Genomic DNA, 144,179 nt, shown 5'->3' with positions numbered 1-144,179 from the left:
TCTTCCTCCAGTACCGTACCTATGTGACAATCCTTCATAGATTCTTTCATTGATCTTACTCTCTCCCAGTTTGATCACATCACCCACCCATAAAAAGTGGATAAAACATAGAACCTTCTTCTCAGTAATTATGATAACTACAATCGAAACTTGAATGTCTGTGATCCATTCCGTGTGCAAATCTCTGATCATTTTTCCTGTCATGTTTTCAATTAAAAAGGCTCCTTTTCCCGCAAGAAAACTCCAAACGTAAAATCTATAATTAATAAAGAAAGCAAACTGGGACATGATTAATCGTGAATTATGCTTGGAAATTAATTGGCAATCCTAGAAGCCAGAATTCCTATTCGTCTTGAATTAGTTAAAGACTGCATTATGAATTTAGTTGATATACATATTCCTAAATAACTATTAAACAGAGTTTCAACCCCCGTGTTTCGATATGAACTTTTTTCTTCATGCCGTAAAAAATAGACGTCAATCTAAATTTAAAATTCTGTTCTATTTCCAGATGATAAAAGTTTGTTACTAGACCGTAAGATTTTAAAGCTTTCTCCAGCCAAAATAAAGACAATCTTTTCAATAGTGATGATCCAGCGCTAATAACTAAGATGTTTTGGTCACATGTTTAAGATAAATCAAACTCCTCCGTATACCTAATTGGTTAGTTATTCAGGACACTTCGTTTCAAACCCAAAACCTCAAGCACTTTCAATTCTTTCTTTTATAACCATTTTTCGATCCTTCACTTATGACACTGATATCTCCTATGTCAATGATGTTGATTTGATATTGACTTCGACATCGTGATGTCGTAACTTCTTTAAATATTAATTCAAATAAAGCCAGGGCCCAATGGCAATACACGGTAAAATTCTCAAAAATTGGTTCCGAAGGTTTAGCTTACCCTCAAACAAGCATTTTTCGTGGGATCTTACAACCAGCGTACATTCCACAAGAATGGAAACTTGCAAATGTTGTCCCAATATTTAAGAAAGGTAAGAAAAAGTGAGGTTGAAAACAAAGACCAATATCCCTTACTTGTTTTAAGTCCCATGAAAGTTTTTTGAGCGCATTGTTAAACGTATAACTGCTTTCATTGACAAGTACCTTCTTGATCCGCAGCAGCATGATTTTCTAGAGCACAAAGTCATTCACAACCCATATGGTTGACTTTTGTGATACTGGCATTGTCCTTAACAACACATTTCAACATGTGTGTATTTTGATTTGCTAAGCATTTGATTCGTAAATCATTATATCCTTCTTCATAAGCTAAGACCTTATATAACATGATGGTACGACATCTCAAATTCTTACCAAATAACCGTTCAAGGCCGTTACCAAAGAGTGGTTATTGGTAATAGATGGTCATCTACCCATCCTCAGTTAATTCTGTGTCCCCCAGGGCTCTAATTCTTGGTCCCATACTTTTGTATTTTTATCAATGATAATCCTCTTGGCCTTTCGGATAATACTGATATTGTTTTGTAATGCCGATGATACAAAAAATCTGGCGTAAATACATTCATCTTCTGATGAATACTAATTTACAAATGGATATAGACTATCTCTCTGACAGGGCACTCAGAAACAAAAAATGCGATTCCATCCAGCAAAATGTAAGGTGCTTATGGTTTCAGGAAACATCTTTATCTCCTCCATTCGCATACAATCTTGATGGCTCTCCTCTTGTGTAATGTGATTAAAAAAGATCTGGAGTCGATTTACTCCTAAGCTAAAGTTGGAATAGTCATGCGTCAGAATTTATACTAAGGCCTGCCACACTTTGTATGGTCAAAGAGATGGCCATATGTCATTGATCCAAAACGTCGCCGGGCGCTTTACCTCTCCTGTTTCGTAGCCAATTCGAAATGTTTCCATAATCTGGCGCCCTTTGTAATAAATCACTTAGTGATAAAATAGAAAGTCTCCAAAAGAAGCTATTAAATTGGATCTGTCTGAAGAGGGCCGCATTATCCACCTGAGCAATATGTCAAAAAGTGCAAGCTTGTCGACAATCTCCTTTTCTCAAAAGTTTGACTTGAATGATCTATTTTTCCACAAAGTTCTAACAATTAATTTCCTGTATCACTAGCCTCACTATCTCACTTTATATCAGTGGCACTTCTCGACTAAGACCGTTGCCCACCTCGACAGTCTGTCAATTGTTTCATCAATTTACCGTAAGTTAATCAATTCACACTCCACATGTACCTCAATAGCCCACGGCAAAATCATTTCTACAGAACCCATATACTGTGGAATGGACCTCCCTTTACAGTAAACAGATGTGTCACTAGTCTTTTTCAATGCTGAGCACTAGCATCTTGGAAATGTTTTTGGATAGTGAAACAACAGTCAGCCTAAGTCTCTTTGCTCCCGATATTATTATTATTTTTTGTTTATTAAATTTTTATTATCTACTTCCTATACTTTCAACATCATATCACACTTCACCCCACACCTTCACACACATTAAATGACCTTTCAGACCTGTATTATAATGTATCTGGACTTTGACGTATGAATTACAAATTTTGAATCTATAATCCACAGTTATTCACCATGGATTGTTGTTATTAAATAGTTTTGTCATAAATTTTTGGATTTAATTAATTCGATTAATGGGTCCATGTTACTGCGGACTAGTTTCACTAAGTGTTTACGTGTTTGGGTGCCCATCAATTTTACCGATGGGGGCGATATTTTGAACGATCTAATTTAAATTCAACTATTGCTGACTCTGTACAATTTGAAAAAGTAATTTAATAAAAAAAATAAATTAACTTAATAAACTAAATCAAAACAAATCAAACGAACGAACGAAATTGAAACGGAAAATGAAATACATAGAAACAAAAACTAAATTAAAATAAAATTCCAAAAATCAATACTTCAGCATAAACGTTGGGTGCCTACATTTACTTATGGGTCCCTCCTCCCAATTAATAGATGGCATCTTTATAAATAATATTAAAGTTTTTCAGTAAGCAGAGATGACAATCTTTCGTAACCCCCCTTGTAACGATGAGCATGTTGATTTATTTTTCCAAGATATTTATATGGTGGTTAGTTTATCTTTCAAACTCCCAATAAAAAATTTTCTTAGATAGCTCCGTCTGATTTCGTACTCTCGAGTTTGAAAGAGCTTGGTGTGAACAGAAACGGTCTTAAAAGTGTTTTTCACTAAGCCCAAATATATTTTGTGCTCTTCTTTTCATTTTCCACTGCAATAGTTGCTTCATATATCACTGCTTGCTTCCAGCAATGTCCTCATGGCCCATTCCGCTTTCTGCAATTGCACGTGTTTCGAATTTAATGTATTCTTTCTGAGCTTGGTGTCTGGGTGCTCGCTAAGAGATCCACGTTGTAGGCAACTGTATATAGCTTAATTGTGTTTCTGTGAACATTTTGTGAAATTGGTGTCCTCTGGGGAAGTGCTTGTTCTAGTAATGCAGGAAGCTCTTGCCTATGTTTGTTTGTTACATTGTGCAGAAAGCCGGAAATGTGCCCACTGGAACGACCTCCTGAAGCAGCAGTGATATATGAAGCAACTATTGCAGTGGAAAATGAAAAGAAAGAGCACTTTCCCCAAGACAACCAATTTCACAAATGTCAACCGAAACACTAATTAAGCTATCATACATTGCCTACCCAACTTAGGATCCATCTAGCGAGCACCAGACACCCAAGCTCAGAAAGAACCTACAATTAAAATCGAAAACGTGCAATAGCAGAAAGACCGGAAATGTGCCCACTGTGAACGGACAATGCCTGAAGCAGCAGTGATATATGAAGCAACTATTGCAGTAAAATGAAAAGAAAGAGCAAAAATATATTGCTTCCTGAAAACCACTTTTAAAGACCCGTTCATTCACAACACAAGCTCTTCAAACTCGAGAGCTACGAAATTCAGACGGACCTATCTAAGAAAATGATGGTAGTTAAAAGATAAACAAACACCATATAAATACTTGGAACATAATCAAACATGCTCATCTACAAGGGGTTACGAAAGAATTGTCATCTCGCCTTACTGAAAAACTTTATATTATTTTAAAAAAAGATGCAAATCTTATAATAGAGGAGGAACTCATAAGTAAAGTAAGGCACACCAACAGTTTATGCTTGTAAGAAATCTTTTAGAATTTTTATTTTAATTTTAGTTTTGTTCTTGAATTTCATTTTCGTTTCAATTTCGTTCGTTTCTTTGATTTTGTTTTTTGATTTAGTTCAGTTAAGTTAATTTTATTTTTTTTATAAATACTTTTCATTTTACAGAGTAACAGCAATAGATGAATATAAAATAAATCGTTCAAATATCGCCCCCATCTGTAAAATATATGGCACCCAAACACGTAAACACATAGTGAACTATGTCCGCAGTACCTTGACCATTACATCGAATTCATCTATATCCAAAAATTTATGAAAACTATTTAATAACAAAAAAATCCATGGTGAATAACTGTGGATGATAGAGTCAAAATATTTTGTATTTCAATACGTCAATTCCAATACATTTAGATACAGGTCTGAAATGGCATTAATGTGTGAGAAGGTTGTGCGGGTAAGTGTGGATAGATGTTGAAATGTATAGGGAAGTAGATTAAAAAAAATTAATAAAACAAAAAAATAATAATATGGGGAGCAAGAGACTAGGCTAACTTTGTTTCACTATCCAAAAAACATATCCATAGATGCTTAGTGACCTCAGCTTTTGAAAGACAAAGAAGACACAAACTTCTACCTGTAAAGGGCGTACCATACACAGTAATATGGGTATCTGTAGAAAAATGATTTGCCAGTGGGCTATTTGAGGTTAACATGGTGGTGTGGTGAATTCTGACTTACTTAGGTAAATTGATGACACAATAGACAGACTGTCGAAGGTGGCAACGTCATAGCGAGAAGTGCCCTGATATAAAGAGAATAGTGAGTCAGTGAAACAGGAATTAAATTGTTAAACTTTGTGAAAAAAATAGATCATTCAAGTTCAAACTTTTGAGACAAAGGAGAATGTCACAAGCTTGCACTTTTTGACATATTGCACAGTGGATAACTGCGGCCCTCTCAGACAGAATCCATTTAATAGCTCTCTTTTGGAGACTTTCTAATTTATCACTAAGTGATTTATTCAAGGCGCCAGATTATGGAACAATTTTCGAATAGTACGAAACCAGGAAGGTAAAGCGCCCGGCAACGTTACTGATCAATGACAATATGGCCAACCTCTTCTGACCATAACCAAGTTGTTGGCAGGCCATTATTTAGTATAAATTCTGACGCACTGACTATTCCAACTTAGCTTAGGAGTAAATCGACTCCAAGATCTTTTTCTAACTCTAACATACACAAGAGAGAGCCATCAAGATGTATGCGAATGAGGAGATAAAGATGTTTTCCTGAAACATAAGCACTTTACATTTTGCTGGAAGGAATCGCATTTTTGTTTCTTAGTGCCCAGACAGAGAGATAGTCTATATCCATTTGTAAATTATGAATTATCAGAAGAGGAATGTATTTTACGCCAGGATTTTTGTATCATCCGCATACAAAACAATATCAGTATTATCCGAAGCCAAGAGGAATATCATTGGATAAACAATACAAAAAGTAAGGACCAAAATAATCCCCTGGGGACACCAGAATTAACTGAGAGGGTAGATGACATCTCATTATACCAATAGACCACTCTTTGGTAACTGTCCTGAATGGGTAATTGGTAAAAATTTGAGAAGTGTACCATCAAGTTATAAAAGGTCTTATAGCTTATGAAAAGATATCATGATTTACCAGAAACAAAATTGCCTTAGCAAAATCAAAATACTCAACATGATTGAATAATGTTTTCGTTAAGAACAATGCCAGGCTATCACAAACGTCAACCCATATTGGGTTGTGCATGACTTGTGCTCTAGAAACCATGCTGCCTGGATCAAGAAGGTACTTGTCAAAGAAAGCATTTTACGTATAACAAGCGGCTCAAAACTTTCATGACTAAACCAAGTAAGGAATATTGGTCTTAAGTTTTCAACCTCACATTTCATACCTTTCTTTCTTAAATATTGGGACAGAACATTTGCAATTTCCATTCTTTGGAATTAGCCCGCTGTGAAGAGTCCACGAAAAATGCAAGTTAGAGGATAAGCTAAACTACGGAACAATTTTTGAGAATTTTACCGTGTATGCCATCTGGTCCCTGGCTTTATTTGAATTAATATTTGAAAGAAGCTTACAACATCCGATGATCGAAGTCAATATCAAAATCATCATCATTGACATAAGAGATATCAGTGTCATAAAGAGAAGATCCGAAAACTGGTTATAAAAAAAAAATTGAAAGTTCACCTTGAGCTTTGGGTTTGAACGAAGCTGTCCATATAACTAACACAATTAGGAATAAACGGCAGATTAGATGTAATACTTATACATGTGACCAAAACTTCTTAGTTATTAGCGCTGAATCAACACTATGAAAAGATTGTCATCCTTATTTGCTGATGAAAAGCCTCTTAAAATCTTTACGGCTAGTAACAAACTTAACTCATCAGAAATAGAACCAAAATTTTAAATTTAGATCTGAGTCTATCCTTTTTTACGGCATGAAGAAAAAAGATCACTATCGAACCACGGGGGTTGAAACTCTGAATTAATAGATACTTTAAGGGGAGGGAATATGTATATCAACAAAAATCATAATGCAGACTTTAATAACTTCCAGACGAATCAGGATCAAGGCAATCTGGACTTGCCAAATTAATCGAGCATAATTCACGATTAATCATGTCCCATTTGCTTTCTTATAATTATAGAATTTTACGTTTTAGGAGTTTTCTTGCGGAAAAGGAGCTTTTAATTGAAACATGACAAAAATGATCAGATTTGCACACGGAATTAGGACACAGACATTCAAGTTATCGATTGAGTTATCAAAATTACCTGAAAGAAATGTCCTAATGATTACCACACTTTTATGGGTGGGTGATGTGATCAACTGGGAGAAGAAAGATCACTGAAAGAATCTATGAAAGATTGCTCAATAGATCGGAAACTGATGAAATAGCCAGTCTGTAAGGGGGAGATTAAAATCACCAATAACATAGATTTTAGGGGATTCTTGTTTGGAAACTAGCTTGCGAATATAACTTAACAATGACATCATTATTAGGTAACCCAAGAGTTCCTTACTCTATAACAATACAGGAATTTACAATACGTCTCTTTGTTAGGTAAAGCAAATTTTAAACGGCAACCATTTCTGCACATAGGCTAACTGGTATCGGGTTGTAGGTGGCAAACGAGGATCAGACCGAACAGCCAAAAGAACTCACCACCATTGATCCCCTAACTTTTTTAGGGTTATAAGATCTTGAGATGAGTCTTTCTCGTGCGGTCAATGGCGAAGATTTATATATGAGAATAAGGCAAGATTCGTGCTAGAAATAGATTTTTTGACCAATCCCTCATTAGGCAATTATGTCAGGCTGCTCTATGTTAGCACAGGATTGAAGTTCTGGCAATCTATAACCATCAAGAAGGGGATGGTAGGAGCTTAGGTAACTGAAAGGAATAAACCCTTGAATTTTGGTAGAGTATAGAATAGGGAGTTGGGACCTGGATTAATGCATAGAAGGATTAACAAGAGTTATCAAAAAAATTAAGAGAGAAAACCCAAAGAATGAATAATGTACTAACGCCTGATGCGGCTGAATACTATGACTCTATCATCTTACCAGGAGAAAGAACATTTCTTAAACCCATGAGGAGATAATTACAAAGAAAAGGTTTTGATGTGGGAGCAAGCCAGATAAGGTATACGATAACGTGGGCTGTCACTGAGTAGAGAGGAATAATAATAGAAATCTAGGGGTATACTGTGTTTCTTGGACCTATGTCGAGAGAGAAGAATGGAGAAGGTAAGTCATGATGAGTAGAATATAAGAGAAACATAAATTATGATAATTGTAGTTGATGTGTGGGGTGCATGAGAAAATAAATGTGTAAAACTTTGTTAGGTATAAACGTGTTGATATGATATGTGCATTTTCTTGACCAGTGACGAGGCCTTATGCAATGCAAAAAGACCTATTCTAAGTCTAAACGATTCATTGTCAAACATATGAAAAATGGCAGAGACCGAATGTACCTGAACTAGGGAGGCATATAATTGAGAAAAAGATTAAATCAGAGATTTTGTTTGAGTTTTAAATTTTAGGCCGCAACGTTTAATCAAAATATAAATGAAATAAAAGATCAAAGAATTTAAATCCAGAAGATTATATACAACCCTGTCAAAAACTGTGTACGTTTACAACAACTTAAGCCAAGAGGCCAGTAAACCTACTCCTCTCATGTTGAGCTGAACCAATCATGGTATAGAAGTTCATTACATGATCTAAAGTCTCGAGTTTAAAAAGTTTGAGAACAGTCTAGAACACGCAATTATCTATAGGCAAAAGTCTTTTAAGTAGATTTGTTAAAATCTAGAACATTCTTTTGCTATGTAGGAATATAAACACATACTAGGAAGACAACATTGTACAATTAAAATTGCAGCTTGTAAATAACTGCTAGTGTGTCAATTAATTCCAGTAAATACTTCCTAAGAGAACTGGAACCCCATACTTAGAATGTATTAATGTCATTAGTACCAACACACAATATAATTTTTTCAATATCGACAGTTCTGCAGCTGCAAGAGTTTTTATGAAAATCATGAAGGAGCTTGTAAGGAAACATGGATTATTAATTTAATTAATTATCTGACACTGATGATTGCATTTGCATGAAACTCTGAAGTTTGTGAATCTTTGTTTTCATTAATATATATATAATATATATATATATATAAATTATTAGTATTTATCTCTAATATATCTATCATATTATATTTTAAACATGAACGAAATTTCCCGCACGGACATAGAAGAAAACCACCGAAAATCGACCTCAAAATGGACCCTCTGTGATGCCAAACCTCACTCGCAAATGGAGTGAAACCGCCATTTTTTAGCAGGGTTGTAGAATAAGGATAGGAATAGGCTATAGCATTCTAAATTTGATTTAGAGGCTTTAATTTTTATAATTAACGTCGAAGTGGAGGTTAAGATAATCGTTAGAATAATGGCGTATTTAAGCAAAGGTTTACTGCGCTGTTGCGGTTACAACTTTAAAATGCACGTGCGCGAGCAACCAAAGATAAACAACGCGCGGTGTTATGGGCTGTATGCTACGTCCATAATTTCAAAACAACTCACATTTCCGCTCACTCCTATGACTTCTTATAACATTGTTTGTGATTGGTTAATTTTGATGCCGGTAAAACTAATCGTTTTTGGAATCCGCATACTAACAACGCTGTCCGACATAATTGAATTTATCAACAATGGCGACAGCGTTGTTAGTATTCGGATTCCCAAAACGATATACTTTTTACCGCATCAAAAATACCAATCACAAACAATATATAAGAAGTCATAGCGTGAGCGTAAATGTAGCTAGTTTTGAATAAAGACTAGCAATACAGCATAACAACGCGCTGTAATCTGTGGTGCTCGCCCGCGCACGTGCAATTTTAAAAAATAAACGTTGCTACGCAACAGCGCATGTAAATCCTTTGCTTAAATAAACGCATTATTCTGAACGATTATTTAACCTCACTTCCGACAGTTAATTATAAAAAATCTAAAGCCTAAATCAAAAATTCTAAGAATGCTAAGCTATTCCTTATCCTTTTCACAACCAGCTAAAATGGCGAGTTTCAACTCCATTTGCGAGCTGGTTTGGCATCACCAGAGGGTCCATTTTGAAGGTCCGATTTCGGTGTTTTTTCTTCTAAGTCCCCGTTGCCGGGAACTTTTCGTCAGTTTAAAAGATAAAATAGATATAATCTATATATATATATATACATATATATATAACTAAATATATATAATAAATATATATAATGAAAACAACTAATCTACAACTCAGAGTTTCATGCAAATGCAATCTCAGTGGTCAAATAACTTATTATATTAATAAATCCCTGTTATTCCTTACAAGCTCCTCATCATTTTCATAAAACACAAGCAGCTGCAGAAGCTGACGATATTGAAAAAATTATATTGAGTGTTGGTAACTAATACATTAAACATTCTAAGTATGGGGTTCAGTTCCTTATGAATTATCATTTTTACAAAACAGAATTAATTGACACCAGCTAAGCAGTATATTTTCCCCTGCAATTATAATTGTCCAAATTTTTCTTCTAATAATGTTAATATTTCCTACATACAAGAATTCTAGATTTAACAATCTACTTAAAAGACGAATCCTAAAGAAATAATTGCGTTCACTAGACTGTTTCTCAAACTTTTTAACTCGAGACATTAGATCATGTAATGAACTTCTATACCATGATTGCCTTCATCCTCAACATGATAGGAGTAGGTTTACTGTCCACTTGCTTAAGTTTTTTGTAAACGAACAACATTTTTGACAGGGTTTTAAATAATCTGTCTGGGAATTTAAATCTTTGATCTTTTCTTTCATTTAATATTTGATTAAACTTTGCGCCTAAAAAATTAAAACTCAAACAAATTCTTCATGAAATAATCTTTTTCTCAATTTCTGCCTCCTATTTCAGGTACATTCGGTCACTGCCCATTTTTCCATATGAATAGACAATGATTCTTTAGACTTAGAATAGTCTTTTTGCATGCAAAAGGCCCTCGTACCCATTCCAAGAAATGCACAATAGCATATCCAACACGTTTAACCCTAACAAAATTTTACACATTTTAATTCTCCATGCACCCCACCCATCAACTACAATTATCATAATCCAATGTTTTCTCTTCTATTCTCTCATCATGACTTAACCGTTCTCCCAATTCTTCTCTCCACGACTAGGTCCCAGAACACCGTAATCCCCCTAGGATTCTAATATTCATTCCTCTCGTACTCTTGACAGACCCACGTTATCTTATACCATTTCCTTCTTGCTCCCACATCAAACTTTTCAGTTGTAATTATCTCCTCATGGTTTATAAGAAATGTTCTACTTCCTGGTAAGATAGAATAGATTCAAGTATTCCAGCCGCCTCAGCTCTATATCTTTAATTCATTCTTAGGAGTTTTCTCTCTTACTTTCTTTGATATCTCTTGTTAATCCTTCAATCTTAATCCAGTCCCACTCCCTATCTATACTCTACCAAAAATGTCCAAGTCTTATTCCTTTCAGTAACCAAGCTCCCTCCATCCCCTTCTTGATTGGAAATAAAGATTCCGAACTTCAATCCTTTGCTAACATAGAGCACCCTGACATAATTGCCCTAAATAGACTTTGCTCAAAAATCTATTTCTAGCAACGAAATCTTTCCTTCTTCTCAATATGAAATCAGCCGCAATGACCGCGAAGAAAGACTCATCCTCAAGTCCTAATAAGCCCTAAAAAGTTAGGGAAAATGGAGGTGGTGTTTCTTTTGGCTGTCCGGTCTGATCTCGATGCCACTACAACCCGACTACCAGTTAGCCTAGTGCAGAAATGCTTGCCGTTTAAAATGCTTTTCCTAACAATGAGAGTAATGTAATCTTACGTGTTATAAGTAGGAACTCTTGGGTACCTAATCATGAGGTCCATAGTTAGTTATATTCGCAAGCTAGTTTTCCAAAAAGAACCCCCTAAAATCTATGTATTGTGATTTTAATCTCCCCCCATACAGACTGGCTATCTTCATCCATAACCGTACCTTAGAGCCAATCCTTCATAGATTCTTTCAGTGATCGTTCTCTCTCCCAGTTGATCACATCACCCACCCATAAAAGTGTAATACATTTAGACATTCTTCTCAGTAATTATGATAACAACATCGATAACATGAATGTCTGTGATCCTCATTCCGTTGCAAATCTGATCATTTTCTGTCACTTTCAATTAAAAGCACTTTTCCCGCAAGAAAACTCCAAACCTAAAATCTATATTATAAGAATGCAAACTGGACATTATTAATCGTGAATATGCTCGATTAATTGCAAGTCCTAGAAAGCCCTAGATCCCAGAATCGTCTTGAAGTTTAGTTAAAGACTGCATATGAAGTTAGTTGATATAACATATTCCTAAAGTAACTATTAAATCAAGACTTTCCAACCCCCTGGTCGATATGAACTTTTTCTTCATAGCGTAAAAAATAGACACAGATTCTGAAATTAAAATTTCTGTGTCTATTTCTGATGAGTTAAAGTTTGATACTACCGTAAAATTTTAAGAGCATTCATCAGCCCAAAATAAAGAGGACAATCTTTTCAATATGATGATCCAGCGCAAATAACTAAGAATTTTGTCACATGATAAGTATACATCTAACTCTGCGTATTCCTAATTGTGTTAGTTATTCTGGACAGCTTCGGTTTAAAAAAAAAAAAAAAAAAAAACAAACCCAAAGCTAAGCCAGGGTGGAGAGGAGAAACAAATTGTAGAGTTAACTTCTTACACTGAAATGATTTTCATCAAAGATGATGAATTAATATAGCTGTATAAAAGTAATTCTAAAGCCATGATACAATCGAAAATTTTAATCATAATATTAACAAAGAAACATGTATGATTGATTTATTCAGCAAGTTCTTCTAAAATAATTTGTAAGTTAAGACACCAACATTGTATGTGTTGAGTGACCTCCCAACACATGTTGTAACAAAGTGTTCTGCTCCTCTAGTCTGTAGAACTGCTGGGATATCATTTGATACCAGGCCAAGCGTTCTGTGTGGTTTGTAGATCCTGCTCATCCTATGCAAAGTTTGAAAGTTTAAAATTCCTGAGTAATGGAATAAATGTTGTTGCTATAATTGATTTAAATACAAATTTGTTGTTTTCTTGAATTACCGATCTTCAAGTCATGCACAACCAATATGGTTGACTTTTGTGATAGCCTGGCATTGTCTCTTAACGAAAACATTATCAATCATGTTGTGTATTTTGATTTTGCTAAGGCATTTGATTCTGTAAATCATGATATCCTTCTTCATAAGCTAAAGACCTTATATAACATTGATGGTACACTTCTCAAATTTCTTACCAATTACCTTCAAGGCCGTTACCAAAGAGTGGTTATTGGTAATGAGATGTCATCTACCCTCTCAGTTAATTCTGGTGTCCCCTAGGGCTCTATTCTTGGTCCCTTACTTTTTGTATTGTTTATCAATGATATTCCTCTTGGCCTTTCGGATAATACTGATATTGTTTTGTATGCCGATGATACAAAAATCTGGCGTAAAATACATTCATCTTCTGATAATACTAATTTACAAATGGATATAGACTATCTCTCTGACTGGGCACTAAGAAACAAAATGCGATTCCATCCAGCAAAATGTAAAGTGCTTATTGTCTCAGGAAAACCATCTTTATCTCCTCCATTCGCATATAATCTTGATGGCTCTCCTCTTGTGTATGTAGAGTTAGAAAAAGATCTTGGAGTCGATGTTACTCCTAAGCTAAGTTGGAATAGTCAGTGCGACAGAATTTATACTAAGGCCTGCCAACAACTTGGTATGGTCAGAAGAGATGGCCATATTGTCATTGATCAGAAACGTCGCCGGGCGCTTTACCTCTCCCTGGTTCGTAGCCAATTCGAAAATTGTTCCATAATCTGGCGCCCTTGTAATAAATCACTTAGTGATAAATTAGAAAGTCTCCAAAAGAGAGCTATTAAATGGATTCTGTCTGAAGAGTAAGGTTTTTTTTTACAAATGTCTCAGACCCATAGCTAGATCTGTGAATTTTAGGCAGACCCACTCGACAGCGGCCAAATTTTGCGCATTATGAGCCCCAAGCCCGATACCCACTTTGCCTCCCAATTATATTATCATCTCGTAACTTCATAAAGAAGGTTCCGTTATTCATTTAAAGATTAAGTTTTTTCGATTCTGGGCACGTAGCCCGACACGACACGTAGCCGGGGCGAAGCTCGTTCGGTTGGCTAGGGAGGGGGGAAGGCGCAGCCCCCCAGAAAATTTTTGAGAAATTATGTGTTTTAGACGACATTTGGCATTAAAGAAATTTGTAGGACAGTAATAATCAGACATCACAATAATACAGAGTTGGGGGGCTAGGGGGGCGCAGCCCTGGCCTTCGGAACATTTTTGAGAAATAGGGTGTTCCAGACGACATTTGTAGGACAGCAATAATCAGACATTACAATATTAATACAAGGTTGGTGGGCCGGGCTGGGGGGCGCAACCCCCGGAAAATTTTTGAGAAATAGGGTGATTCAGACGACATTTGGCATTAAAGAAATTTGTAGGACAGCAATAATCATACATCAGAATAATATAAAGTTGGTGGGCAAGGGGAGCGAACCCCCAGGAAAATTTTTGAGAAATAGGGTGATTAAAACGGCATTTGGCATTAAAGAAATTTGGGGACAGTAATAATCAGACATCACAATAATATAAAGTTGGGGGGCCGGGGGGGGGGGCGCAGCCCCCCAGAAAATTTTTGAGAAATAATGTGTTTTAGACGACATATGGCATTAAAGAAATTTGTAGGACAGTAATAATCAGACATCACAATAATACAAAGTTGGGAGGCTAGGGGGGCGCACCCCCCGGAAAATTTTTGAGAAATAGGGTGATTCAGACGATATTAGGCATTAAAGAAATTAGTAGGGCAGTAATAATCAGACATCACAATAATATAAAGTTGGTTGGCTAGGGAGGGGGGGGGGGGGGGGCGCAGCCAATCAGAAAATTTTTGAGAAATTATGTGTTTTAGACGACATTTGGCATTAAAGAAATTTGTAGGACAGTAATTATAATCAGACATCACAATAATACAAAGTTGGAGGGCTAGGCAGGCGCAGCCCTGGCCTTCGGAAAATTTTTGAGAAATAGGGTGTTCCAGACGACATTTGTGGGACAGCAATAATCAGACATTACAATAATACAAGGTTGGTGGGCTGGGGGGGCGCAGTAATAATCAGACATCACAATAATATAAAGTTGGGGGACTGGGGGGGGGGGGGGGGGCGCAGCCCCCAAGAAAATTTTTAGAAATTATTTGTTTTAGACGACATTAGGCATTAAAGAAATTTGTAGGACGGCGATAATACAAAGTTGGGGGTGCAGCCCCCGAAAAAAATTTGAGAAATAGGGTGTTTCAGACGACATTAGGCATTAGAAATTTGTAATTTCAGACATCACAATAATACAAAGTTGGGGGCTAGGGGGGAACTCAGTACTTGTCACATTGAATTGAATAAGTACATATTGTATAGTGGGATTTGGGAATAATTTACGAAATGCTAAAGTCGATTGCCTGTCGTGTCGTTTTATCAAACAGTCATAAACACATCCCACTTACCAGGCGACCATGGGGACTAGGGGGCTTATTTTTTTTGGGGTTCAATTTTTTTTCCGGGGGTCTTCCCCTTGGCTACGTGTCTGCATTCTAGTTGCCAGACCCACTCTATTAGAGTGCAGACTCAACATTTTGGTTGCCAGACCCACTATTCTAGAGTCCAGACCCACAATTCTGGTTGTCATATCTCCTATATTCTAGTTCATAGACCCCCAATTCTGGTTGACAGAGTGAAGAATTACCATTCTGGTTGCCAGATTCACTCTTCTAGAGAGGAGACCCACTCTTCTAGTAGGTATAGAGTCAAGACCCACTATTCTAAAATGCAGACCCACCATTCTGGTTGCCAGACTCAATCTTCTAAGGCGAAGACCTACCATTCTGGTTGCCAGCCCCACTCTTCTAGAGTGTAGACGCACCATTCCGATTGCCAGACCCACTATTCTTGAGTGAAGACCCACCTTTCGGTTTGCCGGACCCACTATTCTAGACTCTAGACTCCAGACGCACAATTCTGGTTGCCATATATCCTATATTCTAGTTTAGACCCCCAATTCTGGTTGACACTTGACAGCTACAGAGTGTAGACTTACCATTCTGGTTGCCAGACCCACTCTTCTAGAGTGAAGACCCACTATTCTAGAATTCTTACCCACCATTCTTGTTGCCAGACCCACTCTTAGCTAGAGTGAAGACCCACTATTCAAGAATTCTGACCCATCATTCTTGTTTCCAGACCCACTACCCTAAGGTGCAGACCCACCATTCTGATTGCCAGACTCACTCATCTTGATTCCCTTGATTGCAGACCCACTATTCTGGTTGCCAGACCCACTCTTAGCTAGAGTGAAGACCCACTATTCAAGAATTCTGACCCATCATTCTTGTTTCCAGACCCACTACCCTAAGGTGCAGACCCACCATTCTGATTGCCAGACTCACTCATCTTGATTCCCTTGATTGCAGACCCACTATTCTGGTTGCCAGACCCACTCTTATAGATTGCAGACACACCAATCTAGTAGCCAGACCCACTCTTCTAAAGTGTAGACCCACCAGACCTATTATTCTAGAGTGAAGACCCACCATTCGGGTTGTCCAAACCCACAATTCTGGTAGCCATATCTCCTTTATTCTAGTTTATAGACCCCCAAATCTGGTTGACAGAGTGTAGACTTACCATTCTGGTTGCCAGGCCCACTCTTCTAGAGTGAAGATCCACTACTCTAGAATGCAGACCCGCAATTCTGGTTGCCAGACCCACTATTCCAGATTGCCAGACCAACTCTTCTCAAGTGTAGACCCACCACCCTGGTTGTCAGACCCACTCTTCAAGGGTGCAGACCCACCACTCTGGTTGTCAGACCCACTCTTCAAGGGTGTACGTACACCCACCATTCTGGTTGCCGGACCAACTTCTAGATTGCAGACCCACCATTCCAGCTGCCAGACCCACTCTTCTCAAGTCCAGACCCACCACTCGGGTTGTCAGACCCACTCTTCAAGGGTGTACGTACACCCACCATTCTGGTTGCCAGACCAACTTCTAGAATGCAGACCCACCATTCCAGCTGCCAGACCCACTCTTCTCAAGTCCAGACCCACCACTCTGGTTGTCAGACCCACTCTTAAAGGGTGCAGACTCACCATTTAGCGGCCAGACCCACGCTTCTCAAGTGCAGACACACCACTCTGGTTGCCGGACCCACTCTTCTAGAGTGAAGACTCATTATTCTCGAATGCAGATCCACAATTCTGGTTGCTAGACCAACTTCTAGATTGCAGACCCACCATTCCAGCCGCCAGACCCACTCTTCTCAAGTGCAGACCCACCATTCTGGTTGTCAGACCCACTCTTCTAGAGTGAAGACTCATTATTCTCGAATGCAGATCCACAATTCTGGTTGCTAGACCAACTTCTAGATTGCAGACCCACCATTCCAGCCGCAAGAACCACTCTTCTCAAGTGCAGACCCACCATTCTGGTTGTCAGACCCACTCTTCAAGGGTGTAGACCCACAATTCTGGTTAACAGACCCACTTCTAGATTGCATACCCACCATTCTAGCTGCCAGACCCACTATTCTCAAGTGCACACCCACCACTCTGGTTGTCAGACCACTCTTTAAGGGTACAGACCCATCATTCTGGTTGCCAGACCCACTTCTAGATTGTAGACCCACCATTCTGGTTGCCAGACCCACTTCTAGATTGCAGACCCACCATTCTAGCGGCCAGACCCACTCTTCTCAAGTGCAGACCCACCACTATAGGCAACAGGGGTGAATAATATCAACAAATAAAGATTGTTTAATTTTTGCAAAAAATTTCTCGTCATGTGACAACCCTTCCCAACCCCCCTCAACCCCCTACCCCTCCCCCTAAAAAACTCATCGGATTTTTGCTTCCCGCGAACATGATTTTTTCTGAAAATTTTTGTCAAGCCAGATCTGTAAATCTATCAAATATGTAAAAAAAAACCTTACTGAAGAGGGACGCAGTTATCCACCTGAGCAATATGTCAAAAAGTACAAGCTTGTCGACATTCTCCCTTTGTCTCAAAAGTTTGACTTGAATGATCTTATTTTTTTCCACAAAGTTCTTAACAATTTAATTCCTGTATCGCTGCCTCACTATCTCTGTTTATATCAGGGCACTTCTCGACTAAGACGTTGCCACCTCGACAGTCTGTCTATTGTGTCATCAATTTTACCTAAGTTAAGTCAGAATTCACACACCACATGTACCTCAAATAGCCCACTGGCAAAATCATTTTTCTACAGAACCCATATACTGTGGAATGGACTCCCTTTACAGGTAAGACAGATTGTGTCTACTAGTCTTTTCAAAGCTGAGGTCACTAAGCATCTATGGAAATGTTTATTGGATAGTGAAACAACAGTCTAGCCTAGTCTTTTTGCTCCCCATATTATTATTATTTTTGTTTTATTAATTTTTGTATCTACCTTCCTATACTTTCAACATCATATCACACTTCACCCGCACTTCACCCGCACACCATATCACACTTCACCCGCACACCCATCTCAATGACCATTTCAGACCTGTATCTAATGTATCTGGAATTAAACGTATTGAAATACAAATTTTGACTCTATATCCACAGTTATTCACCATGGATTTGTTTGTTATTAAATAGTTTTTCATAAATTTTTGGATTTAGATTGATTCGATGTAATGGGTCCAAGTTACTGCGGACATAGTTCACTATGTGTTTACCGTGTTTGGGTGCCCATCATATTTTACAGATGGGGGCGATATTTTGAACGATTCTATTTTATATTCATCTATTGCTGTACTCTGTAAAATTTGAAAAGTATTTAATAAAAAAGTGGGGTAATTCAGGATGAATTGTCCCATGATCAAACAGGGTAATGGTTATTATATACAGGATGTTACAAGACTCATGTCCAAGTTTAAAATGTTTATTCTTTATATTGATAAGGTGCAGTAATCGGTTTAAAGATGCAACGTGCCCATACTACTCTGCAGACTAATTCAACTTAATAAAAGTAAAAACTGCAAGTCTGGTGCACAACAATTATAAACCCCATATTATCATTGGGCACACCAGGACCAACAGATGCTTCGGATCTTGATTTACATGACTTGATGTGCAACAGCCTACGCCTGTAGTAAGTCTCTCTGAGCAGTATTTAAGCTTTAGTTTGAATTGCTTGTGGTAAGCACCGCACCTTTAACTATCACGAAATGCCTTGGATGTACATTGGCTCATAGAGGCAGACTAGCTTCTGTTTACAGTTCTACTTCTTTAGAGGATCGAGCAGACCGAGACCCCCAGAGTAAGCATCAACCGGCCTCTGTTTTCATTAGGGGTTGTACCCTGCAATTAACCAAGTTTAGCAAGTCCACTAATTAAACTTTTCAAAAAACAATAATTTTACCCAACTGAGTTCAGAATGTAATGTTGTTTCAGAGCAATATGAGGGAGGCTCAGACAGCTCAGTGTTGTGTTGACGGGTATTTATTGAAGTCACTCAGGCAATACTGAAATATGCCAACAGAAGCAGCAAAGTGAGCAATATGCAAAAATCAAATTATTTAAATGTGCCACTAAATCGCTCACCCAATTTTTTGAAAATTCTTGTGAGAAGGCGCTGAGCTGAGGGTATGAAAGTAATCTAGATCGGTGTATTTTTTATGCTGATTCGGAATCACCCTCCATGACGCGGGGGTAGGGTAAAAATGCTTCCCTGGAGAGTTATAGGCCAAAAACTATTTTGGTCATGTGACAAGCTAGTAAAACACAAACGTTGTTAATTTCATATTCTCTCGAATTTTCTGTACACCAATGACGACACTGCGACTAAAGGAACTAATGACAAATATAACGATAAAAAAGTAACAAAAAATAGCCAATATTTCAAGGGAACAGCATCTTCAACAGAGGTTGCCTCTCCAACAGTAGAGGAAACAGTTTCATCAGCACTCAGCAGAGGTTGCCTTTTCAGCAGGAGGTTGCCTTTTCAGCAGGATATAACTCTCTCCTTACTTTCCGAAATTTTCTCTAACTTGTCTTCCGTTTGGACTGAAAATGAATCTTAATAGATTACTATAGAAATATGTATAGAAGTGCCACACATGGCGATATTTCAAAACCGGTTGCACAGAGGCCAAAATTTCAGAACCCCCTTTGGCCATAATTTGGTAGACAAATGTTTTGAGGGTCAGGATCAACAAATTTTATGCAAAAATATGGAACAGAAAAATTTTAGTAGCTTATTGAAGTCAAAAATCTGAATTTTTTTGAAAAATTCAAATTTCATTAAATTGAATGCCAGGAGATGTGAAAATGATTTCTGGCTCCAATTTTCTGGTCATAGGATATTTCTGGTCACACAATATTCATTGTGCAAATTTCAACTTTTTTCCACTGTGTATGGGTTTTTCTAGGCGACTCCTCAAAGCTAATGCAGCTCTGTGACGAAAAAAGGCTAGAAAAGTTTTCTCAGGGTGACCTGGATCACTTTTTAAAACCTTTAAAATGCATAAAACCTATCTCAGTAGAGTGCAAATAGTGAGTAACCAACAGTTTTATATTTAATCTTCCTTCCAGGTCCATAATTTCGTGCAGTGTATATTCTTGGAGTTATTATGGTTTTATATTAATAGCAGATTTAGGTATATAATTATTGTATATTATTTTATGCATAAATAATTTCAGAGTAAACATTAACCAGTTAACAACATGGTTCCGATCAAATAAAACGCGCCCTCCTCTGTCCTCAAACTAGAACTCCCATCTCTTGCAACTGAGTTATGGATTTGTATAACGTTCTTATCAGATGACCTCTCATAAGAGCTAACTTTTTGAGAACAAAAGTTAGCTCTTTTGTTCTCAAAAGGATTTTTTTTGAATCTCTAATGGTATTATATATAATACTATGCATCACTTCATTGCGCGGAATAAATCTAGATTCACAATTGTACCTCGTCTATTCTTGCTAAAACTTCCTCGTCCACCAGTAAATTAAGGGCTTTGAGGAACTCAAAATCCCAGCTGCTCAGCCCTCTTTCGTCCGAAGAGGACCCGCTTCTCCCTTTCTGTGGAATAAGAAAATCAATTGAGTGCAGCTTAGTGATTTTTTAATAAATTAAGCTTATAATGGAAAAAGGTCTCGACAAAAGCTCTGCTGGTTGGCACACAGGAGGGGGATGCCTTATAATGGGCGTTGTAAACGCTAGATCGCCAAAGTTTGAGTTAACGCAAACCTTTCTTCTTTTTTGGAGGTCTTTGGAAATTTAAAGACTAGTGTTACCACTACTTCCGTTTCTTTTATAATGTCATTATTTTGGGACAAGTCCTCCATCAATCCTAATAGGAAGTTGTTTAAGATTCACATTCTGTGATTGTAAATTGTCTTTCGGACGATAAAACATAAAATTGAAGACGCTGGCATTCATCATTATATAACATATTTAAACTTTAAAGAGGATGATAATATCTCTCAAACACAGTGAAGCTGCTGAAGCACAGGTCAGGGATTGGTTGTGCAAGCGGTTATTGCCCTTGAACATTAATTCACGCTTTAAATTCAACCTTCTAATTGTACAATACAGTGTGCCAACATACCTATCCATTGTGGAATAGTCGTTAATTGTCATGCTATCGCTTTTTGGACCTTCCTTGTGTGCGCTTTAGCCCTGAAATAGACAACAATTAAGTAGTTAAAATTTATAATTAGCCCCCTAGATTTCGTCTTGACAAAAAATGAATTTTTTAAATGTAATGTAATTAGTAATATTTTATTTGAGAAACGATCCATCAATTACGATCTAGTTAGCTCTTTTGTTCTCAAAAGGATTTTTTTGAATCTCTAACGGTATTATATACTATGCATCACTTCATTGCGCGGAATAAATCTAGATTCACAATTGTACCTAGTCTATTCTTGCTAAAACTTCCTCATCCACCAGTAAATCAAGGGCTTTGAGGAACTCAAAATCCCAGCTGCTCAGCCCTCTTTCGTCCGAAGAGGACCCGCTTCTCCCTTTCTGTGGAATAAGAAATTATTTTTATTAAAAAGATTTTTTAATAAATTAAGCTTATAATGGAAAAAGGTCTCGACAAAAGCTCTGCTGGATGGCACACAGGAGGAGGATGCCTTATAATGGGCGTTGTAAACGCTAGATCGCCAAAGTTTGAGTTAACGCAAACCTTTCTTTTTTTCTGGAGGTCTTTAAGCACTTTAAATACTAGTGTTACCACTATTGATGTTTCTTTTATGATGTCCTCACTTTGGGACAAGTCCTCCATCAATCCTGATAGGAAGTTGTTAAGATTCACATTCTGTGATTGTAAATTGTCTTTCGGACGATAAAACATAAAATTGCAGACGCTGGCATTCATCATTATAGGGGGGGGGGGTGTCATGTCCGTCTATGTCCTGTCCTTTTTGGATTCTATGAGACAACGGATGTGTTTTTTGGGACATTGGCGGACACGGACGGACATTGGCGGACTCGGACGGACATTGGCGGACTCGGACGGACATTGGCGGACTCGGAAGGACATTGGCGGACTCGGACGGACATTGGCGGACCCGGACGGACATTGGCGGACTTGGATGGACATTGGTGGACATTAGCGGACATTGGTGGACATTAGCGGACTGAAGAGTACTGAAGAGTACTGAAGAGTACTGAGGAGGATGGCTGAGAAGGATGGCTGAGAAGGATGGCTGAGGAGGATGGCTGAGGAGGATGACTGAGGAGGATGACTGAGGAGGATGACTGAGAGGGAGGAGAAGGATCAGGAAGACCCAGGAGGAGGAGAAGGATCAGGAAGACCCAGGAGGAGGAGGAGGAGGAGGACCCAGAAGGAGGACCTAGGAGGAGGAGGAGGAGAACTGAGGAGGATGACTCAGGAGGAGGAGGACTCAGGAGGAGGACTCAGGAGGACTGAGAAGGAGGAGGACTGAGGAGGATGGCTGAGGAGGATGGCTGAGGAGGATGGCTGAGGAGGATGACTGAGAGGGAGGAGAAGGATCAGGAAGACCCAGGAGGAGGAGGAGGAGGAGGACCCAGAAGGAGGACCTAGGAGGAGGAGGAGGAGAACTGAGGAGGATGACTCAGGAGGAGGAGGACTCAGGAGGAGGACTCAGGAGGACTGAGAAGGAGGAGGACTGAGGAGGATGGCTGAGGAGGATGGCTGAGGAGGATGGCTGAGGAGGATGACTGAGAGGGAGGAGGAGGAGGAAGAGGAGGAAGAGGACTGAGGAGGAGGAGGAGAAGGACTGAGGAGGAGAAGGAGGACCCAGGAGGAGGAGGACCCAGGAGGAGGAGGACCCAGGAAAAGGCCCCAGGAGGAGGAGGAGGACTGGGGAGGAGGAGAACTGTTGAGGACTGATGAGGAGGACTGAGGACGAGGAGGAGTAGGAGGAGGAATGAGGAGGGGAGGAGGAAGAGGACTGGGGAGGATCAGGAAGACCCAGGAGGACCCAGGAGGAGGAGGAGGAGGAGGAGGAGGACCCAGGAGGAAGAGGAGGACTGAGGAGGACTGGGGAGGACTGAGGAGGAGGACTGACGATGACTGAGAAGGAGGAGGACTGAGGAGTACTGAGGAGGATGGCTGAGGAGGATGGCTGGGGAGGATGGCTGAGGAGGATGACTGAGGAGGATGACTGAGAGGGAGGAGGAGGAGGACTCAGAAGGAAGAGGAGGAGGACCCAGGAGGACTTAGGAGAAATGAGAAGGAGGACTGAGGAGAACTGAGGAGGAGGAGGAGGAGGACTGAATAGGAGGAGGAGAAGGAGGGGGACTGGGAGAGGACTGGGGAGGAGGAGGACTGATGAGAAGGATGAGGAGGAGGACCCAGGAGGAGGAGGACTGAGGAGAAGGATGAGGAGGAGGACTGAGGAGGACTGAGGAGGAAGAGGAGGAGGATGAAGAGGAGGAGGAGGACCCAGGAGGAGGACCCAGGAGGAGGACTCAGGAGGAGGAGGAGGACTGGGGAGGAGGAGGACTGTTGAGGACTGATGAGGAGGACTGAAGACGAGGAGGAGGAGTAGGAGGAGGACTGAGGAGGGGAGGAGGAAGAGGACTGAGGAAGATCAGGAAGACCCAGGGGGAGGAGGAGGAAGAGTAGGAGGAGGAATCTAAATGTTATTTCCATATTTGTCCGTTTTTGTCCATTTTTGTCCGCTCTATTTTGTTGTCCGTTTTGAAAATATAGGGTACCGAACGGACAAAAAACATGATCCCCCTATAACAGCAAAAATTGAACATTTTATTTAGCAATTTAGGTGTCCATTAATGTCCGCCTATGTCCGCCTATGTCCGTCTATGTCCGCCTATGTCCGCCTATGTCCGCCTATGTCCGTCTATGTCCGCCTATGTCCGCCTATGTCCGCCTATGTCCGCCCCCCCCCCCCCCCCCCATTATATAACATATAACATATTTAAACTTTAAAGAGGATGATAATATCTCTCAAACACAGTGGAGCACAGGTCAGGGATTGGTTGTGCAAGCGGTTATTGCCCTTGAACATTAATTCACGCTTTAAATTGAACCTTCTAATTGTACAATTCAGTGTGCCAACATACCTATCCAGTATCCATTATGGAATAGTCGTCAATTTTCCTGCTATCGCTTTTTGGACCTTCCTTGTGTGCGCTTTAGCCCTGAAATAGACAACAATTAAGTGGTTAAAATTTATAATTAGCCCCCTAGATTTCGCCTTGACAAACAATGAATTTTTTGAATGTAATGTAATTATTAATATTATATTTTAGCAATGATACAGTCAACTTGATAGTAACTGATCTCATATTAGGACAATTCGCTTACTCTGTCTCCATGTACACGCGGTTTATTAAACCGCATATTTTTGCCATGTTCGTCTTTTCGTCGAGATAAATCCGGAACAAGTTGTCCTCGTCCACGGTTAAATTTGCGGTTGTCATATCTGGAAATATAGGCAAATTTCTGTCTCAACGTATTCTTAAGAGAATTGCTGTATCAAATTTTAATTTTCGACTCTGGTTTGACCTTTAGACAACGAAGCGATGCTCAAGTAAAGATCTATTCAGCTGTAAATGCTCAACTAATATATAAACAATGGTAGAGTAATATATCAGATAATGGGACAAAACTCGGTAATCGCATTAACTGTAATTACAATATCAGACAGTTTATTGGTAATTCTGCCGGAAATTCGTTCAACATAAAATGGATAACTTTTTGTTTGTAACAATTTAATGTTCACATAGTTTTCTTTTTGTGTGCGTACATTGCAAACTTGTATTAATGACTATGTGCAGCTTGTTATGTACACCATGTTTTTACTTTGAAAGTTGAAAACAAACTTTGATGATGAAAATCGACAGAAGATTCTGAGTTCAATTGACAAAAAGACAGACAAACAAATACACAAATACAATAATACGTACACTGCCTACCTTGGACTGGTGCATGTGAGACGGGAAAGGATCATCAGGGTGGCAGGGTTGTCCGGAAATTGTGTCTGCACTCAATATCATAAAATTAAAAGTAAATTTAAAATTCATAATGAATCATCATTGATCATTCAGCTAGTGCCAGGTGGTGTTGGTGGGGGGCTGGAAGGAGGCTGGCGGGGGGCCGGTGGTGGGCTGGTAGGAGGCTGGTGGGGGCCGGTGGTGGGCTGGTAGGAGGCTGGTGGAGGGCCGGTGGTGGGCTGGTATGAGGCTGGTGGGGAGCCGGTGGTGGGCTGGTAGGAGTCTGGTGGGGGCCGGTGGTGGGCTGGTAGGAGGCTGGTGGAGGGCCGGTGGTGGGCTGGTAGGAGGCTGGTGGGGGGCCGGTGGTGGGCTGGTAGGAGGCTGGTGGGGGGCCGGTGGTGGGCTGGTAGGAGGCTGGTGGAGGGCCGGTGGTGGGCTGGTAGGAGGCTGGTGGGGGGCCGGTGGTGGGCTGGTAGGAGGCTGGTGGGGGGCCGATGGTGGGCTGGTAGGAGGCTGGTGGGGGGCCGGTGGTGGGCTGGTAGGAGGCAGGTGGGGGGCCGGTGGTGGGCTGGTAGGAGGCTGGTGGGGGGCCGGTGGTGGGCTGGTAGGAGGCTGGTGGGGGGCCGGTGGTGGGCTGGTAGGAGGCTGGTGGGGAGCCGGTGGTGGGCTGGTAGGAGACTGGTGGGGGGCCGGTGGTGGGCTGGTAGGAGGCTGGTGGAGAGCCGGTGGTGGGCTGGTAGGAGGCTGGTGGGGGGCCGGTGGTGGGCTGGTAGGAGGCTGGTGGGGGGCCGGTGGTGGGCTGGTAGGAGGCCGGTGGGGAGCTGGTGGGGGGTTGGTTGGCAGGGTGGGTGGGGGTTGACGGTTGGCGGGTTGGCGGGAGGGATAGGGTTCAACACAGTCCCTGATGAGGTGTCCCGGTCTCTGACAGCTGAAATTAATTATTCCATTAGCCTAAATAATAAAATTTGTATCTTTGAGTTGTTTTTTGTATACATTCTGGCTTGGCATAGGTCACCAGTCACCTCAACTTGCAATGGTAGAATATAAACATTAAATCGAGAAAATGACAGAAGAGTCTTCTCCAGTCTTCTGAGTCCAGTCTTCTCCAGTCTTCTGAGAAGACTGGAGTTAGTATTTAGTAATTACATGTTAGTTGTTACAACAAAAGTTTAACGTACCGAAAACAGAGTCTTGGCCGGTTTCTCCTTCCAGTCCCGCCAGTCCGGCTTCTCGGTCTGGGAGGGTCGGTGAAAATTAAGGGCTTTGAGGAACTCAAAATCCCAGCTGCTCAGCCCTCTTTCGTCCGAAGAGGACCCGCTTCTCCCTTTCTGTGGAATAAGAAAATCAATTAAGTGCAGCGTAGAGATTTTTTAATAAATTAAGCTTTTAATGGAAAAAGGTCTCGACAAAAGCTCTGCTGGTTGGCACACAGGAGGGGGATGCCTTATAATGGGCGTTGTAAACGCTAGATCGCCAAAGTTTGAGTTACCGCAAACCTTTCTTTTTTTATGGAGGTCTTTAAGCACTTTAAATACTAGTGTTACCACTATTGATGTTTCTTTTATGATGTCCTCACTTTGGGACAAGTCCTCCATCAATCTTGATAGGAAGTTGTTTAAGATTCACATTCTGTGATTGTAAATTGTCTTTCGGACGATAAAACATAAAATTGCAGACGCTGGCATTCATCATTATATAACATATAACATATTTAAACTTTAAAGAGGATGATAATATCTCTCAAACACAGTGGAGCACAGGTCAGGGATTGGTTGTGCAAGCGGTTATTGCCCTCGAACATTAATTCACGCTTTAAATTGAACCTTCTAATTGTACAATTCAGTGTGCCAACATACCTATCCAGTATCCATTATGGAATAGTCGTTAATTTTCCTGCTATCGCTTTTTGGACCTTCCTTGTGTGCGCTTTAGCCCTGAAATAGACAACAGTTAAGTAGTTAAAATTTATAATTAGCCCCGTAGATTTCGACTTGACAAAAAATGAATTTTTAAAATGTAATGTAATTATTAATATTATATTTTAGCAATGATACAGTCAACTTGATAGTAACTGATCTCATATTAGGACAATTACAAAGCGCTTACAGGTCAAGATATGGTGTCTGATAGTAAGAAGGGGGAGGGGGAGTAGCTGACACCTGGGTAGGAGGTGTCGTCGGGACCAGGGCCGGAGGTGTTGCCGGGGTGGTCAACAATGCTGGAGCTTGACGGCTAGCAAAGAGCGGGACTGTCAAGACAGTCAAATCGGCTTCCTGGTTATCCCAGTATTTATACTGATCCCTCCTGAAACAATATTTTAGAAATCTCATAATTTGCTGCAAAAAATATTTGTGTTCGACCAGCCTTACGTTTATGATGATGTACGTTAATTGTTAACAATTTATAATACTGACCCATTGCCGGGTTGACTGACTGCAACCGGGTTGGCGACCAGGCTGGCGAGTGGAGATGGGGCTGGCGATAGGGCTGGCGACGGAGCGGGCGACCAGGCTGCCAAATGAGCTGGCGACCGGGCTTGTGTCTGGGCTGGCAAATGAGCTGGCGACCGGGCTTGTGTCTGGGCTGGCAACGGAGCGGGCGACCAGGCTTGTGTCTGGGCTGTCGTCTGGGCTGGCGACGGGGGTTGCGATGGGGGTGGCGACTGAGCTGGTAACTGGGCTGGTGACTGTTGTTGCGGTTCTGATCGTTGGTTTTTCCTCCTGTAGCAATATTTTAGAAATCTTTCGTAATATAATTTAAAGCAAGGTAATGTTTTATGCCTGCTAAACACGTTTATTCTGAAGTCTGAACATTGGCCTTTCTGAAAATAACAACTGCATGATAAAATCAGGCTTGTTATTGAAAAACCTCATGTCTACCTTAATTTCACAACAAAAAAGGCTATTTCATAAAAGTTCTGACGACAATTGCGCAATATACGTCGGCAACCAAGTTTCTCCGACACAATTAACTGGATGTGATCAGAAGATAAACAAGAATTTTTAAGAAAAGAACTCGATGTAAACTCGGTGTCTTACGGAAGTGTCTTTCGTTTCTTCTTTGCCTTCTCATTGTCCTTTACATTTACATTCTTCTTTCTGCGAATATAAAAATTGTACAGTATGTATCTAAAATTATCACGTGACTTTGGTTTTTATTGCTTTGCAACTGAACAATACTGTTTCACACATAAAACCCTTATCCCAACCATAACAGCTAATCTTAACCAGAACCCCGAAGCTATTCATAACCGTAACCACAACCATAGCTCTAACTCAAGCCCTAAACAATCGAATCCGTGTCAGATCACGTGACCAAAATGGTTTTTGCCCTAACCCTAACCCTAACCCTAGCCCTAGCCCCAGCCCCAGCCCCAGCCCCAACCCCAACCCCAACCCCAACCCCAACCCCAACCCCAACCCTAACCCCAACCCCAACCCCAACCCCAACCCCAACCCCAACCCCAACCCCAACCCCAACCCCAACCCCAACCCCAACCCCAACCCTAACCCGTAACTGACAACTGTCCAGAGAAACATGAGGGTGATTCGGAATCAGCGTCCAAAAAACCCCAACCCCAACCCCAACCCCAACCCCAACCCCAACCCCAACCCCAACCCCAACCCCAACCCCAACCCCAACCCCAACCCCAACCCCAACCCCAACCCCAACCCCAACCCCAACCCCAACCCCAACCCCAACCCCAACCCCAACCCCAACCCCAACCCTAACCCGTAACTGACAACTGTCCAGAGAAACATGAGGGTGATTCGGAATCAGCGTCCAAAAATACACCGAATTAGGTTACTTTCAATTTCATATCTTAAAGGGCCTTATCACAATTTTTAATTTGGGTGAGCGATTTAAAGGGAGCAGTTTCAAATATCATAATTGTTGATATGCCACAAAAATATTTGTGTTCGTCCAGCCTTAAGTCTATAATGATGCACGTTAATTGCTAACAATATATTACACTAACCTCTTCCCGGCTGCTAAACCATCTAATCGTTTCTTTTCAGCTTCACCTGCATGAAATATAAATTAAGTGATCGTTAATAAATCGTTCTTATTATATCGTACATACTAGAAGCCCATGCACGTTTTTATATGCGTTACTGTGCAACTTTTTGCTTTTGACCTAATAGATGTTATATATTAATTAATTATTCGATTGGGATGTTGGGATGTTTTTTTTACACGATTAAATTACAAATTTCTTTCAAAGAATACTACTAGCTTCAACCTGGGTCGTTCAGTATATTATAAATTATATATGTTTGATATAATATGATATAATATTATGTATGTATACAACGTTAAACCACTCTCAGAAAGGGTTACTAAATCCAGATGGAAATATTTGGACAAATTCTGGAAATTACTAACTCTCCAGTCTCAACTGCAGTTAGCTCTTGCCTTTGCTGTTAGAAGCATGTAATAAATATGAAGGGTAGAATTGGCAGCCAATTATATTGGGGGGGGGGCCCCTATATTAAAAAAAAGAAATATAAAATCACATAATAATACGAATGACTAAAATAATAAGTTACCTTACTCGGGATTATTATGACCGGGATAAAGTGGCGGGTTTAGGGTAATTTCGCCATATTTTTCCCGAACCACATTTTCACCGGTCGTTAATAAACCCGCCGACTCAGCTTTTAGGCTTCCCAAGGGGTATGGGTGCTCATATTTTAATCGTTGTCGTATATTCACTAAAGAAGACTATTGGGACACTTGTTGTAGGTTTTTCGACTTCATTTGGCTAAAATTGCAAAAAATTCACCTTTTTGCCCAATTCTTGTCATATATCCTTATTGTCAAAGTTGATTTAAATAGGCCAATTTTTAATTTCTTAGGTATTGACTATCTCTACATAATGAAATAGGACTCAAAGTAAAAGTAACAGTTAAATTAAAACTTGAATTAATTAAAACTGTCAATAACATGAATCAGTTTCATCAGTCATTTATTCATAATTCTAAACAATGTGAACGATGCATTCTTTCGAAGATTTTCTACAAATTGAGTTATAATGGTTATTTGATACACGTAAACATTTAATTATTGATAATTCGACTTGTTTCTCAAGTTTTAGGAAGGCGAAAATTTCTAAACTTGCTTATCTCTAATAAGAAAATTTACATCTGAGACAAAATTTTTGAATCTAAAATTGAAAGGTTGGACACCGGTAAAATGGCGACCGGGAAAATGTGGTGGGTTTTGAGCAATTTCGCCATATTTTTCCCGAACCATATTTTTACCGGTCGTTAATAAACCCGTCGTAATAATCCCGAGTAAGGTAAACATGAATGAAAGAGTTGTGTAAAATAACTCATTCACAGACGAAAATAATGAAGTTCATATAAGGGACAATTACTAACTTATTATGTAGAGGATCTCCACATTGTAGGTCTCTTCTTTGTGGTCAGCTCGATGTATACAGCAGTGTATCTGAATCCCACCTTTACCAGCTCACCAGTTAATGGTTATTGCTGATTGTATTAGGTTGTTATTTTCAGCAAGTTATATAACTGATATCAGAGTAACTGTAAAAGTTGTTGTTCCCGATGTTAATTCTCGTATCTGTATTTATAAAGGACAATTATGATTCATAAATATATTCACACTTGTCACTATTTAATGCGCACAGTTTAACATTAAATATTATATTAGTACTGTAACAAATTTACTTATATTCTATAACTTATTACATACTACTATATGTTTTGATTCTTAGAAGGGCATTACATTGTTCTAACAGTTTTTGACTGACTTGAATGTCCTGCGCAGCATTTTGAAGCTTCTTTAAATTATTTTGAATTCTAATTCTAATTCTAATTCTAATTCTAATTCTAATTTTAATTCTAATTCATCATTTCATTCATAAATTGAAACTTGATTATATTGAGACTTTGAGCGGCCATAAAAATAGGGTTTGAAAGGTGTCTTCTATAACACACCACCAGTCAACATACTGACGCACACTTTTTAGCATATTATATAATACATTTTGGCCTATTTTATATGTTTGTTCGATTTGTTGTATATATAGATATATTTTGGTTACTTGACAGGATTAAAATATGCATAGATAATTGCGTGACTTATATCAACAAAATTGTAATATCAATCTATAATCTATGTACTCACTATTTTATCAAGCGGGATCGTTTCATATGTTTGATCATCAAACTGGATTCTGGCATATTGCCTCACACATGCAGGTGGAACATCCGCCAGTTTAAGAGGCGTTTTTACTCTTTGTGGTCTTGACATTATGATCTGTGTAGGTATATAATATTATATATTAGTTTTAAGTATGTTAACACAAATAAAAATAATTTTTACAAAGCAATATGCAATAAATACAATACTATTTGCATAGTGTGGAGCTACTATCGAGTCTGAGCACCCACTCATATTTGGTCCAATGAAATACCTTATTCATGGTTAGTCTAATGGTAGTTTAGCGGCGGTGGAGGTTTCAGGCTGTTCCGGCTTCCGAGTTTCGACCATTCCCGAGGATCCCGATCCGGTGTTATCTTGGACCGGCATCGACTCGGGTTTGGGCTCGACTGCGGGAGCTTTCGCAACTGTCACATCCATTGGGCTGATTTTCTGCCTCAGCTCCTCGACGGGGTCACCTTTGATATTGCTAAGTTTAAGTTGTAGTCTGATGGTGTTGTCCGTACTTGTTCTCTCTCTTCCGTCCTTCAGGGTCTGAAATATTCTCTGTGTCAGCTGCTGTATAAAAAAGATACAATCACGTTGCTAGACTTTCTTTTTATATATAGGAGCCTGATATTCCAGATGTGAGCTGTCTAGACAATATTCAAAGTGTTTTACGAGTTTCAGATCACTCAAATACACAAATACAATAATACGTACACCGCCTACCTTTTAGTGGTCCAGGTGAGCTGAACAAGGGTCAGTGGAGTGGCAAAGGTGACCAGATTTTGTGCCAAATTCGTAACAATACAAATCTGGATCGCGGTAATGTATATATTCTTGTTCTAAGTTGCTCTCCATGTTCATTCTAGAATACACGGATTTGTTAGCTCCCAGGGAGTTTTGTAGGCAGATGTAAGATGGCAGATAGGGGTGTGATAGATATAGTTTTTTTTATTACCCGATTGTTGATAAAGAAGCATTCAATTTAGTAAATAATAAAAACAATATACACATAATATAACAATAACCCTATATAAAAGTTCTATATAAAAATTCGGGGTGAATCGTGTCCTCTTCTTCCTCTTCTTATTCTTCTTCATCTCCTTCATCCATCGCCTTGCAGAACTCCTGTAAAAAGACAGGACAATGTGTTCAATCTAGTGTTATGCTTGAGTTGGTTTTGGACCTCTTCATGCTTTTACTTTAATTATTATTATTATTTGGTATCTAAAATTCAAGTGTATAGCGAGCATATTTAACAATTTTTGAGCAATAATGTATTGCGAGCAGCTGTGACTTAAATATCGCATGAAAATCATAAATAACGCAAAACTTAAATTTTACTGGAATATGAAGAAAACTAATACAAATTTAATGTCAGACCCGTCGCCACTCTCAGCGGTCAAACCAGGGCTCATAAAAGCTTAAAAGCGCCTGGGTCCTTTCACCAACTGTGCTAATGTGAGTGGCGGTGTGGTCAGGCGGTTTTTAACAGCATTTATATTGACTAAATACAAGCGCGCTAGCTGCTAGTATACTTGTATCATATAAATTTTAAATCAAATTTATTCGGATATATATTTATTGATTATGTATTGAATTGGTGATAAATAATAAAATTGTCTTTTCTCAGTAGTCTAAAATGACGAGTACAATAGCAGACTGTATGATATCCTCTTCTTGCCCTGTTTGTTGCTCTAACCAGAGCCCTCTCGCTTGCAGTAGCGCGCGACCGCCGTAGGCGGCAAAAGATCCTATCCTACTTGTGAAACAAGCGCGTCACGCAGTACGCGTAGGCACATGGCTATGTGAACCCTGTTTGTAAGTGATAGTAGCACACTTGAACTTGACATCGTTCTCAGGTCTCATGGCTACACTTCCATACATCATTAAATTTCGACCTTATCTCGTGTTTGGTTTAGCGGCTTTTCTGGATGTCTTGAAGGGCGGAAACATTTTGGGAGAAATGTGGGACCAGCTCTTATGTTCTGATGTTGTTATTGTTGAGTACAACATCAGAACATCAGAAAAACTACAAAGTCAAACTACCCTTTTCCTTGATTTGAGCACACTTGGGTATATTGGTAAGGTCGTGGCCCAGATTACCGGACGAGTCTGTGTAGGGCTATTAAGACCAGGATTGATTTCTTCATTGCATTTAAAACATCCTAGCCAAACTCAAGTTCTAAAATGTTTCTGAGCCCAAATTCACAGAGGGTCTACAATATAAATTTATAAGTCTAACGATAACTTGTGTTAATTCAATATACTGTATTGCAGTTAAAAGCAAAACAATTGCTAAATTGATAAACAAATGTCTCACAGAAGAAAAATTTGTCAAACTACAACGACCATAAAGTTCATAAAATAAAAGCACTGCATATATTTACCAAACCAACTGTATTGCGCGGCGTAAAAAACAAAAAACTTACTATTGTATTGATCAATTTTCATTTTTAAAACATCGAAAATGTCTTTGAAAATTTTATTAATAATCATACAATCAAAATAATGACGAAAAACATGACTAAAATAAATTTTCCGAGAAGTGGCCGCAACTGCCGCGCCGCGCAGTTTTTAATTTTACATAAACCAGTCCAAAAATATTGAAGATGACATTTTTGGAATAAAATATTTTCACAAATCGATGTCTTACATTAAAAACAACTATAACAGTGATTTTTGTGGCTAAATATTGAAATTGTAATAGCCGATAATTTTTTGTAAGATATTGTCACTTGCGCTAAATTTGACATACGTTGCATGCCACTTTTCGCGCGCGAAGCGCGCGCCGCCGAAGGGATACGTAACATGTATCAACGCTAACATGTATCAACGCTAAATTTAAACGCTCCGACGCGAAAAACATCTATGTAACTTTGGAAAAATATTGAAAATTTTACAAATTTGATATCCTCTTACTCGCCACGTCAAGGAAATTGTGGTTTAAGTAGTTTAGAAAATAAACCAAAAAAATCAAACAGTAATAATTGACGAAAACAAAAAACCGCGCAAAATATTTTTAAAAACCGCGCAAATTTTAATTTGGACAAAAATTTTGGTTTAATATATCTGAATGTTCAAAAAATGCCTACTTTAACATAACAAACGAAATTTTAATTTTAATTAAACTAAAATAATCGAACGAAACGTAAACCAACAATTTAAGTTAATTCCGCGTTTAATCCGAGTATGCTGGGCTTTAAAGAAGAAAACCATAGGCTCTAAAGAAGACTTCCAATCTTGGGTTTGGAAACCATCCCAATTATTCCATATACGTCGGGCTCTAAAGAAAAGTCCTCCTATCAGGTTGTACACATGTCACGATGCAGGTGATACAAAAAAACGTAAGTACCACGGGATTGTCACGAGCTTGACGGATGTTACTCGTCTAAATTTCTTCGAAGTAGCGCGCGCCGCTTTCTTCTCGAAATGGCAAGAGCTACGAAGTAGCGCGCGCCGGGCCAGATCATTAACAATGGTCAATCACGAGCGGGCTCAATACAAAGGCAAAAAGAAAATTTACTGGGCCGCGCTCAGCCTGTCATTCCGCCGAATCTTTATTATTATGAACATAATAGCCTGAGGTCCCCAGGTAAAAAAAAGATAAACTGGGCTCCCCAGGAAAAGTTACCGGCTGGTGGTGGTACTAGAGTTGGTTTAATTTAAACAGACGGCTTGACCTCGCGCGCGACAACAAGCATGCAATTTGCACGCGTGGCTCATTCCAATGTTCAGGCAGCTACCACGTGACACAATTCAGCCAACCAGAGTACAGGAATCCGCAAAGTTAAAGTTGCAAACTTTTGATCGGCCCGAAAGGGGACTTTTCTGGAGATTTTGAGATAACTCAACAATTACGTTGTCTTGAATTTTCCTCCTGGAGAGGTAACGTTACTTTTAAAAGAGGAACATGTTAAAAAAAACCGGAAGTCTCCAACTCTTTTACTTTCAAAGTTAAGCCCCATCCGGTCAGGGTTCCTGGGTGCAGCTGGCTGACGCAGAGTAGGGTGTTTTGGCCGTTCTAACTTAAGACTTTTATGAATTAAAGCACGCCTGCGTTATAATACACTGGTTACACAATCCTTTTCTTACTCTCACAAGGTATGGTTCCCAATGTGGAGACATTACATATTAAATATTATGAAAATAATTATAAAGATACAATTATATCACATGGAATTACTTTTAGGTATCTCATTGTCGACCCAAGTTCTAGTTAACTATAACATGTATTTTAAGGTTGTAGACTTGAAATAACAATAATGTTATCTGAAGTGATGTAGAGGGCCATGATCATAATTCCTACCAAAATTATGTCCGAACAAGTGCGAAAAACAATGTAATGTCGTCCACGAATGACCCGATAAGATATTTCATGTGTTAATTTGTGAATATTAGCTATGAACTAAAGTTTGATAACAAATATATCATAATGTGAAATGCAAGATTGTTTTCAACTTTTCTGCCCATTAGAAACCAATCAATTCTTACATTTCGTGCATTATTATAATGTGCCTATTGAATAGAAGAAGCGGTAACCATTAAATTTTTTTTGAAGCACGGGCGTGTTTTCCCCAAGACTGATGCTAATCCAATAATCACAGATCCCAGGTAGACATTTTCCACCTTTTTTTAGCATATTTTCTTTCTTCGAACACGGTATTTTATACTAGCTCCGTCTTCACTGAAACTGAGGATCCGTCACTGTGATCTTGAGATCCTCGGTTACAGTCATACATTTTGCTGAAAAATGGAGTTAAGAACTTTGGTTTTTGTCAGTGATTGTGGTGCAGTAGAGTTGGTTTGTGAATCAAAGTGTTAAAGCGTTAACTGTTAATTATAATCGTCTCCACGACAATTCAGGAGTTGATCAAATGGGACAAAATTTTCCGTACTGACCAGTTGCTTGTGTCACCGTCCCTTGTTGGTGTAGTCTCAGGACAGCCTGAGTGTTATCTCTACTCCCTTGAGTGAACATGTAAGATGGATCTTTTGTACGTTCGTCCAGTTGGTCAAAACCGTTGCAATCAGCATCTGAAATTACAATATTTAGATTCATTAAGTTTATACATCCCATCATACTTTGATAGTTTAGCATTGCAAATTCATTCTTTGGTCTAATGGTAGGGGCAATGAGCATGATCAATAGATGGGGTTTTGCCCCCCTCCCCCCTCAGGATTGAGTCTAGTTGCCAGCCTCTTGGATACTGCATAGAAACATTACCTGGTCTTGCAATCACTGAGAACGTCGGCCACAACAATACACGGCCCAGCCTTGCTTCTCGCAGCTTCACCGTATCAATCCGTATTGACAGGGCGTGGTTGCCTCCCTCCCACCTCCTCCTTCCTCCTCCTTCCTGATATCACTGTTAAGTTTACCCGGCGCCCGGTTCTGAGCTAACACTGTCCTCATTGCAGGTCCATGTTTTGAATTGCGCTCGTCCACGGTTACAACGTTTACCTTCTCTACAACATAAACCGGTCAAGTTTTAGTTACAGTTCTACTAAAAAAAAGTTTAAAGAATTAGCATACTAGCAGGAACCCGTCAAACCCATAAGTGGTCTCAACTCCAAGACTAAATAGAATGATTATGCCAGCTGATTTGAAAGGCTTTAAGACATTTGACCAATCAAAAAAGTTTCAGTTTTATATCATTTTTTTCGGTTTATGCGGAAAAATCGCGTTAAAATTAATGCCGTGGTCAGTAAGCACGGAATACGGGATAACTATCGTCACGCTTTATGTATAGTAAGATTAATGTGATTAAATTTGCATTGTTTGAAAAATGATCCGAATAAGAATAATGAAATTTAAATAGTGTCAGCAGTTATCAAATGGTTAATCTGCAAAAGCCAAAAGGTCCCAATTATCCGTTATCACCATCAAGAAAGAATTCATAAAAATTAAGTTGATGCACTGTAGAGACCCCGATTTTTTCTATGTATTACTATAACTTAAAAATACGATATATTGCAATTATACCCTGAACTAAAAGATGAGATACAAATAAGATTTATGAGAACAACCCACCTTGTCCAAGTTCAGTTTCACATACAACACCAGTTCCGCTTGGCACAGCAGTGCACCCCGGACGCGTGGTTTTCAGATCAATAGCTAAGTCAACGGTTAAACAGCGCTTTGACTGATTTGTCCAAGTCCTTTCGTTTCCGATATGGTCAGGCACTAACAGAACAATCTCACCTTGTTCTCTTGTCTTGTTCTGTGATATAGGTCATGTTAGATAAAAGTCGTTTTATTATAAATACATTTTTGTCGGTTTTAACTTGCTCGTACTATTGTTAGCGAGAGAGTATGAATCAAATGCAGTAAATCCGTTAGATGATGGAATGTTTTTTCTACTGGGCTTATTATTCAATTTTAGATACATTCAGCAATTGAAATTCGTCCGGTAATTCTTCAACTTGGAAGAGAACATAATTATGGAATGATAAGCGGGTACAAAATATAATTATAAGTAAAAATATAAATAAATGAATATTAAATACAAATAAAAAACGGTTTTGCCGGATTACGCTGATCGCAAAATACGTAGCTCTTTGCACCAGTAGTTGCTATTACGTGTACTGTCCTCCCTCGGTGGCTTCGATCCAAATGTATCACCGTGTTATCTGCATCACTTTTATCTGAAAATAAAAATGATAAATTTACAGATTTCTATGCTGCACAGTCACTTGTCTGGATGAGTTAATAGTTACGAAATCATTTATACAAAACAATGAATTTAATGTTGTTATCCGTAAAATCACTAAAAGGGAAGCAAAGAAAATTCTTTCCAACAAAGATATAGAAAAGACAACAGGGAAGGGGGACAACCATGATTCAGTAATTTGCAGTCAGTAGGGGGTGGGATCTGATTAACGGTTCATTACGGAGTGAAAAGGTGGAGGGGTAGAAAATTGCTAAAATATTGACTATGTAATAAGTGAACACCACTAACCTTACGAGTTCCATACCATCATCGCCAACGTTCTCCAGAGCATGCATTTGTAGCTTTTATCGCATTTCCGTCTGCACCGAGGCACGTAACACCTGTTATCCACATGAAGTCAGCTGGAGCATTCCTTCTCTACAGGTGCTTTCCTTAAATCGACACAAACTGCCCGATAGCAGTACCAGAGTATAGACCCAGGGATGAGTTGTCCGCTGTTATCTGATAATCGACTGAGGTGAAATTGTTATCGCTGGAAAAATACTTCACTAACGCACTCTGAGAAATTTTAATAATGACCAATTACATAAAGATCTACTACGTCTAAAAAGTCCCCTTTTAAGTTCCCTGGGTGGTAAATTAAACAATTATGATATATCGGACGTTGAATGGGTTATCCAGATAACATCGTCTGGAAAAGCTGTTAATCTAAACGCTATTATGGCATTATTGTATGAACAGTAAAGTTTATCAGTTTTATAATTCTTTAAACTTACTGAGAGAAGTTTATTTATCCCATAAGTGCCTATTTATAATGAGAGGACTTTGAATTTACTTCTTATTTGCTACTTACCGCATATAGATGATGTATCATCCAAAGGATGATGAAATCATTAACATAGTCAAGCTTTCGGGATAAGGAGAAGTGGAAGTAAAACAATTTCTGAATTTTTAATTGTGCGTATGATCATAACCCTCACTCAGTATTTTCGAGTGCCAATTTCGTCTTTCGCGACTTTACACACATAAAAAGTGAATAGTAATTTCTATAATTTTCCAGCAATACTCTAAACGTAATGATTCCACTGCCGTGGTTTTGTTGCTGGCATATAAATTCTTGATTAATATACGGTTAAAAAATGTATATCTTTAAATTTGTGGTTCAACGTCAAACTGGAGTGGTTTAAAACTCAGCATCCTCCCCGGCTAATGTAAAATGTACCCTTAGCCTTTAAGGTGGGAGCTCATCGCATAGGGCGTGCTGTTCAGGGGTGCTTTTGGATCATTGTGGGGCCCCAAAAAGATGGGTCCCATCGGGTGATAAAAACCTCGACATAATTACCCAGATATATAATATACACATGTCTTTAATGATATTATAACCTGGGGGAATCAGTTGCTTAAACGTTGCGCCACCCCCTCCCCCCCCCCCCCCCCCCCAAGAGGATACGCCGGAAAATCCGAAAAAATGTGCTAATAGAGTTTCAAATGAGATTTTCGAAAACAAAATAGTTGTGTTAACTATTAAATAATGACTATTCATTAACCACGAAATATTCACATAAAATTCACGAAATAACTCAATCGAACTAGGGATGAGATCCCAATATAGGGTTCACAAAAATAAAAATTAAATCAATAAAACACCATTCTCTTTGTTAAGTTATTAAAACTTTGATTAGCAATTAAACCCTACACGATTAGCATCCTCCGTTATCAGCAGATCTCGACTATATGAAGTGACATCAGAAAGATTTTCCTCCACATTCTTACATGGAACTCTTGTTTTACAATTTTTTGTCACAAAAACACACAAAAATAAATTCATGCATGAATCAGATGAATCGTTGTCACGTTCAGCATGAAACGTTTGTTACGTGAGAGCGGATTATCCAATCTTATCAAAGCTTTTGACCATAAATATTGTGAATCTAACAATCTATCAACAACGTTCGCCAAGTCCCCAAAGTACGCTTGCTATCTGGCAGACCCCTGCCAAGATTGCTGCTGGAGCAGCCAATTACTGAAAAATCAAACGAGAACTGAGCAGATTGGAGGATTACTCGCTGTGCTTGTCTGGAGAGAAATGCGATTTTCAACATGTTCTCCCTCCTCTATTGTTTTACACAAACAACCCGATTATCGTGAACAGGCGCACATCAAGCTCATACTCCCCAGAACATGGAAGCTACATGGAGCCATTTACTAGTCACCACGAATGGAATAGAAAGAGAGCTTACGTAGAGAATTCCTCGGGGTGGTGTTAACGTTAGCTCGTTATTTTCTACTGTTGTAATCTGTCGTTTCCTTGGTATATTGCGACACAAGGCAGTGTTACACACAACTAAAAATCTATTTGTGTGCTGGATAAAGAAGGCAAGGTTAAAAGTGAGCAAGATAGGTAAAGATGGGCAAGTATAGGTAAAAAGTTTTGTGGGGAGCAATTAAAGGTTAAAGTGAGCAAGTATAGGTTAAAGTGAGCAAGTATAGTTAGAAGTGAGCAAGTATAGGGTTTAAAGTGAGCAAGTATAGTTAAAGTGAGCATGTCTAGTTAAATTAAGCAATGTATAGTTAAAGTGAGCTATATATGTTACAGTGAGCAAGTATGGCTTAAAAGAGGGCGAAGTATAGCTTAAATTGAGCCAGTATAGGTTAAAGTGGAGCAGTATAGGTTTAAACGATGGGATGGGTTTTATCTAGGATAAGCGATCGTATGAAAAGGTGTTAAAAACCATAAACTAATGCCCTAAAATTGTAATGAATATAAGCAGCACTCACAATTTTATATATAATTCAAAATAAAAACCCCCTGTTTACTGGGATAAATGTACCCATAAGGTACCATTTATGTAATTAGAGGAATTTGAATTTACTTCTTATTTTATTACTTACCCGGCATAGAGATGAATGGTATCATCCAAAGAGGATTAGAAACATGGAACATAGGACAAAGCTTCTGGAAAAAGGAGAAAGTAAAATAAAACAATTTTATGAAATTATATTGTATTGGCGAAATGTGAACTCAGGATTAATTTGTCGATTGCTAAATTACGTCCTCGACATTTTTGACAGAATTATCAAATAAATCTCGGTAATTTTTGTAAAAAGTGAAAAGTAAAATCATAATTTCCCAGCAAATATTCTGAATCGAGTTGAACGGCCACACCCGGGTTTTGGTGCTGCATTAACAAATTCTTTGATTAATAAACGGGCAAAAATAAAATTCATATCTTACAATTGTGGTTCAACGTCATACGGCGAAATGAACATATTTTGTTGTTCTCGAACCTTCGCCTTTTACTCACTCGAGCTGCTCAAAGAGCTCACAAAGAAATAGGAATCGATTTAAAAACTCCGCATCTCCGCTAATGTAAACTGTAACCTTAGCTTAAAGGTGACTCATCGCATAGGGGCTGTGCAACAGTCGCTGTCTTTACATAAGACAGTAAAACATGGCAGACAATGTCCTTCAGCTTGATATGACTTTGTTCTTAGAGGGCCACTGTAAATGGAGGATTACGTGGCTGGGATAGGACTTAGTTTCGTAATGGGCAGACTATGTTTTACCGCTTTCTATAGACCCTGGATATGCTTCAAAGAGCCTCAATGCCCAGTAACACTTCCGGTAACGGCGGTTTCCTAAGGCGCAATGGCAGCAACTATAAGACAAAATAAGATAAATCTAGACCTAAGTCATTTGACATGGTCGCTCACTCTTACTGTCATTACATTAAATATACCTGCTGTTTTAGGGATGAGGAATGCTTTCCATGGAGAGTTGCCCGGTGTTTTGCGGTATGAGCCAATGGGCCAAGGGTCACACATAATTATTAATATGCGAAACTAATGGCATGCCGGTCATCTACTTATAAGCTATGCTCCACTACACGGGACTCAATCCTTAAAGTTGACGCGTGTACTAAGCCATTCATATTCAAAAAGATCTTAAACTTCAAGGATTGTAAAGTGATTAGACCGCAAAGTCTTCTTTTCCAATCACTTTCAAAGCCCCCTTACAGACGTGTGCGATCAGTCCTCCCGCTTCTAACGCTTATTCTACATTACACGAGAAACGTGATATTCAATTATTTACGACGGTTTCTGTATAAAAGATTGTGTAATGCGATATAGTACAGTCAAATCCGTCCTAATTTAAGCCTTTGTCGGACAAAATTCGCAACAAAGCGATTTTAACGGGATATGGTCGGGACAGGTTCCAGGAATCATTCCAGAGAGTTCCCAAAATCCTCGACTTCAGGAAAATCCACAATTACCACTTTTTTACCACCTTTTTACCACTTTGGTTTTCCGCAAATAAGTCACGTTCTGAATATCCTAGAAGATTCTAGTTTAAAGCATTGTGTTTAGAAAACAAAGAAGAACAACTTTCTCTCAAACAACTTTTTCAAAAATAAATTATTTGATTAATTAATTAAATAATTAATAAATTTTCAAATATTTCAAAAATATATTTTCATAAAAAAATGTTCGCAATTACATTCCACGTATAATGAACTAATTTTTATAAAAAATTTCAATTTCAATATTTTGGACTTGTAAAATTTTCGAAATTCGTAAAGAATAACAACTATTTATCACTTTTTACCACATTGAATCTCCGCTAATAAAACGACTTCTGAATGTCGTAGAAGGTTCTAGATTGAACCAATGTATTCAAAATATAAAAGAGAACAACTTTTTATCTGATAACCTTTGAATTAGATAATTAATTGATTTATTAATTAAATAATAATTAAATTTTTAAAAATTTCAAAATATAATTTTTATCAAAAATATTTGCCGTGACGTAAAACGTAAAATGAATTTACTTGAATAACAGAACATACACCGTCACATAGATTAGATAACAGATTAAAAAAATCTAGATAAATGGAATAAACGGTAAAATATTTGTACGATACTATTATAGCTTATAACTATTTACACATCATATCTCTCGACTTAGTGTTGTGCTTAATTAGATTGTTAAACTGGTTTGTTTGGAAGCGTAAGCTTCAGCTTTACTTTATGTTGACTTCTCTTCGTAAAAAAGTTGAATCTGCTAAAAATCGAGGACTAAAATCACACGAAATAGTTAATATTTTGACAAAAGAAGAACACATCGTGTGCCTGATACTGTACGGCGTACGCGTGCAGATTCTAAGTAAGTAGCTGTCAACTAATATACAATAATAGTAATATGTTTTTACCGTTTTACTTTTAACTTTGATGTCAGCGGACAGCGCAACTACTACAGCTAGAGGCATTCTTAACCAATACAATGTTTTAATTTACCAGGCAAATGAGGAGTTAGTTTCGGTGAGTAGCTTTAAGAGGGCGAATGATCGACAATGTAAATTTGTATGGAATGAAATATGGAAAGGGTTGCTGTCCCCAGGTACTATTTAAACTATTTATCTTTTAAGTAAGTGCACTAACTTTTAAACTATGCCCAGCAAATTTGAAACGGATACGTACAGTCCTATTCTTTATCCTGACGCCTCTCATACCTTGTATACATAAACGAATCATCGCACCACAGGTTGGATCAACAACCCTGGTCACTGAACGAAATTAAACGGCAGTACAACGGCATGACTGATTCAGCTCAGAGCGACGTCTTGTGTGTATTATTGCAGACAGTGACCATAGACCAGTTCCAAAGATTCATATCTAGCCTAGCGGTTAGAGCATCCGCCTTCTGCGCAGAAGGTTCAGGGTTCGAATCCCAGTGTCACCTAGTCTAGGGAGTAGCTAAGGATCCATTGGATCTATGCAATCTCAACGGTCGACTCAACCGAATGATAGAAAACTTAATTGAGGGTTAAATGAGGAGGGGTACCTGTTAAAAGTTCAAGAAACTTCCTAGGATACCCCTTCAGTGCATACTGTAAACATAACTATTATATCGGCCAATGAAGAGGAGTCCGTTGTAACTGAGGCAGGACCATCTTTAGCCACGAACACAGTTTAAACAAATGTCCATTCTGTAACGTAGAGATCGCACCAAATGATAAATCCTCAAACCGGATTACAGATGCAGGGTACCTTAGTTCCCAAAAATTTGTGTGCCATTATATTGAGCACAATTTATTTGAGCCCGAAAAATTTGGGCAGAAAATTTGAACTCATTTGGGCTACCGAAAATTTGGGCACAAATTCTTCGAAAAATGAACGATTTTCTACTAAAATTTCAGTTAGATATTTGCCTTAGTTCATTATTATTCCTTATTATTCCAGTCATTTTGCTTTCAATTTTAAGCATGTAGGTGGTAGTCTGAGTTGTTTCACATTATGAAAACATAGTGTGTCAGCTCAATGGAGGAGTTTCATCAGACAATGTGAAAATTGATACCCGCTTGACAGTGATCCGTGAACTACACGCTCGTTGGATCAACGAACTTTTTGTATATTTAAAAGGGAGACCAGATGACATAAGGAAAGGCTTTGAGAAGTCGGGTATAACTGATGCTTGTAGATCAGACTTTACGGTGGATGATAATCCATTTGCAGATCTTGTTTAAATCTCTAGCTATCCGTACCTCTAGCCGTTTGTTTTATTAGTAGCTGTTAGCTATTCCAGTTATTTCTATGCATTTAAAATATAAGCCTTTTTACTTGGTCAAGCTATGACAGATTAAAAAACTAAAATTTCAAATATTATTTCACTTGGATATGAAGAAAAAGCCATCTTTCTATAGATTTCAGGGCCACATGCCAAATGCCAAAAGTTTGGTTAGCAAAAAATTTAGCAGACGGAAAAGATTTATGCAATTAATTTGGTCTGCAAAAAATTTGGTCGAGAGGCCCGCTCAAATTTTTTGTCGCCCAAATTTTTGGGAATTAAGGTAAGTTATTGTGCGGGGGCGGGGGGAGGTAGTATAGTACACATACGTTAGGCTCTTACTAATTCGCTCGCCCAAAAATTTCACGTGACTTTCTCCGTAGCTTAGTGCACTAGATTCCCACTATCGGAATCGTTCTGAATAGCCGATCCTTACCAACTCCGTGGATCCGACTGGTGGTGTCTGATCCAGTGAAAGCGTGGCACAGAAGTCGTACAGAAAGCCCAATTATGGTATCCTAGCACCCTGTCACGTGATAAGCGATTAGGTAATCATTGATAACCCAATCAATTTCGCTAACGAGATAAACAAATTGCTTGATAACTTCGTCATTTTCAATCCGTTTCGCACATCGTTTTGCAGATGTTTTGATTTGAGTGCTCTAATCAAGTTGATGTTTCTGTAATTGGTGATGATACTTAACTGATTTGCTTGTAACTTTGCATTTGACCAGCAACTGTTTCTCACCACCAAAAGCTACATCTATGACATTGATAAAATTCGAAGTGCGATTGGTAGGAGGCACGTGAACACGATACTGCTGTGCCACGCTTCACTGGATCAGACACCACCAGTCGGATCCACGGAGTTGGTTCATGCAGAAAAGCAGGAATACAATGTGGATCAACCTGCCTGAAATGTCAGGACAATTGCACCAATGTGCCAGCTGAGGACTCATAAGTTAGACTATTATCTAGTATATATGGTTATATAAAGTACTACTTCGATTTCCCAATTAATATAATGAAAATTTGTTAATTATTCGTGATATGTAATTTTAAAATATTTTGATCAAAAGTAATTTTTATATTTTTTAAATATTTGTTTAATAATCGAATAAGCTAATTAATTAATTATCTAATCCAAAGTTTGTTAGATAAAAAGTTGTCCTCTTTCATATTTTGAACACATTGGTTCAATCTAGAACCTTCTACGCCATTCAGAAGTCTTTTCATTAGCGGAGATTCGATGTGGTAAAAAGTGGTAAATAGTGGTTTTTCTTTACAAATTTCGAAAATTTTACAAGTCCAAAATATTGTATGTGAAAATTTTCAAAATTTTCATAAAAATTAGTTCAATATACGTGGAATGTAATTGTGAACATTTTTTATGAAAATGTATTTTTGAAATATTTGAAAATTTATTAATTATTTAATTAATTAATTAAATAATTTGTTTTTGAAAAAGTTGTTTAAGAAAAGGTTGTTCTTTTTTGTTTTCTAAACACAATGCTTTAAACTAGAATCTTCTAGGATATTCAGAACGTGACTTATTTGCGGAAAACCAAAGTGGTAAAAAGGTGGTAAAAAAGTGGTAACTGTGGATTTTCCTGAAGTCGAGGATTTTGGGAACTCTCTGGAATGATTCCTGGGACCTGTCCCGACCATATCCCGTTAAAATCGCTTTGTTGCGAATTTTGTCCGACAAAAAGACGGATTTGACTGTACTAATACGCGTGATGAACCTTACACGCGGAGTAAATGGCTGCAGCTGGTTGTTTCGTAATTTATAGTTGACATTCAAAATGTTATATTTACTATGGCCGTAATTGTTTTGACTTCCAGAGCAACTTTCATAAAAACGTCATAAATGTTCACAATCTTCTGGTCATGGGTATCACGTAGATATTCGGAGAGTTTCGGAGAGTTTTTTGGTAATCTCGTTCATCTTTCCCATCAGGGACTTCAAATTCTTCTTCAGAAAAGCTGGGTCTATCATCTTTCTTTTGTGGTACCTCTGTTCCAGGCTCCAACAGTATTCCCTGATCTCCAAATATTCTAACACCGTTATAAAAAGCAACGGGGTTACCTTTGGGGCCTTGTTTCCAGAATGTTCGGTGATCGCTCATTATATTTGAAACAAACTCGATTCTTTGAGAGATAACCCAGTAGGAGTACTTATGAAATCCAACGAATAAATTTGGCAAATGTATCGACTTCAAGATCCTTTCCTATCAATCTCAAGATTACTGCATGACTAAAACCAAGTTCTTTTGCCTGGCTCTGGAAGGGAGGGGTATGTCCTGTAATCCGTTTCCAAGAAAGAGGTAGGGGAGGATTAGTGAAGTGGTTATATCGACGTCTACACACATAGACGTACAGGTGGAAATTCTGACACAGTAAATTCCCTCAGAGGAACGATTCTCCAAAAATAAAGTATTGGATTAGCTGCAGAATTAGCTGCTTGGAGCAGGGTCTTCATGGCTGAGTAATAGTAGAACTGTTTATCAAATTTGTAGACGTTGAAATATCAATAAGAAAATGTGAAGGCCAGGACGAGAGAAGGTATTATGTAATATGTATTGCAACATGTTTTAGACACTTCTTTTAAATTTAATGCTTCATTGCTTTTCTCTGCAAGAATAAGGTTGTTTACTTTCACTGTGAGTTTTAGAACATCTTAATCCAGGCAACGAAGGGCTGTTCGTTAGTGTGTTGCTACCTGACTATTGCTAGTAGTATTAAACTCTACATGTCCGTCGTTAAACACAAGATGATCCAGCTATATGAGTGGATCAGGATACCAGGACAAGGACAGGGCTGGTTTCAGTGCAAAAACGATTTCCAGATCAGTGACGTTCAGTCGATTTGTATGTTCAGTAGACCCAGCAGACTGAAGATATGTGTGGGAACCTCTACAGGTTAGCGGTATAGTTAGCAGCTAGGTTCGTTTTACAGAGGGCAGAATAAACATTACCGTAATTTTGGGCCAGTTTTAAAGCGACTTTTCATAAAAATACATATTACAAAAGATACAAACTTTGTGCACTTTAAATTTTGTATTTTCAACTTCAATAGAAAAAATATCGTTTTTTTTGCACGCAGAGAAATAAATGTCATCACAGAAAAAACCCATCACAGAAAATCTTTTTAAAAGTTTTTTTTTGCATGCAGAGAAATAAATGTCCATCGTCCATATCGTTTTTGTTTCAAAATAGGTTCCTCCTAATTTAAATTATAAATGTTTTTCTGTTTTTTAAACACTATCTCGTCCAGACACACCAGAGATTTCGCGAGCATCATTTTTAGTTTATCCAGCGTGTTAAGGAACCCATCACAGAAAATTTAAGGAACCAAACCCCTGGATCAGCGACCACAGCGCCATTTTCATAAACGCCACCACCAATCTAAACCTCACCACCAATAACGTCATCACTCATCACCTTCCCCATTTTCCAATCTAATGAGCACTTTATCACCGTTAACCGGCACGTAATCTAGCCCGAGTTCCAATGGCTCCATCTTTCCATCTCCGGTTAGTAGAAGTATCTCCCAGTACTCATTCTGCTCAGAGTCTGCCTCTATTCGGTTTCCGTTAAGCTCAATTTCGAATAATTCCGATCCAGAATAGTCGTACCTGATTTTGAAGTAGCTTCAGCATTTGAAAATAATATAATGTTTGCAATTGGCTAGTTCATGATTATTTTCATGATTATTTTTCTAACGCTAGGACCTTAGGAATAGGTTTTAAAGTTTTGTCGAATTGTTTTATTCGTTTAAATTTTAATCGCTAAAGTACAAAAATCATGATTTAAAATCTTACCATATATCTGATTTATACATCATTTTTCCCAGGTCGGCATCATCAGATCTCGTCATAGTAGTTTCATAATTATAAGGTTCGTTGTTGCGGCCTGAGTCAGCCAAACCACGTCAGTCGTCAGCAAAGACATGTCTTCAAAGACAAGCTGTTTAAACAAATTAAAGACATAATGTTAACGAAACAGATCTCTTGCCAAAGAAAATTGAAAGAAATTGAAATTATTACAATTTTGAATACAATTTCACCACAATTCAAAGTATACCTTACAATAAGTTAAGAAAAGGCTAAATCAATATTACTAGATAAACCCGCCTATTAGCAGTCCCACGACTTAACGGGTGATACTCGTAAAATATCTGTTTACAACCTTACAGGACCGTCGACGAGTCCAACTCGGCGCGCGTCCTGGTAGGTTGTAAACCTACAATCCCACTACCCACACTTCCCGCACATTTTGCAAATAATCGCCTTACTTTAACGATAGACGCAAAGCTACGAAGAATGGTACAGATAGGACAGGATCGTTCGTTATTTTAACCCTAGCCAAAATTAAGTTATCGAGGATAATATGCGATGAAATAGTGAAAATATGCACTCTTCAGGGCAGAGTTTTTCAAATTTAGCACGCGCTTTGGCCACAGCCTGAATTTCAAAAACAGCAAAACGTGTAAAAGGCATAGCTGAGCAATTTGGCAATAGAGATCATTTTCAAACACAGTTTCATGAACGATTAAAATAATACGATTTTAAATGCATATTAATTAAATTATTAGGGCCTGCAAGCAGCTCTTGCGAAATAAGTGTAGTTCGAAAAAGGGATGCATATTGCATTCTATGGAAAAGAATTTCAGGAAATTTGCTTCCAGAATTGAAATCTAGCAATGTGAAATGATAAATCCAGAAAGATTTTGTTGTGCCAATCTAATTAAGGGTCAAAGGAAAAGTCCTGCAAATTTTGAAAAATAATCTCACAGTTAATATAGGTCTCACTCTCAAAGAGGGTACAACATGCAATGAGGGAGAAACTGTACTGGAACAATTCTTGAAAAATTTGTTTTAAGGAACGAATTCTAGCAATGAGGTAATGTAATTTGGACTACAAGGGGCAAACTGTGTCCTACTAATTTACTCCCACGGCAAAAAGAGTAATCAGTAATGTTATCTGAATTTTATACTCGCTAGGCTTCTGAACTTATGATGAATCCAGACATGTAATATGTTTTGTTTTAAAGACCCGAGGGCCACTGTGTCCTACTAATTTACTCCCACGGCAAAAAGAGTAATCAGTAATGTTATCTGAATTTTATAATCGCTAGGTTCCTGAACTTCTGATTAATCCTGACATGTAATATCGGAATATGTAATCAATATAAATTATCAGATTTCTGGTTCATGCCAGCTCACAGCTGGATTGTATCCTGCTAATTTACTTGAAAAAGTTGGCCCCTTTTCGCCCCTTTTCCAGATTTTGTGGGGGGGGGCGGTCGCCCCCCCCTCCTGCCCCCCCCCCTCTTCCTACACCCCTGGTATTGGCTTTATGCCAGAGCTTAGACGTAGCATCTCACTTAGATATTTAAGTGCGACTTTGGGAGTCGAACTTAACATGCACTTGGTATAATGGGCGCAACTGTCGTTTTGAGAATCTGACATGGCGAATCAGATCACGTCACTGATTGGAAACCTGTTAATGGCTTGTTAAGGTGTGGAAAACGGGCGCAGCTGTCTGTACTACCGACAGTCGGTAAGCCATTTCTGGACACAGAGTGAGTCATCTTGCATCTTGTGACAAATGCTAATGCTATGTTGCTCATGAGTCTTTTATTAGGTGCGGTAAAAAAATCGAAATTATGCGGTACCACACCCGACTATAAAGGTTAAATGTGCGGTAAGGTGCGGTAAATTTTTACCAATTATGCGGCAAATGTGCGGCGATTTTTTCGAAATTTGTGCGGGAATTGTGCGGTTTTCTTTTGCATTTTCTCAAGGACTTTGGAAATTCTAAACGTATAACCGCCGCTCTTATCAAAAATAGGTCTGTTTATGTGTTACTGAAGGTGTAGTTCTTTACTAAGACCATGATTGAACCTAATATTGAGATTCAGTTATCTGAAAACAGTGACTTGATCTGGTAGAGATCAGGAGACAGTTATTTGAAGACGCCTCTTGATAGAGTCGATCAGATCCTATGCAGGTATCTTCTGTTTCTTGTGTGGTGAGCTTGATGATGGGTCACTGGAGAGGCCGACGACCAGGCCCCCTTATTATTAGGGGTCCCACGGAGATCAGATCATATCACCAATTAGTGACGTATAATTAGTGATGTGATCCATCAGTAGAATTTAACTGACCTAGAAATGGGCTAGATACAGGGTAGAGTTCACATGTCAACTCTGTACATCATGGCATTGCATTAAGAAGTAAACATGATCTTTAAGATCTGACCGCATGACTCGTATATCACATAAGTGATCGCATTACAAGGGGGAAGCTTCGATTATCGTATATCGAGAGGTAGGTACTACTAAAAGGTACGGGCTTCAGTAAAATAAATCGTTGACACACCCTTTTGATCGCAACGTGTAGCAAGTAAACCGGAAAAAATATGTTAGGCTCATAATGATCATAATGATCATTATGCAAACATTCACATGACGATGACTCGCCCACTTAAGGAATTGTGCGAGAAGATGAACAATCAACAAAGGCAAAGATGAGGAAATAAAATAATGTGTAATGCGTGTTAGGCATAAGGTAAGTTAGGCATAAGGTTAGTTAGGAGTTAATTTGTTAAGTGAAATTGAATCATGAGATTTGGAACAATGGGAACATTGATCAATTGTTAAGACAATATATACAGACAACATCTCATGAGGGTAAAGGAAATATTTCTATGAACGTAGTGATCAGGAGTGTCAGCTTTATACTCGGACGACGAGCCCTCGGTCCCCACAAAAGATAATCTTTAGAATTATAGTTAAGACTAGTAGTACAATCTGTGTAAAAGAACTAATGGTCAGTCTATAAAACACATGAAAAGCAGTGTGCTCCATACCCCTTAGTCTCTAGCTTTGTTATCAAAACACGTGATTCGATCATGTGATGTTATCTCATTGTAAACAGGGTTTATTTGTTTTATTACGTGTAGTATGGTAAAGTATTAACACAATTTAACTAATAATATTATGTGAACAGAGTTGACATGTGAACTCTACTCTGTATCTAGCCCATTTCTAGGTCAATTAAATTCTACTGATGGATCACATCACTAATCATACGTCACTAATTGGTGACATGATCTGATCTCCGTGGGACCCCGAATAATGAGGGGGCCTGGCCGTCGTGCAGCCGGTCACTGTCTGTAGCTGTTCGTCTCTTTAGGAAACGGTCCATGACGTTGTGATGTGATATAGAGTAAGCAGATGATGTGGTGAAGTTACGAATGATAACTGATACACTATAATCGAAGTACGGTAACGACGAGGGTTCCATAACGGCCTGGGTCACGGTCCCGAAAGGGCCTGGGTAACGGTCCCGAAAGGGCCTGGGTCACGGTCCCGAAAAGGCCTGGGTCACGTGGTAACCGGGTCACGTGGCCTAGGCATGAGTTCCAAAAGAGCCTGGGTCACGGTCCCGAAAGGGCCTGGGTCAGGGTCCCGAAAGGGCCTGGGTCAGGGTCCCGAAAGGGCCTGGGTCAGGGTCCCAAAAGGGCCTGGGTCAGGGTCCCGAAAGGGCCTGGGTCACGTGGTAATTGGGTCACGTGGCCTAGGTATGAGTTCCAAAAGGGCCTGGGTCACGGTCCCGAAAGGGCCTGGGTCAGGGTCCCGAAAGGGCCTGGGTCAGGGTCCCGAAAGGGCCTGGGTCAGGGTCCCGAAAGGGCCTGGGTCAGGGTCCCGAAAGGGCCTGAGTCACGGTCCTAAAAGAGCCCGACTTTTAAAATATTTTGGTTTTTACACTCGAAAATCTTAACGCGAAAATTTCAAAATTATGCGAAATTACGCGGAAAATGCTAGATTATGCGGAAATATGCAGAAAATTACAAAATGTTCGGAAATGTGCGGAAAACAATAAATTATGCGGAAATGTGCGGAAAACGGTAAATTGTGCGATCCCGCACCCATCGCACCTAATATGTGCCTCTGAGTCTTTAGGATCTTTCTAGTTAACAGTCCAATAGCCCATTTGTGAATATTGTCATTGTTCGCTCGGCAAAAATCCGTTTTTCAGCCACATCTCCGAAAATAAGCATTATAAGGTAATATATTTCTTCATAATTTGTATATAATTATGGCTATTAGGCACATTTTGGTGTATCAGAATAGTCTCTACGACGTTCCTGGGCTGAAATACAAACATTCGAGGGACTGCAAAACCCTGAAAAAGTGTGTGGCCGAAAACGCCCCTATTGGATTTATTACAAAAATGCAATAGTGGTCAAATGTTTTAAGCATCATCTAAAGAGGTGATAACCGAGAAATCGCTTTTTACACAAAAAAGCAAAAAGCTAATGAGTTTTCCTTTCGTCTCGGACTACAAGTATCACCTCTCTCCTACTCAGGTCAGGGAACGTATCAGACTTAACGGCCGAGTTATATCCCGAGATCTATTCTCCCACTACTTCAACGAGATCTGGGACATGTTCGAGCGGTGTGAGATTGCGGACCTAGAGAACAGTCCTGCTAGATTCCCGTCATTCCTCAAGTACATTGTTGTCATGTCCTACTACGTGTTTATTAAGGTGGGTCACGTGATCAGTTCTGGTGAATTTAAAAATCTTGTTGCTTTTTCCTAAAATAGTCTTATTTTGAACCATTTACATTTCCATCACAGCACTAAACCCTGTCTCACCCATCACTAAACCCTGTCTCACCCATCACTAAACCCTGTCTCACACATCACTAAACCCTGTCTCACCAGGGACAAAAGGATTTCGCGATTATTTTGGCCAAAAATCGCGGTACCGCGAAATTTAACAGGCTGTACATTAAACTATAACATAAAATTTGTCGCGGAGAATGGGAAATTTCGCGATTTTGTACATGCCGCGAAATCCTTTTGTCCCTGTGTCTCACACATCACTAAACCCTGTCTCACCCATCACTAAACCCTGTCTCACCCATCACTAAACCCTGTCTCACCCATCACTAAACCCTGTCTCACCCATCACTAAACCCTGCCTCACCCATCACTAAACCCTGTCTCACCCATCACTAAACCCTGTCTCACCCATCACTAAACCCTGTCTCACCCATCACTAAACCCTGTCTCACCCATCACTAAACCCTGTCTCACCCATCACTAAACGCTGTCTCACCCATCACTAAAGCCTGTCTCACCCATCACTAAACCCTGTCTCACCCATCACTAAACCCTGTCTCACCCATCACTAAACCCTGCCTCACCCATCACTAAACCCTGTCTCATCAGGAGCGGGTAGACGTTGCTGTGATAGAGGTGGGACTAGGAGGGAGGTACGATTGTACTAACGTTGTGGACCACCCTGCTCTCACTGCTATTACTCACCTGGGTTACGACCACTGCTCCATTCTCGGTGAGTGTGCGTGTGTTAGTTACAACATTTGTCGCATGTTGCTTTGTAGTTGTAGATATATTGGGGATTTGCAGAATTGTACCCTTAAGGGGACATACACCAAAAGCTTTTATGCCCTGGCCCTGCTGTTAACGTCATATTAAGAAAGTATACATAAAAACAATAAGATTTGATACATTAAAAATTATTTTTGAGGACCCGCACTTTCGAAAAAATAAATATTTTCTTTTTCGAAATTTTTGGAAATTTTGAGAAGTCTGTCACTGTAATACCGATATTTCGGTTATTTTAAAAGTCTTTTGGCTGATTTTGTTACTGAAGATTACTTACAATCCGTACAAGAAGCCCTTCAAAGGATTTTATAATTAAAATATAGATGACGAAGTTACAGACCAAACAAGGTCGAGAGAAGCAAAATTGAAATTTTTGTAAAAATCAAAGTTGTATATTTTACCATTCACCCAGGTCATAAGATATCGCTTCAAAAATTCTTGTGAGTGTAGCTGATGATCATATCCAACTTTTTGGAACAGGATTTCTCTCAATTTTGAGTTTTAAGGTATGAAATGTGGCCTCAAACGACTTAGTAAAATTCATCGTAAAAAGGGCCAAACATGGCAGATTTAAGGCTTAAAATGCCTATAACTCAAAAAGTATCAGTTTTTTGAAATAATTTTTACAGAATCGTAATCAGCTTGAGAAGACGAATCTTTTAGTACCAAATTTATAATAGTTAAAGACACAAATTTTGTAAAAAAATGTGTACAATTTGTACAAAATTTATACTTGTGTTCGAGCTAGAAAATTATTTAAATCTTTTAGTACCAAATTTATAATAGTTAAAGACACAAATTTTGTAAAAAAATGTGTACAATTTGTACAAAATTTATACTTGTGTTCGAGCTAGAAAATTATTTAAGACAATTTGTCTTCTAAAATCACCTATTTGGTACTAAAAGATTCGTCTTCTCAAGCTGATTACGATTCTGTAAAAATTATTTCAAAAAAACTGATACTTTTTGAGTTATAGGCATTTTAAAGGACCAGTTAACTGAAAAATTTGTAGTCTCCAATTTGGCTAAGATTTAAATCAGCTGTGACAAACTCGTAAAAAATTGTATCGCCGAAAGAACCAACTCTCTAGCTTACGTGTAACGCGTGTTATTGCAATAATAAGCTGTGGCCGCGTGACGTCATAAAGTCCCTCAGTGCGCGCTGGCATAGCGTAATACAATGCACAAATGTTTATCATCGTCAATAAAACACGTGTAACTCACTCAAATTTTAGAGTTATGACTATTTCCCTAGTTCTCCAAAATCCTTATAGTTTTGGCTATCACCCTAACTATATGAATAGCTGATTGGATGTACAGTGCTCACGTCAGGATTTTAAACAGTGACATAAGTTCTTGAACAGTGGCGGGTGAATGTACGGTTAGAAAGTTTCTGCTATTACAAGTGTCATATGTGATAATTTTGGATTGTTTTCATTGCTTCATTAAAACGAAGGGAGACTGTACCGATTATTTTTCCCCAGTCCATGAAACTAATACACAAAATAATGTGCTATATATTAAATATAGCTGATCAGAGTGTAACTCTGTAATATAATATTACAGTTGTTCGGAAGAATGCGAGCAGTCAAATGGTTCGCTATCCTAAAAGACATAGTTCCGAGAGCAATTATATTTCTAGCATAGCGAAATTTCTTACTTTAATCCACACGTGCCAGACAGTACAGGAGACATGAAGTCTGGCTATTTTACGGCCGTTCCCATCGGACCATTAGTAGAAGTAGCTCCTATCAGAACGGTGCCGTGGGAACTGAAAAATACCCGGTATACGTAATACTGATTGGAGTGTACGGTGAGCGGTGTGTTTTGAATGTGACTTACCTAGTTATCGTCCTACTTGTATGATCATCGGTAGGTACATAACATAAATAAACTACTGGTAAAATTAAATACCAAGTGCAAACGTGTTCAGTCAATCGACCCACTGAACAAATATAGAATTTCCAAGACCCTATTATTCTTTGGCCATATATATTGCGGCACGATCGATTCTTAGATGGCTAAACGACATACGTTAATCTATACAATTCTTAAACTATGAGATAGCACTTTAATCTAGAAATACACTTATTATATTACTCCTGATTTTTACATTTCAATTTTCATGTAAAACATTGTAGCCATAGGTTGATCATGGACACTGACAGCTTAATTTTAGATAATAATGATTTATGAGTTTCTCTAAAGTTAACTCTAAACTAGTGTAGTCCAGTCATTTAAGGACATTTATGGAATTGAACCTGCAAATTTTCGTATACTCACGAAATTTTGCAAAGACCTTCTCAAAAGTATGAATAAACGATTTTCGGTTGGAGACATATTGACCACGCCGATATTGACCCAATAACGTAACCGACCCTTTGCTTCTGAAGGTCGTAGACTTCTAAATAGGCTTAAACGAAGCGGCATATGCATGTTTATATAGGAGTTACTGAGCAACAAATGGCCTAAAATCCTTACTCTTCGAGAAATTTGCCAAAAACCATTTTGGGCGTGGTGCTGAGCCCATTTTCGATAGGATCGTGATAGAGTCTTTAGACAGGGTGCAAAAGAACCGCAATTAGCATATTTATATATGACTTACGAAGAAACAGATGCCTTAAAGTGCTTACTTTTTCAGTTATTGGCGAAAAACTGATTTCCGGTTCCAGAAATCATGCAAAAGTATGGGTATCTTGTAAATTGGGCTATGAAGGCCCTACAGATTTTTGAATGATTGCAAATTGTGCAGAATGGCCATGTTTATATACAACTTATGAAGCAACATGTACCCTAAAACACTTATTTTTCGAGTTATTTAGGGGAGAAACATTGTATTATGTCCATTTTTACCTCTAAAATACAGTCTCACGAGCTCTTCTGTGCGCGCAAGGGACTTTATGACGTCATCGCCAAAATAATACAAAAGCTAATTACACGCGTTAGAGAGCAGTTAGAGATTTAGGAATTTCGACTCGTTGCTCAGTTTGCTATTTGTCACAATCTGTCAAAATATGAGGATAACTTTTTTTTGAGTTAACTGGTCCTTTAAGCCTTAAATCTGCCATGTTTGGCCCTTTTTACGATGAATTTTACTAAGTCGTTTGAGGTCACATTTCATACCTTAAAACTCAAAATTGAGAGAAATCCTGTTCCAAAAAGTTGGATATGATCATCAGCTACACTCACAAGAATTTTTGAAGCGATATCTTATGACCTGGGTGAATGGTAAAATATACAACTTTGATTTTTACAAAAATTTCAATTTTGCTTCTCTCGACCTTGTTTGGTCTGTAACTTCGTCATCTATATTTTAATTATAAAATCCTTTGAAGGGCTTCTTGTACGGATTGTAAGTAATCTTCAGTAACAAAATCAACCAAAAGACTTTTAAAATGACCGAAATATCGGTATTACAGTGACAGACTTCTCAAAATTTCCAAAAATTTCGAAAAAGAAAATATTTATTTTTTCGAAAGTGCGGGTCCTCAAAAATAATTTTTAATGTATCATATCTTATTGTTTTTATGTAGACTTTCTTAATATGACGTTAACAGCAGGGCCAGGGCATAAAAGCTTTTGGTGTATGTCCCCTTAATTGCGCGCAGAGCTTAAGAACTGTAAATGGTATTTTTCTGCATTCTAGATATTTATACGTAGTCTATGTAAATTAATGTATTTCAATGATTTATTTCCCTGTAATGTCACGTGATCTTACATAACTCCCGTCCAGGCTACACGATAGAGGAGATAGCAAACGAGAAGGCGGGTATAATGAAAGAAGGGGTCCCAGTGTTAACAGTTAACCAGCACTATACTGCTAGCTATCCTGTACTGGAAAGAGAGGCTAGAGAGATGAGTACTGCTGTTATTAGGGGTAAGTAAAGTGGTTTGTTAGTGAACTTTCCGTTCCTGTAATTGGCCTATCTACAATATATATAGGTAACTTTTGGCAAGGTCAACAGTTTAATCGTGTTATCGTTTCACTGCGCATTTGACAATATTGATCGGCAAATTAGATATGACGAAAAAATGCATTAGAAACTGATAAAATGTTGGCCACAATTTCAAAATTTGAATTTTCTCACTAAAAATGACTCACTCTACACGAAAACTATTCATACTATAATAATCAATTATAAGTGTCGGTTGTGCATTAATTAGGCACACATTTTAATATTTGTTCCTTTTTTGAGTTCTAGTTTCTCACCATTCCTTTAGACGTCTCCAGATCTCTCTGTCTCACCTTCTCTCCCTGTGTTCTGAACTGTTTTGACCTGAGCTACTCTTTTATTGAACATATTCGTTACAGACAATCTCATTTCCTCCATCCTCCATAAGTACAGCAACGGGTTCAGGGCCGCATTGAGAACTGTGCAGAATATCTCGCTAATTGTGAAGCTGTAGAAGAACATGAACTCGTTAGAGAAAACCGGTCCAGGGTACGGGATTGATAAGATGGTGACCGAGACGGTGAAGAGCATAAAGTTTATGAAGGTCAATGAGTTGCAGATAAGGAAAACTGCAGCAAAGTACGATATTGTAACAGATGCCTCGTGTTTCTTTCTGTGAGACAGAGTCTGAACAAGTTGCTTTTGCCTGAGCTTGGTCACGGTTACCACAAAAGCGAGAAATACAGCTAGGGGTGGTATTCCCACGCATATGCTATAATTTGCAAAGTACATTGTTTTTACCGGCGATTTATCTATCCATCGTATGCAATATCCACACCCGGGGCTGTAGAACCCGATTGCGATCATGAAGTAGAGAGTTGTCCATGCAATGTGGTACAGAAAATAAATTCCGAGTGAGATCAGAACTGCTTTTTTGTTGACCTTGTAAAAAGGAAAAACAATCACAATTGCTCGTGATATGGACTGCAACATGACAGCGAACATGGACATTTGCTGTAGCATTTGGAAGACGAAATACCAACCAAAGCAGAATGTAGGATCCGCAAATGGCCCGGGTTTCCTCGTGGTCAACATGGTGCCCATAACAGGCAAATGAATAACACTGGAACAAGCATCAATGGTGCAAGCTATGAGATACAGAAGGGTCGACAACCCTTTTTTCTTTGACTTGTGGAAGTGCCTCCAAGCCAGACAATTTCCTGGTAGTCCAATTATCAGACAGAGACCCAGACCTAGAGCCAGTAATCCATCGTAAATCCGGAACGGAAGAGTTTCTTTTAACCGCTGGTCAAGAGTTGATGCTGTTGATTCTGTCGTCATTTTACCTGTACTATTGTTTATTTAAAAAATATAGAATTCATAAGTATTGGAAATTTGAAGGGAAGGGTCTTCAAGAAGGTATGACCATAATATCACCTGGGATATTGCCAAATGGCCAAGCTCTTTTATAATGTATTTTTATCTTCTGTGTATCTTGGGATTACTTCCATGCTATGAATGCACAATCCACATCCATCCCTCGGACTCAAGCCATCGTGTGGACTCAGGACTGTTAATACTTTAATTACAGCACGAACAAGGGCTAGAGCTTGCTACAGGCGCGGTAAATTGGGGTTTACGGTAAATCAAGGTTTAACTGTATAACGTTTTTATTCTGGAATGCTGTTGGAGAATAAGGTTTAGGTCAAAAGGTCGTTCACTAGCAGAAGGAAGATCTACTGATCCTAGAATCTGTGATTTTATCAATCGGTTTACCACGCAGAAAAATATCGTGATAATCAATAAGTATGGAGTTTAATGTGGCGAACATACCGATTTATAAAGGTAGCGATTATAGTTTTAGACGATCACGCACAAGAAATAATTATATTTATAACCAGCTGCAAGCATATTCTGTCTAGAACAATTTTAGTTTTTTATCATACTTTGTAAACGGATTAAAAACTAATTTTCTAGCGTTGCTAGTGACAAATAAAAAATCTGGATTATATTCATGACCCTCAACCCTGGGTTTTAATTGTTTCAGGCAATTGATACAAGACAAAAACTAAGGATATTATTCAATAAACTGACTTTTATATTAAATATTCTTATCGATGGATTTTAAATCTACCTCAGACCCTTAAGTATCATACTATCTTACACGAATGCAGGCAAAACAATTTCTTTTGCCCCTTACTTGTTAGCGTTGCTAGGCAATATGAGACAAAATACTAAAGAACTTGAATCAACAAACTGAATGGAAAAAGATAATCGATGGAGTTTTCCGAACTCCCTTAAGAACGAATGCCCATTGCTTATAAGATTTGTTGAGTGATCAAACAAAAATACAGTAGTGTAGACTGGCTGTGCAAACAAAGGGAACTGACTTTCTTAGTAATACAACAATCTGTTCCAGAGTACTGTAGGGCGCAAATATACCGACTAATAGCGAGGACAAATTAAAAGTGCTCCACTTCTGCTTATTTGTTGACCACTCACATGACCAAAACAACCAACCTTTATCACGAATTCAGGACTCGCCAATTATCTGAACAATACGTGGCAATTTATCAAACGGTTTACCACGCAGAAAAATACCGTGATAATCAATAAGTATGGAGTTTAATGTGGCGAACATACCGAACATACCGATTTATAAAGGTAGCGATTATTGTTTTAGACGATCACGCACAAGAAATAATTATATTTATAACCAGCTGCCAGCATATTCTGTCTAGAACAATTTTAGTTTTTATCATACTTTGTAAACGGATTAAAAACTAATTTTCTAGCGTTGCTAGTGACAAATAAAAAATCTGGATTATATTCACGACCCTCAACCCTGGGTTTTAATTGTTTCAGGCAATTGATACAAGACAAAAACTAAGGATATTATTCAGTAAACTGACTTTTATATTAAATATTCTTATCGATGGATTTTAAATCTACCTCAGACCCTTAAGTATCATACTATCTTACACGAATGCAGGCAAAACAATTTCTTTTGCCCCTTACTTGTTAGCGTTGCTAGGCAATATGAGACAAAATACTAAAGAACTTAAATCAACAAACTGAATGGAAAAAGATAATCGATGGAGTTTTCCAAACTCCCTAAAGAGCGAAATATTCAATCTGCCTTAAATCCCTAAATACCAAATAGATTACCCAGATTATGATTAAATCTTTGTGGCGTGTGTTAGAGCATTAGAACTGCCAAACTTGTGGTCCACCCAAAGCTAAAATAATTCACATAAGATAGTAAAACGTTTCAGTTTGAATTGTTAGTGGAAACTGGGGTTCTTAAAACTTATAAAGCATTACTTAGCTGACATTATAAAATGTTATCGAGGCTAAGAGAGAGACGCAGCAGCATTGGAAGAAGTGAGATGGGTCCTGGAGCAGATGGTGGTCGAGGAAATTATTAACAAAACATACTTATCCACTTATCAATGCTAATGAGTAATGATATTGTACTGACAACGGAGAGTGTAACTGTAAGGGACAATATAAGGTCTGCCCCGCTATAATAAATTTTAAACATTTAAAATTTGTTATATAACAAGATAATTATGGTTTTTTTAAAACTATCATTAGTGTAAACCAAAGACCTTGGAATTCATTGTCATGGTGGGGAATGCGAAGGACAATATAATTTTGTGATGCTAAGGACGACCCCGCAAAGGCTGGATGGCCTGTGTACTCGAGGATGCGGCTGACTTTACAGGTGTCACTGTCGATAACATCAGCAGAGACGGGGGGATCATATGATCAGAATCGTACATGACGTTGGGTGGGTGTGTCATATTTTCTTCCAAAACGCAGTTAGTACTCTTGTACTAAGTGGTGGTTCTGCTGCTCATTTCCCAGAAAAACAGCTGGTACATGGTACTAAAGGGTTCATTTTTTGGTTGTCCAACCCCAAAAAAACCATTTTAGCTCAAATTTCAATTTTGGGAATGGGTTTTGAGGTTTTTTTGAGTTTTTTTTTGGGTTTTTAATTTTTAATATTTTTTGTAACTTTTTATCTAATTCGACTACATTGTAAACAAAACCCCTACTAAATAGTGAGTATAAATTGCCCATTTCCAATGTTTGATGAGCTGTTTAAAGCAATTTATAGGTGGGTATCTTATTTTATATACCCAGACTCAGTTAGTACCGTGATTTCTCAACAGTTAGTACCGCAAAAGGGGGTGCGTGTCCTTAATATTATCCGAAAAATCAGTTTGTACCGTGAAGGGGGTAGGTGGGTCCTTTTTGTAAAGTCTAAAACTGCACTTAGTCGACGTCACGTACGGCACTTAGAACCTGATCACCCATGGAGGAACATTTTACACCGTAGAAGAGATGTGTGTGATGCACGCCACTCCAACGATTAGGAGGAGACCTCTTCATGTAGCATGTATGTACTATGTTTGTATGTTATGTAACTTGGAGTCGCTAAATTAATTCGACGAATAGCCGGTTTGACAAGACGAAGAACAGGCTGCAATTTAAAGAGCTCAACAAGTGATGAGGGCGGGAGAACAATAGAGCTCTGAAGGAGTGCTTTAGTAGACAGCCGAAACGTCGATTATTTCATTTAAATTTTCACCAGTCATTTGCCTTGTTACACTTTGTCTGTCGGGAGCCGTGATGCTCCCTACTGATCACTAGAATGTTAAAAACTCACGCTCGGCCTTACGAGATTTATGTCAATTTGAATAATGACAATTCCGTTTACAATGGTATAATCTGAATAATAATGGTATAGAAATTACTTACCGGACCAATTAATTAACTTGTAAATGAACCTACACAAACAGTTGTAAGTGTCTTAAATTAAGGTCGTATGACTTGCCTATGGTGCACGTAAAGTATTGAATTGCAGAGAAGAACGTCAAATATGAAAACAAGTTTCAAAATAAAAATCTTTAATTTTATAAAATGATTTTGTGAGCGACTATTTAATAGGGGGTCGTTCACATATTACAACATAATCACTTTGGACAATTCTTAACCCCCCCCCCCCCCTCCTTAATCAGTTGTACACATAGCTATTGTGTCAAAATTACACAAGCGTAATCATTTGGAAACCCCCTCCCTCACGGTTGATTACGTGATATGTGAACGACCCCTAGATAAATTTACTATTTACTAACCATCCAATAGAATAAAAAACACAACATATTTGATTATTTAACTATCTGGAGTTTTACCCGGCAACCGATCAATTCTGGGAGATCTCAGATCTGTCTCTTCTGTTTCATTTCGTTAACCCACTTTTAGTTCTCACTTTTCCCTCGGACCTCTCCTTGAGTCCTCTTCCTGTGTTCTGAACTGGCCGGGTCCTCACTCGACCGGCCGGGACCTGCCTCAACCGCTTTATGGATATTGTCAAATCGGAATATTTCTTTGATAGACAATCTCATTTCCTTCATCCTCCATAGGTAGAGCAGTGGGTTTAGAGAAGCGTTTAGGACTGGACAGAAGATCTCACTTATTGGCCAACTGTAGAAAAACATGAACTCGTTAGAGTATATCTTCCCCGGGTAGCTGCCATACAGTGATGTGGCAGTAAAAAGCATGATGTTCATGAAGGTTATTGAATTGCAGAGAAGAAAAAGTGCTGCAAAGTATGATATCGTTACAGATGCCTCGTGTTTATTGCTGTGAGAGTGATTCATATCGGTTCTACTCTCCCTCAGCTTGATCACGGATGTCACAAAAGCAAATAACACAGCTAAGGGTGGTACACCAACGCAAAGGCTATAATTTGCAAAGTACATTGTTTTTACCGCCTGCGTTTTGGGTGTCTGATCATACCCGATCCATCTCGCACAATAACCCCCTCCTGGACTGTAGAAACCGGTTGAGTTCATAAAGTAGAGAGTTGTCCATGATATGTGGAACAGAAAGTAAATTACGAGCGAGATCAGAACTGCTTTTTTGTTGACCTTGTAAAAAGGAAAAACAATCACAATTGCTCGTGATATGGGACTGGCAACATTACAGCAAACATGACATTTGCTGGGGCAAGTAATTGGAGGGTTACGAAAATACCAACCAGGTGCAGAATGAATAATTTCCGCAAATGGTCCAGTTATTTTCCGCGTTTCAACATGCTGAAAATTACTGGCAAATGAATACCAATCAACAACTGGTCAAAAGTGCAAGCTATCTGATACAGAATGGGTTGACAACCTTTTTTCATTCTTTGAGTTGTGGAATTGCCTCCAGGCAGACAATTTTCTGGTAGTTCCAACTATCGAGACAAAGACCCAGACCTAGAGCTAGTAATCCATCGTAAATCCGGTATCGAAGATCCACTTAGTAGGAGGCTTGGACATTCTGAGTTGGTGGTACATCGTCCATATCACCTGCATTGTGGTTTATTTAAAAAACCAGCGAATGCTAAATACCCGTTTGTGTGATTTCTGGAATGAAAACACAAAGAAAGGAGTTCAGAAGGAAGTACAACAGGTACTCCAGACCATTGTCATAACAATGTTTAATAATTCAGTGAGCAATGAGCATTGTAAGCTTAGGGGGGGGGGGGGGGGGGGTGGGGGGGGGGGGGGTGGGGGGGTGGGGGGGGGGGGGGGGGGGGGGGGGGGGGGGGGGGGGGGGGGGGGGGGGGGGGGGGGGGGGGGGGGGGGGGGGGGGGTGGGGGGGGGGGGGGGGGGGGGGGGGGGGGGGGGGGGGGGGGGGGGGGGGGGGGGGGGGGGTGGGGGGGGGGGGGGGGGGGGGGGGGGGGAGGGGGGGTGGGGGGGGGGGGGGGGGGGGGGGGGGGGGGGGGGGGGGGGGGGGGGGGGGGGGGGGGGGGGGGGGGGGGGGTGGGGGGGGGGGGGGGGGGGGGGGGGGGGGGGGGGGGGGGGGGGGGGGGGGGGGGGGGGGGGGGGGGGGGGGGGGGGGGGGGGGGGGGGGGGGGGGGGGGGGGGGGGGGGGGGTGGGGGGGCGGGGGGGGGGGGGCGGGGGGGGGGGGGGGGGGGGGGGGGGGGGGGGGGGGGGGGGGGGGGGGGGGGGGGGGGAGGGGGGGGGGGGGGGGGGGAGGGGGGGGGGGGGGGGGGGGGGGGGGGGGGGGGGGGGGGGGGGGGGGGGGGGGGGGGGGGGGGGGGGGGGGGGGGGGGGGGGGGGTGGGGGGGGGGGGGGGGGGGGTGGGGGGGGGGGGGGGGGGGGGGGGGGGGGGGGGGGGGGGGGGGGGGGGGGGGGGGGGGGGGGGGGGGGGGGGGGGGGGGGGGGGGGGGGGGGGGGGGGTGGGGGGGGGGGGGGGGGGGGGGGGGGGGGGGGGGGGGGGGGGGGGGGGGGGGGGGGGGGGGGGGGGGGGGGGGTGGGGGGGGGGGTGGGGGGGGTGGGGGGGGGGGGGGGGGGGGGGGGGGGGGGGGGGGGGGGGGGGGGGGGGGGGGGGGGGGGGGGGGGGGGGGGGGGGGGGGGGGGGGGGGGGGGGGGGGGGGGGGGGGGGGGGGGGACATGGGTATTTTTTTGTGAAACTTGAATTCGAGAGAGGCAGTTTACCAACTAACTAGGCCGAGTGACCGAACTTTGAGGGGGTCCTGCGGACCCCAACCGCCAAAACGGTGCTTGCGGGGCAGCCACGCCAATATTTGGTTGCAAAATAGGCCCAATTTAGGCCAAATACCCTGAAGCATGCCCAAACCCAGGTTTTATGGTGGCTCTACTTGTAGCTAGTGGTCCCCTAAACTCTAATATGAAATTTCCATCAAGATTGGACAAAAATGAATGAGTTATGAGCCAAAAACCATATGCCCATATTTGGCATGTCAACGCACCAAATTTGGTAGATTTCTTCCCATAAATTAGTCAGAACATCAATATATTTGGATGAAGACTAACGTTATATGAACACAGGATAGCCTAAACTACATATCTCTGTAAGTATAAGCTTTATATCTGTTTAAATGTGGAATACTAAGGCCAAAATACCTGCAAAAAATGAACAAAACTTCCCGAATCACATTCGTTCGCGATATACGCGGAATTGATTTCATCAATTTGGAAATAACTCAATCAGTTTACAAAATTTTTGCATGAAATTTTCGGAATCGACTCTAAATCGCATTTTCGACCTTATTCCAAAAATATTTGGCGGCCAAATTCTGAATTTTGCACTGCTAAATTGGGCCTAATTTGGACCAAATATTGGCGTGGCTGGCTTACCGCAGGCAGCCGATTGGCGTGTTGGTCGCGCGGGACCCCCTCAAAATTCGGTCACTGCTATCACGATTTCAAGTTTCACAAAAAAATACCCTTGGCCAACAAACCCCCCCCCCCCCCCCCCCCCGCCCGGCCCTGAATCTGTACAATGTCTCATATGGCCTCCTGAATTAAAACATTGATATGGTCAATGGTGGTCTGGTACTGTGTACTTCCTTCGACTCCTTTCTTTGTGTTACATTCCAGAATTTCACACAAACGGGTATTTAACATTCGCTGACAGATTACATGTTACCCCTTAGGCCTTAAGTGGTGTAATGAGGATATATTTACATAATATCTTCTATACCTGGCCTCACCATGGGAACAAGAATGCTGAGTTAGGTTACCTCTTAATGAACAACAGTTGAATTGAAAGCTTATAACAAAGAAATTATCTCCATTACATTACGATAGCAAATGGGCAGAATAGGACTTACGAGAGTCAAACTGACATCAGGTTGAGAAACATTACCATTACATAGCTCAGAAACAGGAGCTGTTCAAGTAAATTGTTTAAGGATAATTGTTTAATGAATAATTAATATTCTGCCACTAACTGAGTGACTAATCGAGAGATTGTGATTTTAGACCTTATTGATAATCTTGGTCAAGTGGATAACTTACAACGAACTGCAGAGAATTAAGTATCTAATGGGTGTAATTGGCTAGTCAGGAATCTGTGTGCCACTCTGACCACTAATCAAATACCTTTACAATCAGCTCAAAAATAAATCAGTACCTTTCACAAGAATATTTTATTTACAAAAAGGCGAACTAGGATAAATCCATAAAAAACATCTATTGGTAGAGACGAATAAGGAACTGCTAGTTTTACCAACTTATGCTGAAAGATTAATACTATTACCGTCAGTCACCAACTACTTATGTAGGTATGACAGAGAAACCTTTGATTTTAACGAACAAAAGAGACCGAGCGGTAAAGTAATGTACGTAAGAGAACGTTAGAAATGTATCCGAGATAACTAGATCATTGGTCGATTATGAAAGTTTTTCCGAGTGAACAAAACATCTGCTCAATATACACTGAGAAAAGAGAAAAGTTGTTAAAGTATTTTAAGTCACATCGGGGGGAACCAGGGTCCCTGAGTCGGCACCAAATTTATCTAAGCAATCTCAGAAGCCGAGTTGAGCTTTTATTTAACAACATTTCGTATTTTTTTCGGACCAACTGGGTACACTGGTTTAACACCACTGTATCATATTGTATGACTATGTGGCAGATTCAATCAAGAATAGTCATTATCACGAATTATGAAGTATTAACGATGACTGTCGAAATTTAGAAAATTTCATAAATTGGATTATCAACATGGTTGCCGGGCCTGATGAAACTGGAAGAATAATATAAAACTGTGCAGTAACTCAGTAAGTTAGATACTTTCAACGCTGCTGTATATCAAACTAGAAAATATTTTCAAGGAATTTTAATTAAATCATTAATACACTAATTTATAACTTCTCTTCATCATATTATACCACTACTGAACCTTCATAGCTCAATAATAGTAAAGTTCCAAGTATTCCTTAATAAATCTAAAGTTAAGCTAATTAAGCTAATTAATCTAAAGTTTTTACTGCATTAAGATCATTAGTCACATCGAATTGTTATATGTCTATATGTTATGTCTAGATGAGAGCTAATCATGACGTATCAGTATCACAAAGCAACGAAACATACAGTTCTGCACTTTAACTGGCCTTCACAAGTGTACAAGTGCAATATTACATGCTAACACTCTAACACAATGTTTTATTCTTACTTAAACTTTCCCTCACTTCCGACCTTCATTAAAGACTCTAAAGTCTAAATCAGAATTACAAAATGGCACTAAGAGAACTGTGGCACAACCTTGCTTTAAATCGCGAGTGAAAATCTGCAAGCTAAAAGTAAATTTGTTGACAGCTACAGATACTTTATAGTATAGACAATTTAAGGTTCACTCACGACGCAATAGCGGAGATATGATACATAACCTAATGAACAGTCCAAGTAACATCTGAATGCTTTCTCGTCTGAGTGTTTTTTAAATTAGTCTTTCAAGTTTGCAACTTTTCAGTAACCCCCAATTATCGAAAATATGAGAATGTTTGCTGTCCTGTATTTTTCACGTTGTCCTAGTACGTCCCCACGAGTCTGTTTTTCTCAAGCTGGACGCCGCCCCTAAATCTGGAACTCACCACCCATCCCCTATCCCTTGTATGGGAAAACAGGAATTTGGGGAAAGGAAAAGGCCGCGGTAAATCGGGAAAGTGCGGTAAATCGCGGTTTTTACTGTGAGTTAATACGACGGTTTTTTAAATAACACTATTTCTCAGGCAAACTCCTTACAAAAAACAGTTTTAATAAATCCAATGAAAAGATACGAATAGATATATCATATATATATATATAATACTTATATATCACAAGATTGAATTCACAGCGGTAAAATTCCAGACTGACGATGGAAGAAAAACTATTGTATTATATTCGGGTCTCAAAGTCTCGAGACAAATCTCAGATATTAACGGAACAAAAGCTACCATTGACAGAACGAAAACTCCGTTTATATAACAATGCACTTCAAATTGCACTTAAGACTTGCAGCTTTTTCACAACATTTAACTGAGTCTTGGGCATAATGACGAACAATAAACGGTTTGGACAATACGCAGAGATAGTAGGGATGAACACTGTTCATTTAACTGGTCTAGTCAGTTTATCCCATTTTCAGGGATAAACACTGCGTTGATAATTTCTTTGATAATAATTGGTGCTGATTTATGATCCTTACTACTGCAGTACCAGTCTAGTGAATACTGATAACCTGCCTGAGTCGATTAAAGATTTGCTGATTCACAAGTAAAACTAAGAGATATTTGGTACGATTGTCTTTATATGACCAGTTTAAGGTCGCTTAATAATGATTGCCAATACAATCAGACGTAGCAAGCGCTTGAAATTTGTTCAGATGTTAATAAGGTAATAAACAATTTGACAGATCAAAACATCTGCACTAATAGTAATTCGTCACAACCAAAAGAGACAGTGTCAAAACTTAAAAACCCTTTAACAAAATTAACACGGAATTGTGCAAGTAACAAAGTGTCCAAAGTTCGGCTTCTAATTTTGTTAGAGGCTGGATAATTACTTCTCTAATGAGTAATGAGTACACATTCTGTTGTTGTGACTTATTTACCACCTGTCCTAATGCTAATAAACCTCATGAAGCCACTGTGTGGAAGATAATATTTCACAAAATATGGTCGCTCGCTAAATATTATGGTGATTCATCTGGCAACAAAATTCGGTTTCTTTAGATTTAATCACTCAGGTATGACCACTATTTTTGCCATCTTTAAAATGTAGCCCGACAAAAGCAAGGTACGACTATTTGACCGAGCCTGATGCGGAGATGACCACATTAACTACCGAACGTCACAACTCACAATATAAGCATTCAATTTGAAGCAAACTAGCGGTAAAAAATGGAATTATCATTCCTGTCGGTCTCGAATTGTGAAGCTTAAAGGAGACAATTTTGCCGTCGATGGTCTCTATTTCAATTGCATTCAAAACATTCTGTTATCACCGCGCGCCACCTATTACAAACATTTCTTATTTTCTCACGATTTCCCAAAAATTTAAGAATACCTCGGGCAATCAGATAATAAATACCAAAATGGTAGAAAACTGTCATCGACTTATTATGCAGCCAATAGCAATATTAAAATTAGAGTTATTCAGCTCTTAATAAAGTAATAATAATCTGCTAATGTACAAACCCGCCCAGATAAACATTAAACATGGTAATGTCATGTAAGGCTTCATATTTTATATTTTAGCATAAACACATTCTTCCTCTTTTCCTTTAATCCGTCCTCCCTTTTTTTATCATCGTCATCATGATAATAGTTCTTAATTAACCTGATCCCAACTCAACCAGTATTGAGGTTAATTCTATAATCAATTATTAACCAGACTACCACAATAATTATTATTAATATTTAAAAAATAATATTAAACATTGCACCCTCATTGCCTCCGTTGTCCCACTACCCCAACCCGCCGACTCTGAACTCAGACACCTGGTCAGATAACATTTCCCTGTCACTGCAGATAGCTAAACATTGGCTCAACTTGAATCCCCTCATCACCAGGTAATACATCTGTATCACTTAACTTACTAATTTAAGGGAACTATTAAAACTGAGCACATGATGCTAGCTCCCGCGGACATCTTTGCTTCATTTTTAATATAGAGTACCAAGCCACCGAGGAGTCATCTCCAACAAAAACTTGGATAAAACTTTGCAATGCTGAACCATTTCAGAAAAAGTTGCCCGTAGTCCCGTGGAGAATGTTATTTAGGGATTAATGTTTTATGGGGTCTCGTTGATGACCAGCGTTTCCTCAGATCAATTTTTTGCTTTTGATCTTACAGGGAGATGAGGTTGACCCGAAGTAAATATCTCGCTGAGTGTTCATATTTATGTAAACGAAATATTTTTGATCTCTACGATCTCCGTCATTACCTTCGATTGTTTACTTTTAATGTATTATTGCACTATTCAGGGGACAAATATAAGGACCCCTGTTTAAGCTGTGGATGTTTTCCTGTCATCAGGACCTGCTAAGCAGGTCGCCCTTCAAGATTCGCAGATACCTTCCTCAAGAATGCTAATTTCAACTACTCTAATTGCAACTCTTAGATTTGATATTGGTAAATTACCGAGTTTAGTCAGCTTCTTTGATTATTCCAACCTAGAAACGAAAAAGTGTCCTTGTATTTCAGAATAATGACGTGTCAGTTAGAAAACATTTCCTTGTTGTTATCACAGGAATATCGACGAGTCAGTGAGCCGCGGAAGAAACCACGTATGCTACCGAGTACAAGGTAACCTACCACCTTTGAGGGAGCCCCATACACCCGTCCAGTATATGTCTGATGTTCACAGTGGTTCAAAAACTGCAGCCGCGACAGGTGGGATCCTTTGCACGGTCGGAGTTGAAATTGGTGTCGTCCAATATAATTGATCAAACGGCCCTCAAGTTGCCCTTTATTTTTTGCACAAATAATTGTCTCTTCTTTTCCGATTATGAAAGTTTCCGTAACTGGCCGTATTTTGTTGTCCTGTAGGAAGAGTGTAAGTCGGTTTACCAAAAAAACGGCTTTACATCCATTGTCTAATCTATAATTACCCTGCAATATAAATATTTTTCATCTCACCGTTTTAACTCCACCCCGCTATTTCAGTCGAAGGAAAGTATTGGTGGTGAATACAACACGTGACAGACATTTGGCCGATTTCCTGGATATTATCAGAAAGGACATCACGCCTGACCTCATAATATTTGTCCTAACATCGCCAGCAACAAATATATCGTCAAAGGTTTGAGCTTCCTTATACTTCAGTAACGTTTTGCTTCACGACAAGATTGGAAATGTACGCTGATTATAATAACCCTAATCATTAATAACTAATTTTAATTTTATTAAAACTTCCCCTTTCAGACTGTGAATGGCCGGAGGATATGAAGCAAGCTATGATAAAAAGAGCACATCAGAACAAAGACGAGTGGAGCGAGACTGGTATTCCTGCACTGTCCTTCTCCTCAGGTAGCTGGTCTCAATGTTTAAATAATTTGGAGTTTTTTATATGAAACTTTAATTTGTATTACTAATTTTGTTATATTATATTTATTGTATAACGGCAGAACGTCGTCTGCTAAGCAGCTGGATCCAGCCTATTATAAATTAGTGGCAAAATAAACTTGCTCTCCTTTATTCATTAAAGAAACGTTCTATAATTAAATGAACCCCTTGTTCAACTAATAAAAGCATTTTAACTAATATAGTAATAGGCGATTGCTCGCCCACTTATCCCTGTCATGGCCAAATTTCTAAGTTTGAAACGTTTTCTCAAACATTTCACAAAGCTTAAAGCAAATTAAAGTCATATATTAATAATTTCAATTTAAATTACTTTGATGTCGACCTCTCCTATTTATAAAGTGATTATGCAAAGCAAATAATTTTAAAAACGAAAATGAAGGGTACCTAATCGTATCCAGCCTTAACAACGAACAAATCTATTATTTAGGGATCATTTTCAATTTACATGGTAACTTAAGTCTTTACCACACTTAGGACATTAAGTCACCTCCTCGTCCTTGGTACTAAAAAACGGGTATTCCTAATTCTATTATTCGTCTATTACAATCGACATTATATAAAGTTTACTATTGCCCCATTCTAAATATTGCGCGGAATGAACAGAGAAGCAGAGACTCAGTTTCGGGGTAACTGGTCAAATGATGTTTAACCTTTCAAGATAGTTTCTTAGTAAAACAGATTGGAAAAATCAGGATTTTTACTGTATTCGGCAAGGCCTCCAACAGAAATTAAGTGAACTAAACCACTTTCCAAAATCCATACGTAATGTTCCAAAATACTATATAAAGAAATTTTAATTTTAGAATTAAAGTAAAATCGATTGAATAACTTTTGATAAAAGTATTTAAGAATTTTATAGCACTCGGGTTAAATCTCAATAACATAAAACAACGAAAAATATATTTTGGAAAAAAGTGTACAATCTGATAAAAATTTACAAATCTCGTAATTTATTCAAATCATGCCCAATCAAGAGGCGTATAATTGTTTGATGTCAATGTGACATGTTCTCAATACATTTACGATGAATATATCACCTCAAACGAATAACATCGTTAGTTTAAACTAAAGAGTAAGTTTGGCCACTCTGGATTACTTGCTCCACACTCGCTTTTCTTAACACTTGGCTTCAGACGATCCACTTTATCCATCTAATCTGATGGCACTAATTACGAGAATAACAGTTCAAATGTAATCCTGCTAAACTCCATTACACTGAAAGGGTGGGTTGTCTTGTGGGCAGCCCCGGGTCACTATCTCCAACTCCCACTCGCATTCCTCCTCCGGGCACTCCTCCCCTCCCACCCTCTTCCTCAACTCAGACTTCTGCTTCAGATGGCAGTTTACACTATCAGCTTGGTTCAGCGCGCACCTTTGTACAGCAGTTATTTCCTGTTCCTCACACTTCAACTCAGCACAGCGATAACCCTGGAACCAGCCTCCAAGGTCAAGGCCCCTGATTCAGCTATTGGGGTAGCTTTACCGTACCCTGAGGCCTGGTTCTCTTGTTGATTTGTCACAGTAAAAGGTGGTGCATATCAGGACACTGGCTCACTGACCCCTCCACTGCACACTCTTCAGTGAACATCATCCTCCAGTTGGTCCTGAAACCCTGGCGTCACTGTCGCCAACACAACCCAAACTCAGGTCACTTTATCCGGCCACATCCTCCACAAACTCCTCCCCACCTCCCAATTCTAACATGCCCAGACAGACCCCCCATCATAGCACCGTAGAAAGAGGACACGCTGCTTCGGAGGTGAAGTCCATGAACCTCACCTCGCAAGCCGCTCTGTCCTCTCAAACATCACCCCCACTCCCACATCCACCTCGCATCTTCTCTCCTCCAATGTTGTATCAAACCACCCCCTCTGGAACTCAATCCGCTGAGGTCCCACAAGATGTCATGGCCATGAGAGGGCGCTATACCAGATCCGTCGTGCACGTCGAATGTACCGTATATATACCAGCCTTGGCTGTAGTCAGTATTGACCAAAGAGTTAGCCGCCAGAACATGAGAACAAGCCAGATCATAGTTGCTTACAGCTCCGTGGAACTGTTCTAAAACCCCACCAGGGAAGACACTGCAGACATGGTACACCCCTGGTGGAGGAGGGAGGATGATGTTGTAGCGGGTGTAGAACACAACGCTCTCCCTCATACAATGCATGATCTTACACTCTATCTGACCTCCCCACTCCGCTGATGTTACAAACTTCATCTTACTTTTGTTTCTGAACTCTTGGATCTCATTTCCGTTTAGGTACCAGGTTATTGAGGAGGAGGGTATCCCGTCTCTGGTCAGCCCTGAATATAAAACCACTTCTTCATCCCACGAGGGTGTCATATCAACAGGTATATCGGACTGTAACACTATGGGTCGCTCCTCAGCTTGACACACATCATAATACGCCACATTCCGGTGTACCCCATCCAAACACATTGTCTCCCACATTGAACACTCGTTGAAAAACAGCTCGCACGTGTCCGTGCACAGAAGTTTTGGCTCGGATAAATGGCAGTCGAACACACACTCGCACTGGAACGTTCCCGTGTCGTAGTCAGGGAAACAAGTCTGTTGTTCGAAACAGTTAGAGTCAGCACAGAGGTCCCTTACATGAACCAGACTGGTAGCTATCTCCACCGGAAGGAGATCATCATCGTGGAACACAACGCACGTGTAAATTCCACCGTCCTCTGGTTGAGTGTTGCTGTACTTGCTGTACTTGCTGGAGGTTGATCGGCCGAACCCAAACCCAAATGAACGGTAGCTGTCCCTGAATTGCCTCAATTGTTCATCTGAAGGAACCTCCTCGTCGTGTATAGACGCCAGCTTATCACAATTCACACACCTCTATCTGTTTTACATGTGACTGTGAGATCGGTACCCGGTTCTATCCACACTTCGGACGGGAATGTTAACCGAGGCATTTACATAAATGCCAGCTGTAAGTCACTACAAGGAAAACTACACAAACTGCATTGGCACAAACACACAAATCGGTAAAATCTAATAATACCACCGAAGAAATCCTTGTTAGGCGAATGTTTGAAAACAGTTATCAAAACAACCCATAACAAAATTATCATTCCGAATCATCATGTTAGGTAATTGCATCGCGGCATAATAAGAACATGATATGCGAGCCAGGCTCAAAATACATGCTTTTAATTTTCTAGACAGTATAAAAGTATAAAATCATCCCTTACTAACGTGTGTTCCGTGGCGGGTTCGCAAGTGTTCGCTAATGACCCAAGAGTCCACCGATGAAGTTATTTGTTGATTTCTGAAGGGGCGATTGGATCGGATAATTAGATGTAACAATTAGGTTATGACTACTGCCAATCGATCTGGAAGGATTTTTAATTGAATGATCAATCTCTAAAATGTTAATAACTCTCTGCAGAAATGCAGGGAGCACTCGCAGAAAATGTTTTAAGGCAGTTCTCGAGAATCGAATTAAGGCAGGCATCAGCCGGCCACACTTTTTTAAAATTATAGGAAAATTGTCTCCATTTAAACCGACAAAAATTGTAATCACATACGATGAGCATAACATAATAAAATTTTAAAGTTGACTTCAGAATTCAGCCAGATCTAAAACACATTTTTCCTTAATCATCCACCGTGGTGTCTGCAGGTTGCTGCTGCGGGTAGAAGCACAGAATCCTGATATAACACGTTACACAGGCACTATGTATGGCCGGGTATTATTAAAATAGGGGCAGCCTAATATACATTAATCTAGCCTCCATTTCACTGTCTCGGGGATCAACCCCTGTCTGGAATATTTCATTTTAACGCAAATCACAATCTATTTCGCAGTTTCACGTAATTTCTCTCCGTATTGCCTTAGTTCACTTATTAAATCTCCTTTTTTTTCAGTTGAAGAAGGTGGTGGCGGCACATAGAGCAAACTAGCCCCGCTCCTCCAACTGCAGGAAACAGGATGTCCATGATAATCAGGAAGCTTACACCATGATTGGAGCCACGCTCCGTCCTTCATACCCACCTTTCTTTCTGGAGGATGGAATGGGTGGTGGAAATCAAGGAGAGTGCTCATAAAGCAAACTCTGCCTGACTTGTGACTAGTTTTCTGAGGACGCACCCATGGTTTATAACACTTATTTGACCTCATCATCACATCACTTTCTCGATTCGATTTTAGAGTAGCTAGAGGAAATTTTCACGGACTCTAAAGCTAGGCTGCAAGTGAAATTTTAATCGATTCCTTGTCAACTTTTTTTAGTGTTAGCCATGCCCATCAAAAGATTTGAAGGGCTCTAAGTCATATTTTTTTATTTTGCGTAAATGTTTTCAGACTTAATATCGGAGGGTAATTTATTAAGGTGTAGCAATTCGGTAAGATGAAATGTAAAGTCTATTATATCAGATTTTTTAATAATCTTCGGTAAAATGTTAAGATGTATAACGTGTTTGTTAATCTATACCTAATTTTTATATTCATTGTCTTTACAAAATATATGTGTGTCCATTTTCGTAAATTCGATAAACTTTAATGAGAAAAGAGATGGGATATACTGTGCGCCCTTCTTGGCTATTTATCAAGGCTTTCGGACGAGGTCTTAACATAACACTAACTCGGTTTAACTTGCTCTTTCACATTTCAACGTTGGAATTGGCACCCGCCAACGCCTAATCTTCAAGGAATTTATAAAGTATGCAAGGTGTAACGGTCATCCTTATTGAACGAATGATAAGGAAGTGCGATTAAGTTTTGGGCGACTTTCACCGCCGCTCTAATACGTTATAATTTTTCCGCTAACAAACGCATACAATTATTCACACAATCATTTATTTAAACTTACAGTAATTTAAATACAAACAAATTTATTTAACAATTCAGTCATTCAGATTCCATGGAATTTTAATAAAAGTAACACAGGTTATCATTTTAAAGACACACATGAATTGAAGGCAGCTATATTTTACATTTTACAGGTTCTCCAAATTGAGCATAACCCAGGCAGTCAGCAGAGTAAATCATTGCGGCGTATTGATGGTAGTGCAATTGATCTAAAAAAGCTATTATCTTTACCAAGTTCTAAGTGATATCACAGTTCTGTAATCTGGTTGCCATGGTACCTCAAACCCTGATCTTCCCCGGAAGAAGAGACGAGTTGGGTCGAGCCCGAGGAGGTGAACTTGAAGTCATCATCCTCACTATTGTAGCCTAAGCTTCTAAAATCCTCTCAGTCGCAGTCCGTTAGGTTGTCGCACTCGTCTGAAAAATTAGTTTTATTATACAGAGTTAAACTAAAAAAACTAACTAAACAGGAAATCTTAATTAATTTTACAGACCTACTTTGATAATAGCTAACTATGTATCATCAGTACTGTGAATGACCGCAGAAGCGTACACAATTTTTATTTTGTGGCCGTTTAAAAAAAAAGCTTTTGCTTCTCGGTGATGTTTAAACGTATTATATATGTCTTCATCTGTCGAATTGAAGATTGGCTGAGAAAACTGATAAAAGAATACTATCACTATCAGTCAGCCACAGCTTTCAAGCGACGCGAATGAAGCTACTCAAACCTAACATTGAAGGGTCAAATATTCGCTGTTGCGGCTCCTCATATTCCGACCACCTAGCTCCTTCATTAGTTCCTCTACTAGTATTGGCTAACGTGGAGCAGTCGCACTCCTGATCAAACATCATGGTTAGCTGTTAGCTGTAAAGTATGATAGTAACATCATGGTTACTGCAGTTAAGCTGTAAAGTAGGATAGTAACATCATAGGTTACTGTTAGCTGTAAAGAAGGATAGTCATTATGCAACTGCCCGGGGCCCCTTTACATTTAGAAAGCATCTCTCCGTTTAAAAATAAAATCTATAAATAAAAATATAAAATTATATCAACAATTTATAATAAATGATAAAGCGCGTGTCAGTTAAACTAAAGTATACAAAGTGCCCGTTGTAAGAATGTATCGGGAGTTGAACTGTCCTTGATTGATAATTGATAAGTGTAACGCCGTACGGATTGAATGCAGAAGTTGGAATGAAGGGGAAATAGCACTAATACAATAGGTATCTGGCCTAGAGGTCGTCACGTTTTATATTTCAACAGAATTGATCCCACTATCAGATCAGTATGAATCTCTGTCAAACTTTTGAGTGCGACTGCGTGCTTTTAAAATAAATATTGACGGACGTAAGGTCTACATTTCTTCAAATTCTAAATACATTGACCGGGAGAGACCCTGATAAAAATGCTGAAAAAATCTGGAATGTCACGGCGAAACCTATACCCGCATAGACAGAAATAGTGCAATCATTACCAACAAGTGGCAGTGCTAATGACTTCTGTCGCACAGAGAGGTCGTTTTCTTTCTTGCCAAAACTTTTCTGGTGTTCTTTCTTCTCACACACAATCACCAAAAATTAACTGCTTTACTTTGGAGCTTCTCATCTTCACAAATCATCATAACAAATTTAACTGGATGCTTTTTTGTATGAATCGTCACCAAAGTTGACGAGACTTCTTCTCTACTCCTACTACGAGGTTTTCGCTAAAATTGAACTGATTTCTTGTGGTGGCATCTTCAGGCAAAAACTGCAAGACTTACGCAAAACTGCAAGACTTAACCTTATTACCGGTTTTTCCTCATGACCACAAAATAACGTGGCGTTCGCAACAAAAAGGTGAGAATAAAAAAAAGCAAATGTGTGGGCCGACCTCTAGGGCTCCTTTATTCACAATTGTTATGCAGCGGCTTTGTCAATTGAGGGGGGACATATGAACCAAATTTGTGGTTGATTGCAACCAATGTTCATAACTACATTTGACTGATTTTGGTCTCGCCATTTTTCCGTATTAAATAATGATATTACCATGATCAAATGATGGTTATTATGAATCATAGTAATCCGGCAATTATATAATGCAAACCATAAAAACTAATAGTTAACTATTGAATAAAAATAGTTCAATCGCCGTTATCAGCCCACAAAAGTAGTAATCTACATGAACACCTTATCAGTAGTCGTTAGTTATGTAGTAATTTTATATAGCATTAAGTGTAAATAAAATTGTGGGTCCGGCAGATAATGAAATATTCCAATATCCATGGATATGAACTCGTATAACAATAAGACATAATCATCTTTGTCTTAATAAAAGGATATTATCTGGATCAGTCATCAGATGTAATGTGTAATGGTGTATGTTGGCAGTTTACGCACTGTAAACTGCAACTACAGCTAGTAGTTGGCTAGCTATACTTGATTGTGGTTGAAATGATCGCATAGCTGAAACAATAGTATGACTACATACTAGTGATTAAGCTCTTATGATAAATATTTACAACGGGCAAAAACTTGAACTCAAGAAATACAAACAGCACTGATGTCGTGAGCTGATGGGATTTAATATTCTATAATAGAAAAGGTTATGGAAGTTTATTGTTCTAAACATAAAGTATGGCCCTGTTGGTATTTCAGGAATTTGTCGGATCATTAATTATAACATTAGCTTGACTTTGAGTGAAGTATGTTTTTGGAGCACATTTGTGTAAGATTGCTGCCCTTGATTGTCTCAAGCTCCCTTTTATCTACTCTAACTCACCAAGGGCAAGTCGAATTATATTTTAGAAAAGCGAGCCTTAGAGGGAGCAGTCAAGCATTTTGTTTGGGGCCGTACTGAAGTTGCCTCACTTAATTGATATGTGTTCCGCGTACTGTCTGCTAGATATATAAAAAGATAAGATAAAATAAAAGATACGATATGATAAAATGCGATAGTAAAATAAAGATATAGGCAGAAAATAGGGGTCGAAACTCAACCCCTCAGTTATATGCTAAAATTCTGGCAAGTGTCACGATGAAGATAAGGATCAATTGAAAAATACAAATGGTTCGATAAGAAACCCAGTTAGTATTGACTGATAAAAACTGAGAGTGTACTTTTAATATTGTCTAAAAGTGTTGTTCTACTACCTGGTGAGAATTATACTGTTCCTCAATATTAGCAGGCGGATATCCATGATTAGAGTAGCGCCAGTGTTAACAGGGAGAGAGTCCATTCCACCGAGCATTTCACCGAACATTCCACCTGACATACCCCCCGGGTACACCTTGATTTATGGTTTTATGAACGGGAATCTATAGAACAATGTATTGGTATTGATATATTAGTAAGTCTGCCTTTACTAGGTCCGTGTTAGCTCTTACAAGTTGTTTCTTAGCCTACTTTTTATGTGTGCATTGCAATTAAACAGTTGTTATGTATAATCAAAATAATTGAAAACTCTTTGAACAATCATGCTAGAAAGCAGTGTTGAAGTGTGGGCTAATTAATAAATTAATTAATAATTAACTAAAACTCATCATGAACACCCCCAGTTTCCAGTCGCCACCTCCGCCTCCTCCAGAGAACCCAGGCGCTGACAATACCCGCTATCCACGATATAGCTGTTTGTAGTTACTGTGTTGTTACTGATAGTGACTTTGTTGTTATTGTTATTGTTATTATCGTAACCCTCCTCTCATCATATGCCACGCTCGCTGGGAGTAAGCCTCTATGATATCGTCGAAGGGAAGAGCGGAGAATCACGTGAGGCATGTGGTTATAACCGGTGTAAGGCGTGGTTCCGTAGGGTCTGGTGATATCATTAATTAAAATTAAATACTTATGATTAATTAATCATTAGAAACGTTTATCTACCAAAAAAATATTATTCAGAGCTTAATAATAACAAGCTTCATTTAACTTTTTGGAGCTTAATGAACTATCGATTTAATTGAGGAAAAAGTATCGAATTAATGAAAAACATTTGCCCAATACAAAGAATGTTCCCCCTGTACGTGTGTCACAAATTGTAGACATTGCATGAAACAACACCCCTGGCTAGTAGGTCACATTAGCACCGCTCATTCAGCAGCACATATACCACCTCAAACCCCGGTTATCTAAGCGTGATCACATGGGGCGTGATATAACGGATCCGACGAGTCAACGATATCTAACGAGGCGAAAGCTCCCATCTAACGATATTCGGTAAAGGCACAATTCTCTTCACTGTACTCTGTAAAAGACGTTGAAAATGTTGAGTTTTGCTTTTGAAATCATCGTAAACATTTTATCACGACTTATCCGCAGGGCGGTGGAAATATGATCCCTCAACAACGAATATAAGTTGATTAAAAACTTGCTTGATGTATTATATCCTGTGGACTCACTTTCTCCAGAATGACGACGTTATTTCGGTGTTGCTTACTTTAAATTAAATGTTAAAATTTGGATTTTTTCTGATTTTAAATTTGCTTGCGATGAACAAAACCGAATTATCTATTATTCCTTATAAAAATTTTATAGCTGGTATCAGTTTGTTAAGAAAGTTTGCGAAGATAAATTAATCAAATATCAAACACATGTTCCAATATTTGTCATGTGAAAGCTTAGTTTCTTAATATTATTATAACACCGCATAAGAATGGGTGCCTTCGGAAATAACACAGTATTGGAAAGATCATCTACTCAGGAACCAAGACTGACGAGATCATGAACTATGTTTGTGCAGGAGTCCTGATAGGCCTACATAGTGGTCGGACTTATAGGTGACCTTGCTCCTGATTCACTATAGCACTACAAGGATAAGCCGACCTTCCTGGATTCCGCAGACAACTCTTTTACATCTCCCATGCTCGACCCGTCTTTTTAACTTTCCAGCTGGAATCCTTGCTTCTTAGCATTCTTCTCAATGATCGAGATTTCACGCCAAAATAATAGTTTCCTCCCGATGGTGGGAAATACCTTGAATATATTGTAGGCATCCTGAGTTCAGTAGCACTGATATCCTTCGACACCTGTGTATTTGCTAAGCAGTACACAGTATATCCACTGGTCCATTTATGGACAATCCTTAACGAATACATTTAAACTGAAAAAGGGTATTGTAATGCAATTAAAAAAAAGCGTTCTTTCACTTGTTGTTTTGGCTCTGCAATCATATACGGACAATTGAACAGAAGCCCGGATGGATTCTCTATTCCATTATAGAAAAAACATATTATTCGGTGATGCTGTAACCACTGGTTCCATTCATCATAGTGGTGTTGTATTGTGGCCGGGCATTTATTTGGCCACCTGGATTAGGTTATTGGTACCAAACTGGAGAAATAAGAGGTCTCTGGAATGGTTAAGAGGTAATTTAAAGCTGGTAACTATCCATGGTGTTCTCAATATATTATAGCCCAGCATCTGTTTTGGCTGTTTTTCAGTAAACCTATGCAATGTTTGGACAAAACCAACATTAGTCGGAGTGTTTACATTTGGTTCTTCTCTGCACTTTTTGTTTCCACAGACTGGTAGCATGGGTCGGGCTGCTACATCTCATCATGAAAGGGGCATCAGGGAGATTGCGTTGGAAGGTGTTGAAGAGGATAGATAGACTATGGAAGAGTAAGGTAAAAAGATTATATCTTTGAAAAAACAATGTAAGAAATGAAACTGTTTATATTACGGTTCAGCCCCTTTCAACCTGATGAAGCAATGGTAGGCAAGCCACGACCTATGCTACCAGCCTGTGAACAATTTGTGCCAGAGAAGAACCAAATGTAAACACTCCGACTAATGTTGGTTAAGTCCAACATTGCTAGGTTTACTGAAAAACAGCAAAAGATGCCTGCGGCTATAAATATCTAAACACAAGGAAGTTTACCAGCTTAAATTCCCTCTTAAACATTCCAGCGAACCTTATTTCACCAGTTTTTGGTACAAAAAAAAAAGGTTGAAAAAAAAAAAAAAACAAAACCAATCCAGTGGCCAAATAAATGCCGCCACAATACAACACACTAAGGATTAATGAACCGTGGGGTATCTACAGCATCACCTGAAAACGTTTTTTTTCGATAATGAATAGAGAAACCACCGGGCCTTCTGTTCATTTGACCTATTGATGCAGCAGCAAACAACAATGAAAAGAACGCTTATTGCGATTACTATACCCATTATCAGTTTAAATGATTCTGTTAAGGATTGGTCCAAATGGACATTGGATCTTACTGTAATGCATAGCAACTATCACAGTGTCCGAAGATATCAGGACTACTGAACTCAGGATGCCTACAATATTCAAGGCTAATATTCCCACCACGGAAACTCATTATTTGGGAGAAATCTCCGATCATTGAGAAGAATATGTAAGAAGCAAGGATAACAGCTGGAAGTTAAAAAGACCGGTCGAGCGAGGGAGATGTAAAAGATATGTCTGTTAAACCAGGAAGGTCGTTATCTTGTAGTAGTGAATCAGAGCAAGTGCACTATAAGTCCCGACCACTATGTAGTGCTACAGGACTCCTGCACAAACAAGTTCATGATCTCGACAGTTCTTGGTTTCCTGTGTAGATGATCCTTTCCAACTACTGTGATATTTCCGAAGGCATCCATTTCATTGGGTGATAATAATAAATATTAAGATATCTAAGCTTTCACAGTGACAAATAATGGAACATGTTATGATATTTGATATTTTATCCTTCGCAAACTTTCTTAAACAAACTGTACCACTATAAAATATTTATAGGAATAAAGATAATTACGCTTTCTGTTCACAGCAAGCAAATTTAAAATCAGCAAATCAAAATTTTAACATTTAATTAAATGTAAGCAACACCGTGTGAAATAACTATCGTCATTCTGAAAAGTGAGACACATGAATAAGACATCAAGCGAAGATTTTAATCAACTTATATTCGATGTTGAGGGAACTTTTCACCGCCTCGGATAAGTCGTGTATATAAAATGTTTCACGAGATTCAAAAGCAAAACCAACCATTTCAACGTCTACAGAGTACGTGAAAAGCTGTGCCGAATATCTAGATGGGGAGCTTTTCGCACGTTAGATACCGTGACCGTCGTACAGTATCACGCCCATGTGATTCACGCTTAGATAACCCGGGGGGGGGTGGCGGGGGGTAGGAGGTGGGAATGGCTGTGGATGAGCGGTGTAATGTGACCAACAAGAAGAGTGTTGTCATGCAATTCTACAATATGTGGACCACACGTAACATGTGAACATCCTTGTATTGGGCAAATGTTTTCATAAATTCGTATACTTTTTCCTCAATTAACTCGATAGTTCATTAAGCGAAAAAGTGAATGAAGGCTTGTTATTATTAGCTCTGAATATATTTTTTGTTAGTTAACCGTTTCTATGAATAATTAATCAAATTAATTAATTATAATTAAATATATCACCAGACCCTACGACCACGCCTTACACCGGTATAACCACATGCCCTCACGTGAACTCTCCAGCACTCCCCTTCGACGATATCATAGACTTACTCCCAGCAGCAGTGCATATAAGAGAGGAGGGAACGATAATAACAATAACAAATAACAACAAAGTAACAACAACAGTAACTACAACGGCTATTACGTGATAGCGTATTTCAGCGTCCTGTGTTCACTGAGGAGGCGGAGTGGGACTGGAACTGGGGGTGTTCATGATGAGTTTAGTTATATTGCTCTGTTAAATAATTAGTGAATTAGCCAACACTTCCAACACTGTCTAGCATGAATGTTCAAAGAGTGTTTCAATTATTTTGATTATACAATAACACACTGTCTTTAATGCAATGCACACAAAAAGTAGGTAAGAAACAACTTTTAAAGTAACACTGACCCTATAAAGGCAGACTACTAATATATCATACCAATACCAATAGTTTATAGTCCCGTACATAAAACCATTAAATCAAGGTGTACCCCGGGGTAGTCAGGTGGAAGTTCGGTGGAATGTCCTGAGGAAATGGACTCTCTCCCTGTAACCTGGGTACTCTAATCCCTTGAAATCCCGCTGCTAATAATTGGAGGAACAGTATTATCTCACCAGGTTAGAACAAACACTTATAGAACAATATTAAAAGTCACTCTCAGTTTTATCATCAAATAATAACTGGGTATCTTACGAAACCATTAGTATTTTTCATTGAACCTTAACTTCATCAGTGACAACTTGCCAGCATTTTAGCCAAAAAACTGAGGATGAGTTTTCGCCCCTATTTTTCGTTCTACTTATTATTACTACGCATTTTATCATAATCTTATCTTTTATTATATCTTATTCTTTTATCAAATCTTAGCAGACAGTACGCGGGAACACATATCAATACAGGGGCAACTTCAGTACGGCAAACAAAATGCCTGACCTGCACCCCACTCAGGCTCGCTTTTAAAAAATATAATTCGACTTGCGCTTTGTTGAGTTTAGTGTAGATAAAAGGAGCAGAGACAATCAAGGGACAGCAATCTTACACAAATGTGCTCAAAACATACATCACTCAAAGTCAAGCTATGTATAAATATGAGCCACAAATTCCTGAAAATACCAAACAGGTGCCAAACTTTAAGTTTAAGAACAATAAACATCCATAACCTTTTCTTTATAGAAAATTAATTCCCTCATCTCAGACTCATGCCTGTTTGTTTTCTTGAGTCAAGGTTTCGACGTTTTGTAAATATATATCATAAGAAGCTTAATCAACTAGTCTGTAGTCATACTACTTGTTTTCAGCTATGCGATTCATTTTCAACCACAAATCAAGTATAGCAACTACTAGCTGTAGTTTGCAGTTTACAGTGTAAACTGCCACTACACAATTACACATTACATCGATACTGATCCAGATAATAACTTAAATATTTACAAATATGATTATGTCTTATAGTATTACGGTTCATATCCCATGGATATTGAATATTTCATTATCTGGGCACAATTATTATTCACATAACTAGCTATAATAAAAATTACTACATAACTCACGACTACTGTTTAAGTAGTTCAAGTAGATTACCTACTTTTGTGGGCTGATAACGTCGATTGAACTATTTTTTTTATCAATAGTTAACTATTAAGTTTTTTATGAAATTGATTAATAAAATATGCCCGGATACTATGATCATAATACCATCATTGATCATGTAATATCCATTATTTAATCGAAATGGCGAGACAAATCAGTCAAAAATGTAGTTTTGAACATTGGTTGCAATCACCCCAAATTTGGTTCTCAGTCCCCCACAATGAATCAAAGCCCCCGGTGCAATCAATTGTGATAAATGAGCCCTCGAGTCGGCACACATTTGCATTTTTATTCTCACCTTTTTGTTGGAACGCTACGTTATTTTGTGTCAGAGAAAAACCGGTAGTCTTGCAGTATTTGGTAAGTCTTGCAGTTTGCTGAGATGCACCAAAAGAAATCAGTCAATTTTAGCGAAAAACCAGGTAGAGAAGAAGTCTTGGACAACTTTGTGACCGATTCATCAAAAAGATCATTAAATTTGTATATATATTGCTGAAGAAGCTCCAAAGAAAGCAGTTAAATTTTGGTGAAGTGGTGAGAAGAAACCAGCCAAGATTTAGCAAGAAAACGACTCGTCTCTTCTGCCGACAGAAGTCATCGCACTGCCTTGGTTGGTAATGATTGCCTATTCTGTCTATGCGGGTATAGTTTCGCGTACATTCCAGATTTTCAGCATTTTTAATCAAGGGCCGGTCATGTTATTTAAGAATAGAAGAAAAGTAGACCATTACGCCCGTCAATAATTATTTTAAACACTGCAGTCCGACACTCAAAAGTTTGACAGAGATCATACTGAACAGAAAAGTGATCACTTCTGATGAAATTAAACGTGACGAACCTCTAGGCCAGAATCCTATTTGTATTAGTGCTAATATCCCCCTTCAATCTCACTTCTGATTCCATCCGTACGGCGTACACCTATCACTATCAAACAAGGCAGTTCAACTCCGATACATTCATACAACGGGCACTTTGTATACATTAAGTGAACTGACACCGTTTTATCAATTATAAATGTTGAATATAATTTTTTATAATTTTATTATTGTTTTTATTGTAAACGGAGAGATGTTTCTCAAAGGTAAAAGTGCCCCGGCTAGTTGAATAATGACTATCCCTACCTTACAGCTAACATAACCATGAAGTTACTATCCTACTATACACTAATGGGCAGTAACCATGATGTTACTATCCTACTTTACAGCTAACAGTAACCATGGTGTTTTGACTCAGGAGTGACGTGCTTCCAAGGTTACAACTAGTAGAGGAACTAACTGAGGAGCTGGTGGTGGAAATAGAGGAAGCCGAAACCCCAGGAACCAATAGACCCCTTCACTGTTAGGTTTTGAGTACTTCATCGGTCCGCTGAAAAGCTGTGGTACTGATAGTGATATAAATGCCTTTTATTCAGTTTTCTCGCAACCTTCCAATCGACAGATAAGACATATATAATACTTAAACATCACCGAGAAAAGCTTTTAAACGGCCACAATAAAATTGTGACGCTCTGCTGTCCTTCACAGTACTGCATTAATTACATATTTCACTATTATCAAAGTAGGTCTGAAAATCATATAATAATACAGTTTAGTATAGTTTTTTTAGTTAACTTGTATCATAAAACAATTTTTCAGAGAGTGCGACAACCTAACGGGCCTGCACTTGAGGGATTTTAGACATTAGGCTAACAATAGTGAGGATATGACTTCAGTCACCTCCTCGGATCGAACCCACTCGTCTCTTCCTTCCGGGGAATCCAGGTTTGAGGTACCATGGCAACCAGTTTAACAGAACAGTGATTCTCTTAGAACTGGTAAAGCATTTATTATGATCAATTGCCTAATCATCGCCGCCCATGACTTATACTCTGGCTGACTGCTGTTATGTCTCAATTTGATGAACTGTAAAGTAAACTATCGTATCAACTTCAATTTGTACTTTTTAAAATGATAACCTGTGTACTTTTTAACAAAAACACTGGAGAATCTGCATGACCTGTTTGTTAAATAAAAATTTGTTTGATTAAATAACTGTAAGTTTTAAATAATGACTGTGTGAACTGAATTGTATGGTTTGTTAGCGGAAATTAGAACGATATTAGTGCGCGTGAAAGTCGCAAAACCAATCGCCATCTATCCATTCTTCAATAATGGGATGACACGTACAACCATGCAATACTTTACTAAATTCTTGCAAGATTATGGTTGGGCGCGTTGCAATTCCAACGATTGAAATGTGAAAGAGCCAAGTTAACCGAGTTGTGTTACTGTTAAGACCTCCGTCAGAAAGCTGTGATAAAATAGACCCAAGAATTGGCGCAACATTAATCCCATCTCTTTCTCATTAAAGTTTATCGAATTTACGAAAATGGAACACACATATAATTTTGTAAGACAATGATTAATACAAAGTTAGGTAATAGATTAACAACACGTATATACATCTTAACATCATTACAGAAGATATACCAAAATGCTGATAAAATAGAATTTCCATTCATATACCGAATGCTACACCTTAATAAAGTACCCTCCGATATTAAGTCTGAAAACATTTAGAAATAAAAAAATATTACTTCGAGCCCTTCAAATCTTGGTATGGGCCATGGAACTAAAAAAATTTTGACATGAATCCGATAAATTTTCCTCTAGCACTACTTAGAGTCGATAAAATTTCCTCTAGCTCTCTAAAATCGAATGGAAAAAGTGATGTGATGAGATCAAATAAGTTATAAACAAGGTGGCGTCCTCAGAACTAGTCCACAAGTCAGGCAGAGTTTGCTTCAGGAGCCACCCACCTGTTTCCACCACCATTCCATCCTCCGAAGTGCTTAAGACCTGGGAGCGAGGCTCCAATCACGTGTTAAGCTTCCTGTTATCAGGCATCATTGTTCCTGGTTGGAGACTGGGCTAGTTTGCTCTAGTGCCGCTACACCTTCTTCAACTGAAAAAGGAGATTTAATAAGAGAATAAGGCAATACGGAGAGAAATTACGAGAAACTGGAAATAGATTTGTGATTTGCGATAAAATGAAATATTCCAGACAGGTATGATCCCCGAGACAGTGAACATTGAGCTAGATTACTGTCTATTAGTGCCACCTATTTAATAATACCCGCTACAACAGTGCAGTGTCACGTGAATAATCAGGATTGTGCTTCCACCAGCAGCAGCAACTGCAGACACCACGGTGATGATTAAGGAAAAATGTGTATAAATAAGATCTGGCTGAATACTGAAGTCAACATAAAAATTTTATTATGTTATGCTCATCGTATAGTATGTGATTACAATTTTTGTCGGTTTAAATGGAGACAATTTTCCTATAATTTTAAAAAGTGTGCCGCTGTGCCTGCTTAATTCGATTCTGCGAGTGCCTAAAACATTTTCGCGAGAGCTCCCTGCCATTTTCTGCAGAGAGTTATTAACATTTTAGAGATTGATCATTCAATTAAAATCCTTCAATCATTGGAGTAGTCATAACCTAATTGTTACACTCTAATATCCGATCCATCGCCCCTCAGAAATCAACAATAACTTCATCGGTGGACTCTTGGGTCATTAGCGAACACTTGGAACCCTCACGGACACACGTTCGTAAGCGGATGATTTTATACTTTTATACTGTCTAGAAAATTAAAGCAGTAATTAGAGCCAAGGCTCGCATATCATGTCTTATTATGCCGCGCTGAATACCTAACTGTGATTCGGAATGATAATTTTGTTATGGGTTGTATTGTAACAGTTTTCAAACATTCGCTAACAAGATTCTTCGGGGTATTATTAGATATTACCGAATTTTGTGTTTTGTGCAATGCAGTTTGTGCTAGTTTTCCTTGTAGTGCTTACAGCTGGCATTCTCTCAGTAAATGCTCGGTTAACATTCCCGTCTGAAGTGTGGATAGAACCGGGTACCGATCTCACTGTCACATGTAAAACAGATAGAGGTGTGATAAGCAGGGTCTATACACCCGACGAGGAGGTTCCTTCAGATGAACAATTGAGGCAATTCAGGGACAGCTACCGTTCATTTGGTTGGGGGGTTTCGGCGAACAACCTCACCCCGGGGGGGGGGGGGGTGGGGGGGGGGGGGGGTGGGGGGGGGGCCCGCAAGTACAGCAAGTACAGCAACGCTTCAACCAGAGGAAGGTGAATTTACACGTGCGTGTGTCACGATGATGATCCTCCATCGCGGTGGAGATAGCGCTACCAGTCCTGTTCAGTTAAGGGACCTCTGTGCTGACTCTAACTGTTTCGAGCAACAGACTTGTTTCCCTGACTACGACACGGGTACGTTCCAGTGCGAGTGTGTGTTCGACTGCCATTTATCCGAGCCAAAACTTCTGTGCACGGACACGTGCGAGCTGTTTTTCAACGAGTGTTCAATGTGGGAGACAATGTGTTTGGATGGGGTACACCGGAATGTGCGTATTATGATTGTGTCAAGCTGAGGAAGCGACCCATAGTGTTTTCAGTCCGATATACCCTGTTGATATGCACCCTCGTGGGAAAAGAAGTGGTTTTAATAATTCAGGGCTGACCAGAGACGGGATACCCTCCTCCTCAATAACCTGTACCTAAACGGAAAATGACATCCAAGAGATCAGAAAGAAAGTAAATAAGTTTGTAACATCAGCGGAGTGGGGAGGTCAGAAAGTGTGTAATATCATGCAAAGGTAAGAGGGAGAGCGTTGTGTCTACACCCGCAACAACATCATCCACCCTCCTCCACCAGGGTGTACCATGTCTGCATTGTCTTCCCTGTGGGTTTTAGACAGATTTCCACGGAGCTGTAAGCAACTATGAATATGCTTGTTCTCATGTTCTGGCGGCTAACTCTTTGGTCAATACTGACTACAGCCAAGGCTGGTATATATACGGTACATTCGACGTGCACGACGGAGGTAGCGCTCTCATGGCCATGACATTCTTCGTGGGAACCACAGCGTTTGAGTTCCAGAGGGGGTGGTTGATAAACATAGGAGGAGAGAAGCTGGAGGTGGATGAGGGAGTGGGGGTGATGTTGGGACAGAGCGGTTGCGAGGTGAGGTTCACTGGACTTCACCTCCGAGCAGCGTGTCCTCATTTCTACGCGTACTATGATGGGGTCATGTCTGGGCATGTTAGATTGGGAGGTGGGGAGGAGTTTGTGGAGGATGTGGCGGATAAAAGTGACACTGAGTTTGGGTTGTGTTGGGACAGTGACGCAGGGTTCAGGACCAACTGGAGGCTGATGTTCACTGAAGAGTGTGCAGTGGAGGGGTCAGTGAGCCCGTGTCCTGATGCACACATTTACTGTGACAAATTCAACAGAGAACCAGGCTCAGGGTACGGTAAAGCTACCCCACTACCTGAATCAGGGGCTCTGACCTGTGGAGCTGGTTCAGGTATCCGTGTGCTGAGTTGAAGTGTGAGGAACAGGAAATAACTGCTGTACATAAGGAGCGCGCTTGAACCAAGCTGAAAGTGTAACACTGCCATCTGAAGCAGAAGTTCTGGTTGAGAAGAGGGTGGGAGGAGAGTGCCCGGAGGAGGAATGCGAGTGGGAGTTGGAGATAGTGACCGGGGCTGCCCACAAGACAACCCACCCTTTCAGTGTAATGGAGTTTAGCAGATAACATGAACTGATATTCTCAGTAATTCGTAGCACAGATTAGATGGATAAGTGGATCGTGAGCAAGTTAAGAAAAGCGAGTGTGAGCAAGTAATCAAGAGTGGCAAAACTTTACTCTTTAGTTTAACTAATCGATGTTTATTCGTTTGTGTGATTATTATCGTAAATGTATTGAGAACATGTCACATTGACATCAAACAATTATACGCCTCTTGATTGGGCATGATTTGAATAAATACGAATTTGTAAATTTTTATCAGATTGTACACTTTTTTCCAAAATATATTTTTCGTTGTTTTATGTTATTGAGATTTAACCCGAGTGCTATAAAATTCTTAAATACTTTTATCAAAAGTTATTCAATCGATTACTTTAATTCTAAAATTAAAATTTCATTATATAGATTTTGAAATACGTATGAATTGGAAAGTGGTTCCTTAATATCTGTTGGAGGCCTTGCCGAATACAGTAAAAATCCTGATTTTCCCAATCTGTTTTGACTATAAACTAATCTTGAAAGGTTAAACATCATTTTTGACCAGTTAACCCCGAAACTGATCCTGCTTCTCTGTTCATTCCGCGCAATATTTAGAATGGGGCAATAGTAAACTTTATATAATGTCGATTGTAATAGACGAATAATAGAATTAGAATACCCGTTTAGTACCAAGACGAGGAGGTGACTAAATGTCCCTAGTGTGGTAAAGACTTAAGTTACCATGTAAATTGAAAATGATCCCTAAATAATAGATTTGTTCGTGTTAAGGCTGGATACGATTAGTGTACCCCTTCATTTTCGTTTTTAAAATTATTTGCTTTGCATAATCAGTTTATAAATAGGAGAGGTCGACATCAAAGTAATTTAATTTGAAATTATTAATTTATGACTTTAATTTAGATTTAAGCTTGTGAAATGTTGAGAAACGTTTCAAACTTAGATAATTTGGCATGACAGGGAATAAGTGGCGAGCAATCGCTATTACTATATTAGTAAAATGTTTTATTAGTTGACCAAGCGGGTTCATTTTAATTATATAACGTTTCTTTAATGATAAAGGAGAGCAAGTTAATTATGCACTAAATTTATAATAGGCTGGATCCAGCTGCTTACAACGACGTTTTCTTCCGTTATACAATAAATATTCATATAACAAAATTAGTAATCAAATTAAAGTTTCATATAAAAAACACCAAATGACTTTAAACATTGAGACCAGCTACCTGAGGAGAAGGACAGTGCAGGAATACCAGTCTCGCTCCACTCGTCTTTGTTCTGATGTGCTCTTTTTATCATAGCTTGCTTCATATCCTCCGGCCATTCACAGTCTGAAAGGGGAAGTTTTAATAAAATTAAAATTAGTTATTAATGATTAGGGTTATTATAATCAGCGTACATTTCCAATCTTGTCGTGAAGCAAAACGTTACTGAAGTATAAGGAAGCTCAAACCTTTGACGATATATTTGTTGCTGGCGATGTTAGGACAGAATATTATGAGGTCAGGCGTGATGTCCTTTCTGATAATATCCAGGAAATCGGCCAAATGTCTGTCACGTGTTGTATTCACCACCAATACTTTCCTTCGACTGAAATAGCGGGGTGGAGTTAAAACGGTGAGATGAAAATATTTATATTGCAGGGTAATTTTAGATTAGACAAATGGATGTAAAGGTTTTTAAACCGACTTACACTCTTCCTCACAGGACAACAAAATACTGACCAGTTACGAAACTTTCAAAATCGGAAAGAAGAGCAAATATTTGAGCAAAAATAAAGGCAACTTGAGGGCGTTTGATCATATTCACTATGGGACGACACCACTTCTAAACTCCCGACCGTGCAACGGAACCCACCTGTCAGCGGTGCAGTTTTTGAACCACTGTGAACACAGACCAATACTGACGGGAGTATGGGCTCCATCAAGGTGGTAGGCTACCTTGTCTCGGTAGATCACGTGGTTTCTTCCGGGCCACTGACACGTCATTATTCCTGAAACACAAGGGAAATGTTGGAGTAGACTTACACTTCATGTATAACCTGAAAATACAAGGACACTTTTTCGTTTCTAGGTTGAATAATCAAAGAAGCTGACTAAACTCGGATAAATTTACCAATACAAATCTAAGAGTTTGCAATTACGTTGAATAGCATCCTCTGAAGGAAGGTAATCTTGAATCGGAAGGGACTGCTTTAGCAGGCTCCTTATGACAGGAAACATCACCGTTCAACAGGGGTCCTATATTTGTCCCCTGAATAGTGCAATAATCATTAAAGTAAACAATCGAAGGTAAATTACGGAGATAGTAGAGATCAAAAATATTTCGTTTACATAAATCATGCACACTCAGCGAGAATATATTACTTCGGGGTCAACCTCATCTCCCTGGTAAGATCAAAAAATTGATCGAGGGAAACGCTGGTCCATCAACGAGACCCCATAAAACATATCCTAACATTCTCCACTGACTACGGTCCACTTTTTTCTGACAATGGTTCAGCATTGCAAAGTTTATCCAAGTTTTTGTTGGAGATGACTCCTCGGTGGCTTGGTACTCTATATTAAAACTGAAGCAAAGATGTCCGCGGAGCTAAGCATCAAGAGCTCAGTTTTAATAGTCCCTTAACATTAGTAAGATAAGTGATAACAGATGTATTACCTGGTGATGAGGGTTCAAGTTGAGCCAATGTTTAGCTATCTGCAGTGACAGGGAAATGTTATCTGACCAAGTGCTGAGTCAGAGTCGGCGGGTTGGGGTAGTGGGACAACGGAGGCACTGAGGAGTGCAATGTTTAATATTATTATTAAAATATTAAAAATAATTATTGTGTAGTCTGATAATAATTGATTATAGAATTAACCTCAAACTGGTTGAGTCAGGTTAATTAAGAACTATTATCAGATGACGATTATAAAAACAGGAGGACGGATTAAAGGAAAAGAGAAGTGTTTGTAAAATAAAAATGAAGCCTTCACATGACATTACCATGTTTAATGTTTATCTCGGGCGGGTTTGTCACATTAGCAGATTATTATTACTTTATTAAGAGCTGAATAACTCTAATTTTAATATTCTATTGGCTCATAATAGGACAAACAGTTTTTCTACCAATTTGGTATTTATTAATCGGATTGCCCAGGTATTTCTTAAATTTTTGGGAAATCGAGAGAAATTAGAAATGTTGAATAAGGTGGCGCGCGGTGATAAACAGAAAGTATGAATCACTTGAAATAGAGACCATCGACGGCAAAATTGTCTCCTTTAAGCTTCACAATTCGAGACCGACAGGAATGATAATTCCATTTTTTACCGCTAGTTTGCTTCAAATTGAATGCTTATATTGTGAGTTGTGACGTTCGGTAGTTAATGTGGTCATCTCCCCATCAGGCTCGGTCAAATAGTCGTACCTTGCTTTTCGTCCCGGGCTACATTTTAAAGATGGCAAACATAGTGGTCATACCTGAGTGATTAAATCTAAAGAAACCGAATTTTGTTGCCAGATGAATCAACCAAATATTTAGCCGCGACCATAATTTTGGAAATATTATCTTGCCACACAGTGGCTTCATGAGGTTTATAAGCAATAGACAGGTGGTAAATAAGTCACACAACTGAATGTGTACTCATTACTCATTAGAAAGTAATTATCCAGCCTCTCACGAAATTAGAAGCCGAACTTTGGACACTGTTGTTACTTTGCTCAATTCCCGTGTGAATTTGTTAAAGGGTTTTTTAAGTTTTGACACTGTCTCATTTGGTGTGACGAATTACTATTAGTGCAGATGTTTTGATCTGTCAAATTGTTTATTACCTTATTAACATCTGAACAAATTTCAAGCGCTTGCTACGTCTGATTGTATTGGCAATCATTATTAAGCGACCTTAAACTGGTCATATAAAGACAATCGTACCAAATATCTCTTAGTTTTACTTGTAATCAGCAAATCTTTAATCGACTCAGGCAGGTTATCAGTATTCACTAGACTGGTACTGCAGTAGTAAGGATCATAAATTCACACCAATTATTAACAAAGAAAGGATCAACGTAGTGTTTAACCCTGAAAATGGGATAAACTGACCTAAGACCAGTTATATGAACATGGTTCTTCCTACACTATCTCTGCGCTAACTCTCCCAAACCGTTTATTGTTCGTCATCTACTGCCTAGACAGTTAAATGTTGTGTAAATAGCGCAGTCCCTTAAGTGCATTTGAAGTGCATTGTATATATAAACGGATTTTTTCCCGTTCTGTCAATGGTAGCTTTTGTTCCGTTAATATCTGAGATTTGTCTCGAGACTTTGAGACCCGAATATAATACAATATTTTCTTCATCGTCAGTCTGGAATTTTACCGCTGTGAATTCAATCTTGTGATATATAAGTATATATATATATATATATATATATGATATATCTATCTATTCTTTTCATTGATTTATTAAACACGGTATTTTGTCAGGAGTTGCCTGAGAAAATAGTGTTATTAAAAAACCGTATTTAACAGTAAAACCTCGATTTACCGCAATTCCCGATTTACCGCGGCCATTTCCTTTCCCCAAATTCCTTTTCCCATACAGGGATAGGGGAGGGGTGGTGAGTTCCAGATTATAGGGCGGCGTCCTGAAAAACAGACTCGTGGGCGTACTAGACAACGTGAAAAAACAGGACAGCAAAAATTCTCATATTTTCGATAATTGGGGGTTACTGAAAAGTGCAAGAAGATAATTTAAAAACAATCAGACGAGAAAGGCATTCAGATGTTACTTGGACTGTTCATTAGGTTATGTATCATATCTCCGCTATTGCGTTCGAGAGTGAAACCGTTAAAGCTTGTCTTACAATAAAAGTATCTGTAGCTGTCAAAAATTTACTTTTAGCTTGCAGATTTTTTCACTCGCGATTAAGCAAGGTTGTGCCACGTACTCTAGTGCCATTTTGTAATTCTGATTTAGACTTTAGAGTCTTTAATGAAGGTCGGAAGTGAGGGAAAGTTTAAGTAAGAATAAAACATTGTGTTAGAGTGTTAGCAAGTAAATATTGCACGTGCTACACTTGTGAGGGCAGTTAAAGTGCAGAACTGTATGTTTCGTTGCTTTGTGATACTGATACGTCATGATTAGCTCTCATCTAGACATAACATATAGACATATAACAATTCGATGTGACTAATGATCTTAATGCAGTAAAAACTTTAGATTAATAGCTTAATTAGCTTAACTTTAGATTTATTAAGGAATACTTGGAAATTTCCTATTATTTAGCTAAGAAGTTCAGTAGAGTTTAATATGATAAGAGAATTATAAATTATGTATTAATGAATTAAATAAAATTCCTTGAAAAAAAATTTCGAGTTTGATAAACAGCAGCGTTGAAAGTATCTAACTTACTGAGTTACTGCACAGTTTTATATTATTCTTCCAGTTTCATCAGGCCCGGCAACCATGTTGATGAACCAATCTTAAGAAATTTTCTAATTTCGACAGTCAACGTTAATACTTCATAATTCGCTATAATGACTATCTTGATTGAAATCTGCCACATAGTCATACAATATGATACAGTGGTGTTAAACCAGTGTACCCAGTTGTCCGAAAAAATACGAAATGTTGTTAATAAAGCTCAACTCGGCTTCTGAGATTGCTTAGATAAATTTGGTGCCGACTCAGGGACCCTGGTTCCCCCCGATTGTACTAAAATACTTTAACAACATTTCTCTTTTCTCAGTGTGTATATTGAGGCAGATGTTTTGTACACTCGGTAAAAACTTTCATAATCGAACCAATGATCTAGTTACTCTCGATACATTTCCTAAACGATCCATACGTACATTACTTTTTACCGGCTCGTCTCTTTTGGTTCGTTAAAATCAAAGGTTTCTCTGTCATACCTACATAAGTAGTTGGTGACTGACGGTAATAGTATTAATCTTTCAGCATAAGTTGGTAACAACTATCAGTTCCATATTCGTCCCTCTACCATAGATGTTTTTTATGATTTAGTCCTAGTTCGCCTTTTTGTAAATAAAATATTCTTGTGAAAGGTACTGATTTATTTTTGAGCTGATTGTAAAGGTATTTGATTAGTGGTCAAGGGTGCGCTCGCGCTATAGAGAGACGCTGATGACAGCGTGCGCGCGTCGAGAGCGCTGCGCCTTGAGAGGAATCGCGAGATGAGGGATTCTCTGCAGTTCGGTTGTAAGTTTATCCACTTGACCAAGATATCATCTGCTAAAATCACAAGCTCTCGATTATTGGGGTCACTCAGGGGTATGAGGATGAGATTATAGTCGAGGAAGAGGTGATGAGAGTACAAGGCATATTAAAACAATGAGCGCCTTAAACAATTTACTTGAAACAGCTCCTGTATCTTGATGAGGGCGACATCAGTGTACTCAAGAAGATTTTCAGCGAACCTGATGTGCAGTTAGACTCTCGTAAGTCCTATTCTGCCCATTTGCTATCGTAATGTAATGGAGATAATTTCTTTGTTATAAGCTTTCAATTCAACTGTTGTTCATTAAGAGGTAACCTAACTCAGATTCTAGTCCCATGGTGAGGCCAGGTATAGAAGATATTATGTAAATATATCCTCATTACACCACTTAAGGCCTAAGGGGTAACATGTAATCTGTCAGCGAATGTTAAATACCCGTTTGTGTGAAATTCTGGAATGTAACACAAAGAAAGGAGTCGAAGGAAGTACACAGTACCCAGACCATTGACATAACAATGTTTAATTCAGGAGCAATATGAGCATTGTTAAGCTTCAGGGCCGGGCGGGGGGGGGGGGGGGGGGGGGGGGGGTTGTGGCCAATGGGTATTTTTTTGTGAACTTAGAAATTCGAGATAGCAGTGACCCGAACGTTTGAGGGGGTCCCGGACCCCAACCGCCAAACGGTTGCCTGCGGAGCAGCCACGGCCCAATATTTGGTCCAAATTAAGGCCAATTTAGCAGAGCAAATTTTCAGGAAAAGAATTTGGCCCGCCAAATATTTTTGGAATAAGGTCGAAAATGCGATATAGAGTCGATTTCCGAAAATTCATGCAAAAATATTGTAAACTATTGGAGTATTTCCAAAAAGATGAAATCAATTCCGCGAATATCGCGAACGAAAGTACGGGCAATTTGTTCATTTTATTGCGTATTGGTGCCTTAGTATCCACATTTAAACAGATATAAAGCTATAACCTTACAGAATTATGTAGTTAGGCCCTACCTTTCATGAAAGTTAACTCATCCCAAAAATATTGATGTTTGACTAATTTTATGGGAAAATCCTACCAAATTTGTGCTAATCCCAAATATGGGCATATGGTTTTTGGCTCATAACTCATTCATTTTTTGTCCATCTTGATGAAATTCCTATTCCGAGGTAGGACCACTAGCTACAATAGAGCACCATAAACCTGGGTTTGGGCATTGTCAGGGTAATGTGGCTACATGGGCTAATTTGGACCAAAATGGCGTGGCTGCCCGCAAGCACCGTTTGGCGGTTGGGGTCCGGACCCCCTCAAAAGTTAGTCACAGGTCCAAGTTTGTTGGTAAACTTCTATCTCGAATTCAAGTTCACAAAAAAATTACCCATGACGGGGGGCCCCACCCCCCCCCCCCCCCCCCGTTAAGCTTACCATGCTCATTGCCCTGCATTTAAACATGTAAGTCAATGGTCTGGGTACTGTGGTAACTTCCTTCGACTCCTTTCTTTGTGTTACATTCCAGAATTTCACACAAACGGGTATTTAGCATTCGCTGGTTTTTTAAATAAACCACAATGCAGGTGATATGGACGATGTACCACCAACTCCAGATGTCCAAGCTCTACAAGAGGATCTTCGATACCGGATATACGATGGATTACTACTCTAGGTCTGGTCTTTTGTCCCTGATAGTTGGACTACCAGGAAATTGTCTGGCTTGGAGACACATCCACAACTCAAAGAAAAAAGGCTTGTCAACCCTTCTGTATCAGATAGCTTGCACTTTTGACAGTTGTTCGAATGTTATTCATTTGCCAGTAATTATCAGCATGTTGAACACGCGAAAACCTGGACCATTTGGAATAATTCTTCTGCACTGGGTGGGATTTGTCCATCTAATACTGCACAAATGTCCATGATTTGCTGTCCATGTTTGCAGTCCATATCACGAGCAAGTTGTGATTGTTTTTTTCCTTTTTAACAAGGGCAACAAAAAAGCATTTCTGATCTCGCACGTAATTTACTCAGTTCCACATATCATGGACAACTCCTACTTAATGACTCAACCGGTTTCTACAGTCCAGGAGGGGTTAATGAGTTCGAGATGGGCGGGTATGATCAGACACCCAAAACGCGGCGGTCAAAACAATGTACTTTTGCAAATTATAGCCTATGCGTTGGTGTACCACCCTTAGCCTGTTTATTGCTTTTGTGACATCCGTGATCAAGCTGAGGGAGAGTAGAACCGATATGTAATCACTCTCACAGCAATAACACGAGGCATCGATGTACGATATCATACTTTGCAGCAACTTTTTTCTTCTCTGCAAATCATAACCTTCAGAACAATCATTCTTTTTACTGCCACATCACTGATGGCAGCTACCCTGGGAAGATATACTCAAACGAGTTCAGTGTTTTTTCTACAGTTTGGCCAATAAGAGAGATCTTCTGTCCAGTCCTAAACGCTTCTCTACACCCACTGCTCTACCATGTAGGATGAAGGAAATGAGATTGTCTATCAAAGAAATATTTCCGATTTGACAATAATCCATAAAGCGGTTGATGCCAGGTCCCGGCCGGTCGAGTGAGGACCCGCCTGTTCAGAACACCGGAAGAGGACTCAAGAGAGGTCCGGGGAAAGTGAGAACTAAAAGTGGGATTAACGAAATGAAACAGAAAGACAGAATCGAGACCCACCCCAGAATTGATCGGTTGCCGGGTAAAACTCCAGATAGTTAAATAATCCAATATGTTGAGTGTTTATCTAGTGATGGTTATAAATAGAAATTATCTAGTGGACCGTTTCACATATCACGTAATCAACCGTGAGGGAGGGGTTTCAAATGATACGCTTGGGGGTATTTTTGACACAACGCTATGTGAACAACTGATTAAGAAGGGGGGGGGGGTTTAAGAATTGTCCAAAGTGATTATTTTGTAATATGAACGACCCCCTATTAAAATAGTCGCTCTCAAAATCATTTATAAAATTAAAGATTTTTTTATTTTGAACTTGTTTTCAGATTTTGAAGATTCTTCTCTGCAATTCAATACTTTACGTGCACCATAGGCCAAGTCATACGACCGTAGAATTAAGACACTTACAACTGTTTGTGTAGTTCTTTACAAGTTCATTAATTGGTCCGGTTAAGTAATTTCTATACCATTATAATTCAGATATACCATTGTAAACGGAATTGTCATTATTCAAATTTGACATAAAACTCGTAAGGCCGAGCGTGAGTTTTTAACATTCTAGTATCAGTAGAGGAGCATCACGGCTCCCGACAAACAAAGTGTAACAGGCTATGAAAAAACCCTTTTGGTGAAAAATTAAAAGAAATAATCGACGTTTCCGGCTGTCAACTAAAGCACTCCCACAGAGCTCTATTGTTCACCCGCCCACATCCAATTGTTGAGCTTCTTTGCTAAATTGCAGCTTTTACTTCGTCTTGTCAAACCGGCTATCGTCGAATTAATTTAGGCGACTCAAGGTACATAACATACAAACATAGTACATACATTCACATAAGAGGGTCGCCTCCTAATCGTTGAGTGGCGTGCATCAACACACATCCTTCTACGGTGTAAAATGTTTTCCCTCCATGGGTGATCAGGTCTAAGTGCCGTACGTGACCGTCGACTAAGTGCAGTTTTTAGACTTTTACAAAAGGACCCACCTACCCCCATCCCACGGTACAAACGATTTTCGGATAAATATTAATGACACGCAACCCCCCTTTTTGCGGTACTAATGTTAGAAATCACGTACTAACTGAGTCCTGGTATATAAAATAAGATACCCACACTATACAATTTGGCTTTAAACAGCTCATCAAACATTGGAAATGGGCAATTTATACTCACTATTAGTAGGGGGTTTTGTTTACAATGTATCGAATAGATAAAAAAGTTACAAAAAATAATAAAAATTAAAACCCACAAAAAACTCAAAAAAAACCTCAAAACCATTCCCAAAATTGAAAATTTGAGCTAAAATGGTTTTTTTGATGGGGTTGGACCAACAAAAATGAACCCTTTAGTAACCATGTACCAGCTGTTTTTTCTGGAAATGAGCAGCAGAACCACCACTTAGTACAAGAGTACTAACTGCTTTTTGAAGAAAATATGACACACCCACCCAACGTCATGTACGATTCTGATCATATGACCCCCCGTCACTGCTGATGTTATCGACCGTGACACCTGTAAAGTCTGCCGCTTCCTCGAGTACACAGGCCATCCAGCCTTTCCGGGGTCCGTCCTTAGCATCACAAAATTATATTGTCCTTCGCATTCCCACATGACAATGAATTCCAAGGTCCCTTTGGATTTACACTAAGATAGTTTAAAAAAAACCATAATTATCTTGTATATAACAAATTTTAAATGTTTAAATTAATTATAGCGGGCAGACCTTCTATTTCCCTTAAAGTTAACACTCTCCGTTGTCAGTACAATATCATACTCATTGCATTGATAAGTGGATAAGTATGTTTAGTTAATAAATTTCCTCGACCCCATCTGCTCCTGACCCATCTCACTCTTCCAATGCGTTGCGTCTCTCTCTTAGCCTCGATAACATTTTATAATGTCAGCTAAGTAAAGCATATATAAGTTTTAAGAACCCCATTTTCCACTAACAAAACAAACTGAACACGTATACTAATCTTAGTGAATTATTTTTAACTTGGTGGACCACAAGTTTGGCAAGTTCTAATGCTCCTAACACACGCCACAAGATTTAATCATAATCTGGGTAATTAATTGGTATTTAGGGATTTAAGGCAGATTGAATATTTCCGCTCTTTAGGGAGTGGAAAACTCCATCGATTCTCGTTTTCCATTCATTTTGGTGATTTAAGTTCTTAGTATTTTTGTCCTCATAGCTAGCAACGCTAACAATAAGGGCAAAAGAAATTGTTTTGCCTGCATTCGTGTAAGATAGTAAGAGACTTAGGGTCTGAGGTAGATTTTAAATCCATCGATAAGAATATAATATAAAAGTCAGTTTACAGAATAATATTCCTTAGTTTGTCTTTGGTATCAATTGCCTTAAACATATTAAAACCCAGGTTTGAGGGTCGTGAAATATAATCCAGGTATTTTTTTTTATTTGTCACTAGCAACGCTAGAAAATTAGTTTTAATCCGTTTACAAAGATGATAAAAACTAAAAATGGTCTAGACAGAATAGGCGCAGCCTTGGTAAAAATATAAATATTTTCTTGTGCGTGATCGTCCTAAAACAATAATCGCTAACTTTATAAATCGGTATTTCGGTATGTTCGCCACATTAAACACCATACTTATTGATTATCACCGGATTTTTCTGCGTGGTAAACGTTTGATAAATTGCCGACGTATTGTTCAATAAATAGCGAGACCCTGAATTCGTGGAAAGGTTGGTTGTAGGTCATGTGAGTGGTCAACAAATAAGCAGAAGTGGAGCACTTTTAATTTTGACCCTCGCAATAGTCGGTATATTTTGCGCCCTACAGTACTCTGTAACAGATTGTTGTATTACTAAAACGTCAGTTTCCCTTTGTTTTGCACAGCCAAGTCTACACTACGTATTTTTGTTTGATCACTCACAAATCTTATAAGCAATGGGCAATTCGTTTTCTAAGGGAGATTTCGGAAAACCCATCGATATCTTTTTCCATTCAGTTTGTGATTCAAGTTCTTAGTATTTTGTCTCATATTGCCTACAACGCTAACAATGTATGGGGCAAAAGAAATTGTTTTGCTGCCTTCTTGTAAGATAGTATGATACTTAAGGGACTGAGGAATTTAAAATCCACGATAAGAAATATTAATATAAAAGTCTTTTTTATTGAATAAAATCCAATTCGTTTATTGTCTTGTACAATTGCCTGAAACAATTTAAAACCCAGGGTTGAGTCATATATAATCCAGAATTTTTTTATTTGTCCGTGTCACAAGCAACGCTAGAAAATTAGTTTTTAATCCGTTTACAAAGTAATGATAATAAAACTAAAATAGTTCTAGACAGAATAAGCTTGCAGCTGTTAAATATAATTATTTCATGTTGCGTGATCGTCGAAAACTATAATCGCTACCTTTAATAAATCGGTAATTTCGCCACATTAAACTCCATACTTATTGATTATCACGATATTTTTCTGCGTGGTAAACCGATTGATAAAATCACAGATTCTAGGATCATGATCTTCTTCTGCTAGTGAACGACCTTTTTGACCTAAACCTTATTCTCCAACAGCAATTCCCAGAAAAAAAAACGTTATCAGTTAAACCTTGATTTACCGTAAACCCCATTTAACCGCGCTGATAGCAAGCTCTAGCCCTTTGTTCGTGGCTGTACTTAAAGATTACATCTGAGTCCCCCAACCGATGGTCTTGAAGACCGGGCTGGATGAGGATTGTGCAATCATAGCAAGGAATAATTCCCACAGAATAAAAAAAATAACATTATACCTGAGCTTTGGCCATTGCAATATCCCAGTGATATTATGGACCATACCTTTCTTGAAGACCCTCCCTCAAATTTTCCAATACTTATGAATTCAATATATTTTATAAACAATATACAGGTAAAATGCGACAGACTCAACAGCATCAACTCTGACCAGCTGTTTAAAAGAAACTCTTCCGTTCCGATTTACGATGGATTACTGGCTCTAGGTCCTGTGGGGGTTCTGTCTGATAAATTGGACTACCAGGAAATTGTCTGGCTTGGAGGCACTTCCACAAGTCAAAGAAAAAGGGTTGTCGACCCCTTCTGTATCTCATAGCTTGCACCAATGGAAGCTTGTTTCCAGTGTAATTCAATTGCCTGTTATGGGCACCATATTGGACCACGAGGAAACCCGGGCCATTTGCGGATCCTACATTCTGCTTTGGTTTGGTATTTCGTCTTCCAAAACTAACAGCAAAAGTCCCATGTTCGCTGTCATGTTGCAGCCATATCACGAGCAATTGTGATTGTTTTTCCTTTTTACAAGACAACAAAAAAGCAGTTCGGACTCCCTCGGAATTTAATTTTCTGTACCACATTGCATGGACAACTCACTACTATAGGATCGCAATCGGGTTCTACAGCCCCGGTGTGGATATTGCATACTATGGATAGATTAAATGCCGGTAAACACAATGTACTTTGGTCAAATATAGCATATACGTGGGAATAACCACCCTGCTGTTATTACTCGCTTTGTGTAACCGACCAAGCTCAGGCAAAGCACCTTGTTCAACTCTGTCCTCACAGAAGAAAACACAGGCATCTGTTACAATATCGTCTTTGCTGCAGTTTTTTTTCCTTATCTGCAACTCTTGACCTCAAAACGTTATGCTCTCACCGTCTCGTCCAACCATTTATCAATCCCGACCCAGGACCGGTTTTTCCTCTAACGAGTTCATATCTTCTCCAGCTTCACAATGAGCGAGATATCTCACAGTTTCTCAATGCGGCCCTGAACCCGTTGCTGTACTTATGGAGGATGGAAAATGAATTGTCTGTAACCGAATATGTTCAATAAAAGAGTACCTTCAGGTCAAAACAGTATCAGAACACCAGGGAGAGATAGGTAGACAGAGAGAACTGGTGACGTCTAAAGGAATGGTGAGAAACTAGAACTCAAAAAAGGAACAAATATTAAAATGAGTGCTCATTAATGCACAACCGACACTTATAATTGAATTATTATTAATAGTATGAATATTTCTTTGTAAAAGTGAGTCATTTTTAGTGAGAAAATTCAAATTTTGAAATTGTGGCCAACATTTTATCAGTTTCTAATCCATTTTTTGTCATATCTAATTTGTCGATCAATATTGTCAAATGCGCAGTGAAACGATAACACGATTAAACTTTTGACCTTGCCAAAAGTTACCTATATATATTGTAGATAGGCCAATTACAGGAACGGAAAGTTCACTAACAAACCATTTTACTTACCCCTAATAACAGCAGTACTCTTCTCTCTAGCCTCTCTTTCCAGTACAGGATAGCTAGCAGTATAGTGCTGGTTAACTGTTAACACTGGGACCCCTTCTTTCATTATACCCGCCTTCTCGTTTGCTATCTCCTCTATCGTGTAGCCTGGACGGGAGTTATGTAAGATCACGTGACATTACAGGGAAATAAATCATTGAAATACATTAATTTACATAGACTAGTGACTACGTATAAATATCTAGAATGTAGAAAAATACCATTTACAGTTCTTGCTTAAGCTCTGCGCGCATACACACAGGCTTTAATTAAGGGTACAATTCTGCAAATCCCCAATATATCTACACCTACAAAGCAACATGCGACAAATGTTGTATCTAACTTCACACACGCACACTCACCGAGAATGGAGCAGTGGTCGTAACCCAGGTGAGTAATAGCAGTGAGAGCAGGGTGGTCCACAACGTTAGTACAATCGTACCTCCCTCCTAGTCCCACTTCTATCACAGCCACGTCTACCCGCTCCTGATGAGACAGGGTTTAGTGATGGATGAAACAGGGTTTAGTGATGGGTGAGACAGGGTTTAGTGATGGGTGAGACAGGGTTTAGTGATGGGTGAGACAGGGTTTAGTGATGGGTGAGACAGGGTTTAGTGATGGGTGAGACAGGGTTTAGTGATGGGTGAGACAGGGTTTAGTGATGGGTGAGACAGGGTTTAGTGATGGGTGAGACAGGGTTTAGTGATGGGTGAGACAGGGTTTAGTGATGGGTGAGACAGGGTTTAGTGATGGGTGAGACAGGGTTTAGTGATGTGTGAGACAGGGTTTAGTGATGGGTGAGACAAGGTTTAGTGATGGGTGAGACAAGGTTTAGTGATGGATGAGACAGGGTTTAGTGATGGGTGAGACAGGGTTTAGTGATGGGTGAGACAAGGTTTAGTGATGGGTGAGACAAGGTTTAGTGATGGGTGAGACAGAGTTTAGTGATGGGTGAGACAGGGTTTAGTGATGGGTGAGACAGGGTTTAGTGATGGGTGAGACAAGGTTTAGTGATGGGTGAGACAAGGTTTAGTGATGGGTGAGACAAGGTTTAGTGATGGGTGAGACAGGGTTTAGTGATGGATGAGACAGGGTTTAGTGATGGGTGAGACAGGATTTAGTGATGGATGAGACAGGGTTTAGTGATGGGTGAGACAAGGTTTAGTGATGGGTGAGACAGGGTTTAGTGATGGGTGAGACAGGGTTTAGTGCTGTGATGGAAATGTAAATGGTTCAAAATAAGACTATTGGTAAAAGCAACAAGATTTTTAAATTCGCCAGACCTGATCACGTGACCCACCTTAATAAACACGTAGTAGGACATGACAACAATGTACTTGAGGAATGACGGGAATCTAGCAGGACTGTTCTCTAGGTCCGCAATCTCACACCGCTCGAACATGTCCCAGATCTCGTTGAAGTAGTGGGAGAATAGATCTCGGGATATAACTCGGCCGTTAAGTCTGATACGTTCCCTGACCTGAGTAGGAGAGAGGTGATACTTGTAGTCCGAGACGAAAGGGAAACTCGTTAGCTTTTTGTGTTAAAAGCGAGTTCTCGACGGTTATCACCTCTTTAGATGATGCTTAAAACATTTGGCCACTTTTGCATTTTTGTAATAAATCCAATATGGGCGGTTTCGGCCACACCTTTTTTCAGGGTTTTGCGGTCCCTCGAATTTTTGTATTTCAGCCCAGGAACGTCGTAGAGACTATTCCGATACACCAAAATTTGCCTAATAGCCATAATTATATACAAATTATGAAGCAATATATACCTTATAATGCTTATTTTCGGAAATGTGGCTGAAAACGGATTTTTGCCGAGCGAACAATGACAATATTCACAAATGGGCCATTGGACTGTTAACTGGAAAGATCCTAAAGACTCATGAGCAACATAGCATTAGCATTTGTCACAAGTGCTAATGCTATGTTGCTCATGAGTCTAATGCTCGTGCAGTCACTGTCGGTGACTGCACGACGGCCAGGCCCCCTCATTATTAGGGGTCCCACGGAGATCAGATCATGTCACCAATTAGTGACGTATAATTAGTGATGTGATCCATCAGTAGAATTTAACTGACCTAGAAATGGGCTAGATACAGGGGAGAGTTAACATGTCAACTTTGTAGTCTGTATATCATAGTTTTATAAATTATAGATCAGCCCTTCCAGACGATCTCGAAAGTTCCTTCCAGCTCGCCAGAACGGAACTCGATGTTCCACTTCGAATCTGTACTCATATACATAATATGTATTATTAGTTAACTTGTGTTAATACTTTACCATACTACACGTAATCAAACGAATAAACTCTGTTTACAATGAGATAGCATCACGTGATCGAATCACGTGTTTTGATAACAAAGCTAGAGACTAAGGGCTATGGAGCACACTGCTTTTCATGTGTTTTATAGACTGACCATGAGTTCCTTTACACAAATTGAACTACTAGCCTTAACTATAATTCTAAAGATTATCTTTTGTGGGGACCGAGGGCTCGTCGTCCGAGTATAAAGCTGACACTCCTGATCACTACGTTCATAGAAATATTTCCTTTACCCTCATGAGATGTTGTCCGTATATATTGTGTTAACAATTGATCAATGTTCTCATGGTTCCAAACCTCATGATTCAATTTCACTTAACAAATTAACTCCTAACTAACCTTATGCCTAACTAACCTTATGCCTAACACGCATTACACATTATTTTATTTCCTCATCTTTGCCTTTGTTGATTGTTCATCTTCTCGCACAATTCCTCATGTGGGGTGAGTCATCGTCATGTGAATGTTTGCAGTTTTCCATACATTGATTGGGGTGTCGACTAGTGGTCAAGTTTATGTCTCGTGTCAAGTTTTAGGGACGTTTTTGGCTAACAATGTTACGTCAGCAGACGAGTGGGTTAAGAAATGCTTGTGAAAGTGGATTTTTGGAAACCAATTGTTTTCCACGGTTTATGCTACCCTGATCATAATGATCATTATGAGCCTAACATATTTTTCCCGGTTTACTTGCTACACGTTGCGATCAAAAGGGGTTGCAGCGTGTGTCAACGGTTTACTTTACTAAAGTCTGTATCTTTTAGTAGTACCTACCTCTCTATATACGATTTTGGACTCGAAGCTTACCCCTTGTAATGCGATCTCGGAATGCAGGCGGGAGAATTACTCGGACCGAAAATTTTCTAAGTCGAAATTCTTTCAAAGATTTTCTGGAAACTACGTTTGTTCATGTTTCATGCTACCCTGATCATTATGAGCTTCTGAAGTCCGTACATACATTCGGAAGGCTGTGGATGTGATTGGTTCCATATACTTACATTTTTAAAGAACGTGATATTTGGCCTGAAGATTTAAAGGAGAATGCACAAATTTGTCGCGGAGAACTGAAATAATCGCGATCTGTCGTGAGGATCTGAGAAAATCGCGATTTGTCGCTGCAAACGTCAAAAAATCGCGATTCCGCACGTGCCGCGATTTCCTTTTCTCCTTGAATTATATACCTAAGAACACTTGATCGGTTGACTCCCGTTGCATGCCTTTGGCACGTACGTCTTACATCCCTAGATACGAGAACCCCCCTTTAGCAAGAGCTCCCGTCCCTTATGTGATATACGAGTCGAGCGGTCAAATCTTAAAGATCGTGTTTACTTCTTAATGCACAGCCATGATGTACAGAGTTGATATGTGAACTCTACCCTGTATCTAGCCCATTTCTAGGGGGGGGGGGGGGGGGGGGGGGGCGGGGGGGGGGGGGGATAACGTATTTTTAGGTTTTTTTTGTTTTTTAGGTTTCTTTTTTGTTTTTTCCCCTTTTTTTCCTTTTTTTCCCTTTTTTTGTTTTTTGTTTTTTCCAAAAAATTAATTCCACCTAAACAAAAAATACATTATCAATGAACCAGAAATCTGTTAATTTATATTACATATTCTGATATTAAACGGGTAGCTGATTTTGATAAAATAACATCGTGATCAGGCGTGATCAATTATTTTAATTGAAGTACAACGGCTGCACCCCTGACTTTTAACTTAATAAGAGACGTATATATTAGGACATTTGTAATTTGATAAAATTTAAAGTTTTGGTGTGTGAATTAAAGGTCTTTAAAACAAAACATATTACATGTCAGGATTCATCAGAAGTTCAGAAGCCTAGCGATTATAAAATTCAGATAACATTACTGATAACTCTTTTATGCCGTGGGAGTAAATTAGCAGGACACAGTTTGCCCCTTGTAGTCCAAATTACATTACCTAATTGCTAGGATTCGTTCCTTAAAAACAAATTTTCCAAGAATTGTTCCAGTACAGTTTCTCCCTCCTTGCATGTTGTACCCTCTTTGAGAGTGAGACCTATAACTGTGAGATTATTTTTCAAAATTTGCAGGACTTTTCCTTTGACCCTTAATTAAATTGGCACAACAAAATCTTTCTGGATTTATCATTTCACATTGCTAGATTGTCTGGATTCATCAGAAGTTCAGAAGCCTAGCGAGTATAAAATTCAGATAACATTACTGATTACTCTTTTATGCCGTGGGAGTAAATTAGCAGGACGGGAGCAGGACACAGTTTGCCCCTTGTAGTCCAAATTACATTACCTAATTGCTAGAATTCGTTCCTTAAAAACAAATTTTCCAAGAATTGTTCCAGTACAGTTTCTCCCTCCTTGCATGTTGTACCCTCTTTGAGAGTGAGACCTATAACTGTGAGATTATTTTTCAAAATTTGCAGGACTTTTCCTTTGACCCTTAATTAAATTGGCACAACAAAATCTTTCTGGATTTATCATTTCACATTGCTAGATTTCAATCTGGGAAAACTGTGTTCTTTCCAAATCAGCAGCGGATTTGCAGGAACCGAAAATATTGCGCATGCTAATTTTGAAAGAAGGGGCAATGTTCACTACGAACATTTCCAAAAATCTAAAGTGTCATCTTGGTAACAGAAAGTTTTTAGGCACTGCAAGTCTCACAGCACAATATTTTATGAATTGATTGAATGGGTGTGTGATTTTGTTTAAAGTAACTTATTACAATTTTATAAGGGCCCATGCTTGTGCAGGAGCTGCATTTGCACTCAATATCTGTGTTTTGGTGACCCTCAGGTCCTTTGGTTACATACATTTTGTCCGAGACAATTTCAACTTTGACAATCCATACTTAGAGGACAATATTATATTTAACTAATTCATTGTGTAAACTTGTATGTAATTGACCGATTTGAAAGATTTCAATAAAAAAATAAAAAAATCACCGTGGTGTCTGCAGTTGCTGCTGCTGCTGGGTAGAAGCACAGATCCTGATTATATCACGTGACACAGCACATGTTGTAACCGGGTATTATTGAAATAGGGGCACCTAATATACAGTAATCTAGCTCAATTTTCACTGTCTCGGGGATCAACCCCTGTCTGGAATATTTCATTTTATCGAAAATCACAAATCTATTCCCAGTTTCTCGTGATTAAGATTTCTCTCCTCTTTCAGTTGAAGAAGGTGTGCGGCACATAGAGCAATTAGCCCAGTCCTCCAACCAGGAAACTGATGTCCTGATAACAGGAAGCTTACACTTGATTGGAGCCTCACTCCAGGTCCTTCATCCCACCTTTCTGGAGGATGGAATGGGTGGTGGAAATCAGGAGGGTGCTCAGAAAGCAAACTCTGCCTGACTTGTGACTAGTTCTGAGGACGCGCCAGATTTATAACTTATTTGAACTCATCATCACGTCACTTTCTCATTCGATTTTAGAGAGCTAGAGGAAATTTTATCGGACTCTAAGCTAGCTGCTAGAGGAAATTTTATCGGATTCGTTGTCAACTTTTTTAGTTACCATGCCCATCACAAGATTTGAAGGGGTCTGAGTCATATTTTTTTATTTTTCTAAATGTTTTCAGACTTAATATCGGAGGGTAATTTATTAAAGGTGTAGCAATCGGTAAATGAATGGAAATTCTATTTTATCAGATTTTTTTATTATCTTCTGTAAAGATGTTAAGATGTATAACGTGTTGTTAATCTATACCTAACTTTTTAATATTCATTGTCTTACAAAATATATGTGTGTCCATTTTCGTAAATTCGATAAACTTTAATGAGAAAGAGATGGATTACTGTTGCGCCCTTCTTGGCTATTTTATCAAGCTTTCAGACGAGGTCTTAACAGTAACTCGGTTAACTTGGCTCTTTCACATTTCAATCGTTGGAATTGGCACCGCGCCAACCCTGATCTTGCAAGAATTTAGTAAAGTATTGCAAGGTGTACGTGTCATCCTTATTGAAGAATGATAAGGATGGCGATTAAGTTTTTGCGACTTTCACGCCGCTCTAATATCGTTATAATTTCCGCTAACAAACCATACAATTCAGTTCACACAATCATTATTTAAACTTACAGTAATTTAATCTAAACAAATTTATATTTAACAACAGTTCGTGCAGATTCCAGTGGTATTTTAATAAAAGTAACACAGGTTATCATTTTAAAGACACACATGAACAGCATAGTTTACATTTTACAGTTTCTCAAATTGAGCATAACCAGCAGTCAGCAGAGTAAAGTCATTGGCGGCGATGATTAGGCAATTGATCATAAAAATGCTTTACCAAGTTCTAAAGTGATATCACTGTTCTGGTAACTGGTTGCCATGGTACCTCAAACCCTGATTCCCCGGAAGAAGAGGACGAGTGGGTCGAGCCCGAGGAGGTGAACTTGAAGTCATCATCCTCACTATTGTAGCCTAATGCTTCTAAAATCCTCTCAGTGCAGTCCGTTAGGTTGTCGCACTCGTCTGAAAAATTAGTTTTATGATACAAGTTAACTAAAAAAACTAACTAAACTGTATTCTTATATTATTTTCAGACCTACTTTGATAATAGCTGAACTATGTAATCATCAGTACTGTGAAGGACCTCAGAGCGTACACAATTTTATTGTGGCCGTTTAAAGCTTTTCTCGGTGATGTTTAACGTATTATATATGTCTTCATCTGTCGATTGAAAGGTTGGCTGAGAAATCTGATAAAAGAATTTATATCACTATCAGTACCACAGCTTTCAAGCGACCGATGAAGCTACTCAAACCTAACAGTGAAGGGTCTATAGGTTCCTGTTCGGCTTCCTCATATTCCACCACCAGCTCCTCAGTTAGTTCCTCTACTAGTTTGCTAACTTGGAGCACGTCCACTCCTGAGTCAAACATCATGGTTACTGTTAGCTGTAAAGTAGGATAGTAACATCATGGTTACTGCAGTTAGCTGTAAAGTAGGATAGTAACATCATGGTTACTGTTAGCTGTAAAGTAGGATAGTCATTATCAACTGCCGGGGCCCTTTTACATTTTAGAAACATCTCTCCGTTTAAATAAAAACTATAAGTAAAAATATAAAATTATATTCAACAATTTATAAATGATAAACGCGTGTCAGTTAAACTTAAAGTATACAAAGTGCCCGTTGTATGAATGTATCGGGAGTTGAACTGCCTTGTTTGATATTGATAAGGTGTACGCCGTACGGATTGAATCAGAAGTTGAGAATGAAGGGGAAATAGCACTAATACAAATAGGTATTCTGCCTAGAGGTCGTCACGTTTAATTTCAACAGAAGTGATCACTATCAGATCAGTATGATCTCTGTCAAACTTTTGAGTGTCGGACTGCAGTGCTTTAAAATAAATATTGACGGACGTAATGGTCTACATTTCTTCTAATTCTAAATGACATTGACCGGCCCTGATAAAAATGCTGAAAAATCTGGAATGTACGCGAAACTATACCCGCATAGACAGAAATAGTGCAATCATTACCAACAAGGCAGTGCGATGACTTCTGTCGCAGAAGAGACGGTCGTTTCTTGCCAAATCTTGCTGGTTTCTTCTCACCACTATCACCAAAATTAACTGCTTTCTTTGGAGCTTCTTCAGCAAAATCATCATACAAATTTACTGATCTTTTTGATGAATCGTCACCAAAGTTGACAGACTTCTTCTCTACCAGGTTTTCGCTAAAATTGACTGATTTCTTTGGTGCATCTTCAGCAAAACTGCAAGACTTACCAAAACTGCAAGACTTACCGGTTTTTCTCATGACACAAAATAACGTAGCGTTCCAACAAAAAGGTGAGAATAAAAATGCAAATGTGTGCCGACTCTGAGGGCTCCTTTATCACAATTGATTGCACGGCTTTGTCATTGAGGCGGACTTAGAACCAAATTTGGGGTGATTGCAACCAATGTTCAAAACTACATTTGACTGATTTGTCTCGCCATTTCGGATTAATAATGATATACCATGATCAATGATGGTATTATGAATCATAGTATCCGGGCATATTTATTAATCAATCCATAAAAACTAATAGTTAACTATTGATAAAAAATAGTTCAATCGACGTTATCAGCCCACAAAAGTAGTAATCTACTTGAACACCTTATCAGTAGTCGTGAGTTATGTAGTAATTTTATATAGCAGTTATGTGTAAATAAAACTGTGCCCAGATAATGAAATATTCCAATATCCATGGATATGAACCGTAATACTAATAAGACATAATCATATTTGCTTAATAATAAGATATTATCTGGATCAGTCATCAGATGTAATGTGTAATGTGTGTAGTTGCAGTTTACACTGTAAACTGCAACTACAGCTAGTAGTTGCTATACTTGATTTGTGGTTGAAATGAATCGCATAGCTGAAACAAGTAGTATGACTACAGACTAGTGATTAAGCTCTTATGATATATATTTACAACGTCGAAAACTTGAACTCAAGAAATACAAACAGGCACTGATGTCTGAGCTGAGGGGATTAATTTTCTATAAAGAAAAGGTTATGGAAGTTTATTGTTCTTAAACTTAAAGTTGGCACCTGTTGGTATTTCAGGAATTTGTCGGATCATTATTTATACATTAGCTTGACTTTGAGTGAAGTATGTTTTGAGCACATTTGTGTAAGATTGCTGTCCCTTGATTGTCTCAGCTCCTTTTATCTACACTAACTCAACAAAGGCAAGTCGAATTATATTTTTAAAAGCGAGCCTTAGAGGGAGCAGTCAGCATCTTGTTGCCGTACTGAAGTTGCCCACTGTATTGATATGTGTTCCCGCGTACTGTCTGCTAAGATATGATAAAAGATAAGATATAATAAAAGATAAGATATGATAAAATGCGATAGTAATAATATTAATAAGTATAACAGAAAATAGGGGCGAAACTCAACCCCTCAGTTATATGGCTAAAATGCTGGCAAGTTGTCACTGATGAAGATAAGGATCAATGAAAAATACAAATGGTTTCGATAAGATACCCAGTTATTATTGACTGATAAAACTGAGAGTGTACTTTTAATATTGTTCTAAAAGTGTTGTTCTAACCTGGTGAGAATAATACTGTTCCTCAATATTAGCAGCGGGATATCCAGGATTAGAGTACCCAGTGTTACCAGGGAGAGAGTCCATTCCTCCGGACATTCCACCGAACATTCCACCTGACATACCCCCGGGGTACACCTTGATTTATGGTTTTATGAACGGGAACTATAACTATTGGTATTGGTATTGATATATTAGTAGTCTGCCTTTACTAGGGTCAGTGTTACTTTAAAAGTTGTTTCTTACCTACTTTTTGTGTGCATTGCAATTAAAACAGTTGTTATGTATAATCAAAATAATTGAAAACTCTTTGAACAATCATGCTAGACAGTGTTGAAGTGTGGCTAATTAACTAAATTAATTAATTAATAACTAAACTCATCATGAACACCCCCAGTTCCAGTCCCACCTCCGCCTCCTCCAGAGAACACAGGACGCTGACTATACCCGCTATCACGATTATAGCTGTTGTAGTTACTGTTGTTGTTACTGTTGTTGTTATTGTTATTGTTATTATCGTACCCTCCTCTCTTCATATGCCACTGCTGCTGGGAGTAAGCCTCTATGATATCGTCGAAGGGAAGAGCTGGAGAGATCACGTGAGGCATGTGGTTATACCGGTGTAAGGCGTGGTCGTAGGGTCTGGTGATATATTTAATTAAAATTAATTAATTTGATTAATTAATCATTAGAAACGGTTATCTAACAAAAAATATTATTCAGAGCTTAATAATAACAAGCTTCATTAACTTTTTGAGCTTAATGAACTATCGAGTTAATTGAGGAAAAAGTATCGAATTAATGAAAACATTTGCCCAATACAAGAATGTTCCCCCTGTACGTGTGGTCACAAATTGTAGACATTGCATGAACAACACTCTGCTAGTAGGTCACATTACACCGCTCATCACAGCACATACCACCTCCTACCCCGGTTATCTAAGCGTGATCACATGGGCGTGATACTGATCCGACGAGTCACGTTATCTAACGAGCGAAAGCTCCCATCTAAGATATTCTGCACATTCTCTTCACTGTACTCTGTAGACGTTGAAAATGTTGGTTTTGCTTTTGAATCTCGTGAAACATTTTATCACGACTTATCCGAGGCGGTGAAATATTATCCCTCAACAACGAATATAAGTTGATTAAAAACTTGCTTGATGTCTTATCCTGTGGTCTCACTTTCTCAGAATGACGAAGTTATTTCGGTGTTGCTTACTTTAAATAAATGTTAAAATTTTGATTTTCTGATTTTAAATTTGCTTGCTGATGAACAGAAAACGTAATTATCTTTATTCCTTATAAATATTTTATAGTGGTACAGTTTGTTTAAGAAAGTTTGCGAAGGATAAATTATCAAATATCAAACACATGTTCCAATATTTGTCATGTGAAAAGCTTAGTTATCTTAATATTATTATTAACACCCAATAGTAGAATGGTTGCCTTCGGAAATATCACAGTAGTTGGAAAGATCATCTACACAGGAACCAAGACTGACGAGATCATGAACTATGTTTGTGCAGGAGTCCTGATAGCCTACATAGTGGTCGGACTTATAGTGAACTTGCTCCTGATTCACTACTACAAGGATAACCGACCTTCCTGGATTAACAGACATCTCTTTTACATCTCCCTCGCTCGACCGGTCTTTTTAACTTCCAGCTGTATCCTTGCTTCTTACATTCTTCTCAATGATCGAGATTTCTCCCAAATAATGAGTTTCCGATGGTGGGAAATAGCCTTGAATATTGTAGGCATCCTGAGTTCAGTAGCACTGATATCCTTCGACACTGTGATAGTTGCTATGCAGTACAGTAATATCCACTGTCCATTATGGACAATCCTTAACGAATCATTTAAACTGATAAAGGGTATAGTAATCGCAATAAGCGTTCTTTTCACTTGTTGTTTTGCTGCTGCAATCATATACGGACAAATGAACAGAAGCCCGGATGGATTCTCTATTCCATTATCGAAAAAAACAGTTATCGGTGATGCTGTAACCACGGTTCCATTCATCATAGTGTGTTGTATTGTGGCCGGCATTTATTTGGCCACCTGGATTAGGTTTTGGTACCAAACTGGTGAAATAAGAGTCGCTGGAATGGTTAAGAGGGAATTTAAGCTGGTAACTATCCTTGTGTTCTCAGATATTATAGCCGCAGCATCTTTTGCTGTATTTTCAGTAAACCTAGCAATGTTGGACAAAACCAACATTAGTCGGAGTGTTTACATTTGGTTCTTCTCTGGCACATTTGTTCCACAGACTGGTAGCATGGTCGTGGCTTGCTACATGCTCATCAGTGAAAGGGGCATCAGGGAGATTGCGTTTGGAAGGTGTTGAAGAGGATGATAGGACGTTGGAAGAGTAAGTAAAATGAGTATACTTTGAAAAAACAATGTAAGAAATGAACTGTTTATATTACTGTTCAGCCTCAGGACACGGCTCTGGCAATTCATCTTTCGGTTGACCCTCCGGGTAGAGAGATTTCATTTTGAATTACTTCGCTTTTCATCCTTGGAAAGTTTACCATTTCTTCTAAATACAAATTTATTTGATTGTGGAGGCTTTTATAATGGAAATGTTTTCTGAATTGTGTTTAATTTTTCATACTTATTTAGATTCTTCAATTTATCAAATTGTTTAATTAATAGCTTATATAATTATATACTACGCTGTTGAATAATCCAACCTGGGAGTACTTAAAATTAAAAGCTACAAATTTGGTGTTTTGTTCATCTTAATTTTGCCGCACATTAATATGAAGTTTTGGGCAGCTGTACGGAATCGCAAAATAAACAAATATCGTTGCTTGTCAGCACTGTAATACCTTTTCAGTTAAATTAATATGGGCATATTATGATCATGTTTATCACTTCCTGCCCTGGTTTACTTCTGGTTTGAAATTACTATTAGAGCAACAAAATAGTGCACAGACGGTTCTCTTTACCCAATTTTTTTGTGTATAATAATCATTACATCTGTAATTAATGACAATTAATAACGATAAATTTGTTTGTACTAAAATGAGATTTAAAAGTTGGGACAAAGCACATCAAACACATGAGAAGGATACAGCTTAGTTATTCAAACAATGTAGATATCTTCATGAGAAGGATACAGTTTAGTTATTCAAACAATGTATATATATTCGATAAGGCAGGACACGGTAACCGTAAGTCGTTCACATCAAAATTGGCGGGTCTCTAGATTGGTGCGGCTCTGAACGACATTGAACTTATGTGTTAATTTAGAGCCGCGCCAATTTTGATGTTGAGGACCCACGGTAAGTTTACATTATATCGGTACATTGATAAAATAGAAGTCATGTAATCGTGAAATCGGAGGGCCCGAAATATTAACAAATCGTTTAATCACATTCACAGAATTCTAGTTTTACTGCATATGTAGTTTTGACACGTGACAGTATTACATTACTACAGTAAGGGTGCCCCGCCTCCCTGAGTATAACATCATTTATTATACTTATAGTCGTCAGCTTCGCAATTGTACACAATATGAACTGTAAGGTACATCTTTATAGGCTGTACAGGGTATCTAATACCAAGTTTTATTCATCGATCAGTTCGAATCTAATGCAAAACTGAAACATAAAGCCAGAAATAATTTACTAAACGTGAAACACACATGAAACCGAAAATCACTTCAAATCGTGAGCGTTTGGTCTCTCAATTTCATATTCCTGTTACTTTTCAAATTGGTTCCCTTCTCTAAGATTCATATTAAAGCGTTTAATCATGGTCGACAAATATTTCCAAATCATACGTATACTAATAATTGAATGAACTAATAAACGCACGTGAGGATAACCAATACCATCGAATTAAGGGGCAGTGACGTCAGAAGATCTTCAGAAATAAAATTATTTTACATTTTATGGTTCTTTTAATAAAATAATAATAATATTCGGACTCTGCACAATATATTGCATAATTATTTACCCATTTTTATAATTATAAATACTCTTGTACTATTTTTTTCTCAGACTGGAACATACACCTAAAATCAGTTGACAAGTTTCTAGTTCCACCAAAATAAACTGCAGTGCCTAATTTTCAATTTTTAAAACAGTCAATGAAAATACCAGTAAATATTGTTAACCCAGTTTGGAGAAATAGAATGGAGGAACACGTTAATTTGAACACGTGACAGCAATCCTTGTATTTGATTGGCAGAAAGCTGCTTCATGACAGCAATCCTTGTATTTGATTGGCTGAGAACTGCCACGTGCGGAACAAACGTGTTCTATTGCTTTGAGAACAGGCACACCACATAGTAACTCTTGTTATTTATCGTTTAGCAAATCAACCCTCTCTATATTTATCAAACCTCTCTCCATTTACCAAACCTCTCTCTATTTACCAAACCTCTCTCTATTTACCAAACCTCTCTCTATTTACCAAACCTCTCTCTATTTACCAAATCTCTCTCTATTTATTAAACCTCTCTCTATTTACCAAATCTCTCTCTATTTACCAAATCTCTCTCTATTTACCAAACCTCTCTCTATTTACCAAATCTCTCTCTATTTATTAAACCTCTCTCTATTTATTAAACCTCTCTCTATTTACCAAATCTCTCTCTATTTACCAAACCTCTCTCTATTTACCAAATCTCTCTATTTACCAAACCTCTCTCTATTTACCAAATCTCTCTCTATTTATTAAACCTCTCTCAATTTACCAAATCTCTCTCTATTTACCAAACCTCTCTCTATTTACCAAACCTCTCTCTATTTACCAAATCTATCTCTATTTACCAAATCTCTCTCTATTTACCAAACCTCTCTCTATTTACCAAATCTCTCTCTATTTACCAAACCTCTCTCTATTTACCAAACCTCTCTATTTATCAAACATCTCTCATCATCTCACGCTATTTACTTTTAGCACGAAAACTGATAGGTACATGAAAAGTGTATAGTATACAGGGTACATAGTAATAACTGTATACAGGATCATAAATCACGGCGGGTCTCAACATTAGAAAAATAAAAGCTTCCCTGTAAGATTAAAAAACTAAAGATAAATTCAAATATATATAATATCAAAACACGTAGACAGTTACACATCAGCGGGCATCATCATCATAATACAAGAGCTCACTCACTTATTATGCATTTAGTAGCATTATCAAGCTAAATGAAAAAAAAATAGGAGGTTTCATAACGAGGTTAGTCTGCATATAAAACACGAATAAATTACGGAGATAAAAACAATAAATAAGTGTTGGTTCACGCGATAATAAGGCCGGGAAGCACTGTTCTTAGACCCGGTTATATTAGCGGTGGTGGTTTTAGCACCCAGCACTGTGCTCAGTACTAGGTCAGCATTGATTCGGGGGTGTTTGATGGTGATCATCGTCTCCAGGCGGATTGCTTCGTTGTTACACGCTTCAATCTGGAACAAGACGTTTAAATATTCAATTCAAGAATCTTGGAAATGATCAAAGTTGTCCAAGTAAATTGAGGTGGTTTGACAAGAGACAGAAGTTAAATAGTTGCGTACTAACCTGGACCCAGGAGGGTTTGGGGATGGTGGTGTAGACGAGCGCTACAACGTTACCGTATAGTCCCAGATTACACTGCACCAGGCACTCCGACTGAAAAGAGAAGGACTTTAAGCAAAATTAAATATTCTTTTTTTTTTAAATATTTAACTAAAACTTCAAGTAGACCAGGAGAGGTGAATATAAAAGTAGTAATTACAAAATAAAATATAAAATTAGTAATTATAAAGTAAAATATAAAAGTAGTAATTATAAAGTAAAATATAAAAGTAGTAATTATAAAGTAAAATATAAAAGTACAGTAATTATAAATTAAAATATAAAAGTAGTAATTATAAAGTAAAATATAAAAGTACAGTAATTATAAAGTAAAATATAAAAGTAGTAAGTATAAATTATTATAAAGTAAATAAACTCCTACCAGACTGAGAAGTCCGTTAAGTTTCCTACAGAGAAGTGATACAGTCAGCTTTTCAGGAGATAGGTACATCTCATTAATAGCTACTAACACTTGACTCGGTAACAGAGACACTACTGCTCCTGTGCGTTAATTGGTTAATTGGTTAATTGCTGAGTTAATTGGTTAGTTGTTAATGGGTTTATGATTTGGATCAGTTTATCGATTTTAAACAGTTAATTGATCGCTAATCAAATAATAAAGCGTGCGGTTCGGAGAAGCTGAATGATGGATTTCAAGAATCGATCAATTTTTTTAGCTTCAAACAGGTGATCGTCCATGCTAAGTAAATAAGATCAAGTTAAGTAAATAACATTAAGATTTAAGTTAAGTAAATAACACGAGCTTATCTCTTACATACCACAGACTGGACAGCACATTCCTGAGACGTAGTTAGCGACACATATCTTAGGAAGTTCGGGACATATCACTTCTGATGAGCAGGACCGTCCCTGGGAAACGTACATTTAATGGTATCGCTTTATTAGTATAGATAGCTTTGGCTCGATCTTAAGATTTTTAACCTACCGTATCTTAATAGAATTTAAAGCGGTTAGATAAATTTGTACCAATCATTATTATTATGATATTTGATTTTTGTGATCCATACTCCATAGTTAAGTGTACAAGAATCACTTTCGGGCATTTCACTGTCGATATGAATATAATTTGTATCTCAAGTGGCAATTTTTACTCTGTTATATTGCGTATGCCTTTATCAAGAACTCTTACAAGCCCCCTCGAAAATATTGCCCAATATCTAGCCTGATTTTACGATATGAGAGCTGATTATTTGATATGGGAGGTGTCAAACAGGCGAGATTATATCTTGAATCTACTGATCTAGAAGAAACTCCAGAACCGGACTCATCAGCCTTCCTGGCGAGATGAGGTAATACCTGATATTTGGTCCCGCAATCCAGCAAGTTGTTAAATTACAAGCTAGCGACCCATGACATGCCGGGGATTTAAAGATCCAGGTATCAAGCTAAAAGCTACACCACCTGCTACCAAACATCTATTAGAACTGATTTTTGCGACATCGTAAGCGGAAAATTCGAAGGGTGTCAAACGTTTCTCGGTTCAGCGAATCTGGAGGGCAGTTAACGGGGACCCGCTAACAAGGGAATAAGGCAGAGGATTCCTGTAATTAACCAAACATCTGCTTCAAAACCTACCGAATATCCCCAAATGATTTATCACATTTACTTCCGAACAATTGCAAATTTGTAACGCCACACCATCTCGGCAGGGGGGTGCAACTTTCTAATTGCCGAATAAGGGAGCGTGTGCGCTTGACAAGTGGGCGTTAAGTAACCGATACCAATTACCTAACTACGAGTGCAAGAGCCGGCCCAGGGATATATAACGGGGTTGGGAGAGTGGAGTAAAGCAGTTGCTGAGAAAATTGAGATGAAGTGTGTTGCAGTTGTCCTAGTTCTCCTCATCCTGCCATGCCTCCAAGCCAGGTCCACGAAAAGGTCCACCATTCTTGATGAGGACAACAACGCTATCTTCTACGCAAAGCGGGCCGCTGATAACACTGTGTTGAACGAAGAAGGAGCCGCGATTTTCTACGCCAAACGATCAGCTGATGACTTACTTTTGAACGAAGAAGGGGATGCGATATTCTACGCTAAACGTTCAGCCGACGATTTACTCTTGAACGAAGAAGGGGATGCGATTTTCTACGCAAAAAGATCAGCAGATGATTTGATGACAGATGAAGAGGGAGAAGCCATATTCTACGCCAAGAGGTCTGCAGACAACTTAGCCTTGAATGAAGAAGGCGAGGCTATATTTTACGCCAAGAGATCCACCGACGTAATCGAAAACGAAGCAGGCGAAGCTATCTTTTATGCCAAGAGATCAACAGAAGATACTCTCTTAAACGAACAAGGTGAGGCAATATTCTATGCAAAGAGTCAGGATGAGTTAGACTTGAACGAAGAGGGAGATGCCATTTTCTACGCTAAGCGCTCCATCCAGAACGAAGAAGGAGAGGGAATATTCTACGCTAAAAGGTCTAATGATGTGATTGAGGGCCAAGACGGTTCTGGAATTTTCTATCTGGAGGAGAAGTCACTCCCAGCTCCAATCTTTTCCGAAGAGATGATAGCAGCGGAGAAAGAGAAGGCAAAGGAGCTGTTTCAAAAGGTGGGAGAACTCCTAGGATTTCACTAATATAGCAAGTTTTAGATTATAGGCGATTGAGGGACATTATCTAACTGTTTACGTTTTATTGGATTGATTCTATGTGGTACTAAATTTTTCATATTTTACTGAATTTTGAGGTAGTTTCTGTTGATTGAGAGGGATGTTTCTTATTGTTGACTGCTTATAATATAGCAAATTGAATTTCTGCAAACAGTAAAATAAAACTTGAATGATTCTAACTTACTTTAGCCAAGATAAAGCCTCAATAAAAATACACACAATGACAAAATTACATTAATAGAACAGTCCCCCAGTCCCATTCTACCAATACCCCAGAGTGCCAATGTTGGCAGCTCTGCTAACCACGCTATTAGACTCACAAAACCCTACCGCTCAGCAAGTGCTACCCCCCCCCCCCCCCCCCCACCAACTACTCACCTCAGCCAAGTCTCCGTCAGTAGGAGGTTTACACTCCCCCACCCCCACCAACTACTCACCTCAGCCAAGTCTCCGTCAGTAGGAGGTTTACACTCCCCCACCCCCCACCAACTACTCACCTTAGCCAAGTCTCCGTCAGTAGGAGGTTTACACTCCCCCACCCCCCTCCCCACCAACTACTTACCTTAGCCAAGTCTCCGTCAGTAGGAGGTTTACACTCCCCTCCCCTCCACCAACTACTCACCTTAGCCAAGTCTCCATCAGTAGGAGGTTTACACTCTCCCACATAGTCCACTATCATAAAGTCGCTCTCAGCTGTACAGGAACTTGCGTAGTTTCGCCCTGTAATAGTTCAATCAATACAGTGCAGTGAAACTTCAAATCATCTTTATATACAGAGCTCATATTGGTTTATTAATCATGATGTTGGGTCAAAGACTTGACGATATTTTCGAGTGAACCTTCACAGAGTGAGGTCAGCTTCCAAGTTATTCTTCAACTCTATAATCTTTATTCAGTTATTAAATTTAACATATTACAAATTAAAAAAATCAATTCTGATAACAAGAGAAACTCAGTCCTAAAATGCTGAGTCCAATAAAATGTAAAGTCACTGACCATTAGCCCCACACACAGTGCCAGTTGTAGCGTTACAGCTTCCCAAACAGTACCCTCTATGAGCCAGTACCCGGCCTTGTTGGACGAGAGAGCACATGTGAGCGTGCTGCACATTGGTGGTGTCACACACCGGTTCCAAGTTCTCTCCCTCGCAGTTGATGGTCGGGGACTCACACTCGTGTTGCTCGCACCGGATCCTGGGGTGGGACAGTCAGAGTTAAGATTGGTAAAATAGTCACTAGTGTAGTGTTGTGTAGTCTTATACTTGTAGTGGAGAACACCGTTGTTATTTTAGATTAGTCCTCCAACCATCTCTGGAATTTCCCGAATAGCATTTTGCTATACTATTTTGCTATACACGGGTTTTTATACACATGAGGCTAAGAACAGGTATTACAAAGAGCTGTATAAGCCAGATAGAAGGGTTGAGGACTGTAGCCATGACTGTAGCCAAAAACTGTACAATTTTACATACATTATTTAGTTCGATTTAGGAATTGTTTCTTGCCGTCAACCTTGACAGAATCACCCTTGATTAAAATGTGACGTCTGTTAAGGAGTGGGACTGTATTTCAAAGTTTACACACAGCTTTTATGTCTTAATTTATGACAATGAAAACCACTTAGTTAAAATAATTTAATATACAACAAATTTATCAACAAGTTGTACGTTTCTTAAAACATTAATTTAAAGAAATTCTATCAACAGAACTAATGACCGGTGCTAATGTTCATTTCTCATATTTAAAGTATCGGTAGAACATGAAACTGTAAAAATGTTTAGCTCACAACAGTTGATTTCCAAAAAACGCCAACGGAACTTCACAACAACCAGTACATCTGGAGATGCTACTAATGACAGTCAGGACGTAGGATGCTCATCTTCTCTGAGTTCCTCAAGTGACTGTGAAGCTGGTTCTGCTGCTCCAGCTCCTCTATCCTCTGTTGCTCCACCGATGCCTCCCTCAACTTTACCGCGAACCTCAGCCTCACTGACTGCATCTCCTCTAAACTGCAATGGGGCGAGGTGGTAGCATTAGCTGTCTTAACAGCCCGCTCTTTCTGGGATTTCTCCATCAACAACTGCCATCGGTTTTTCACTGCTAGTTTTATATTCGCTGCCTTTTTCTGCTTCTTGTCCTTGACACTGTAGTAGATATTCTCACAGAAGAAGGCTATGAAGGAAGAGAGGATGATAGCACCTATCAGCAGGAACAGTCCACTGAGATCATGCAGGGATATGTAGCGGTTACTTTCTGAGGATTGGGCAGAACCTTTACTACAGCTCCCAGCTCGGTCTAACCAGGCCTGCCATGTTAACTTCAGTGTTTTCTTCTCGTCATATCCCAGTATTGCCTTGTCGAATAAGTGCGCTACATGCTCCATAGTGGCATTGTTACGGGGAAATGCGGAGGCGTATTGAGAGTACCCGAACTCATTAGAGAGTCTCTCGAAGGAGCAGTCCCTCTTCCTCCGCTCATAATCAAGTAGAGGGGTATCCCAGATAAATATAAAGTTCTCCTCGGATATCCTCCTGTAGGCCGTGTCCGAGTTGTCAACAAACTTCAACTTCTCATTAACTTTCTCGTACTCCATGTAGGTAGTATTCTGGAACATGCTCTGGTAACTGGTGTTTCCCACAGTACCGTACGTGTACCGGTCCTGCTTGGTCAGATCGTAGATAGAGTTTATGGGTTTCTTCATGCTGTTTACAGTGAGGTTAGCTGTAAGGGTAGCTGAGTAGAGGGTGATGATGAGGATGCAGGTTATCCACCAGACTATGGCTATGAGCCGCGCGGAGAGACATCTCGGACTGCCATCGTCCGGTCCCTGCTGCATGAAAGACGCCACCATGAACCAAAGACAGTTGTAGAAGGTGAAGGTTATCTCGTCTTCCTGGTCCACCTCGTAGCTCATGGGACTGTATTTGCTGTAGAAACACATTATCAGAGCGCACGTCACACAGACCCCAAACATTGCGATCCATACATTAGCTGCTAGAGGGTTCAGCCAGTAAAACAGTGTCTTCTCTTCCTGTTGGAGCTGCATGGCAAGAGCCATTCCTGCTCGGAAGTAGGCTTTAGAGAACCGCACGGCTTCCTCTCTTGATTTAGTTACTGTGAGGTCAGCGACAGCGAAGTCAGCCTTGTTGGTCATGACATCTTGAATGAGGCCTGTCCATTGTCCGTTCATCAGTTTGTTACCCCAGTTCTTGTCCGCCACCTCGTATAACTCATACTCAAAGTCGAGGTCTGCTGCAAGTAGATTTAGCAGGTCGACTAGGTAGCCTTTGAATTTTTGTCCGTCGGGTTTCTCATCTCTGATAATGAAGGGAGGAGAATGAATGGTGACAATCCGATATTTTCGTCCTGCCAGTGTCTGTGGTAGATCGTATAATTGCCCGGTATTTTTCCCTAGCCAAGTTATGTTCGACGTCATCTTCAAGCCCTTTTCTTGGGTCCAGTATCCCACTTTTGATCTTTGATTGTTAGAAAACTGAATGCTGTATATTCCAAACTCAAGGTTTTTAGGGATGTAAGTAACGTTACTAAACTCAATGTATCGTGTTAATCCGTCTAATTTCTGATTCAATATAAACTCCCTCAAAATATTTCCTTGTTTCCACTTCTGGTTAATATACTGAGAGTGATCAAGTCCCGGAGACAAGGTCGTTGGAGTCAAGTCCATCCTGTTCAACTTCGCGTCTTTCAGCGCTTCGGCGATCAAAAGCACCGCGTCAGTGAATTGTGAATCAAAGGGCTGTCTTCTCACACTGTCAAGATGCCACTGCTCTTCAAAAGAGCGGAACTTGGCACCCTCCTCACTGATAGGTCTGATTGAGAGAAGACCTCGGAGGTAAAGAGGATAGCCCTGAGGTAAACTCTGTTGGTAAACAAAGTCCAGGTCTCCTGCACCATCGATAAGAATCCACGCGTATCCCTTACCCAACAAATTAGCATCGTACGCTTCTCTGAAGATAAACGGAGCATACTTGATAACAGTGAACATGATGATGATTCGAGCATCCGAGTTCTTGATATTGAGAAGTTGCTCCGTTACGTTAAGTTTCCTCGGATCATCAGGTGTACCGTGCTGCTCCAAAGCCAGGATATCCCAGCCCTCTTTGAAAGCATGTAACAGGAACCATCTCAAACCCTGTTCTCCGTAGGTACCATAGTTGTTAGCACTGGTGAGAATTGCACAGTTCTTCCAGTTAAACTTACGGAACACATCTATCAGAACCCGGTTCAACAGATCATCAGGGGGTGTTAGACGGATCAAATACGGGAACTTAGACGAACTGTTAAGATAGGGGTCAGTAGCTTGTGGAGCGATGTGTGGGATCTGCATGGAGGATAATATTCCGTTAACCAGTCTCACACCATCACTGTCCCCAGGTCCTATCACCCCCACAACCCCCTGCTGGAGGAAGTCGAATACAGTGGAAACGATGTGGATGTCTCCGTCGAGGGAGTGGCGGGGATACACGGCTGTCAGCTCGATACCACTGGGGATGAGGATGTTTCTGTTGGCGTATTTCACGGCGTAGTCTACTGTTCGTCGCAGTCCTTGGTTTGGATCTGGGTCTACTAATACTCCTGTAATTTAGATTGAAAAGGAAGAGAAAGGGAAAGATAAAGTGATGCATGAAACGGGGAAAATTGGATTGAGAGTATTTTCAAACTGCTAGTGCTATCGATAATCTCGCTCGCTTTTGATTTAAATTATTAAACAATAAAAAACCTACCAATGTTGACGACTTGTTTTTGATAAGTTGAAGTAAAGAAACAAACTAGTAAGTATAACAAAATCATATCAGGTAGTGATCTAGAATCAACAGTATGTGTGATCCTCTAGCCGGAAAACCGCTCGCTAATTGAGATAATTTGGGTAATTGGAGTAAATCAGTAATTATTCGTCAGAAGCACGGATTACTATAATCATAGGGCAAAGTATTAGTAGGAAGTCACGGTGGTTATAACAAAGGAGCCAATCCAATGTATCGTGATGTTGACCGTTACACGCGATCTGAATGGTATGCTAATGCGCATATCATAGGTGATATAAAACTACGATCGGGGAGTCGTCCAGATCATAGTTATGTGTTGTTATGTCAGGAGCGATTAATGTAATTTTAGCTATAAATTGACGTGCAGTTATAGACATCATAGGTTGTGATGTGTCTGAGAGTATCCGCGCCATTATTATATGATAAAAGTAAGTTTTGTGGGATGTAACTGCACTGAAAGTGAAAGTGAAAGTGAAAGTGAAAGTTAAAGTGAAAGTGAAAGTGAAAGTGAAAGTGAAAGTGAAAGTAACTGGAAAAATACGACTAGTACCACGTAATTTTTGGTAGTTACCCCGTCCCCAGACTCCAGAGGCAGGCAAAGCATGCTCATCCTTTTGTAGATCATCTAGGTCCAACCTTCAGTTAATAAAAATGGGCGAGACTGAGTTTCCCAACATCTATTTACAGTTTTGTACTCTATTGATCACCTGAGCTATTGTACTTACCTCTTCTTTGTCATCTCAAGCACTATCTGTTTTTCAAAGAGTTAAAGGAGAGACATGACCGCCGACAAAAATATCAATAAATTTAAGTACCATTTATCAAGTTTTCTCACTTGACTGAGCTCTGCAAGGGGATGATAGAGACCATCTTACTGGCGCACCCATGTTTCAATGTATTTGCAATACAATAATAATACTTGATGATCAAAGGAAACAAAGGAATATAAATCGTTCCGTCTGGGGTTAAATACAAATTAATTATTTCAGTACTTTTAGTTTCTCTCTGCGAGTCTCTGTTCGGTAACCACCTTGCAACCTGCCACGTTTTACATTCCCAGTTTGGTTACAAAGCTCTACTTGGGACCTCAGGAGAATGGCTCATCTAAAGACGATAATCACCCTCTTAAAGATAATTATCGCGCTGATAATATTTCCTGGTTCAAATAGCTGTGAATTCCACTATGCTGTTGTAAATTCGGAACCCTTCCAAAAGTTCTCCCTACCTCCGGGGAACCAGTGTTGGGACTATTGTAAAGTCCTGGAAGATTGCCAATCCTTCACCATCTCTCTGGACAAACTCTCGGAGTGTTCTTTGCACAGGGAAACAATGGGTGAACTTGATTATCATACTGACGAAGAGTCGTTAGCTATAATCCTAGATAAAACATGTCTTCTCAGACGTGATACTCGAGACTCAGAGGAGACCATGAAGATGAGCCAGGAGACGGGGCTGGTTATCCAGAGTGCGGATACAGGACAGTGCGTGGAGGTGGACATTACAGGATATGAGGGTCTCAACATGAAAGGGCCCATGGGATACCCACTGTTTTGGAGCTCAGCATGTGACCAAACCTGGGAGTTCAGGTCTGTGCCGATCGACGAACATCTAGTTTGTGGTTGTACGAAAACAACAGTTCAGCTTAAGAGCACCAATATGTGCATCTCACTGCTCAACGGGGTTCAAGTGGTGACACCTAAAGTATTCCTCAATACTTGTAAAAGTGCGGAGGAAAAAGAGGAAATACTGATGCTCTGTTCTGCACTGGAGTCTTTTGAAAGGGACGGGGTGTGCTCCCTGTGGCAGTATCTTCCCCGACGTGACTCCATCACCCTAGGATCTGTTCTTTCCCTTAATCTAACCATGACCCTGAGCCAGATCCGACTCTTTACTGTAAATGAACAGAAAGATCTATCTAAAATTGCTTGTAGGGATGTAAAAGCTGAAAATGGAACGGCTCTGCTGGACGTGTCAGTCCCAGTATTCCTCCCTGGGGAGACAAATACTGTGGAATGTGATGAGGAACTCGGAGTGAGGGGTGACAACAAAACTTATGACAACAGTTATATCACCACCTGCTCTGAGCACATGGATCTGGATCAGTCCTCTCCTCTACCTAAGAAAAGGGAACAGAAGTGCTTTAACCTGGAGGATCTGGAGAGGAGTGGAACTAGTGGCAATGACAGTGACCTTGGCCTTGGGACAATCTTGTAACTGGTTATTGTAGGGCTCAATCTGTTTTTAGATCATTGATTGTTTATAAGTTTTGAACACGTGCAGTTGTCTATTTTGAGTATGATAATCTTAGATGGAGGAAATGTCTATCGAGAAAATTAAAAAACCTTTGGGTAATTCTCCATTTTATGCCATGAATTTTGGTCATAGAATTACTAATGTGACAATTGTGTGAGGTCAAAATACGACAAAAAGGGCAAAAATGATTATTTTGGCGTTCAAAATGATAATGAGATTGAAGAATGAAGATTAATATTGAATTCAAATTATATCGTTCTTTAAGGCTGAAACTTTGTAAAATACTGGTTTCTCTAAAATTCTGAATTTGTAAATGGCATAAAACGGAAAATACCGGACATATAACTTCATTCTAATTGATGTAACTGTAACACTTCGTTTCAAAGAAATCTTTTAAAAAGTTACTAAAACGATCTGGATATTTTGGTACTTGGAATTTATCAAACTTCGTCCTGACCCTCCGTCCTCTATTCCCTAGTCCCTTCTCCCGATTCCATCGAAATATTAATGCGAATTATCCAACACATTATTGTTATTATTAACTCCTCACGATACACAAAAAATGTTATTTTTTATGTTGACATATCATGACATCAGATAAAATCAAAGTACAATTGATAAATAAACTGAAAATGAGACAATTTAAAAGGTATTAACCTGAGATCGAGACAGGTTTGTCGTTTAGGTCGACAGACCTGGTTCTCTGGACATTGTGAGTTGATACACACGTCCACACTGCTGCATGCTTGGTAGTGCAGCTGGGACTCCTTCATGTTGAATTGTCTGCGGAGGAATTTTTATTACTTTTGAATGGTTAATTATCAATTATAATTGATTATTGATAGAAACAATATACTGAATTCAGTTGTGATGATAATAATAATAATCACAATTTCAATTTCTAAAATGGTAAGACGCAAGCTAGACAGTATGTAATGAGTTATTTAATCCATTACTTAACAAAGTCTTGTTCTAAGTAGACGGTACTTTTTGAGTACGTGATGACTGATGGGTGATTAAGACTGCAGAGACAAAGACAGGCAGTAAATGTTTCATTTAGTAGCACATTTCAATTATATAACGAATAAAAAACAGTGACACGATTATTTCTTGTAAAAACTAAAAATTTTAAACCGATGAAGATATAACCAGGATTATTTATTAACGTTAATCTAACAAAAGTGGTAGCTATGAATGAGATGAAACTGAAAGTGAAAGAGAAAGCAGCGTTACCTGGCAATGCAAGGATTGAGATAACTCGCTCCATTGAGGCCACAAACAGGAGAATAATAGGCTTTACAACCGCCTGGTAACCGCGCAACCGAGGTCTCCACAGCGTTGCCGTTGTCACAGTTGTCTTTGGTGCAGGTTACAAGGCCACTGTAACACACGCACATGTTACACTCGTACATGAACTGTGACATGTGCTCGTAGTACTGGTTCCCAATCTGGGGGGCAAGTTTTGTGGTTAGGCGGAATTTTGAGGAATAGTTTTAACTTGAGGGTAAATGTGAATCAGGTATATTATTAGTTTTACTGAGGTATATTATTAGTTTTACTGAAGTATTGGATATTAGCTCACCAAAACTATCTTACTCAGTTGGCCGAATGGCTGACACCTGTTCAAACTGGCCGGAAAATAAGCTAAAGAGAAACGTGGAGATAAGCCAACATCCAATACCACTCACCTAGGTGTAGTATAGCAAGCCACAAGATAACATTGTCTCAATTACTACTTGTTATCATATTTAATGTCACTAACCTTGCAGTCTGTGGATCCTGGACATTGTAACTCCTGGCAGCTCGACAGTTTTCTTTTTTCGTCGCACGTGCAAACCTAAAATATTAACAGTTTATTTGTAAATGATAAGCGATTAACATTTACCATGGTTAGCATGTTAAAGTCGGGCGTGGAAAAGATCAGGGCATAAAGAGTACAGACTCTATCTTGAGCATGGGAATTCTATTTGACGGGAAATATCATCGGTATCCTTAGAAGTATCCGATTAAAAGATTATATGGCGACTTTTTTGCAGCGAAAACGTCGCCAATTACGGCTCATTGCATAATTGATCGGAGATTGTCTCCTTTTTCGTGGATTTTAATGATATAATCACTTAATGACTTTGTTACCTTGTAACAATCAGAGTCCTCCACGACTGGAATCCTAACCCAACTCCCAACCTCCACTTGGTAGTCTCTGGTAGCACCAATACTACAACCTGATGTGGAAACAACAATTACAGTTAGTGTTAGCCATCTCTCAATCTGTCTTAATACGTCCACACTTCACGTGGGTTAAAAAGGCCAGCTTTTGCAAAACGTTTGTTGAAAGGAAAGTGTTTAGCTGGGGATGACTCCTCACAGGAGTCACAGCACAAACAAAATAACAACTCAGAGACTGGTACTAACTGTCCTGACAGATGTAGGGTACACAGTACATGTCGCCACTCGCACAGTTCCTGTTCAGGACACATTGTTGAGTGGTTGAGCATGGGCTGGGCTGGCAGGGGTGGGTTACTTTGCCCTGGTGGTCAGGGATTCCTGGCGCTGAGAGTGGAGGCAGGGTTACAACACACTCGCTATAGTGAAATTAAATGAAGTGAAATTAAATAATGTGCTCGTATACCGCCCATATGGTTAGCAACTGACACAAGTGTCAGGTACTAATCATGTCAGAGCGGTTCTAAAGGGGGAGGTAAGCACAAAAGCATAGAGACAAACATACAGAGAAAAAAACAAACAAACTCAGCAACATTGGATTAGAGATTGCGGCCTGTCTTAGAAGCAATAAATGGGAGAATGGTCTGATAATGAAAGTAAAGGAAAAACATCTGCTCACTTAGATAATGGTCAAGGTCGATACAGGGGTCCTCGTTGGGGTTCTTGATGGGTGCCAATAAAGCACATATCTCCTCCACCGTGCGGTGGGACCTGATAATTTAACACTTCGTTACTTAATTTTAGTCTTGAATACTCATTGAGGTGATACTGTTTAAAGTTCACAAAATTCATTCTAGAACATCAGAACATGCTCAAGTAGCTAAAAAGTTTCTGAAAGGAAGGAGAAATTCTAAAAAATCCTCGACCATTCCAAACGTTTCCAGGAAGTTCTAGAACAAACATTATACCTGGCTCTATCGAGACAAGTAGTTAGGAGGTCTACACAGACACTGTTACAAATACTGTTACTGTGAGACTTGGCGTGACAGGGCTGGGTCTGCAACACGCACGCTATGCCCTGGTGATAGAGTAGACTAGAAGTTCCGTTAGTGGGTTGGTATGGAAAATATCTTAATGAGTTTTTTTCGATCATTTCAATTTGCGATCGTAATTTTCAATATATTCACACACTGTTACAGTAAAACTCGGTAAACCGGGGTTTCCGGTAAATCGGGGTTTTACTACTGTACAAAGTTTTACCTTCCAGATGTCAGGTTTACAGGTAGTGATATTGAGGACGGTTATGTTTATCAGCGGGGTTTCAATCCAGCCTCTATTAATCCACAAGTTGTAATCTTTCTCTGCGCCTTCGTCATACTTTGCAGTGCAAGTACGAAACAGGTCCAGGGGTCTGAGGGGACGTTAAACAGGTGAGTTGACCGATCACGTGACTAATGATTAAGTTGAATAATATAATATTAATATTTACTGCTGTGCTGCAAGTTTCTGATCTGAAGTATTATTTTCAAGGCTTTCAATCGTATCAACTTTTACTTTTGGGAAATCTCAGACTAAAATTACTCTTAGTCCAGATGGAGATGGATTATGTTATACATTATCATTAGTACACAACTGATCTACAAGGTGTACGTGTGGTCGCCAGTATTATATTAGTACAAAAACTGACCTGTTGTTTAGATTCTCACAAAATGTCAGGTGGTCACACCCCAGTGTACAAGGTTCCGATACTGAAGGAAAACAGGGATCAGATTACCAGATTTAATGTTGAGACAAGCAGGGATCAGATTACCAGATTTAATGTTGAGACAATGATATCACAGTTTAAATCACCCAGTGACAATACTTCAAAATCGTATTTCATGAATGGGAAATATTTAGAGTCATGTTCAAACCACCCAACTTCATTTACAGCAACAATTGTCATCAACGATATTCTTTTGTGTAAATTAATTTACTGAGTACTGTGAATTTCCAGTTCTAACTAACTCCTACCGTTGCATTGTGGCTCCTGAACGTGCACAACGGATTACAGTGGGGGTCAAAATAGTGTAGCATTGCACAATTGTAAAGCGATCGTGATCGGATTGTTGCTGTGATTTGGGATGTCTGATTGGATAACAAGACGATATATAATATGTCAGACGCCTTTAGCAGACAACTATATTAGAAATCTAATTTTGCTATTTGATACGAAACTCCCCAATATTGGTGGCGTAGCCCGGGAATGATGTAATGAATACTCACTGTCGAGGATACAGTTCGCCATCTTTTTCTCACTCGGCTTATAGCGACAAGAAGAGCTAAACTTGTCCCACAGTTCGCTGTTTAACCAGTCTTTGTATAAACCTAGACACAGGTTCCTGGCAGAGGGTGGTGCTCAAAAGACACTTAAATATAAAACAAAAGATGAATAAAATAAAAGTTTAATAAAATAAAAGTTTAACAAAACAAAAGTTTAGATACAACAATAAAATAGGTCAGAGAGACAAACAGACAGCTAAATATCACTCCGAAGTGATAATAGTCAGTTAGTTATGATACTTACTCGCAGTACTTTGAGTCTGCCTTTCTGCAGCACTGTATGGCGGTGAGGTCGCCAAGTGGCGCTACTTTAGCACTGTCGTCCGACATAAGGCATAGCCAGGTTTTATCCTGCGGAGGAGTGAGAGTTAGTCTAGCGGAGGAACATGGGACTTGGGAATTAGTCAGCGTTATCATGGGGTTGTTAATGTTTAGTCATCGCATTTCCCCTTCAACTTTTTGAAGTCTTATCAAAATACTCCTGTTTTGGCCACGCAGTGAATTGTCTAGATGACAGAGAATCCCCAAAATTCTTTCTGTTGATGGAGATATTTTAATCACTTTCGACAGTTTCGACACGTCATGATCATCTTAAGAAATCAGTACTTTAGTCACAGGTGGATGACCCGAATATCTCACTTCTCGCCGGGTTCAATCCAGGCAAATTAGACCGCAAAACAGTCGCGGTTTCTTAATTACCTTCACATTTCAAACGTGTAGACTAGACATTCAAGATCAAAGGCAGAGCTAGAGAGCCTCAAACCTTTGACCCATTGTTGTGACCTGAACAAAGCTGGCAACCGCTTTTGTTTGAGCTGTTTACGCTTCGAGCACTTTGATTAGTGTAGACGTTGAACACAGATAACTCGTAACCAATAATGGATGTATGGGCTTTTAAAATGGTAAACTTTAGAGTTTAACCGCCACACCTAATCTAATCTCTATCCTTTGACTATGAAACAAGGGGCATGTAACCAGAGCAGAACTGACCTTCACTTGATCTGAACATGATAAAAACAGATAAATCATTTGCAGACACTCCAAGCCTCAAATGAACTTAGAGTTTGCCAGAACAAATCATGTCAGACAATTGGAAGGTCGCTCTGCGGTTTAGGGGATTGAACAAGTTTTTAAACATTCAGTAAGAATACTGTAATTAGTATTACATAATTTTATAACTACCTGTATGGTAGTTATAACAAACCTGTATGGGGTCTCCACATGCATCTAACAGTGCTAGTAACAGCTCGTTTTGCGTGTAGTCTCCCTTCATACCCTGAGAGAAAATTTGTGATGAAATGGGAGTTACATTCGGATTATCTCATTTTAACACAATATAGTCAAGTTATACTGATTTTTTTTAAAGTGGGATATTTCTGGGATTAGGTCCTCGCAGCAGGTAAAAATCCGTGCCAAAATTCTTACCTTATCGCACGTGTATCTGCATTGCTCGTTGTCAGAGAGATTACAGCAATCAAAACGACTCGTATTGCTATGCCCTGCAGTGTATACATCGTTTTAAATACCTTTGGTATAAGTATATATACTCAGCTCTAGCCTAACCTTTGATCTTCCCCGCATTCTCAACGCATTATTAAGAAGAATTACCGTGTAGCCTTATAAAGAGAGAGAGAGAGAGAGAGAGATCGGGTATTGTACAACTATCGATAACTAGCTAGAGCTTGGGAGCCAACTCGTAAGAATGGTTTTAGGATCGCGGAAAAAATGTGTCGCGGTCATTTTCACCATGGCTGTAAATTCTCTTAAGTCTTATAGATAGACAGCGTGGCCCCCACGCCACAACATAGGAAACCCAGCCAATAGGTGCAGTAAATTTTAGTCACGTGACAAGTTTCGATCGATACGCGCAATAATAATGCTAACGATCACGCGCGAAACTTTGTACAAAATTATGTTTTTCCGCGGTACAAATCTACCGGTCTGATTTGCGCGCATTTAACTAACTTTGGCAAATTACCAAGAACTAAATCTCTACCCGTTGTTTATACGTAGTCCACCTGGCCTGAGGTGGGGCGGCAAATTTCAATCAGCAGGGGGGCGGCACAAAGTAACGTTACGCCACTGGCTTGTCAGTTAAATTGTGATAGGTACAGATGGAATTCAAACTATTTATAGTATAAGGTAATATTGGCGGATGCAAACTCCCATAATTCTGCGGCCATCACGCAGGTTATTACTTATTATAGCCCCTGAAATTTCATTGCCAGTACGCATCATTGTTCAATATAACAAAAGTTCTCGTAAGAAACTGCGACGGTAATCCTAATTCAGTCTAAGTTACACTGAATTGTTAAATTCATGTTAACGTAGGTCTAAAATATTACCCAATCCTTGCGACTGTATATAATCCAACGTCCTTGTCATATTATACGCCCGTGTTAAGACTATAAAACCACAACCAAGCACGGTCAAAGAGCAGAGTCGCTATAGCGCTCAGAAATTCAGACATAATGAATTGTGTTATAATATGAGGTACGTGTAATTATGTAGAGAGAGAGAGAGAGAGAGAGAGAAAATGTTTAACTTTTGTCAGTTCTAGCAAGAGAATCATTTCGTACCTGTGTACTGGGTCATACATTCTTTGACCTGAAAATAAAAGTACAAAAGTTAGTTGGGTAGAGAAAGGGGGGTGAATTTGCTTTTCTGTCAGGGACCGGACTACATCCGATTTTACATTCTTCATAGTAAATCAAACTTATCAAAGTTTGACATTTTAAGAAAGAAGCCAAAAAATCAATAAGTCAATAAACGTGGGCGTACAAGTCACTCAAAAATCGTAAAAGTATGATTTTTCTAACTTTATGTAAATTAAAACAATATTTATTAACGTTCGAGAAACATTCTTATTACATGACATTGTTTCCTCAGAAAACCGAGCACATACCATGCCAGGATTCACAATTTATCAAAATCACCAGACACCTTTTATAGATTAACTAGCACATAACAAAATTTAGTTAAGCAGTATAAAAATAGCTCTGTCATTACTAACATACCTCGGGGAAGGGTTCGTCACATGTCAGTCTAACAGTGACCCAGTCGCCCAGAGTCGGGCCTTCTGATATGGCCTTGTTACAGGCGACTGCACACGACATGTCCACTGGAGACGAGTAGCAACATTTTTTTATCTGGATATACTCGTCTACACAGTCGTATATCTCGAACTGAGAATAATAATAATAATAAATTGAAGTTTAACAACAACACTATTAAGATGAAACTAGGAAAAGTTATTTATATACCGATTATACTTATTTCAGGGATAGACATAATAAAGAGGAGTTACTTATTCATTTATATAAATATAATACCGATTATACTAATTTTAGGTGATTAACAAGGCAAAGAAAAGTTATTTATATATCACTTAAACTGTGTTTCCTATTTCAGAATAAGTGGAAGAGAATATTTGATTTTAAGTAATAATCCATCATGCACATTAACGGTGTTTCTTTAGCTATTCAGTATTTGTTTACAGTTTTGTGTTCAAAATGTCTCATGGTTTCTGACTCTACTCCAATTTGGTGTATAAACATTAAACAAAGTAAGAAAAATGTATCTCAGTACGGCCGCTCAGACCATGTACTCCTAATTTCATAATATATGAGGGTTGTTACAACTGGCGGGCCAGCCTATAACTGGCTCAATCTTCAGTCGTTAATTTAGAGTAAGAAATACATAGACTTACTTCTTAACATATGCTGTACAGACGGTTTTAACTTCTTTTAAACTTGAATTGAGAGAGAAGGAGTTTGAGCTAGACAGCAAATAAGTCACAGTAAGAATCGACCGCGGTGAGATTGACAAAGCCATTGAATTTACTGAACTGGTATTGAACTGGTATTGTTTGAATATGTGTAGAACTGTCAAAATGTGTACCAACTACCAAACATTTTCTGACTTCCCTCTCCAAACATTCACCCAACATCTGCACATCACCCCTCACTACTGCAACTGTTGGTATACCTCCACCACTTCTCACCCTAACACTATAATTTGAATCTCAATAACTGATAAATTGATACACACACGCGCGCACGCACGGACGCACGCACGCACGGACGCACGCACGCACGCACGCACGCACGCACGCACGCACGCACGCACGCACGCACGCACGCACGCACGCACACACACACACACACACACACACACACACACACACACACACACACACACACACACACACACACACACACACACACACACACACACACACACACACACACACACACACACACACACACACACACACACACACACACACACACACACACACACACACACACATCTCAGACCGCAACTACCTCCAGAATGCAAAGGTATAACATCTAGGGCAGTTACATGTGTAATGACCTATTGTACAACATGATACTTATAGTGACACAGTTATAGTAGTATTAGCAGCCTCTAAACTATGGACATACTGGCCAGCATTGCTGTGTATGCGTGTGTGTGTGTGTGTGTGTGTGTGCCGTATAATCAAGCCTTAGAATTATCTTATCCTAATTAAGTGACAAAGGTGAACGTCACACCTAACATTTACATTTTCTTGTATTTTTCTTTTCTAACCGATGATGTAACGGTCGTCGCATTAAAGTCAGTCTCTCCAATATACGGTGTAAAAGTGTTGAATGATTCAGACATATGTATTATATATATACTGTGAGATGTTGTGAGAGAGGCACACACTGTATTGGGATATCGACAGGGTGAAAATAAAAAGTTGAAATATCTGTGTATCTCGCTCGTTGTAATGACGTACCCATTCGTCACGTGGCCAGTAAGTCACGTGACCACGCCCTTTTTTCCTTACCTCACTGCTTCGGTTGCACTTGTCGTTGAAGTCGTTAAGAGGGGAGTAAAGCTCGCACGCATCGCGACACTGCGTATCTGTCGTCTTGTCGCAGCACACCGCCCGGTCGATGGGCAGCCCGTAGTTGCTACGTGTCGCACAGCGAATCATCTTCTGCTGTGCCTGGCAGGGGATGTCGGGGTTACCTGACCAACAACCGCAAGACGAGGATTTTAACAATGACAGGGTCAATATATAAATATTTATAATAATATAGATAAAGCAATAAACTTATCCTATTATGAGTTTATTTCCGGGAATCCCCGTCATTATTAAGTGCTTGATCCGTGGGGGGTCAGTAAAATATAAAATCAAATTACCAACCATGTGCTGCGACAGCCTATCATAGCAAGATACCTTAATAAGAACCCTGTCCTTTTAACCGTTATTATAGGCCCCCTAACAAAATTAGATTTAGTAACTCCGACTTTGTCATGGGCATAATGTATCCCTGTATATATTAGTTACTAAATCGTAGTACTCGTATTGGGTTTCAAGTAACATGATCAAATGAAGGAAAGTGTAACTAGTCTATCTTGTATTGAGGCTTACCAGACTGATTACATAGTGATTTGACACGTTACGGAAGTTACAGAAACAACTTTGCGACTTAATCATTTGAACACTCAACACTGTTTCTATCGAGACAGTGTGCAGTACTGTGACTGTGTACTGTGTAGGTACTACTGTATTGGGCGCGCATTATCAAAAAGTTGCCACAGCAGTTATGCTCTCGACCTAGTTCAACCTAATATAAAATATAACCACCTTTAGCTCTTTAGACCCATAACTAAATTCCTTACTCCAACCAAAAGCCATGATATAAAACCGAAATCACATTATCTAACTTTTAGATCACCGAGACTGAACGTTGAGCAGTGAAATATATATGTTTGAATGTCAATTATGGTCTACATCATGGTCTATTGTGATTTGTAAACCTGGACAGATATGTTGGCGTAAATCTTTATTGATAGCTTAACAAGATACAGAGTGTCCCAAAAAATGCGACCAAGTGATGAGTGTTAATAACTCAAGTCGTTAGGTAACAACTGAGGAGAGTTATTAACAAAAGTTAGGGGTCGTTCACAAATTAAGTTATCACTTTTGGCCAATTTTAAACCCCCTACGTAATCAGTTTTACACAATATAGCTATTGTGTTAAAATTACACTGGCATAATCAAATAGAAACTCTCTCACTCCCCCTCAGTGATTACGTAATATGTGAACAACTCTTTACTTTATCGACTTTTTGGGGACACCCTGAATATAAAATTGTCTTTTCTGAAAAACAAATAGTGTTACCCTGACTGGTGCACAGGAGAATAGATCACGTGTGAACTCAGTGATGCTCTCATTGGCTATGACTCTCATGCACTGGTCAACACAGTTGGGCTCCTCGATAAACATCTGACAGCAACCCTCATCTATGTAGTAGTCTGAAAGGGGGCGTGTAAACAAACAAACAATTTACATGTGCCATTAGTGTACAAGAGTATTAACAAATACTTATGCAGTTGTAGTGATTAATCCTTCTGTTTGCCATGAAAGAAAACAAATTTGTTATTCATTGCAAAGATGACGACTGGCAGACACATGTTCCTATTGAACCTTCAAAGTCAATGCATAATTTAATAATTTATAGAATATAATCATCTAAATTTAATACTAATTATAATAATACTGGCTATTAATTAAATATAATACTGACTCGCGGAGTTGAAGGCAAAGAAGGTAATGATAACCAGGCACACGTGTAACATATATGGATCTCCACCTTCTCACATACCTAAGTCAGTGTCACATCTAATCTAGTGGGGAGAAAATACCTGGTTAATAAATATATTATTATCTTGAATTATTGTTAATCTTTACAATTGTAAAATTTGAAATGCAAACAAATTTGAAGCTTGAAAACAGCGAATTCATATATTTGATCACTATTAATTTGCAGTATTTTAGCGCTATAAATTTGCACGTCAAAAGTTATATTATCTTTCCACAAAGATAGATTGGTACACAATGTGATGAAATAGATCAGCTTAATATAATGATCGGTTTACTTGCATGCTTTAAGCTGAATCTGCTTTAAATAGCTAAATCTGTGATTGCATTCAATAAAACTGAAAACATCAATTTAAACAATAGACAGAGGTCCGCGACATTAACATTTTTCTAATTTTAAAACCAAAATTTTTGTTAAAAAGTGGGTCTAAAATTTGAGGGTACATGAAAAATCAAACAAAATAGATAAAAATGAATTTTTTTCATGAGACTGGTATTCGACACGTCAAACAGCAACAAAAAGAGTAAGTAAATGCAAATATACACTGCTCCATGAATATCCAGTCAGATGTAGGCCAATTTTCACTGCCAATTGCTTGAATTTCGGACAGTGTAAAAAATTGTTAATATTATTGTACATCATTTCCACATTTTGAAAGATTTTTAATTATCATCTCTAGCATATGTACCCGCTGATAATTTACGATAAATAACAAATAAATAAGCAGAATTTCATGACACTCGATTTTGGGTCAATTATAGCCTGGTGGACAACTGTGCAATATAACATTATAGAACAACGAAAATTTTATGATAGATGCATAATATCTCAAATATAATGAAAAATCATCATAGAACCTCCAATTAATCGATAAAACTTTATTAATAATTTGCAAAATTAATCAGATTTAAAATTGATAATAATATCAATAAATAACTTCAAATCGTTACCAGCCATTCCATAGAACAAAATTAGTAATAACGATAGTGTAGTGACTGTGCAAGGAAAAATTATTTTGTTAATAAACTTAACAAAACTAGTGGTAAAATATTCCGTTAGGCTCGTGCATGAAAACATCTCTGGAAATCCCTTCAGTCTCATGATCTGTAACAATATTAGGAGATGAAGGTTCTGGCTCAAAGTCACCTTTTAGAAGATCAACCGTATTAACATTAGGAAAATGAACCGGTATTGATCTTGCTGAATGATAAGGAGTTTTAGAAAGTATGGCATACTCAGCTTCAATAGTTTTTCTCCTATCGTCTAACTTCAAGGTGTAATCTATGACACAAGTCTTTGCAAAACTAATGAATTCTTCGTAGCCCCTGATTTTATGCTCATATAAAGTAGCCTCAAACACATCTGTGCGAGAAGTCTTGTGACCCATTATGTAGTTGTCTTGTTGATTACGGAGCTCACGAGAAAATTTCTGAAGATAACCACCAAGATTCTCAGAGAGTGTATCGAGAGCGTCTGAATCCGCAGACGTGAAACCAACATGACACAAAATAGATGCAGCTGATTTTTTGAGTAATACATTTGCTGTTTCCTCCGATATTGAGGGTACCTCAGTTAATTTTATAACTGTTGACTTGGTCAAATTTGAAGCATCTGGTAGATTTTGACAAAATTCATTAGGTGCTGGAGGAAGTTCTGGTATTTCACAATCACCTTTCGTTTTCATGATTCTCTTCTGAAGCTTTGTCTTCTGGGACTGAATCTCTTGATTGTGTCTCAATAAATCTATAGCATGAAGAATAGAGTTGGAGCCCTTCCGTGAGGTTGGTGGTCTCAAGAATGGGTGATCTGGAGTATCATCATGTGTGCTATTAAGTTTATAAGGTTTGGGAATAAGCATATCAGCTGGCTTCATACTAGCTACACTTGTGTCAATTTCAGGTTCATCATCGATTTCTCCCCACAATTTCTTTGTCATGGCTTTTTTGCTGAAATATCATTATTATGTATGTATATTAATTAAGCTGGCAAGAGAAGAACAAATTTAGTGTGATAAATTTGGGGGCCACTGGTTGATTAAACATTTTATAAATCGATTGACAATATCAGAGAGAGGAGATACTTCAAATTGTGGAGCACACCTCACTACAGTTAAAGTAAAGTATTATATAGTCAAGTAAAAATTAGAGTTGTAGCTTCTCAGATAAACAAGATACGAAGCACAACGAGTTTATTCATGTGATCAGGTGATTTGATTACCTGATCAGGTGACACAAAATGTTTGATAACTTTGTCATTTAAAACCCATTTTGCCTCATTTTTTCATATCAAATGCAACAATTCATCATCTGCAGCTCAGTAATCTAAAAACATTAGGCGTCTAGCATGTTCGGAAAGAACAATATAGGCTATTTATTTTGATGACGGAATCCTCGAATGAGTAGTTACAGCATGCCATCTGCAAAGTTACAGGTCTCGAACATGAAACACAGTGGTGGTATAAGACCCAACATAAGTAACGTTACTTTTAGCACCCCTGTATAGTGCATATTCTATAAACTAAATCCTGCCCTAACACAGATTGGGCTTGAGGTACCCAGGAGCTTGGCATGTTACCTTAGAAATGGAGATACTGTCCAGCACTGTTATCCAGCCTCAAAACACATGTGCAATATAGGCCTTATATTGTAATATAAGTCCTATATTGGTCCTATATTGTTTGGATATTACTTGTTTTGATATAATGAAAATTGAGAGATATCGACTAATTTTGGTGGCAATGGACCATTTCCTTTACCTGTGTACAGCTGTGCTCTACCAATTGCCTCACATGATTTGATTGAATGTATCATGTTATACTTTTTCTACTAGTTTACTGTGTAAGTCCCATTATATATGCTAAATGACTGAAC

The 144,179-nt window shown here is 39.0% G+C and overlaps 7 protein-coding genes and 2 long non-coding RNA genes across 9 annotated transcripts; 2 read left to right on the top strand and 7 right to left on the bottom strand.

The window, feature by feature from the left end:
• Positions 1 to 25,420: 25,420 nt before the first annotated feature.
• LOC134821356 (uncharacterized) lies at positions 25,421 to 26,901 on the bottom strand. The gene is made up of 3 exons (XM_063832099.1): positions 26,851 to 26,901; positions 26,485 to 26,634; positions 25,421 to 26,257 (listed from the first exon to the last, which is right to left on the bottom strand). The coding sequence occupies exons 1-3, from the start codon at positions 26,899 to 26,901 to the stop codon at positions 25,421 to 25,423; spliced, it is 1,038 nt and encodes a 345-aa protein (XP_063688169.1).
• Positions 26,902 to 47,759: 20,858 nt separating this feature from the next.
• On the bottom strand, positions 47,760 to 48,633 carry LOC134820809 (uncharacterized). Its single transcript, XR_010160927.1, has 2 exons — positions 48,543 to 48,633; positions 47,760 to 48,356 (listed from the first exon to the last, which is right to left on the bottom strand). It is a non-coding gene; the product is annotated as an uncharacterized LOC134820809 (long non-coding RNA).
• A 4,413-nt stretch (positions 48,634 to 53,046) lies between these two features.
• Positions 53,047 to 70,400, top strand: LOC134821355 (folylpolyglutamate synthase, mitochondrial-like). Its single transcript, XM_063832098.1, has 4 exons — positions 53,047 to 53,277; positions 53,967 to 54,090; positions 57,877 to 58,020; positions 70,276 to 70,400. Exons 1-4 carry the CDS (start codon positions 53,047 to 53,049, stop codon positions 70,398 to 70,400), a joined length of 624 nt encoding a protein of 207 aa, XP_063688168.1.
• Positions 70,401 to 71,496: 1,096 nt separating this feature from the next.
• Positions 71,497 to 111,599, top strand: LOC134821108 (uncharacterized). The gene is made up of 3 exons (XR_010160974.1): positions 71,497 to 71,629; positions 71,752 to 71,856; positions 111,031 to 111,599. It is a non-coding gene; the product is annotated as an uncharacterized LOC134821108 (long non-coding RNA).
• LOC134820999 (folylpolyglutamate synthase, mitochondrial-like) lies at positions 88,634 to 108,239 on the bottom strand. Its single transcript, XM_063831665.1, has 8 exons — positions 108,222 to 108,239; positions 106,836 to 107,015; positions 105,898 to 106,021; positions 105,500 to 105,643; positions 93,215 to 93,350; positions 92,811 to 92,947; positions 92,584 to 92,688; positions 88,634 to 88,692 (listed from the first exon to the last, which is right to left on the bottom strand). The coding sequence occupies exons 1-8, from the start codon at positions 108,237 to 108,239 to the stop codon at positions 88,634 to 88,636; spliced, it is 903 nt and encodes a 300-aa protein (XP_063687735.1).
• Positions 111,600 to 111,910: 311 nt separating the features above from the next.
• LOC134821257 (uncharacterized) lies at positions 111,911 to 113,640 on the bottom strand. The gene is made up of 3 exons (XM_063831970.1): positions 113,348 to 113,640; positions 112,625 to 112,729; positions 111,911 to 112,332 (listed from the first exon to the last, which is right to left on the bottom strand). Exons 1-3 carry the CDS (start codon positions 113,625 to 113,627, stop codon positions 112,154 to 112,156), a joined length of 564 nt encoding a protein of 187 aa, XP_063688040.1. The 5' UTR covers positions 113,628 to 113,640; the 3' UTR covers positions 111,911 to 112,153.
• A 4,297-nt stretch (positions 113,641 to 117,937) lies between these two features.
• On the bottom strand, positions 117,938 to 141,336 carry LOC134820488 (reversion-inducing cysteine-rich protein with Kazal motifs-like). Its single transcript, XM_063830885.1, has 24 exons — positions 141,235 to 141,336; positions 140,829 to 140,962; positions 139,484 to 139,645; positions 137,664 to 137,831; positions 137,226 to 137,253; positions 136,072 to 136,145; positions 135,851 to 135,922; positions 134,891 to 134,997; positions 134,590 to 134,705; positions 134,012 to 134,072; positions 133,585 to 133,735; positions 133,293 to 133,402; positions 133,004 to 133,095; positions 132,574 to 132,711; positions 132,295 to 132,383; positions 131,924 to 131,998; positions 131,395 to 131,609; positions 130,819 to 130,944; positions 124,119 to 124,315; positions 123,745 to 123,842; positions 121,267 to 121,357; positions 120,870 to 120,988; positions 120,452 to 120,541; positions 117,938 to 120,339 (listed from the first exon to the last, which is right to left on the bottom strand). The coding sequence occupies exons 1-24, from the start codon at positions 141,284 to 141,286 to the stop codon at positions 120,103 to 120,105; spliced, it is 2,802 nt and encodes a 933-aa protein (XP_063686955.1). The 5' UTR covers positions 141,287 to 141,336; the 3' UTR covers positions 117,938 to 120,102.
• Positions 124,748 to 127,941, bottom strand: LOC134820487 (glutamate receptor ionotropic, kainate 2-like). Its single transcript, XM_063830884.1, has 2 exons — positions 127,867 to 127,941; positions 124,748 to 127,717 (listed from the first exon to the last, which is right to left on the bottom strand). The coding sequence occupies exons 1-2, from the start codon at positions 127,931 to 127,933 to the stop codon at positions 124,971 to 124,973; spliced, it is 2,814 nt and encodes a 937-aa protein (XP_063686954.1). The 5' UTR covers positions 127,934 to 127,941; the 3' UTR covers positions 124,748 to 124,970.
• A 1,009-nt stretch (positions 141,337 to 142,345) lies between the features above and the next one.
• On the bottom strand, positions 142,346 to 143,245 carry LOC134821354 (uncharacterized). Its single transcript, XM_063832097.1, has one exon. It carries the CDS (start codon positions 143,243 to 143,245, stop codon positions 142,346 to 142,348), a length of 900 nt encoding a protein of 299 aa, XP_063688167.1.
• Positions 143,246 to 144,179: the final 934 nt, after the last annotated feature.

The sequence above is a fragment of the Bolinopsis microptera genome, chromosome 9 (genome assembly GCF_026151205.1).
Source record: "Bolinopsis microptera isolate Bmic1 chromosome 9, MBARI_Bmic_1.0, whole genome shotgun sequence".
In the NCBI taxonomy this organism is placed as follows: Eukaryota; Metazoa; Ctenophora; class Tentaculata; order Lobata; family Bolinopsidae; genus Bolinopsis; species Bolinopsis microptera.
Note: the sequence above shows the minus strand (reverse complement) of the source record. Positions and strands in the feature narration are given on the sequence as shown.

What these genes read in the sequence shown, in the direction of transcription:
- LOC134821356 (XM_063832099.1), bottom strand. Translation starts at nt 26,901, where the DNA reads ATGGAGGACTTGTCCCAAAGTGAGGACATCATAAAAGAAACATCAATA. An exon ending in TAAAAGAAACATCAATAGTG is followed by an intron (nt 26,635 to 26,850) that starts GTAACACTAGTA and finishes CTTATTCCACAG; the next exon opens with AAAGGGAGAAGCGGGTCCTC. An exon ending in CGGCCAAGACTCTGTTTTCG is followed by an intron (nt 26,258 to 26,484) that starts GTACGTTAAACT and finishes TTTATTATTTAG; the next exon opens with GCTAATGGAATAATTAATTT.
- LOC134821355 (XM_063832098.1), top strand. Translation starts at nt 53,047, where the DNA reads ATGAGTTTTCCTTTCGTCTCGGACTACAAGTATCACCTCTCTCCTACT. An exon ending in CCTACTACGTGTTTATTAAG is followed by an intron (nt 53,278 to 53,966) that starts GTGGGTCACGTG and finishes CTGTCTCATCAG; the next exon opens with GAGCGGGTAGACGTTGCTGT. An exon ending in CGACCACTGCTCCATTCTCG is followed by an intron (nt 54,091 to 57,876) that starts GTGAGTGTGCGT and finishes ACTCCCGTCCAG; the next exon opens with GCTACACGATAGAGGAGATA.
- LOC134820999 (XM_063831665.1), bottom strand. An exon ending in CGACCACTGCTCCATTCTCG is followed by an intron (nt 105,644 to 105,897) that starts GTGAGTGTGCGT and finishes ACTCCCGTCCAG; the next exon opens with GCTACACGATAGAGGAGATA. An exon ending in CAACAAATATATCGTCAAAG is followed by an intron (nt 92,689 to 92,810) that starts GTTTGAGCTTCC and finishes TTCCCCTTTCAG; the next exon opens with ACTGTGAATGGCCGGAGGAT.
- LOC134821257 (XM_063831970.1), bottom strand. Translation starts at nt 113,627, where the DNA reads ATGAGAAAAACCGGTAAGTCTTGCAGTTTTGGTAAGTCTTGCAGTTTT. An exon ending in GTCATCGCACTGCCTTGTTG is followed by an intron (nt 112,730 to 113,347) that starts GTAATGATTGCA and finishes TGTTTGACTCAG; the next exon opens with GAGTGGACGTGCTCCAAGTT. An exon ending in TATAGACCCTTCACTGTTAG is followed by an intron (nt 112,333 to 112,624) that starts GTTTGAGTAGCT and finishes CTAATTTTTCAG; the next exon opens with ACGAGTGCGACAACCTAACG.
- LOC134820487 (XM_063830884.1), bottom strand. Translation starts at nt 127,933, where the DNA reads ATGATTTTGTTATACTTACTAGTTTGTTTCTTTACTTCAACTTATCAA. An exon ending in AAAACAAGTCGTCAACATTG is followed by an intron (nt 127,718 to 127,866) that starts GTAGGTTTTTTA and finishes TCTAAATTACAG; the next exon opens with GAGTATTAGTAGACCCAGAT.
- LOC134820488 (XM_063830885.1), bottom strand. Translation starts at nt 141,286, where the DNA reads ATGTTACACGTGTGCCTGGTTATCATTACCTTCTTTGCCTTCAACTCC. An exon ending in AGTGCAACCGAAGCAGTGAG is followed by an intron (nt 137,832 to 139,483) that starts GTAAGGAAAAAA and finishes TATTATTCTCAG; the next exon opens with TTCGAGATATACGACTGTGT. An exon ending in CGACCTTGACCATTATCTAA is followed by an intron (nt 132,712 to 133,003) that starts GTGAGCAGATGT and finishes CTCCACTCTCAG; the next exon opens with CGCCAGGAATCCCTGACCAC.
- LOC134821354 (XM_063832097.1), bottom strand. Translation starts at nt 143,245, where the DNA reads ATGACAAAGAAATTGTGGGGAGAAATCGATGATGAACCTGAAATTGAC.